At 39.2% G+C, this 106,117-nt stretch overlaps 1 protein-coding gene across 5 annotated transcripts; it reads left to right on the top strand.

The window, feature by feature from the left end:
- The first annotated feature begins 36,205 nt into the window (after positions 1 to 36,205).
- Positions 36,206 to 105,895, top strand: COG3 (component of oligomeric golgi complex 3). Of its 5 annotated transcripts, XM_008969439.5 has the most exons (24): positions 36,302 to 36,613; positions 47,614 to 47,760; positions 50,417 to 50,478; positions 51,535 to 51,700; positions 52,612 to 52,686; positions 53,761 to 53,853; positions 54,610 to 54,735; positions 56,064 to 56,144; positions 60,472 to 60,515; positions 60,973 to 61,099; positions 61,720 to 61,811; positions 62,907 to 63,046; positions 65,720 to 65,880; positions 72,832 to 72,937; positions 79,256 to 79,380; positions 81,328 to 81,417; positions 85,430 to 85,550; positions 88,046 to 88,134; positions 88,244 to 88,378; positions 94,271 to 94,346; positions 99,053 to 99,180; positions 99,943 to 100,041; positions 103,450 to 103,519; positions 103,973 to 105,895. In XM_008969439.5, the coding sequence occupies exons 1-24, from the start codon at positions 36,440 to 36,442 to the stop codon at positions 103,996 to 103,998; spliced, it is 2,553 nt and encodes an 850-aa protein (XP_008967687.2). In that variant the 5' UTR covers positions 36,302 to 36,439; the 3' UTR covers positions 103,999 to 105,895. The 5 variants fall into 5 exon arrangements, with proteins under 5 accessions (XP_008967597.2, XP_008967641.2, XP_003804256.2 ...); XM_008969349.6 differs by having other exon boundaries at positions 36,206 to 36,613; positions 103,450 to 105,895; XM_008969393.5 differs by having other exon boundaries at positions 36,206 to 36,613; positions 100,412 to 105,895.
- Positions 105,896 to 106,117: the final 222 nt, after the last annotated feature.

The raw sequence follows: 106,117 nt of genomic DNA, 5'->3' as shown, positions 1-106,117 counted from the left end.
TATAAATATCTAAATATATAAAAATATATAAATATATATATAAAAATATATATAAATATATAAAAATATATAAATATATATAAATATATATAAAAATATATATAAATATATAAATATATATAAAAATATATATAAATATATAAATATATATAAAAATATATATAAAAATATATAAATATACAAAAAATATAAATATATGAATATATAAATATATCTATATATAAATATATATAAACATATAAATATATGTAAATATATATAAATATATATAAATATATAAATATATAAATATATAAATATATAAATATATAAATATATATAAATATATAAATATATAAATAAATATATAAATATATAAATAAATATATAAATATATAAATAAATATATAAATATATAAATAAATATATGAATATATAAATATATAAATATGTATCTATATATAAATATATAAATATATATCAATATATATGAATATATAAATATATATCAATACATAAAAATATATATAAATATATATAAATATATATAAAATATATATAAATATATACAAATATATAAATACATATAAATATATAAATATATATAAATATATAAATATATATGAATATATATAAATATATAAACATATATAAATATATAAATATATATAAACATATATAAATATATAAATATATATAAATATATATATAAATATATGTAAATCTATATATAAATATGAATATATAAATATATATAAATATAAATCTATAAATATATATCTATATATAAATATATAAAAATATATAAATATATAAATATATATAAATATATATAAATATATATAAATATATATAAATATATATAAATATATAAATATATATATGAATATATATAAATATGTATATAAATGTATATGCATATATATAAATATGTATATAAATATATATAAATATATATAAAAATATATATAAATATATATAAATATATAAATACATATAAATATATATAAATATATAAATATATATAAATATGTATGAATATATAAATATATAAATATATATAAATATATATAAATATATAAATATATATAAATATATATAAATATATAAATATATATAAATATATATAAATATATAAATATATAAATATATATAAATATATATAAATATATAAATATATATAAATATATATAAATATATAAATATATATAAATATATATAAATATATATAAATATATAAATATATAAATATATAAATATATATAAATATATATAAATATATATAAATATATATAAATATATAAATATATATATTAATATATATTCATATATAAATATATATTCATATATAACACTATAAATATATAAATATATATTTATATATAAATATAAATATATAAATATATATTAATAAAAATATATCTAAATATATATAAACAGATATATAAATATATAAATATATATAAATATATATAAATATATAAATATATAAATATATAAAAATATATATAAATATATATAAATATATAAAAATACATATAAATATCTATAAATATCTATAAATATATAAATATATATAAATACAAATTTAAATATATAAATATATATTGAAATATATAAATATATATTGAAATATATAAATATATATTGAAATATATAAATATATATTGAAATATATAAATATATAAATAGATATTGAAATATATAAATATATAAATATATATAAATATATATAAATATAGAAATATATGTATAATATATATAATATATAAATATATGTATAATATATATAATACATAAATATATGTAATATATATAATATATAATATATATAATATATTATATATACAATATATATAATATATTATATATCATATATTATATATAATACTTATATATATTTATATATATTTATAAGTATATATATACTTATATATATTTATATATATTTATAAGTATATATATACTTATATATATTTATATATATTTATAAGTATATATATACTTATATATATTTATATATTTATATATACTTATATATATTTATATATACTTATATATATTATTTAATATAAGTATATTTTATATTTATAAGTATAAGTATAAATATAAGTATATTTATAAGTATACTTATATTTAATATAAGTATATATATACATATATATAATATATAATATATACTATATATAATATATAATATATACAATATATATAATATATTATATATCATATATGATATATAATACTTATATATATTTATATATATATTTATAAGTATATATATACTTATATATATTTATATATTTATATATACTTATATATATTATTTAATATAAGTATATTTTATATTTATAAGTATAAGTATAAATATAAGTATATTTATAAGTATACTTATATTTAATATAAGTATATATATACATATATCATATATATAATATATATGTATATATATTAAATAATATATATAAGTATGTATACTTATATATACTTATATTAAATAATATATAAGTATATATACTTATATATAAATAATATATGTATATATACTTATATATGTAAGTATATATATACTTATATATGTAAGTATATATATACTTATATATATAAGTATATATAAGTATATATATGCTTATCAATATATATAAATATATATAAGTATATATATACTTATCAATATATAAATATATAAGTATATATATACTTATCAATATATATAAATATATATAAATATATATATACTTATAAATATATATAAATATATATAAGTATATATATATTTATATATATAAGTATATATATACTTATAAATATATATAAGTATATATATACTTATAAATATATATAAGTATATATATACTTATAAATATATATAAGTATATATATACTTATAAATATATATAAGTATATATATACTTATAAATATATATAAGTATATATATACTTATAAATATATATAAGTATATATATACTTATAAATATATATAAGTATATATATACTTATAAATATATATAAGTATATATATACTTATAAATATATATAAGTATATATAAATATATATAAATTTATATAAGTATATAAATATATATAAATTCATATAAGTGTATAAATATATATAAATAAATATATAAGTATATATACTTATATATAAATATATGTGTATATATCCTTACGTATAAATATATATGTATATATGTAAGTATATATAACTATATATAAGTATATATATAGGTATATATGTAAGTATATATAAATATATATAAGTATATATATAAATATATATATATATATTTTTTATTTTGAGGCTGAGTCTCGCTGTATTGCCCAGGCTGGAGTGTAGTGGTGCGATCTCAGCTCACTGCAGTCTCCACCTCCTGAATTCAAGCAATTCTTGTGCCTCAGCCTCCAGAGTAGCTGGGATTACAGGTGCCCGCCAGCATGCCCAGGTAATTTTTATATTTTTAGTGGAGACGGGGTTTCATCATGTTGGCCAGGCTGGTGTTGAACTCCTGACCTCGAGTGATCCACCTGCCTCAGCCTCCCAAAGTGCTGGGATTACAGGCATGAGCCACTTTGCCTGGCCAGTTTATATATATTATATATATACATATAAAATATATAAAGTATATATTTTTATATATACATTTTAAATATATATATATTTAAATATATTTTTAAATGTATATATTTTTTTGAGTTGGAGTCTTACTCTGTCACCAGGCTGGAGTGCAGTGGCGCGATCTCGGCTCACTGCAACCTCGGCCTCCCAGGTTCAAGTGATTCTCCTGCCTCAGCCTCCTGAGTGGCTGGGACTACAGGCGTGCGCCACCACGCCCGGCTAGTTTTTGTGTTTTTAGTAGAGATGGGGTTTCACCCTGTTGGCTAGGATGGTCTCAGTCTCTTGACCTCGTGATCCATCCGCCTCGGCCTTCCAAAGTGCTGGGATTACAGGCATGAGCCACCGCCCCCGGCCCAGTTTTTATATTTTTTAAGTGGCTACATTTTAAATCGTTATGTAAGTATCTACAGAATCTCAATTTTGCCTCCTGGGCCCTAAAGAGTAAAATCTTCACAATCTAGTTCTTTACAAAAAATGTTTGCTGATCCCTACGTGAACCTTTAGCAAAATTTGCATTTAAATATTGCAGTCTGGTCTCAGCTGTGCCTTATCGTTTCCTGAGCCTGTTGGGGTTCATTTGGTAAAAGGGGAAATGGCACAGCCTATAAGAGGCATTTGTAGCAGAAGCAACTGTCATGAGACCTTCAGGAAGACCTCCTGACAGCCTTAGCGGACACTCTTGTAACAAGATTCTCTTAATACAATCAGTACAATGTATACACTTTATCAAATTCTCTTACACCTTCAATTTAAAGTCACAAGTATAAAATCAATTGCACATTTTAAATTGAAATTGCAAGGTAATCTGTGAGATTCCCTACGAGGATAATTTCTTTCTTTACTATTAAACTTCGCATGAATAGCAGACACACACAGATTGTCTTACACTTAATGGTTAGTACTAAAAATATTAGTACTATGGGTTTGATTTAGCTCGTCGTTTCTATATTTAACTCTAAACCTTCCAGAGTTACATGATCATATAACAACAGATTTTCCAGCTCAGATGAGCTTGGTAATTGGATGATGAAAAAAAAAATCAGGACATTAATGAGATCATTTATCTTGAAGAGATCTGAGACTGGGACCCAGGACTAGGGAGCTATACTAGGCTGGGTCCCAAAACTGATATCCCAAAACACGGTGCTTTGACATGCTGAACTGAAGAAGAGGCCACATCTCTCTGACTTTCCTCCCATCTTCCTGTCTCTCAATCCTCTGTCTCTCCCGAAGCATAGGATGAAATTGTTCTCTGAAGGTCCTTTGTCTGCCTAAAGTCTGGATCCACCAAAAAAGAAAACAATTACCTCTGGTCCTTTCCTTAAGTTTTAATTAACTGAACTCATTGCAAGAAGAAAGACTGAACTTGGTCCATACACCTGGATAGACTTTTGTCACAAACCACTGTTTGCTCATTGGGCCCAACAGAGTTTGTCCCAGGCCATTGTATATTTCAATTCCATTGACTTCCCCTGAAAATCATTTACTACCTTCCTAAATCATTCACATTTCCCCATCTCCCTTTCACTCAAGAAGAGGATATATAATCATCTGTACCCTACTGCATGGTGAGGAAATCACTCTGTGATTTTCCCCCATGCACATTAATAAATTTGCCTGGCATTTCTCCTATTAATCTGCCTTTTGTGAATTTATTTTCAGCGTGGCTTCAGACAGCAAAAGGGAAGTTTTCCCTTGGCCCCCTACAATTTTTCTTTTCTTTTCTTTTCTTTTTGAGACAGATCTCATTCTGTCGCCCAGGCGGAGTGCAGTGGTGCCATCTCGGCTCACTGCAACCTCCGCCTCACAGGTTCAAGCGATTCTCCTGCCTCAGCCTCCTGAGGAGCTGCAACTACAGGCATGCGTCACCACTCTGGCTAATTTTGTATTTTTAGTAGAAACGGGGGTTTCACCATGTTGGCCAGGCTGGTCTTGAACTCCTGACCTCAAGTGATCCACCCGCCTTGGCCTCCCAAAGTGCTGGGATTACAGGCATGAGCCACCATGCCGGCCCCCTACAATTATTATATGTCCCATTTTTATAGAGAAGTTGTGTCTGATCCATCAGCAGGGACTTTGAGGAGGGTCTGTTGTAATTGAGTTTTGCTGCCTTCATCCCTGGGCATTTTTTCTGCCATTTATACCCTTCTCCAATTTGTTCATGTTCTTTCTTTCTTTCTTTTTTTATTTTTATTTTTTTTTTGAGACAGAGTCTCGCTCTGTCGCCCAGGCTGGAGTGCAGTGGTGCAATCTCGGCTCACTGCAACCTCCGCCTCCCAGGTTCAAGTGATTCTCCTGCCTCAGCCTCCCGAGCAACTGGGACTACAGGCGCATGCCACCACACCCGGCTAATTTTTGTATTTTTAGTAGAGACGGGGTTTCACCATACTGGCCAGGCTGATCTCGATCTCTTGACCTCGTGATCTGCCCACCTCGGCCCCCCAAAGTGCTGGGATTACAGGCATGAGCCACTAAGCCCAGCCTTCTTTTTAACTTTTTTTTTTTTTTTTTTTGAGACGGAGTCCAGCTCTGTCACCCAGGCTGGAGTGCAGTGGCGTGATCTCTGCTCACTGCAACTTCTGCCTCCCAGGTTCAAGCGATTCTCCTGCCTCAGCCTCCTGAGTAGCTGGGATTACAGGTACGAACCACCATGCCCGACTAATTTTTGTATTTTTAGTAGAGACAGGGTTTCACCATGTTGGTCAGGCTGGTCTTGAACTCCTGACCTCATGATCTGCCCACCTCAGCCTCCCAAAGTGCAGGGATTACAGGTGTGAGCCACCGCACCTGGCCTCTTTTTAACTTTTAAAGCCTAATTTGGGTGGAGAGAGAGAGAGACAAAAAAAGAGAAACAAATCACAGTTAAAGGATTAAGAATAATGATAACTTAAAACTTCTTAATAGCAATGCTGGAAACTAGAATATGATGGAGCAATGACTTAAATTTGAGGGGGAATTATTGCCAAACTATAATATCCACCTAACCAAACCAGCAATGGGAAGAATTGAAAAGTTACATATGTGCAAGCTCTTTTTTTTTTTTTTTTTTTTGAGATGGAGTCTTGCTCTGTAACCCCGTCTGGAGTGCAATAGCGCAATCTCAGTTCACTGCAACCTCCGCCTCCTGGGTTCCAGCGATTCTCAGGCCTCAGCCTCCCTAGGAGCTGCAACTACAGGCATGTGTCACCACACCTGGCTAATTTTTGTATTTTTAGTAGAGACGGGGTTTCACCATGTTGGCCAGGCTGGTCTCAAACTCCTGACCTCAGGTTATCTGCCCGCTTCAGCCTCCCAAAGTGCTAGGATTACAGGCATAAGCCACCACACCCGACAGGTGCAAGCTCTTAAAGAATTGACCTCTTTCATGTATGTGTCCCCTAGAAAGCTAATGGAGGATATTCTTCCCCAGAACTAAGGAAGAAACTAAAAAATGGGGTTCAGGAAATAAGCGACCAGCAAAGGAGGATGGGGAAAGGAATTCTCAAGATGACACTGAAAAGAATTCTCAGGACAGCTGGGCACAGTGGCTCATGGCTGTAATCCCAGCACTTGGGAGGCTGAGGCAGGAGGATTGCATTTAAGCTCATGAGTTCAAAACCAGTCTGGGCAACATGGAGAGACCCTGTCTCTACAAAAAAAAATTTTTTTAATCAGCTCGGCATGGTGGGAAGTGCCTATAGTCCCAGCTACTCAGGAGGCTAGGGCAGGAAGATCACTTGAGCCCAGGAAGTTGAGGCTACAGTGAGCTGTGATTGCCCCACTGCACTCCAGCCTAGGCAATAGAGCAAGACCTTGTCTCATAAAAAAAAAAAAAAAAAAAAAAAAACAGAAAGAAATCTCAGGACAACAGCAACCAGGCCAGATTGGAGCAGGAGTACAAAGAGATCCTGGAAATATATTGCCAAGAAAAAAAAATGAAACTGATACATTACCTGATGTTGGTGAAAATATTGATACTTTATACTTCTAATGGAGAATTTTGAAGTGAATTAGAAATAGGTACCTAGAAAATGAAGCTAAATTTTTTTTTAATGAAGGCAACTGTCAATTCCAGGAAAAAACAGAGAGTTATATTTTTAAAAACAAATATAATCATAGTATACTATACGGCTCAGTTATCAATAACATTTACAAAGTCAGAGTAATTAATACCATATATTGATTTAACAAAATATGTGATGTAATTATAATGAAATGATAGTGAGAAACTGTGCGTGAATATGTGCAAGTGTGTGTGAGGATGAGTGATAGGAGTAAAGAGTAAGTCTTTACTTAAAGAGGATGTCTCTATAGAGACATGGTATCTCTATAGAGATGGCAAAAGAAGAAAAGAAATAACAAATGAAAACACAGAAGAAGCAACTGAAAGAGTTTAAAGTAGTTGCCTCTGGGCATTGGGATTGAGTAATGGAGAAGGATGAAGCAGATAACTGTTCTTTTCATTGCAAAAGCCCTGTAGAACAATTTTATTTTTAAGAATATGGGGCCTGGCATGGTGGCTCATGCCTGTAATCCCAGCACTCTAAAAGGCCGAGGCAGGTGGATCACTTGAGCTCAGGAGTTTGAAACCAGCCTGGGCAACATGGTGGAACTCCATCTGTACCAAAAAAAATACAAAAATTAGCCAGACATGGTGGTGTGCCTGTAGTCCCAGCCACTTGGGAGGCTGAGGTGGGAGCATCACTTGAGCCCAGGAGGTAGAGGTTGCAGTGAGCCCAGATCATGCCACTGCACTTCAGTCTGGGTAACACAGTGAGACTATGAATGTGTATAACTTTGATTTTTTAAAATTTAGTTTTATTAATGAAAGAAATATGCCTTAATGTTTCTCCTTGGCCACTGTCACTGGCTAGCCCTTCTCATTCTCTCTATGAATCTCTAAATATTAGGATGCCTCAGGGCTCTATCATGAGTCCTTTCCCTTCTCAAAGCATATACTCTACCCAATGGTCCCACCTAGTTCTAGGGCTGTAAACACCACCCGACAATTGCACACTTCTTTTGTTTTTGTTTTTGTTTTTGTTTGAGACGGAGTTTCGCTCTTGTTGCCCAGGCTGGAGTGCAATGGCGTGATCTTGGCTCACCGCAACCTCCGCCTCCAGGATTCAAGCGATTCTCCTGCCTCAGCCTCCCGAGTAGCTGGGATTACAAGCATGTGCCACCACACCCGACTAATTTTGTATTTTCAGTAGAGACAGGGTTTCTCCCTGTTGGCCAGGCTATTCTCAAACTCCTGACCTCAGGTGATCTGCCCACCTCGGCCTCCCAAAGTGCTGGGATTACAGGCGTGAGCCACCGCACCCAGCCAACAACTGCACACTTCTATCTCTAGCCCTGCTCTGTTTGCTACTCCAGACTCACATATCCAGTGGCCTATTTGACACCTTCTCTTAGATGTAACTAGGCAACTCAAACTTAGTACACCTAATAGAGCCTCCTACTTTTGTCCCCGAAGGCTGTTCCTTTTCTAGTCTTTCTCGTAGTAAATGTCACCATCAGCTATTTGAGCTCAAACCAAAAACCAAGGTGTCATCTTTAATTTTTCCTTTGTTCTTATCATCAATATCCACCCCATATGTCCTGCTGTCTCTGCCTTTAAAATGCATCTCAGGGCCGGGTGCAGTGGCTCATACCTGTAATCCTGGCACTTTGGAAGGCCGAGGTGGGTGGACTACTTGAGGTCAGGAGTATGAGACCAGCATGGCTAACATAGTGAAACCCCGTCTCTACTAAAAATACAAAAACAAACCGGGCATGGTAGCGCGCACCTGTAATCCCAGGTACTCGGGAGGCTGAGGCAGGAGAATCATTTGACTCTGGGAGGTGAAGATTGCAGTGAGCCGAGATCATATCACTGCACTGTGGCCTGGGCAACAGAGCAAGACTCCGTTTCAAAAAAAAAAAAAAAGTGTTACTTACCCTCTTTATAATTCTCATATTCTCATTTTCCTTAGAAGTAAAATAAATAGACATACTTGTTTCAGATGGCTTTTTTAGTAAGAATTAAAGGAAATAAATGGAATAATTTACAGAGTGCCCTGTGCATAATAAACATTGCTATCGTTATTATTACCATCATCAGGATTATCATCATTCCACACATCTCTTTCATCTTCTAAAGATCCACCACATGTAGGCAAAACCAGTATCACTAAATAGTTGGGTATAAAATTAAAACCTTTAATATTTCTCAGTAGTTTTGTCCTGAGGTTTATACTCAGTACTTTCAATTAATTTGTATTGAACAATACAATTTCAAAAATATGATATTAAAAGCAACCTAAATGGCTGCTTACTAATTATTATGGCCAGGTATATCTATAGGACACTAAAAAAAAAAAAAAAAAACAATCAATTCAGCATGTTAAAAAAAAAAATCAAGGCCAGGTGTGGTGGTTTGCACCTGTAATCCCAGCAGGCCAAGGCAGGCAGATCGCTTGAGCTCAGGAGTTCAAGACCAGACTCTGCAAGATGGCAAAACACAGTCTCTACCAAAAAAAAAAAAAAAAAAATTAGCTGGGCATTATGGCACACGCCTGTAGTCCTCAGCTACTCAGGAGGCTGAAGTGGGAAGGTTGAGGCTGCAGTGAGCCGTATCGTGCCACTGCACCCCTGGGCAACAGAATGAGACTCTTTCTCAAAAAAAAAAAAAAAAAAAAAAATTCAATCTGAACCTTAACTGGAATTGCCTGTATTATTTTTTTTAGCCCAACATTTGGCTAAATATTTCACTCTCTAACTTTCTGAGTTGCTTTCACACAGGTACTGCCAAAGCAAACTATCAGACTTAAGTTTATCACAGGCAAAGTTTAAAGGGCAAATTGTGACCTCCAAGAGATGAAATAAATGGCTCTTTTCATGAAAAAGAATTTGGGGAACTGTAAGTGATCTGGGGCACTTCATGCTGAGAGGTTCAAGTATAAAGGGTACTAAACAGGTGGCTCCCAGGGGTAATTTTAGCCAGAGTGTTCTGCAGTGTGGCTTTTCGGAGCGTCAGGGAGGACAGTGCCCCAGCCTGTCACTGCAGAAACTCCCTCGAACATTCAAGTACATTCACAGAATAACCAAGGAGAGCAAAGCCAGAACTGACACTGGTTTAGGAATTGGAAAATTGAAAGTTGTATTACCCTGTGAGGGCTGTGTTCTCAGTTCTTGGAACTTGCCCTGAGAACAGACTGTCATGCTCCATTTTTGCCTCTGATAAAGAGCATACATGAGTTTAGCACAAGGACTCTGAACATAACCATGACATTTCCATCTGGTAATAGTGGAAGGGTCAGGGAAGCTGGCCGAGGCCTGAGGCTGGTGAAAAAAGTCTGAGCTGTTCTGATGGGGCCACAGCCATTTATGTCCATGGCTTTCAAACTCGTTAAACTGTAACCCACATTAAGAAATGCATTTTACATAATAACCCAGTACACACATATACACACAAACACACTAGTGAGACAAACATTTCCGGAAGGAATACTTACTGTATCTGTAATGCACTGTATTCTTTATTATTCTATTTTTTGTTCATACTGTTCATAACCAACTAAAATGAAAATCCAGTTTGAAAAAAATACTGATTATAAAATTCCAATCAGGCTGGGCGCAATGGTTCATGCCTGTAATCCCAGCACTTTGGGAGGCCGAGGCGGGCAGATCACCTGAGGTCAGGAGTTTGAGACCAGCCTGGCCAAGATGGTGAAACCCCATCTCTACTAAAAATACAAAAAACTAGCCAGGCATGGTGGCACGTGGCTGTAATCCCAGATACTCGGGAGGCTGAGGCAGGAGAATTGCTTGAACCTGTGAAGCAGAGGTTGCAGTGAGCCAAGATCACACCATTGCACTCCAACCTGGGCAACAAGAGTGAAAATCCATCTCAAAAAAAAAAAAAATTCAATCAAACCATACTCTTTGTTTTTTTGTTTCTTTGTGTTTTTGTTTTGTTTTGTTTTGAGTGCAATCCCAGCACTTTGGGAAGCCAAGGCAGGCAGATCACTTGAGGCTAGGAGTTCAAGACCAGCCTAGGCAACATGGTGAAACCCTGTCTCTACTAAAATTACAAAAATTAGCTGGGTGTGGTGGTGCGTGCCTGTAATCCCAGCTACTCAGTAGGCTGAGGCAGGAAAATGGCTTGAACCTGGGAGGCGGAGGTTCCAGTGAGCCAAGATCGTGCCATCACACTTCAGCCTGAGTTACAGAACAAGACTGTCTCAAAAAGCAATAAATAAATAAATAGGTGTTCAGATTGAGCAGCAGCTGACCCTCTGACAACTCATCTTGAGGCCTTATGCTGCTGAAAAATTCCTCTCCCAATGAGTGAATCGAAGGAGAGCTTGTTTTTATGTCAGACACAGCCACCTGTGACCTTGACAGTGACTTGGTTTGGTCATCATTTGTTTGTTTTTGTGTAAATTTAACTGCTATCTAAATAGCCATAAAATGGTTAAACAATAAACCCTCAGTGAACACACAGGGTCTCAATGCAAATTCTGCAGCTGAGGGATGGCAGACCATGGAAGAGCAAGGAGTTTCTGAAAATTGGGAGAGTTTCCCCGAGACATTTGGTCAGGAAGATACCTTTTCCTTATGCAAAGTCAAGAAAGGTGTTGAGGTCCATAAACCTATAGCACCTGGGGCCAGTCTGGCAGGCAACGTTGACAGAGTCTTTTCAATACAGGAGACAAGATCATCCCCAACACTCATGCACACTTGTTCAAAAATGTATCTTTTGAAACCAGGTAAAGGTGATGGTTGCACAACACTGTAAACACACTAAATGTCACCACATTGTACACTTTAAAACCCATAAATGGGTTGGGCACAGTGGCTCACGCCTATAATTCTAACACTTTGGGCGGCCATGGTGAGCAGATCGCTTGAGCTCAGGAATTGGAGACAAGCCTGGGCAACACAGCAAAACCCCATCTCGACAAAAAATACAAAAATTAGCTGGGCATGGTGGCACGTGCCTGTAGTCCCAGCTACTCTGGACGCTGAGGTAGGAGGATCGCTTGAGCCCAGGAGGTCAATGCTGCAGTGAGCTGTGATGGCACCACTGCACTCCAGCCTGAGTGACAGAAGAAGAACCTGTCTCAACAAAACAAAACAGTTAAATGTTATGCAAATTTCACCTCTCTCTCTCTTCATATATATATATATATATAGAAATAAATATAAATATATATATAGAAATAAATACAAATACATATATATATATATTTTTTTTTGGAGACAGTCTCACTGTGTCACTCAAGCTGGAGTGCAATGGCACGATCTCGGCTCACTGAAACCTCCACCTCCCAGGTTCAAGTGATTCTCCTACCTCAGCCTCTAGAGTAGCTGGGTTTACAGGCATGCGCCACCACACCAGGCTAATTTTTTGTATTTTTAGTAGAGACGGGTTTTACCATGTTGGACAGTCTGGTCTCGAACTTCTGACCTCAAGCAATCTGCCAGCCTCGGCCTCCAAAAGTGCTGAGATTACAAGCATGAGCCACCACGCCCGGCCTATCAATATTTTTTATTTAAAAAAAAAATATATATATATATATATAAACACACCCACCAAAGCAATACAAATGTGACCTTTTTGGTTATTATTTGTTCTGGTTTTCTGGCACCTTGCATAGTCAAAAGACAGAAAGGTTTTAGGGATTTAATTTCAAGAAAATGAAGATAGAAAGATGAATGATTGTGTAAATAGTGAAATAGCTGCAATTTTTTTTTAAATGGGCTTTGCAGATGCTGCTGCCACCAGGAGCCTTGTACTATCAGCCACGGTCAACCCCATGGGGTTCTTCAACATTGCCATCGACGGCGAGCCCTTGGGCTGAGTCTCCTTCGAGCTGTTTGCAGGCAAGTTTCCAAAGAGAGGAGAAAACTTTTGCGCTCTGAGCACCAGGGAGAAAGAATTTGGTTATAAGGGTTCCTGCTTTCACAGCATTATTCCAGGGTTTGTGTGTCAGGGTGGTGACTTCACACGCCATAATCACACAGGTGGAAGTCCATCTACTAGGAGAAATTTGATGATGACAACTTCATTCTAAAGCATACAGGTCCTGGCATCTTGTCCATGGCAAATGCTGGACCCAACACAAACGGTTCCCAGTTTTTCATCTGCGCTGCCAAGACTGAGTGGTTAGATGGCACGCATGTGGTCTTTGGCAAGGAGAAAGAAGGCCTGATTATTGTGAAGGCCGTGGAGCACTTTGGGTCCAGGAATGGCAAGACCAGCAAGGAGATCACAATTGCCGACTGTGTTTTACCTTAACCACCAGACCATTCCTTCTATAGCTCAGGAGAGCGCCCCTCTGCACCATTTGCTCACAGTATCCTAGAATCTTTGTGCTCTCGCTCAGTTCCCTTTGGGTTCCATGTTTTCCCTGTTCCCTTCCATGCCTAGATGGATTGCAGAGTTAAGTTTATGATTATGAAATAAAAACTAACAAACAAACAAACAAAAAGGCTAGTTTGATACAGCTTAGCAGATGGCTTAGAGCCAGGGTCCAGGACTAGCCATTGTTTCATTACCTCCTCCAAAGCCCTGGGGAACCCACCTCACCCACAGTCCCCTCTGAGTGTGATCAACAGTGGTTACACATGATCCATCACCCAGTCACACAGATAGGCCAAGGGAGACATGGATAGAGGTCTGAGGTGGCCTTGAGAACTCTGCCCTGTAGTGGCCCCTCTGCTGGATGGTGAAGGCTGTCCCACAGGAACTCTTGGGATATTTGACATAAGGCACGAGTGAAAATCCGCTGATACAGACAAAAGCAGTAGAGTCAGAGGCAAAATATCTGAGTCCCTGTCATGGTGGAGACCCAGAGCAGGAATCCATAGTTGCCCAGTTCTGAAGAGTCACTTGCCAGGTATTGTGACGGTGCCACCAGAGTTGCTATCAGAGCAATGGGGCTACAAGTACATCCCAGACTACGTCCTATATGGCCTAACCACGTGGCCGGAGACAACTTCCTGTGTCCTTTATTTCCCTATGTAGCCTTATAATTGGCCTTCATTCATGGAAATAACCTGAGGATGTGCCTGCTCCTTGAAACCCTGAAAAATCTAATTTACATCTAAATGCCACAAAAGGAAGCCACTGAAAGGATTCTGGTCACATCTTCCTTCCCTAATGAAGGATTGGTGGGGACTCTCCAGAAGCCATTGGTAGAGCAGCTTATTTCTAATCCTCCTCTGTTGTGCCACCCTCCACTATGGAAGCTGAAAATGTTAAATACTTCTTTCCCGGCTGGGCGCGGTGGCTCACACCTGTAATCCCAGCACTTTGGGAGGCCGAGGCGGGAGGATCACGAGGTCAGGAGATGGAGACCATCCTGGACAACATGGTGAAACCCCATCTCTACTAAAAATACAAAAATTAGCTGGGCGTGGTGGCATGTGCCTGTAATCCCAGTTACTCGGGAGGCTGAGGCAGGAGAATCACTTGAACTAGGGAGTCAGAGGTTGTGGTGAGCCAAGATCGCACCACTGCACTCCAGCCTGGCAACAGAGTGAGACTCCATCTCAAAAACAAAACAAAACAAAACAAAAAAACTTCTTTCCCAGCCTTTCTTGCAGCTAAGCATGGCCAAGTAACAAGTTCTGTCCAACGAGACAAACATGAAACTCTTGGGCAGCATAAGGAGGAGTGTTTGAGAAAGGCTTTACTTCTGTACAAAGAGAACAGGCCCAGGAGCAGTGGTCACTGGCACTGCCCCTTCCCCATTCTCGTGCCTTGAATACAAACATGGTACCTGCAGCTGTGGCCACAGTCTCACTCTCACAAAGTGACAAGCATGTTAACAAAAGGCCCACATGCTAAGAAAGGCAGGACCGAAAGAGAGAAAGAGTCAGGGTCTTACTGACATTGTCAGGCAGCTAAACCAACTTTCTACCTCCAGGCTTCTTGTTTCTTGAGAAAAAGACCACTTTAACTTGGTATCACTGCTTATGGTTTTCCTAACTGATAACACTGCATATGTAAAACTAATCACAAAATGTGCATCATAGACTGGGTGCAGTGGCTCACACCTGTAATCCCAGCATTTTGGGAGGCCGAGGCAGGTGGATCACTTCAGGCAAGAAGTTCGAGACCAGCCTGATCATCATGGTGAAACCCCGTCTCTACTAAAAATACAAAAATTAGCCAGGCATGGTGGTGGGTGCCTGTAATCCCAGCTACTCAGCTACTCAAAAACACACACACACACACACACACACACACACACAAAACATGGGAGACACCTCCTGAGATGGAAGCCACTGCACTCCAGCCTGGGCTACATAAAAAAAAAATGTACCATAGATTTATAACTTATTTAAGTAAACTTTTAAGCAAATCACATGTTAGTGATTCCACAGCAGGATTCAGTCACTCCGACTATTTCTTGTACAACCTCAAGTGGTTTTCTTTGGTGTTTTTTTTTGTTTTTTGAGACGGAGTCTCGCTCTGTCGCCCAGGCTGGAGTGCAGTGGTGCAATCTCAGCTCACTGCAACCTCTGCCTCCCAAGTTCAAGCGATTCTCCTGCCTCAGCCTCCTGAATAGCTGCGATTACAGGCATGCACCACCACGCCCGGCTAGTTTTTGTATTTTTAGTAGAGACGGGGTTTCGCCGTTTTGGCCAGGATGGTATCAAACTCCTGACCTCAGATTATCCACCCACCTCAGCCTCCCAAAGGGCTGGGATTACAGGCATGAGCCACCACGCCCAACCACAAGTTTTAAAACCACTTTGGGTTTTAAGGAGAGTCCTGTGAGGGCCTCTGCATATGCCAGTGTCCAGGCTCTGCAGACATGCCGGAAAGAGAATGCTTTCTGTTTGACTGTGCCTCCTCTTACACAGACACTACTCATGTGCATTGTTGTGGATGGCTTCATGCAGTAAGAGTATAAAGACCTCACTCAAATACACAATTAAGCACACTTTATATTGCTCATGTGAAAGGGAGCTACTATAGAATCAAGGCAGCCCTGCATGAAATTGTTAGGGGATGATTTGCGACAATACGGACGGACCTAAAGGACATTATGCTAGGTGAAATGAGTCAGTCACAGAAGCTTACGTGAGGACTTTAAAATAATCAAACTTAGAGAAGCAGAAAATACAATGGAGGTTGCCAGAGGATGGAGGAAATGGGGAGTTTTTCAATGGGTATGAAGCTACAGTTATATAAGATGATTAAGATCTAGACATCTGCTGTATAACATAGTGCCTATTGTTAACAATATACCATGTTGTACACTTAAAAATGTGTTAAGAGGGTAGATTTCATGTTGTGTTCTTCCTCGCATACACACACACAAAAAGGCAGACAAAGGGGCACAACGAAACTTTTGGAGATGATGAACTTATTTGTTACCTTGATTGTGGCAATGATATCATAGGTATATGTGCATTATAACCAAAGTCATCGAATTTTATACATTTAAATATGTGCAATTTTTTGTATATCATTTATACTTCAATAAAGCTATCAAAAAATTAAAGCATTGTAAGTTAAAGAAAAAGAAAAGAAAAGGCTGGGCATGGTGACTCACACTGTAAAACTGTAATCCTAGCACCTTGGGGGGTCAAGGCGGGTGGATCGTTTGAGCCCAGGAGTCGGAGACCAGCCTGGGCAACATGGTGAAACCCTGTCTCTACAAAAAAAAAAAAAAAAACATACAAAAATTAGCTGGGCATGGTGGCACACACCCTGTGGTCTCAGCTACTCAGGAGACTGAGGTAGGAGGATCACTTGAGGCCAGGAGGTTGAGGCTACAGTGAGCTGAGATCACACCACTGTACTCCCCCTGAAAAAAAAAAAAGGAAGAAAGACAGGAAGGAAGGAAGGAAGGAAGGAAGGAAGGAAAGAAGGAAGGAAGGAAGGAAGGAAGGATGGAAGGAACCCTGTACAGAATCTAATATGGACAACATGCATCATGTAAAAAAAATTAGGGGATGGTTGTTAGAGAAATACATAGCCACACATATATTAAATGTCTTCCCAAAATGCTCAATGTATTTATGACCTAAAGAGCTGATACTTAGCTAACCCACATAACAGGAGCTCTAAATAGAGCAGACACTCAGCCAGTGCCGGTTAACTAACAAATTCCTCTGCAGAACGGCAGCTCAAGAAGCAGATGCATTTCACCCTCGTGCTTATGTTGGCACTGATAACAATGTCCTGCTGGGTTTCTCTCCTCATCATGTCCTTCCCCACAGGTCAAGGCCAGTTCTCAGTTAATGGTTTGAGTCACAAGGACATGCAGTCCTCTTAGAGTGGACAAATGCCAAACTTGCTCTATCAACACCACAGAAGGGTTTTTCAATGGCTAGAGGTCTCTATATGACCAGGAACTCCTAGCCTTAATATAGACTTTCCAATAGCCTAGGAAAAATTCTACAACCAGAGATGCAAGTACTCACATTACCACCATCACCCTTTCACCTACTTACCTAAAAAGGGATAACTAGACCTTGGCTGGGGCTTATTGATATAGGCCACAGAGTACCCTCTGTACCTTGACAGTCTATTTCCCAGATGTAATGCAATGTCCACATAAATAAACAGAATAACTCTGTCCCCAAATATGTTTCCTTTAATCAAAGTTCACTGAAAAACAAAAACTAAGGATGATTTAACAAAATAGTTTGTATGTGTTCATTGTCCTCTTTCCATTTATACTAAAAAGATAAGAAGGCTGAGTGCAGTGGCTCACGCTTGTAATCCCAGCACTTTGTGGGGGCTAAGGCAGGTGGATCACCAGAGGTCAGAAGTTTGAGACCAGCCTGGTCAACATGGTGAAACCCCGTCTCTACTAAAAATACAAAAATTAGCCCGGTGTGGTGGTGGGCACCTGTAGTCCCAGCTACTCTGGAGGCTGAGGCAGAAGAATCTCTTGAACCCAGGAGGCAGAGGTTGCAGTTAGCCGAGATTGCGCCATCGCACTCCAGCCTGGGCAACAAAAGTGAAACTCTGTCTCAAAAAAAAAAAAAAAAAAAAGAAAAGAAAAGAAAAGGAAAAAAGAAAAGAAACTTGATAGAATGGTCAGATGGCTTTTTCAGTTGTTACTTTCAACAACTTTCAGTTGTTCAGTTTTTCAGTTGTTACTCTATCATACACATCATAGCATGATATGAGTGCTAAATAAATATTAGGCAAGTTATCATCAGTAAAGCCAATCTGGAAATTTACAAGATTCAGCTGAGAATTGTTTCTTGTCCTCGGTTTCTGTGAGAATACCAGGGGAACACCACCAGGGCTTGTCCAGGATGAATGTCTCCAACTTTACACCTTATTACTTGCTCTCATGCACTAGTGCTTCACCTTAAAATGAATCATAACAGCAAGTTATCCAGCAAGAACACAACAGGAGGTGATGTGTCTGGCTGTGGTGCTTCCACAGCCAGCCACAGGAGGGGTGTAAAAAGATTCTCTTGCCTAGGACAATGGCATTTCTGATTGCTAATTTTGTCTGACTGTGGTTTACAAATTCAACTTCCTTTGAAGATATGCATTCACTTAATTCTCTGGCCCAGCAAACCAGAACAGAATTTCTAGCTACCAATGTGAATCCTGAATATTTGTTTCCTTTTGGGTTTAGTAAAGTAGAAAATGAAACAATCACAAGAGGAAATGTGCCTAGAAAAAAAACCTGATTAAATCTGTGGAGAGTGGTTGGTAAAAATGGAAACATTTCACATTTCACCAAAAATCTTACATGTTGCTGTCGAAAATAAATGTATTTTTTACTTAAATGCATGCATTTAACAATCACCGATTGATTGCCATACTGGGTACAAAAGGTGGGGAAATGCCTTTGCATTTAGAGATTTACAGTCTGATGGAAGAGGGAAAAAAAATCCAAAATTATATAATGGCCTGGAAGGGTTCTTAGAAGTCTTCTTGGGAGAGGCCGGGTGCAGTGGCTCACGCCTGTAATCCCAGCACTTTGGGAGGCTGAGGCGAGTGGATCACGAGGTCAGGAGTTCAAGACCAGCCTGGCCAGGATGGTGAAACTCCTTTTCTACTAAAATTACAAAAAAAATTAGCCGGACGTGGTGGCGGGCACCTGTAATCCCAGCTACTCGGGAGGCTGAGGCAGGAGAATCGCTTGAACCCAGGAGGTGGAGGTTGCAGTGAGCCGATATCACACCATTGCACTCCAGCCTGAGCAACAGAGCAAGAAAAAAGAAGTCTTCCTGGGAGAGATGACACTTAAAAAAAAAAAATAGGGCAAGGCGTGGTGGCTCATACCTGTAATCCCAGCACTTTGGGAGGCCAAGGCGGGTAGATCACCTGAGGTTAGGAGTTTGAGACCAGCCTGGCCAACGTGGTAAAACCCCATCTCCACTAAAAATAAAAAAATTAGCTGGGCATGGTGGCGTGTACTTGTAGTCCAGCTACTTGGGAGGCTGGGGCAGGAGAATCGCTTGAACCCAGGAGGCAGAGGTTGCAGTGAGCCAAGATTGTGCCACTGCACTCCAGCCTGGCAACAGAGCGAGACTCCATCTCAAAAAAAAAAAAAAAATAGAGATGGGTCCTCACTATATTTGCCAGGATGGTCTCAAACTCCTGGCCCCAAGCAATCCTCCCACCTCGACTTCCCAAAGTGCTGGCATTACAGGTGTAAGCCACCATGCTTGGTCAAGATGACACTTGAGTTGACCAAGTCTTGAAGCATTAATGTAGGTTTCCCAGTGCAAAAGCTAAATTACAATAGTGGGAATGGGGAGAATAGATTCAAGGGAGCTTAAGGAGGTAAAATCCATGGAATTTGACTGATCTGCTAGGAAGGTGGAGGAGAGGTAATTGAGGCAAACATCTGGGTTCCTGGCTTGTGGCAAAAGGTGTCTGGTTGTACGTCTCACAGAGCAGAGACTGAGGGAACAGGGGCTGTTTAGAAGTCAAGGTGATGGTTCTGTTTGAGACATGTTGGTCTAAGGTGTCCAAGAGTATTTATGTGTAAGAGTATAGGAGTCAATGTGCTATGTGCTGGGTCTGAGCTCAAGAAATATGTATGAGCTAGAAACAAATGTAGAGTCATTGAAGCTACACCAGCAGTAGCTAAATCTATGGCTCTGGATGAGGGCTCCCAGGGGCAGTGAGATGAGCATTAGGTAGGGAGCCATATTAGGAGGTGCCAACATGGGGGCATGAGCCAGACAGCTGGGAGAGCAGGGCCTCCAAAGCCCAGGAGGGAGTGGTCAACACATCACAAGCCAAAAGGACTGCTACGGACTGAATGTTTGTGTCCCCGGCTCCCCAAATTCATATGTTGAATTCCTGATCCCTAATGTAATAGTATTAGGAGGTGGGACCTTTGGGAGGTGCTGGCTTTGGGAGGTGCTACGGTTTGAATGTATGCATTCTTCTGAAATTCTTAAGTAGGAACCCAATATCCAATGTAGTATTATTATGAGGTGGGGTCTTTGGGGATGTGATTAAGTCATGAGTACTCTGCCCTCATGAATGGGATTCATGCTCTTATAAAAGAAGTTAAAAGGAGTATCCTAATTCTTTTTGCCCCTCCATCTTTTCCACCATGTGAGGACACAGTGTTTGTCCCCTCTGGATATGAGGCCAAAAGGCACCATCTTGGAAGCAGAGAGCAGCCCTCACCAGACACAAAACCTGCCAGTGCCTTGATCTTGGACTCCCCAGTCTCCAGGACTGTAAGAAATAAATTTCTGTCATTTGTACATTACCCAGGTTGTGGTATTCTGTTATAGCAGCAGGGACAGAAAAAGGAGGTAATTAGATCCTGGGGATGAGGCCCTTATGATGAGATTAGTGTCCTCATAAGAAGAGACAGGGCCAGGCACAGTGGCTCACACCTGTAATCTCAGCACTTTGGGAGGCTGAGGCAGGTGGATCACCTGAGGTCAGGAGTTTGAGACCAGCCTGGCCAACATGGTAAAAACCCATCTCTATTAAAAATACAAAAATCAGCCGGGTGTGGTGGCAAGCATCTGTAATCCCAGCTACTTGGGAGGCTAAGGCAGGAGAATCAATTGAACCCAGGAGGCGGAGGTTACAGTGAGCCAAGATCGCGCCACTGTACTCCAGCCTGGGCAACAGAGTGAGACTCTGCCAAAAAAAAGAGAGACAGGAGAGAGCTTGCTTCTTCTCTCTACTCTCTGCCAGATGAGAATACAAGGAGAAAGCAGCTATCTGTGAACCAGGAAAAGGGCCTTCACCAAGAACCAGCCTTGGCATAAGCAGAAATAGTAGACACTGGTGATAAAAGGGTGGAGGTTGGGAGGGGAGTGAAGTTGAAAAATTACCTATCAGGAACCATGTTCACTATTGGAGTAATGGGTACATTAGAAGCCCAATCCCCACCGGTATGCAGTATGTCCATGTAAGAAACATGCACATGTACCCCCTGAATCTAAAACAAAATAAAAGAAAGAAAGAAAGAACCTGGCCATGCTAGCACTCTGATCTCAGACTTCCAGCCTCCAAAACTGTGAGAAACAAATGTTTGTTGTTTAAGCCACCCAGTCTGTGGTAATTTGCTACAGTAACCTGAACTAAGACAGGACAAATAGGATAACCTTTGAAATGAAGGATACCGCCTTTTCTTCTGAGAAAGAAGTGAAGGGGAAAGGGGGATAAAGAGACAATTTGGAGAGGAAGAAAAAGGCAAATGATAGCATCAGAGACACATTGAAGAGGAGATTACTGAGGATCGTTCCTGGCACACAGTTGGTCAGGGGCTGAGCAATAACACGTTTCCACAAAAGACAAGAAAACATGGTAGAGATGAGGGCCAGCTCTGTCACCAACAAGCCAGTGATCCTGGTAAGCCTGGGTGACGTCTACGTTTCCTTCTTCCTTTAAGATGGGGGACTCCCTTCCCACTCATGCTGAATACCTGATAGGTTCTTCCTGCCTGCTGTACAAACAAAATCAACTCATGGAGACCATAGCACTGCAGTAAAGAAATCATTTAATTGACCTGAGGCCAGCCACACCACGTGGGAAACAGATTATCACTCAAATCAATCTTGTCCAAGGCCTGTAGGTTAGGAGTTTTTCAAAGGTAGTTTGGGGGAAGAAGTGGGTGCTTACTGCTGATTGGTTGGGGGGGTGCCATCGTAGGGGTGTGGGAAATGGTCCTCCTGCGTGCTGATTCGCTTTGGGTGGGGCCACAGGTATGGTTGGTGGGTCCAGGTGGAAACATCATCGGTGTTAGACATGCAAAAAACCTGAAAAGCATCTCAAAAAGCCAGTCTTAGTTTCTACAGTAGTGATGTTATCTGCAGGAGGCATTGGGGAAGTTGCATATCTTGTGACTTCCAGAATGATGGGTAGCAATGGTTTATGTCTACACCTTAGCAGAATTCAGGCTCCTCTCCTCTGCCTAGCCTGGTGGTCTCTCAGTAGCTTTACATAGGCAGTTGAGTTTTGGGGAAGGTCTATTACAAAGTATCTCCCACAGTTAGCTTGGCCCAGTAAAAACTAAGGCAGCTTAAAGGCTATAGGCAAGAGGGGGGTTGGCTAGATTAGATCTACCTCACTGCTATAATTCTCTCACTGTTATAATTTTTGCAAAGGGGATTTCACTGGCCCTCTCTCCACCAGCCTTCTCAAAGCCAAGGTAAGTCCTACTGAGCCCCAGGGAACCGAATCTTAACAGGTGCAGTGGTGGTTGGAGAACCAGTAGGTTCTCCTTACCTGCTGCCTAGATAGAGATGATTTATTGAGACAGGGGAATTACAATGAAGAAAGAGTTTAATTCATGCAGAGCCGGCTGTATGGGACACCTGAGTTTTATTATTACTCACATCATGCTCCCCGAAAACTCCGGGGTTGGGTTTTTAAGGATAACTTGGCAGGTAGGGGACGAGGGAGTGGGGAGTCCTGATTGGTCGGGTGGGAGATGAAATCACAGGGAGGGAGTCAAAGCTGTCCTCTTGCACTGAGTCAGTTCCTGGGTGGGGGCCACAAGACCAGATGAGCCCGATTACAGGTATGGGTGATGTCAGCTGATGCATTGGAATGCAAAATATCTCAAGCACTGATCTTAGGTTTTACAACAGTGATGTTATTCCTAGAAGCAATTTGGGGAGGTTCAGAATCTTGGAGCCTCAGGATGCATGACTCCTAAACCATAATTGTTTTTTTGTTTGTTTGTTTTTCGAGACAGAGTCTTGCTTGTCGCCCAGGCTGGAGTGCAGTGGCGCGATCTCGGCTTACTGAAACCTTCACCTCTTGGGGTCAAGCGATTCTCCTGCCTCAGCCTCCCTAGAGGCTGAGATTATTGGTGCCCATCACCACACCTGGCTAATTTTTGTATTTTTAGTAGAGACGGGGTTTCAGCATGTTGGCCAGGCTGGTCTCGAACTCTTGACTCAGGTGATCCACCTGCCTCGGCCTCCCAAAGTGCTGGGATGACAGGTGTGAGCCACCACACCCGGCCCTAAACCATAATTTCTAATCCTGTAGCTAATTTGTTAGTCCTACAAAAGTAGACTGGTCCATAGGCAAGAAGGGAGTCTCTTTTGGGAAAGGGCTGTTATCATCTTTGCTTCAAAGTTAAAATATAAACTAAGTTCCTCCCAAAGTTAGTTTGACCAGTAATGAACAAGGATAGCTTGGAGGTTAGAAGCAAGATGGAGTCGGTTCGGTCAGATCTCTTTCACTGTCATAATTTCCTCAGTTACAATTTTTGCAAAGGCAGTTCAGTGGGACGAGATCTATTCACTTGAGTCTCCCATCCCTACAGGACCCTGCAGCTCCTGGTGTCCTGGTTGTAACAGGAAAAGCCATCCCACCTCAGCAGAGACGCTGACTCCCTCAGTTGGAACCCAGGGTGTCTGGGAGGTGATGTCGCTGGTGCATGTCCCATGGTTGTTGATCTCAACACTGCAGAGGGACTGGGTTCAAAGCGGCATCATTCCCACTCTGCTCCCAGCTTTTCATTACGTGCCCCAAGCTTGTCCCTGACCTTTATCCTGCACGTCATGCCAGGTTTCAGCATAACAGAGACCTTTTCTGACAAGACAGTGAAAGCAATTGAGCTTATTTTGGAGAGCTCAGAGCTGCTCTGTTAAAAATTAACAACCTCTTAACAATTCCCTTTCATTTCATCTCTTAAAAGGCTCCTGGTCCAGCAGATCCGTTGGGAAGAAATAATTCAAATGATTTACACACAGTCCCATAAATTCATCTTGGAGTTTTCACACTGTCATTTCCCACTTTCTTCCTTTAACTTGTTATTGAAGGCCCAGCTGTGAAAGGAAAATAAATCTCCAGACCCTCAAATCACTAAGCCAAAGGGAAAAGTCAAGCTGGGAACTGCTTAGGGCAAACCTGCCTCCCATTCTATTTCGAAAAAAGATAGCTACTAAGATAAATTCCCGTGGATAAAGGACAGACAGAACTCAAAGTCATCCCTCTGCTTACTGACATAAATGCATATCTGATTGCTTCCTTGGAAAGGCTCATCAGAAACTCAAAAGAACGCAACTGTTTGTCTCTTATCTACCTATAACCTGGAAGCCCTCTTCCCAATTCAAGTTGTCTCGCCTTTCAGGACTGAACCAGTGTACATCTTACATATATTGATTGATGTCTCATATCTCCCGAAAATATATAAAACCAAGCTTTGCCCACCTTGGGCACATGTCAGGACCTCCTGAGGCTGTGACATGGACACGTCCTTTACCTTGGCACTTTCTAAACTGACTGAGAAACCAATAACTCAGATATTTGGAGTTCACACAGTCAAACTTCCCACCCTCTAGAAAGGCTCAACAGGCCAGGCGCAGTAGCTCACACCTGTAATCCCAGCACTTTGGAAGGCTGAGACAGGTAGATCACGAGGTCAGGAGATCGAGACCATTCTGGCTAACACGGTGAAACCCCATCTCTACTAAAAAATACAAAAAATTAGCCGGGCATGGTGGCGGGTGCCTAGAGTCCCAGCTACTCGGGAGGCTGAGGCAGGAGAATGGCGTGAACCCAGGAGGCGGAGCTTGCAGGCTCAACAAATTGTTCACCAAGAAACCTAGGGCTTAGATGCCTAGAACCAAGTATGTCATCAATGAATGAATCTAACTCCATAAAAGGTTTTATTGATGCTATTATTCAGTAATTAATATCGACAACAAACTTATCTTGGTACATCTCTTGTATTATTTAACTTTAATAAGTTTATATCTCATATCTCAAATCTAGTGTTGATATCATGTCTTGATGCTTCTCTTTCACATCAGTAAGCACAATATTTTTATTTTATTTTATTTTATTTTATTTTATTTTTGAGATAGGGTCTTGCTCTGTTGCCAAGGCTGGAGTGCAGTGATACAATCATGGCTCACTGCAGCCTCAACCGCCAGGCTCAAGCAATTCTCCCACCTCAGCCTCTCAAGTAGCTGGGACCACAGATGGGCACCACCACACCAGGCTAATTTTTCTCTTATTATTTTTGGAGATGAGGTCTTGCTATGTTGCCCAGGCTGGTCTCTAACTCCTGGGCTAAAGTGGTCTTCCCACCTCAAAATGCTGAGGTTACATGCATGAGCCACACTGCTCACCCTGAGCACAATATTTTGTACATAATTGCTGTCCAATAATACTTGTTGTCTGACAAAGACTCTAGAATTTTGCCAGAGAGCTTCCTTTTCCTCAACTCCCTCCAGATTCATCCTGACCTTGCATCTGTTCATCCTCTGACCTTTAACACTACCCTCCAGTACAAGTTCTCACCTCCGGAAACACCCAGAACAGTCAAGAGAAAACAGCAGGACTCCAGGAGGGCAATGAAATGGCATTAAGATTCCCTGGGAAAACATTCCAGATGACTGAAGAAAATACCTTGAGAATAATTCTTCCAAACTGAAAAAGTCCCAAGGCCAAACAGCTACTTTGTACAGTAAACTGAACCATGAGCCACTATTCATTGGGAGGTGATAGAGGCAATAAAATGCAAACACCACAGTGGAATTCAGCTTATGAGGCTATTTTTTTTAACTTTTCCAGGGACTTAATAGAAAACAAAGAGAGATCATACAATTCTAAGGCTTAACACCAAGCATTACACTACACCAAGTAAAATGTGACCTCAAGGAGGATTTTATAGGACAGCTTGGATGGACATACGTGTCTTTTCTTAAGTGTTGCTTTTGTTGATCACTCAAAATTAATCTTGGTAAGGGTCCGATTTTTCTTTTCTTTTTTTTTTTTCTTTAAGACGGACACTCGCTCTGTCGCCCAGGCTGGAGTGTAGTGGCGTGATCTCAGCTCACTGCAAGCTCTGCCTCCCGGGTTCACGCCATTCTCCTTCCCCAGCCTCCCAAGTAGCTGGAACTACAGGCGCCCAGCACCATGCCTGGCTACTTTTTGTGTGTGTGTGTGTTTTTTTAGTGGAGACGGGGTTTCACCGTGTTAGCCAGGATGGTCTTGATCTCCTAACCTCGTGATCCACCCGCCTCGACCTCCCAAAGCGCTGCGATTAGAGGCGTGAGCTACCATGCCCAGCCAGAGTCCAACTTTTCTAACTTCTGAACTAGTTAGTCTGGTTGCCAAAAGTTCAGTTCTCTCCTTGAAGTCTGGGTATTTGGTAAAAAAGAAAAAAGAAAACAAAAAGGTTGGTTCACTGATACAGCTACTCATATTGTTATTAATTATAAAATTATACATACTCCATTTAACATGTATTTAAGGCCTGGCATTGTGGCTCACACCTGAAATTCCAGCACTTTGGGAGGCTGAAGCTAGTGGATCACTTGAGCCCAGGAGTTCAAGACCAGCCTGGGCAACATATTGAGACTCTGTCTCTTTTACGTAGTATAAATTTTTAAAAATAAAAAAAGGTATCTCAGCAATTAATTCTTGGGCCCACAGCACATATATTAATGTCTGTGTGCTATGTGTGTTACATACGGTAAACCAAAAAGTATCTGAGACAGGTCTCAATCAATTTGGAAGCTTATTTTGCCAAGGTTAAGAACATGCCTGGAAGAAATAAACACAGAATCACAGAAACAGTCTCTGGTATGTGTCTTTCTTCAGAGATTATTTTGAGGGCTTCAAATATTTACAGAGGGAGAGTGGGCTGGAGGGAAAAGAGGGAGGTTATAGTCACATTACTGAATCCACATGTTGCAAGAGAAAAGGAGCAGGTAGGGGAATTGTCAATTACATATTTACCTGGCATCAGTAAATCAACATTTTACAGAAGATAAAGGGAACATAGAGTAGCTACCTGTGGAGGTATTTAACCTTTATCTGTAGCTGTCTCCTTAGGAACAAAAGAAAAGGCAGCTTCTTTTTTGTCGTTGTTTTGTTTTGTTTTTTCGAGACAGAGTCTTGCTCTGTCACCCAGGCTGGAGTGCAGTGGCACCATCAGCTCACTGCAACCTCTGCCTCCCGGGTTCAAGCAATTCTCCTGCCTCAGTCTCCCGAGTAGCTGGGATTACAGGCACCCACCACCGCACCCAGCTAATTTTTGTATTTTTAGTAGCGATGGGGTTTCACCATGCTGGCCAGGCTGGTCTCAAACTCTTGACCTCGTGATCCGCCTGCCTTGGGCCCCCAATGTGCTGGGATTACAGGTGTGAGCCACCACACCTGCCTCCCCACTCCTTTTTTTTTTTTTTTTTTTGAGACAGGGTCTCACTCTGTTGCCCAGGCTGGAGTACAGTGGCATGATCTCGGCTCACAGGTGAGCACCACCACACCCAGCTAATGTTTGTATTTTTTTAGTAGAGATGGATTTTCCCCATGTTGCCCAGGCTGGTCTTGAACTCCTGGGCTCAAGTGATCGGCCCACCTCAGCCTCCCAAAGTGCTGAGATTAAAGCATGAGCCACCATGCCCGGTCTGAAAGGCAGCTTCTTGCATTACTCAGCTTTCAGCTTAATTTTTTTTCTTTTGGCATAGTGAGTTGGGGTCCCAAGTGTTTACTTTCCTTTCACAATACTTTATTTTGTTTTATCCTTGTAACAAACCATGGAAGATAGGAATTATTATCCCCATTTTCCAGACATGGAAATTGAGGCTCAGGATGTAGATTTAACAAGCACCCTAATGAAGATTCAATAACCTGTGTAGCTTTGCTTATTGGGAAAGAATGCTTTGAGCAGCAAATACAAATTTCCCATCTATTCCATATTATTCATTGAATATAATGAAGTAGTATTCTGGGCCAGGTGCAGTGGCTCACGCCTGTAAACCCAGCACTTTGGGAGGTCAAGGTGGGTGGATCACAAGGTCAGGAGTTCAAGACCAGCCTGACCAATATAGTGAAACCCCGTCTCTACTAAAAATACAAAAATTAGCCAGGCATGGTGGTGTGCGACTGTAGTCCCAGCTACTAGGGAGGCTGAGACAGTAGAATTGCTTGAACCCAGGAAGTGGAGGTTGCAGTGAGCTGAGATTGTACTACTGCACTACAGCCTGGGCTACAGAGCGAGACTCCATCTCAAAAACAAAAAACAAAAACAAAAAAAAAGAAAGTAGTATTCTGAATTTTTATATATCAGATTCTTGTAAGACTGTTTGGTCTGAGAAAGTTTCTGGAACTAGTTTCATCGATCCAGTTTAAAAGGCAGGACATGGTAGCATCAGGGCCCCTACTCCAACTCTGTCCCGACCTTTCCAGTCAAAGGGCAGCAGGCCTGGGAGAAGCACCTGAATACACACTGAACCTGGACTGTGTTTGACAGCATCAAGAGCCCAGGATAGTGGACTTTGAGGGCCAGCGATGGCATTAATTACTCCCATTCCTTCTGTTGAGTGATTCAGGATAACAAAATTCTGATAATAGGCTGGGTATTAAACTGAATAAGAAGGGCATCTTTCAGTCATCCCAGACCAGTGTGGGCTTCTCTCTTCTCTGAGTACCCTACTCTTCACTTCCTTTCCTGACTGCTGACCACAAAACCCCATTCCTCAGCCCATCATCTTCTTTTTGATCCTGCTCCTTATGTCGTCCAAGTCAGAGCTCCAGGGTCATCTTTAACCCATCGTCTCCCTCACCTCCACCCACAAGTACTAGCGTGTCTCCCTCCTGCACCCAAAATGTGTCCCCTCCCATGCATCCCTTGAGCAGGCCCTGTGTTAGGCCATTCTTGCATTGCTATAAAAAAAAATACCTGAGACTGGGTAATTTATTAAGAAAGAGGTTTGTGGCCGGGTACGGTGGCTCATACCTGTAATCCCAGCACTATGGGAAGCCGAGGTAGGTGGATCACTTGAGGTCAGGAGTTTGAGACCAGCCTGGCCAACGTGGCAAAACCCTGTCTCTACTCAAATACAAAAATTAGCCAGGCATGGTGGTGCGCACCTGTAATCCCAGCTACTTGGGAGGCTGAGGCAGGAGAATCCTTGAACCAGGGAGGCAGAGTTTGCAGTGAGCTGAGATCGCGCCACTGCACTCCAGCCTGGGCGACAGAGCAAGACTTTGTCTCAAAAAAAAAAAAAGAAAAAGGTTTGTTTGGCTTATAGTTCTTCAGGCTGTACAAGCAGGGCTCCCACATCTGCTTCGGGTAAAAGCCTCAGGAAGTTTACAATCATGGTGGAAGGCAAAGGGAGAGCAGGCAAGAGTGGGATCAAGAGAGTGAGGTGGGAGGTGCCAGACACCTTTATTTATTTATTTATTTATTTATTTGTTTGTTTGTTTGTTTTTTATTTATTTAATTTTTTTGAGACAGTCTCACTCTATCACCAGGCTGGAGTACAGTGGCATGATCTCGGCTCACTGCAAGCTCCACCTCCCAGGTTTTTGAGCGCTTCTCCTGCCTCAGCCTCCCAAGTAGCTGGCACTACAGGTGTGCGCCACCACGCCCAGCTAAAACATGCAGATCTCCCATGAACTCACTCATCATCACCAAGGGGATGGTGCTGAGCCATTCACGAGGGATCCCCCCCCCCCCGTGAGCCAACACCTGCCATCAGGCCCCACCTCCAACACTGGGGATTATATTTCAACCAGAAACGGAATTGTGGCAGGCCAATTCTCCCTGACAATCACACAGGCCTGCATGACAATCACACAGACAGGTCTGCATAGCACTCCAGTTACAGACAGATATCCACAGCACTGCCTTAACACTGAGCTAGTAGTTAAACCTAGGGAAACCAGTGCCCAGACATCCTAGCTAGAAATGAAACATATGGTCAGTAGGAGCCTTGCATAGGCTTCTCCCTAACCTGGAGCAAGTCAAAATAATAGAGACAGTCTCACATTCCTAGTGCCAGGACCCGTCTCGGGCCAACGGAATCTGAGACAAGTCAAGGTAACAGAGGCAGCTGTTTGAATAGATTCATTGGAGAGTCTAAGGCAGCTCTCCGGACCAAGCTGTAAAGGAGATAAGATAGAAATAATCAGTCCGGTACCACAGTAGACAGGCCTTGAAGGTACTGGGGCCCTTTTAATCAGACTTAGCAAGCATTTTTTGCCTCTGACCTTCGAGTTGAAACAAAATTAGTTACCAGTAGACTTAGGCGAAAGCTATACTGCATGTAGGCACATAATCCCAACCTATATAAGCACTAAGAAAATTGTAACACTTTGGGTTGGTCTGGTGGAATTATCTGCGGCTTTCTCCCTGTACCCAGTTACAGCAATAAATTCCCTTCTTTCCTAGTTTGTCTGCTTCTCATTGTTGGGCCTCAAGAAAATGCAGCCGAACCCGGCTTGGTTCCGGGAACAAAATTACATTCATATTGTAATTGATGTAACTTGCTTTCTAAATTCAGTTATATATGGTGAACTTTCTTCCATGTCAGTACTTACAGATATACTCAATTCTCCCCTCCCTTTCAGTTCTATTAAGGTACAACTGAAGTACATTGCATGTGCATGTGTATACTACATATTTAAAATGTACAATTTGATCAATTTTGGGATATGTGTATACTTGTGAGACCACCACTATACCAAAATAACTTTTTAATCACTTTTGAAAATTTTCTCATGACTTTAGGTAATCCACAGATTACATAGAAGCAGAATCCACAAAATACTTCCTTTTGATGGTTGTAAAGTATCAGGTTTGTGGTAGATTAAAAATGTTACAAGTTCTTTGCAGCTGCTCTCATTCAGAAGTGGAGTCAATTTCCCTTCTCTTGGATCTGGGCAGTCCATGGTGGTGTGCTGGTGTTCTCTCTCTCTCTCTGTCAGCACAAGTGACCTATGAAGGTCAAAAGAAGACTCTGGGAATAGCCTCTTCAAACCTTGAGCCAGGTTTGAAAGAATTCCAAATGTCCTGAGGTCTTTATGCTTGAGAGACTGGCTGGAGACAGCGGACACAGAGGCTGTGAGCCTATGTGAGGATGTAGAGATCCACGGTCAGTTTCCAGCTGTTCAGCCTGTGGCCACGTGAGTCATTGCAGCTGTGGCTCCAGACACTGTGAGCAGAGACAGATCTTTCCTAACATGCCCTTTGGAAATTCCTGACCCACAAAATCATCAGATAATAATAAAATGGTGATTGTTAAGCACACAATTTTTGGATTAGTTTTTTTGTGTGTGTGTGTGTGTGAGACAAAGTCTCACTCTTGTTGCCCAGGCTGGAGTGCAATGGCATAATCTCAGCTCATTGCAACCTCCGCCTCCCGGGTTCAAGCGATTCTCCTGTCTCAGCCTCCTGAGTAGCTGGGATTACAGGCGCCTGCCACCACACCTGGCTAATTTTTGTATTTTTAGTAGAGACGGGGTTTCACCATGTTGGCCAGGCTGGTCTCGAACTCCTGACCTCAGGCGATCTGCCTGCCTCAGCCTCCCAAAGTGCTGGGATTACAGGCATGAGCCACCACGCCTGGCCTGGATTAGGTTTTTATACAGCAATCGGCAACAGGAACAAAACTATGCCCCTACTGATGTATATTTAGGTTGTGTCCAATTTTTCTCCATTAAAAACTGTCCTGTAAATGCACTTTTTTGCATTCATAAGAATTTCTCTAGAATAATTTCCCAGTGATAGAACGATTGAACGGCTGGATCCAAGGACTATATTCTTTCCCTTTTTCTCTCTCTCTGTCTCACTGTCCATTTCTCTGGCCTCCGTTTTGATAGGTGTTGGCAAATTTCCCTCTAAAAAGAGCATATTAACCTCCGCCACAAAAAAGTGTCCTTTTCCTTCACCCTCTGAAAAGTCTTTGACAACGCACTTCATCTCCCTGTGTTTTATTTGCTTATCTTTAAATGGAAAATAATAACCCCTACCCTGCTTATGCACAGGGTTGTGATCAAGAGATCAAAACTGAAATCTGTTTTTAAAAATTTATTTTTTTTTCTTTTATGCATAGACATGCTATTTTGACAAAACTGAAATCTGAATAAGATCTTACAAACAAGGTATCATCTACTATGATATGGGGACCTTAATCATTTGGAGATAAGACTCCTTTGACTATCTTTGTCCCTTTCCCAAGATATTTTATGCAATCTTGTCTCTCATTCTCTTGCTCTTTCTCACTCTCTCCCAAACACAATATGAATATATATTTAAACCTTTCATGTGCAGATATACTCAATGTATGTTTATTCTATCAATTTGAGTGATTTTATGGGAACGATTACCAATACTTAAATAAACATATTTTAAGAACTGCAATTGTATTCGTCATGTTGTCCAGTCCTTCTGGGAGCAAGCTAAACATCACCTAGAAACAGGAAGAAATTTGACTTGTAGTACAGAGAATAACAGTGAATCCATTATAGGAAATTTGTACTTCTGGGTGGTGGTGGAGGACTAGACAATATTTCTTCATACAGAAAAGAAAACTAGAATGAAGTAGAAGGTTCAGCATCTCGTATACCACACTTTCCACTAGATTTTGAGCAACACTGCATTGTTTAAATGTATATACTTCTATGCTACCGTTCCACACAATTAAAATACCCCATAAAAATTGCTGTTAGTCTGTTCCATTGGCTCCTCTCATGTCCTCCATAAGCCAGCTGGTGACTGCTGGATCCTCCAGGCATGGCTGTCTTCCTTGGCTCCCTCAATTCCTCATTCAAGAAATAGATCAGGCACCATTGTGTCTTCTTTCCTCTCCCTTCATTTGACCTGATTAAACCTCCAGCCTTGGCCCAAATCTTTTCCATGGGTATCATGACCTACCTTGCATCCCTTTAGCACCATGAATCACCAGTTGGTAAAAATATTTTGGCTGGGCAAGGTGGCTCATGCCTGCAATCCCAGCACTTTGGGAGGCTGAGCCAGGCAGATCATTTGAGCCTAGGAGTTCGAGACCAGCCTGGGTAATACGGCAAAGCCCTGTTTCTAAGAAAAATACAAAAAATTAGCTGGGTGTGGTGGCCCGTGCCTGTAGTCCCAGCTACTCAAGAGGCTGAGGCAGGAGGATCCCTTGAGCTGGGAAGGTCAAGGCTGCAGTGAACCATGATTGTGCCACTGCACTCCAGCCAGGTGACAGAGTGAGATCCTATCTCAAAAAGGAACTGAAAATAATGCTTAGAAGAAAGTGGAGTGATCAAGGATTTAGGAAAATCTCCAGTAGCAACACATTTGGGAGAGAAGTTGCTTACATTTGGCCCTTGAAGGATGATGTTTGGTAAAGAGCTGACATCACAAAATTCAACGGGATTAATCTTATTTTTGAGAATTGTGGAACTAAAGATCACTCTGGTTTGAAGACGAGAAGCTATGTTTTAGGCGTTTAGGCAAATAGTGTCATATGTCTACACATATCTACAAGATGACTTTCTTTAGAAAATAGTGGTGGATTGATGATGGGGAAACAGTGCTCTGAAGCTGGGTTGAATATTAAAAAAAAACTCTTATTCTAAAATGCAAAACTCATTACAAAAAAAAAAAAGAAAAGAAAAAGGAAGGAAGAAAGAAAAGAAGAAAATTATCAGTAATTCCAACCATCTGTCAGTGTTTTGGAAATGTTCCTTTTGGCCAACAGGATCATATACTGCTTCATTTGCTTTAATTATATCAGAAACCATTTTCTCCAAACAAATATATATTTTCTATAACATGAGATTTTAAACATTATTTTGAGATAATTTTAGACTTAAGAAAACTTGCAAGAGTAGTTCAGGTATGTTCTTCACCCTGCTTCTCCTAATGTTATCATCTTACCTAACCATGTACAGTAATCAAAACCAGGAAATGAACATTGGTACAAAACTATTACCTAGCTACAGATCTTATGTGACTTTCTATATTTTATTCTATAATTTTCCCCACAAATGTCCTTTTTCTGTCCTAACATCCACTTCAGGATCTCACATTGCATAGCGATATCTTGTCTTCTTAGCCTCCAAAATGCAAGGGTTCCTTAGTCTTTCCTTTGTCTTTTATGACACATTGACACTTTCGAAGAATACTGGTCAGTTGTTTTGTAGGACGCTCTTCAATTTGAGTTTGTTTGATCTTTTTTCATGATTAGAATGACATTTTGCATTTTTGACAAGAATACCACAGAAGTTTTATCCTGTCTTCAACCCATATTGTCAGGACTTTCATGATATTGACTTTGATCACTTGGTTAAGGTGGTGTCTGTCAAGTTTCTCCTCTGTGAAGTTACTATTCCCTCTTGTTATTAATGGATGAAGTTACTATTCCCTCTTGTTATTAATAGATATCTCAGGGAGATTCTTTGGGATTATGCAAATTTGTTTCTCGTTTAAGTTTCACCCAATCGTTTTAGCATTCATCCTGAGATCTTGCCTGCTACAATTATTACCCTGGTGTCCTAAGGATGATTTTTTATTTCTCTCACTCTTTCTACATTTACTGATTGGAATTCTTCTGTAAGGTAGAAGATTGTCTGTTCTCCACCATTTATTTATTCAATCGTTTATTTATAGCAGTATGGACTCATGGGTATTTATTTTATTCTGTAAATTATGATCCAATACTATCATTATTTATTTTGTTGCTCAAATCTACAATATGATTTAAATGGTAGAGTAGAATTACATATCTGTACCACAAATTATTATTATTATACATTTTGAGACAGTCTCACTTGATGCCCAGGCCGGAATGCAGTGGCAAGATCTCTGCTCACTGCAACCTCCACCTTCCAGGTTCAGGAGATTCTCCTGCCTCAGCCTCTCAGGCTGATTACTGGCATGTGCCACCACGCCTGGCTAATTTTTGTGCTTTTAGTAGAGACGGGGTTCAACCATGTTGGCCAGTCTGGTCTCAAACTCCTGACCTCAGGTGATACGCCCACCTCGGTCTCCCAAAGTGCTGAGATTACAGGCCTGAGCCCCCGCGCCTGGTCTGTGCCACAAATTCTTGATCCAGTTCTTCAATGTTGGACATTTAGGTTGTCTTCAGTTATTTGATACCATTAATGATGTCTGAGATACACACATCTTTGAATTTTTTATGTGTTTCCGTAAATTAGTTTTCTAGTAGGGGAATTACTGGATGTTGGAAAAGTTTATGCTTTTGGTTTTGATCCAAGAGGCATAAATTGTCAACATGCCAACATGGAAATCATACACTCCACACATTCTACCCAGACTACCCAGCTGTAAGCAAAGAGGTGTAGATCCAAGTCTCCTGCCGGCAGGGTGATTTAGCGCAGTTGTCAATAATCTGTACAACACGTAACAATAAAGTTATCGATGTTGAGGAAAAGACTTCCGGTAGGGGCATTTCTATTTCCATTGGGTCCTGTCTTCTCCACCTTTACGTTTCAACCGGAAATAGTCGTACCCATTTAAAGCCACGTCGGTACTGGCCTCGGTCCCGCCCCCCACACTGCGGAACCGTTTCCGAGGTCAGGGCATTCCGTCCCGCCCCGCCGCCGGTGCAGTGTTGGAAGCTCCGGTTCTCCCGGAAGTGGCCCAGGTCTCTCTGTCGGGGTCCCCTCCATCTCGCTGCTGCTGAAGGCCGCGAGGGCGGCGGCGATGGCGGAGGCGGCGCTGTTGCTGCTGCCTGAGGCGGCGGCGGAGCGGGACGCTAGGGAAAAGCTGGCTCTCTGGGATCGGAGACCGGACACGACGGCGCCGCTGACCGACAGGCAGACGGACTCGGTATTGGAGCTGAAGGCGGCGGCAGAGAACCTGCCGGTGCCAGCTGAGGTGAGGTGATGGGCAGGAACCGGGCCGGGGCGATGGGGCTGGGATTCTCCTCGGGCGCCCCGGCAGGACCCCGGCCTCACCAGCCTCTGCCCAGGATATCTCTCCACTCCTCCCTGGCCATGGTGGCGGATCCGGTGGGAGGGGCCTCTCACCTCCCAGGCTGTCAGGCTTCGCTCTGCCTGCGACCCCGACTCTAATTCTGCCTGGGGACGGCTGTGGGGGTGTCCTGCAGCTGGTGCTCGCCGGAACCCAGTCCTCCCCCAGCAGCATGGGACGGTTGGCCCGGAGCCTTGCACCGAACTTTTTGCCCCAGACGAGGCGTCCTGTCAGCCGAGGCGTAATCCTGCTGCCCACTCTCTCCCAGAAGGAGAGGCAGTGAACCCGAGGTGCTGTGCTGCAGGACAGTCTCCAGCGCGTGCTCGTTTACCGCCTTAATGATTCACCTAGGTTGCTTTGTCCATGGGGGTCTTGGGGAGACCAAAACTTGGTCCTGAGTGAGTTTCATTTATCGCACATTGAACTATGAGCTCTCAATCAAGTGCAAGTTATGGGAGATCAGATTTATTTCACCTATTGCAAAGCAATAAAAATGAATTTTATTTGAAAGTTGGCTCAGTACATTATTAAGCAGTGCTGGTTTTCGATGTTAGAGTCAGTGTGTTTAATCCATTTACCATTAGGATATTATGCACTACTGCTTCTTGTGTGATTCAATTCAATTAGTTGTAATAGCAGGAAGTAACATGAATTGTCAGATGTTTGACAAACGTTTTCCAGTTTTGAGGGCCAGGTTTAGGAGGATTATTTTATATAAGCAGTGGTGATGGTTACTTTTGATGTTGGAAGCATTCTTTTCTCTCGCTCTGTCGCCCAGGCTGGAGTGCAGTGGCGTGACCTCGGCTCACTGCAACCTCCACCTCCCGGGTTCAAGCGATTCTCCTGTCTCAGCCTCCCGAGTAGCTGGGATCACAGGTGCCTGCCACTACACCCGGCTAATTTTTTGTATTTTTAGTAGAGATAGGATTTCGCCCTGTTGTCCAGGCTGTTCTCGAATTCCTGACCTCAAGTGATCTGGCCGCCTCGGCCTCCGAAAATGCTGGGATTACAGTCGTGAGCCACCGTGCCTGGCCTGAAGCATTCTTTTTATACGATTTGGAATTGTGTCCAAATGCAGATTGAGTTTAGAGTCTTCAACTTTTTCTGTCCTCCAACTTTAGAGATTTGATTTAAACGTTCTCTTCACATTCACTGTTGTATGCTCAGCCATCAAATAGGCGTTCTTTCTTGGGTTTCTTTTTCCACCTCTAGGATGTGGTACCGGAAGTGGATCTGAAATCAATGAAGGAGCAGGTGGAAATTTCTTTGGCTCAGCTATCAAACTCTTTTATACCCTGGATAATAAAAGTTGTTTGCTCTATAAATTTTCCAGTCTGTTTATAATTGATTTGGCTCCTACTGCAGCAGGATGCTTGGACTTAATAGCATCACACACTGAGGGTGTGATGGGGGAGATACATATTCTACAAAAAAATTTGTTTTCATTGTCATGGGTCATAAACTATTATTTCTTATTCTCATTGAGCATGAAGGAGAACGTTTGGAATGAACTAAATGGAATCTTTCATTTTCACCCCATTCTTCCATATTTATCATTAGCCACATGCAGTCTTTAACATATGTTATATCCCTACTCTGAGTTAGGTATTGAAGATAGAAAGATAAATAGGAAAGATGAGATCCTTAGCCTCATAGAGCTGACATAATTGTGGGGATCATGAACATGGAAAAAAAGAACAAAGAAGGTATGTTCAGACGGTGGTCCATAATATAAGGAAAATCAGATAGGATGGTGTGACAGAAAGGGATGAGGTGTGCCCTTTTAGAGAAAGAGGGAAGACCTTTCCAAGGAAGTGACAATCTGAGGTGAGAACTGATGATGGACTACCTGAAGCTAGCCTTATAAAGACTAAAGAAATAACATTGCAGCTGGAAGAAAGAACAGCATAAGGTCATGGGTAGGGGATGAGCTTAATGAGTTCAAGAATTCAGTGAGGGTCTTCTGGTACATGCAGCTTGGTATTGGATTCCTGTGAGAATGCAATAGCTGAGGCCAGGTGCGGTGGCCCACGCCTGTAATTTCAGCACTTTGGGAGGCTAAGGCAGGCGAATCACTTGAGGTCAGGAGTTCAAGACCAGCCTGGCCAACATGGCGAAACACCATCTCTACTAAAAATATAAAAATTAGCTGGGTGTGGTGGTGCATGCCTGTAATCCCAGGTACTTGGGAGGCTGAGGCATGAGAATCACTTGAACCTGGGAGGCAGAGATTGCCCTGAGCCGAGATTACACCACTGCGCTCCAGCCTGGGTGGGTGACAGGCAAGATTCTGTCTCAAAAAAAGAAGAATGCAGTAGCCGAGCTGGTTATGCACACATCCTGGAATCTTTGAGAAGGCAGTTCTCATTGCTCTTCAGCTTTACAGCCCTCATTTTCCTTTTCTGAAGTGTTTATATGTCTGTTGGGAAGACTTTGGAGTTAATTTTTTTAGCCCTATACTACTCTTTTAACATTGGCAGCAAAAGAGAGTGCCACAATTTTCATTTTGTCCAATCAGTATAACTCAAGGATTTTCTGTAGTGTTTCACAATTTTCACCAGATAAATTACTTCCTGAACAACTGGAACTGAGCAGGCTAGTAGAATAGCAAGAGGCCAACTAACTTTTAAGTACATATCATAAAGATGTTAACTTCTTTAGAAAATAGCTTTCTCTTTTATGAAAGAGAACTAGTCTTATCTTAAAAAGGAATTATGCCTTTTTTTGGCATTAGAGAAAATAATTTACAATAGAATATTAGGTAGACTTTTGTAGCCAGGGCAAACTTAGTAGTGAGGGGCCTATTTCTTTCTGTTGAATTTAGTAATTCTTGATAAAGTGCTAAAATAATTTACCCCGACATTTACCTATAATTTACTGTTACAGCTGTTGTTTTCTTGTAGGCTGTGTGACCTTAGATGTGATGTTTATCTTTTCTAAGCCTTAATTTTCTTCTTTATAAAATGGAGACTTAACTCATGATGAGTACTTATCTCATAGGGAATTGTGAGAATTATGTGAAATCACGTATGCAAGGTGCACGTGGCAAGTTACTTGCTATTATTCTTGTGCTTTCTTTCAAATTATTAACATCTTAAAAGAATAGATTAGAATCCTGTGATGCTGAGCTGGTATAGGTGTCATTCAGACCAAAGGTAAGAAAAGGAGAGGTTAAGTGCCTTGAGGAAGGTTCTGAGACTCCACCTATACCTCTTCAGTAATTTGCTCCAAGCAGAGAACAAAACATCAGGTTTCATTTAGGGAATTAATTGATCAGATTGATTATAAAAGTGGTTTTCTCCAACCCAGAACTCTGCAAGAAGTAAAGCTTGGGAGAGAAAGGTATGTTACTTGTTATTTCAGGGACCTGCTCAGCTGGTCAGGCAAAGCTTGAGAATTTATTGTAGTTACTATTTAATGTTAGTGTCTCCATTTGCATAAACTATACAGTAGCTCTGCAGCACTGGCCCATTAGCAATCTAGAACTGTGTTCTCTCTCTAGTGGTATCTGTCTGCTCCATCTGGAAGCCAGGACAGTGCTGGTAAGCAGGAGGCATTCAGTCACCTCCTCCTGAGAAGTGAATGAGAGGTCAGAACAGGAAGTTGTGTGATACCACCACACCCCTTTTTGACTTGTCATTCTATACCAGGTGTTTTGAGAAAGGAAGGCAGCTGCCTAGTCTACTTAATGGGGGCATTTTCTCATATGTTATTAAAAAGCAACTTGTTTTGCTACTTTAAAAAATGATTTGTTTGAAGTAATTGCATTATGGCTTCTCTCTTGCTTGGTTTGAGAGAAGATGGTTTTGTATTAGAACAAGGAAACAGGGAGCCTCCTTTTGCCTCTAGTTTTTAAAGTTCTTATGATTGAAAAGTAGTATTTGTACTTGAAGTAATCAAATAGAATACTCTTATAAATTTAGAATATATTTACTCACATCTAGGTTACAGAACATATCTGGAATATCTATAGTAGTTTCTCAAGTAGAGTTTTCAAATTATTTTATTTTCTAAAGTTAATTAGAAGATAAACTTTTTTTGGTTCAAGATAACAGACTGAGCACACGTGTATGACATCCCTGGATCCCTTTGAAATGACAGTAATAAATGTGTGGCACACCAAAACCAAAGATGGTATCAATGAACCTGAAAGTTGGGCATATTTATAGAAGGCAGGAAGCATGTAGTATCCTTTTAAAAATCATTCTAAAGACTTAATCACAGAACCAGGTGCAAATATTATAAAATTTGATAATCTAAAAAAGAGATAGTACAGGTGACAGAATTTGACAGTAAACAGGGAACAGATATAGAGTTACTAATTTCTTTATCTTACATGGTGAAGTAAGTAAGAGTGTATATATAGGACCTAAAATTGATGAATTCAAACACAAAGCAGTAAATATTTTTTTTTAAGAGTTGTAGAGTTACCATAAAAGAAAACTGAAAATGGTTAAACTGGTGAAAAGTGAGGGTGGGGGAGGATGTTACTTTTCATTTTAACTCTTCTGATGATTTGGATTAAAAACAATTATATTCATATATTTTGAATAATTTTCATAAAAGATTGATCAAAAATTCAAAATTATTTCTTTAGTTCCTTCTACTTTTACAGTTCTTCATTTTACCCTCAAATTCTTTAGAAAAACTCTCAAATTATAAACATTGGTATTGGCTTAAAGAAGAAGAATTGGACGAGCAGGGGAGAGGGAAGAAGGGAGACTTGCTTTTCACTTAAATATCATTCTGTATTCTTGGGACTTTTAAAATAAGCACCCCTTTATAGTTTAATGACAATGACAATGTAAGAGTAAATTCTGTCTTTTCCTTATACTCTGTTGAAGAAACATTTTAAAATGTTGCATATTAAGTGAAAAAGGGGAGGTGTGTATACTGTTATTTGGGTTTAAGGTATACTTCCTTTGTATATGCATAGACCATCTTAGAAAAGATACTTAAGAAACTAGTAACATTGATAGCCTGCCCCTGAGGAGGAAACTAGATGGCTGGAGAATGAGTTCCAGGGGAAGGAGACTTTTCACTGACTCCCTTGAGTTTTGTGCCTTGAGATTTATTACCTATTCAAATAAATACACTTAAAAGGACAGCTCTATGTATTATAAATGATTCTGGAACAAAAGGAGTTATACTTTTTATCTGGAATTTGTTATATGTTGTGAGGTAGTACTAGAATTATGCAGTGTAAGGCCTCATGAACTCTGATGGGAGAATATGATTATTACATTACTTATTAAAAAGGTGAAATAATGTAGATTCACTTGCAGTAATGAGAAATACTACTGTGATCTGTACACTTTGCCCACTTTCCCTCAATGGTAACATTTTGCACAACTATAGTATCGGGTGTCACAACTGGGATTTTGACATTGATCTACATTCTTTCAGATAGACTTATAATCGTTTTTCTCAAAAGAAGTTGAATTACAGATGGATAATATTGGAAGACTGAAGTTTGCCAGGTCCTCTGTGTATTTTCAGTTTTTTTAGTGGTTGCCTTAGGATTTACAATATATAGATGGTCCCTGACTTATGATGGTTCAGCTTATGACTTTTTGACTTTATGTGAAAGCTACATGTATTCAGTAGAAAGTGTACCTATGGTGCTGGGCATGGCAGTGAGCCACAGCTCCCAGTGAGCCACATACTTTTGACTTAGGATATTTTCAACTTCCGATGGGTTTATTGGGACACAACCCCATCATAAGTTGAGGAGCGTCTGTACTACTTTAATTAGTCACAGCCTACCTCTAAATATTATACCACTTCATTATGGTATAACAGCCTTACAGCAGGATTCTTTGGCTGGGCATGGTGGCTCACCCCTGTAATCCCAGCACTTTGGGAGACTGAGACAGGAGGATTGCTTGAGCTCAGGAGTTCAAGAATAGCTTGGGTAACATAGTGAGACCTCATCTCTACAGAAAAAAAAAAAGAAAAAAAAATCAAAAAGTTAGCTGGGTGTGGTGGTGCACGCCTGCAGCTCCAGCTACTTGGGAGGCTTAGGCAGGAGATGGCTTGAGCCCTGGAAATCAAGGCTGCAGTGAGCTGTGATTGCACCACGGCACTTCAGCCTGGGTGGCAGAACAAGAACCTGTCTCAAAAAAACACCCAAAAGAGTATTCTTCCATTTCTTCCTTTCCCTGTTTTGTGATATTGTTTCAGGCATTTTACAATATGTTATAAACCCACAATACATTGTTACTACTTTTGCTTTTGACATTTCTTGCTGAGTGATTTAAAAAAAGAAAAACTGTCATATTTACCTTCATTTTAATCATTTCTGGAGCACTTCAGTTTTTTGGGTAGATATGTGTTTTATCTAGCGTTATATTCTGCCTGAAGAATGTCCTTTAACATTTCTTGTAGTATAGGTCTGCTGGTAATGAATTCTCTCAGCTTTTGTTTTTTTTTTTTTTTTTGGTCTTTTTTTTGAGACGGAGTTTTGCTTTTGTAGCCCAGGCTGGAGTGCAATGGCGCGATCTCGGCTCACTGCAACCTCTGCCTCCCAGGTTCAAGCGACTCTCCTGCCTCAGCCTCCCGAGTAGCTGGGATTACAGGCGCCCGCCACTATGCCTAGCTAATTTTTGTATTTTTAGTAGAGACAGGGTTTCGCCATGTTGGCTAGGCTGGTCCTGGACTCCTGACCTCAGGTGATCCACCTGCCTCGGCCTCCCAAAGTGCTGGGATTACAGGTGTGAGCCACCACACCTGGCGCTTTTGTTTGTTTTAAACAGTCCTTATTTCTCCTACATTTTAAACAGATAATTCTCTATAGGTGTAGAACTCTGAGTTGAGTGTTTTTCTTTTGGCACTTTAAAGATGTCGCTCTATTGTCTTCTGGCTTGTGTAATTTCTGATGAGAAGTCTGCTGTAATTTTTACCTTTATTTCTCTGTATAGAATATGTCTTTTTCCCTCTGGCTGCCTTCAAGCTTTTATCTTTGGTTTTTGAAAGTTTGAATATGATGTGCACAGAGGGGTTTGCCTGTGTGTATGTGTGTATTCTGCTTGGGATTCTCTGAATTTCTTAGAGCTGTAGTTTTATATCTTTCATTATTTTTGGAATGTTCTCAACAGTTATTTCTTCAAATATTTCTTCCACCCTGTTCTCTCTCGTTCTGCTTCTTTTGGGATCCCATTTCATGTAATTTGATATCATCATATAATTTGATACCATCACACAATTCTTGGATGCTATGTTCAGTTTTTATTTTCCCACTCTGTTTTCTCTGTGTGATTCATTTTGGGTGATTTTTATTGACCTAACTTCAAGTTCACTGATTTTTTTTCCTTAACCGTGTTCTGTGTACTGATGAGCCCATTGCAGGTATTCTTCATCTTTGTTACCATTATTTTTATTTCTCACATTTCCATTTGACACAGTTTTCAGTTTTCTGTTGAAATTGTGTATCTGTTTATACTTCTTATCTGTGTGTTACACCAGAGCCTTTAACATGTTAATCACAGTTATTTTAGATTCCTTGTCTGATAGTTCTAGTCTCTTGCTCATCTGAGTCTGGCTCTGTTGATTGCTTTGTCTCTTGACTGAGTTGTTTTCTCTCTTTTTTTTGAGACGGAGTCTCCCTCTGTCGCCTAGGCTGGAGTGCAGTGGTGCAACCTCAGCTCACTGCAAGCTCCGCCTCCTGGGTTCACGCCATCCTCCTGCCTCAGCCTCCCGAGTAGCTGGGACTACAGGCGCCCGCCACCACGCCCGGCTAATTTTTTGTATTTTTAGTAGAGATGGGGTTTCACCGTGTTAGTCAGGATGGTCTTGATCTCCTGACCTCGTGATCCTCCCACCTCAGCCTCCCAAAGTGCTGGGATTACAGGCGTGAGCCACTGCACCCGGCCTGTTTCCTCTTGTAATGTTTGCCATCTCTTTTTTCCCATGATTTGCCACAGGTGAGCCAGTGCTTGCAGCCTGTCTCTTCCTGGAGGTGCCTGTCGCTCCCCAGATTTTTATCTACTTGGTTACTCTGCAAGACTGGTGGATTCAAGACTAGTTATAATCTTGTGGATTATTTGGCTTTTTGTTATTGTGAGGGTGCAAGCAACATTTCTTTCAACTTTCTTCATCCTAGCCTAGCTTTCATGTGTTTTCTGGTATATTTTCCAAATCTGAGCCATATCACCCCGGCCCCCCTTAGATATAATCTAAACAGTGCTGATAGAATTATGTGATTGAATTTGTGATGATCTGTTCATATAGAACTAAATTTTATTGCTAATAAAATATAATTTTGTAAAGACGGCTTTACAAGAAGTTGATTAGATTTATAAACTTACTCTGTTGCTGCTATTAGATGGGAATAATAATAATATAATATCAGTACTCAAATTTATTGCTTACAATGTGTCAGGTCTGTGCTAAGTGCTTTACATGCAGCATTGCTTCAGGTGGGTTACCTTGAGTCTTGGGTGGCTCCCCAAGGAGACAGCTCATGTTGCTCATTAGAAGGGTTCTGCAGAGCAGGTGTAGATGCGGCTTATCTCAGCACAGCTTCCTCTGTCCTCCAGAACCCCTAGTGGCAGCATATGGTTGCTGATGACACTTTAGACTCAGGATAAATTCTTACTGGATTTGAGAAACTTAATTCTTGCTGGGCCACAGTCCTTTTATACTCAGGGATTGTGTTACCATTCAGAAAGAGTTTACATGAACAAGTGATGCCCTTAATAAGAACTGTTTACCTACACCTAGGACCCTCCTGACTCTTGAGCCAGGCTCATTTGTGGGGAGAAGGCAGATCAAGGACCTTCCTAAATACTTTGTCTGCAGCTTTCCAGCATTCCAAAAAGCCAATTTTCCCACATCTTTCTTTTTTACTCTTTTTTTTTTTTTTTTTTTTTTTTTTTGAGATGGAGTCTTGCTCTGTCGCCCAGGCTGGAGTGCAGTGGCTCGATCTAGGCTCACTGCAAGCTTCGCTTCCCGGGTTCATGCCATTCTCCTGCCTCAGCCTCCCAACTAGCTGGGACTACAGGCGCCTGCCACCACGCCCGGCTAATTTTTTGTGTGTGTTTTTAGTTGAGACGGGGTTTCACCATGTTAGCCAGGATGGTCTCGATTTCCTGACCTCGTGATCCGCCCACCTCGGCCTCCCAAAGTGCTGGGATTACAGCCGTGAGCCACCGTGCCTGGCCTTCTTTTTTACTCCTTATAGTAGCGTTATGATACAGACAGTGTATCCGTATCAGCTAAGAGAAGATAATTGAGGATTAGAAACATCAAGTAATTTGCCCCATGTCACACAGCTTATGAATGAACAGGAGCAGGATTCTAACTAGGCTGCATTGTAATGTACTTTACTGTACCATAAATATAGCCCTATTTGAACCCATACACAAAAAACTCTATTTTTAAAGGACAGTGTTTCTAAATTAGTGGTGCATTTTGCATCTAGCTTATTTTAGTTTTGAAGAGAAAATGCTAACTTCAGATGAAACTTCTATATTTAGAAGGCAGACAGGGTAGCACCTTCCTAAGACCTTGGATCTTGTCTTATATCAGTGGACCTTAAATGTCATAAACTAAGAACTGAGAGCTGAAAACTGGAATTTGAACCTAAACAATTAAGCCCTTTTACTTTCCCCAGCGTCTACTTTCCCTTTGTTTTGGTCTAAAAACAGTTTGTCTGTATGTCTATAAATAAATTAACACCTGGTCTTTCTTTGGTAGTGGAGAACTAGAAAGTACTGTAGGTCTAATATTGTCAAAGTGAGACCTTGTCTGTGGGCCGCTTCTGAAACTGATGGAAAACTCTAAAATTCTTCCTATTCAGTTTTAATTTCAAAATTTGTCAGCAGGAAGGTGTGGTGAGATGTGCCAGTGGGTGGGTGGAAATGGTAGGAGGAGGTAATGTTTATTTCTAATCAATTCTTGGGTGTGATTTATTTATTTATTTTTTTAGACAGGGCCTCACTCTGTCACCCTGGGTGGGTGGCACGACCTTGACTCACTGCAACCTCCACCTCCTGGGCTCTGGTCGTCCTCCCATCTCAGCCTCCCAAGTTGCTGGACCACAGATGTGTGCCACCACACCCAGCTAATTTTTTTTTTTTGTATTTTTAGTAGAGACGGGGGTGTCACTATGTTGCCCAGGCTGGTCTCAAATTCCTGGGCTCAAGTGATCCACCCAACTCTGCCTCTCAAAGTGCTGGGATTATAGGTGTGAGCCACTGAACCCGGTCACTGGGTGTGATTTGTTAATCCTGTTGGTCAGGCTTTTGTGTTAGATACTGGGGAGGGCAAACTACTTTCAATAGCACATAGGTTTTCTCTTTGCCTGGTGGTAGTTCACAAGAGGCTCAAGTGAGAAAATGTGTGTGGATTAGTACAGATTTACCACCCTTATTAGAAAGCTAACTCAGACCAGACTTGGTGGCTCATGCCTGTAATCTCAGCACTTTGGAAGGCTAAGGTAGGAGGATCACTTGAACCCAGGAGTTTGAGACCAGCCTGGGCAACATGTATAGACCCCCAACTCTACCAAAAATACAAAAATTAGCTGGGCGTGGTGTTGCGTGCCTGTAGTCTCAGCTACTTGGAGATTGAGGTGGGAGGATGGCTTGAACTCTGGAGGCAGAGGTTGCAGTGAGCTGAGGTGGCACCTTGCATGTCAGCCTGGATGACAGAGCAAGACCCTGTCACCAAAAAAAAAAAAAAGCTTACTAATGGTGGGACATCAGTGTCATGTTTATATTTTGAGATGAGCATTTAATATAGAGCCTAAAATGTTAGTACTATATAGTATTTATTAACTTAATGTGATTTAATGGAAAATATTTCTTTCTCTTTCAAAACAACTGAGATGGAAACCCAATCTTGAGTTAAGTTCAGAGAATTTTCAAGTCACTTAAATATCTTTGTGACTCTCTTTTTTCAAGCTTCCAATTGAAGACTTGTGCAGTTTAACATCCCAGTCACTGCCCATTGAACTGACTTCAGTAGTGCCTGAATCTACAGAAGACATTCTCTTGAAGGGCTTCACTTCCTTAGGAATGGAAGAAGAAAGAATTGAAACTGCACAGCAGGTGAATTGCAGTATCTTTTCTAAGGATGTTTGATTATTTCAGATGTCTGAAGACAAGGCTAATAAAGTCCTAATTAAAAGTTCTGAACATTTGTCACCATAATTAACATTAAGTCTTTCTAGAACATTCTTGATTTTGCATTAGTTGTGGCTGTTTACGTGTTTTAAATGAATCTATTGCCCAATTATAGTTATGATATAGGTAAAAAAAACATGAGATTCCATGTTTGGACGTTGATAGATTATTGAGGTTTTAATGTCTTATGCACTTTTGACTTCCCCCAATGTCTGTCTTCTGTTAACCTGTTCCCTCAGTGTGTGCATGGGTACCCCTCCATCTCACTTGTTGCTAGGTAGTCCTTTTTTAAAAAACCCAAATATTCTTTTTATATTAACATTTGTAGTTATTTTTCAGTAATTTAGCATGTATAATTTTTTCTTGGTTTTTGTTCATTCCTAATTAGAAACCTAAACTTACAGTAGTTTCTTCTGCCACTTTCCTTGTCTCCTCTTTCTTTTCCTATTAAGAGTCAAAGTTGAGGCATTGACCAAATAAAACATAAAGTACATGTGTTGGAACTGGATTACATATATAGTAAGTTGAGAGAGGCAGTTCTACAAACCGATGAAGAATTACAGTTCCTGAGCTAGGCTGACCTGCACCTGAAAGTCAGCTCCATCATTTAGCATCTTTGTGAGCTTAAGCAAATTACTTAGCTTCTTAGATGTTTAGTTTCCTAATATATAAAACAGGGATAATTATATATTATTTCACAGGATTTTTGTGAGCGTTAAATACGATAATGCATGTAAATTCGTTGTGTAGCAAGTACACAGTAAATGCTCAGCAAATGATAGCCAAGGTACATGGCAAGCCTGTATACCTTTGACATTGAATCTTACTTGAGATTCAGTGTTCTCAGGTTCACTTGAAGGTAGTCTTGCACCACATCTGTGAACTTGTTTGGCCTGCTTAAAAAAAGTCCTCTGGATGAAACTCGTACCTGTTCTCTCTTTAAAATTAAAAAAACTAATATGCTGACTTATAATTTATGTACAATAAAATGTATTCATTTTAAGTGTCAGCTCAATGAGTTTTGAAAAGTGTATATACCTATGTATGTAACTAACAACTATAATTGAGATATAAAACATTTCTATCATCACCCCAAAAGTTTCTTCATACTTGTTTAAGGTCAACTCCCCACATCCCCCTTTTAAATAATAGATATTTTTCAGGCCAGAATTCAGATCCAGGGCTAGCTGATACCAGAGTCCATATTCTCTTTTTTTTTTTTTTGAGATGGAGTCTCACTCTGTTGCCCAGGCTGCAGTGCAGTGGGCAATCTTGGCTCACTGCAAGCTCCACCTCCTGGGTTCACGCCATTCTCCTGTCTCAGCCTCCCAAGTAGCTGGGACTACAGGCGGCCACCACCACACCAGGCTAATTTTTTGTATTTTTAGTGGAGGTGGAGTTTCACCTTGTTAGCCAGGATGATCTCAATCTCCTGACCTCATGATCTGCCTGCCTCGCCCTCCCAAAGTGCTAGGATTACAGGCGTGAGCTACCATTCCCGGCCCCACAGTCCATATTCTTAAACCACTCTGTAATATTATTTTTGAGTTATAGACTCACAGTTCTTATTAGATAACGTTAATATTGATATTTGCCCAAAGCACTATGTTACCTACTCAAATTTTGTAAACGATTATAGCAAATAGGCATTAGCCTGTTAGGAAGAAATATTCATTTTTTACCTATTGTATGTTTAATACTCTTCCTTAATTTGACTGTGAAAATGGTCAGTTTTTTGTTTGTTTTTTTCAATCCTTAAGACATCTGAAATGGCCTTTTTTTTTTTGAGACGGAGTCTCGCTCTGTCACCCAAACTGGAGTGCAGTGGCGTGATCTCAGCTCACTGCAAGCTCTGCCTCCCGGGTTCATGCCATTCTCCCGCCTCAGCCTCTTGAGTAACTGGGACTACAGGCGCCCGGCTTATTTTTTGTATTTTTAGTAGAGACGGGGTTTCACCGTGTTAGCCAGGATGGTCTCTATCTCCTGACCTTGTGATCCGCCCGCCTCGGCCTCCGAAAGTGCTGAGATTACAGGCGTGAGCCACCGCGCCCAGCCTTTTTTTTTTTTGAGACAGAATTTTGCTCTGTTGCCCAGGCTGGAGTGCAATGGCACGATCTCGGCTCGCTGTGATCTTGGCTCACTGCAACCTCTGCCTCCCGGGTTCAAGTGATTCTCCTGCCTCAGCCCCCCGATTAGCTGGGATTACAGGCATGTGCCACTACGCCTGGCTAATTTTTGTATTTTTAGTAGAGACGGGGTTTTACCATGTTGGCCAGGCTGGTCTCGAACTCCCGACCTCAGGTGATCCGCCCACCTCGGCCTCCCAAAGTGCTGGGATTACAGGTGTGAGCCACCACACCCGGTGAAATGGCCAATGTTTTAATATCCTTTGCTTTTCCTAGCATATGGGTATTGTGGATATAATTAAATTATTTTCTCCTGGCCTAAAACTGATTATGTCTGAGCCCTAAACAATAAAACTTGGATAACGTCTGTCCTTTTGACTTGCTGTTTAGCATGTAGCCACTTTTAATTTTGTCAGTTTTAGTTTTGTTCACAATATAATACTCTGTTTTTCCAGTTTTTCTCATGGTTTGCAAAGCTGCAAACTCAGATGGATCAAGATGAAGGAACTAAATATAGGTATGTGTGTCTCTTGCATTTGTTGAATATCTTAATTTTTAGATCACAGTCATCTGAAGCATTTCATAATCAGTGTCTTTAAATAAAATTGAGGTATTAAGAAAACTGTAACAGCCATATATTCTTTAAGAATAGCCAGTGAGAAGATTTGGGTCTTTAAAACTGTTATTTAGAAGTTGTGTGATTAAAAACAAAAAGAATTACATTATAATTAATAGGTTAGGAGGGATAGATGTTAGTTTTTAGATAGCTCCAGAAAGAACTAGGTTCAGGTAGGAGTTGTAGAGGAATTCTAGGAGGTGTTTGTTGCTTTTTAGAAGGAGAAACATCCCTGAAAGACTTTCAGGATGGCCACTTAGGTTGGTTGTAACTATACTTCTGTCAGTGGATGTTGACAGCATGGGGGAAATGTTGACAGCTGATTTGGCGGCTGTGGGTTGAGTGTCCACATTCAGTGTATTGATTTGTTGATGGCTATTATTGCTAGGCAGTGTGGTAGACTCTTTAATGTATGATCCCATTTAATCTTCGTAACAGCTGTGTGAGGAAGGATATTACTATTCTTATTTTACAAATGAGCAACCTGAGGCCTGGAAATAATGTTACTTGCTTAATCTCATGCAGACTGGGCAGAGCTGGGGCTTGGACCCGGGTCTTCTAATTCGAAATCTAGAATTCTTTCCATGACATCACACCATCTTTCAAAGAGGGAAGTGATCTGAAGGACTGACCTTACTTGGTGCCTTGGGATGGCTTTGGTGTCCCAGTCTTTAGAAGTTGAGCCAGTGATTCATTGCCTTACATGTGAAAAGCCAGATTATGGCTTCAAGGCTAATTCCTTTTGTTATTTATAGGATTAGTGATTTGCCTTCTTAAGTATTGAAACGGTTTATGACATAACTTTTGGTACATTTCTTAACATAATCAACTTATGTGCATAGGCAGTTTTCCTCCTGAAATTCGAACATTTTGGGAAAAATGAGCCTTTGTTGTTTTTTTACTGTGCTTATTGGGGGAAAAGATTATTGCCAATCCCCTTTTGGTTCTGTTTTCTAGACAGATGAGGGATTACTTGTCTGGGTTTCAGGAGCAGTGTGATGCTATATTGAATGATGTAAACAGTGCTCTTCAGCATCTGGAGTCTTTGCAGAAACAGTATCTTTTTGTGTCCAATAAGACAGGAACCCTACATGAAGCCTGTGAACAGCTCCTAAAAGAACAGGTAATTTGGAGTAAGAGAGAGGATCAGTCATTATATTTAATATTTTAAAATAGATGAATACAGTTTTATTTTAATTTTCTTAATTTATCCAAGATGTTCAACTCTGCTGTGTTTGAGGCCCTGTGCTCAGCATGCAGATTGTTACACTGACAGCCTACTTTTTAAGCGCATGTGAATAGCAAAGGCAAACCTTCTTATGTTTTGAGCTGTTAGGTCTCAGTACAATTTCCAAATGTAGTGGCTATGTTGGTTTGCTCTGATCACTCTTTATTACTGACACTTTTATTTTTTATTTTTATTTTTTTTGCTCTGTTGCCCAGGCTGGAGTGCAATGACGTGATCTCAGCTCATTGCAACCTCGGCCTCGTGGGCTCAAGCGATTCTCCTGCCTCAGCCTCCCAAGTAGCTGGGATTACAGGCGTGTGCCACCACACCTGGCTAATTTTTGTATTTTTAGTAGAGACAGAGTTTCACCATGTTGGCTAGGCTGGTCTCAAACTCCTTACCTCAAGTCATCTGCCCGCCTTGGCCTCCCAAAGTACTGGGATTACAGGTGTGAGCCACTGCACCCAGCTACTGACACTTTTCAAAGAAGCATAGTGATTGTACCAATGGTGAGATTTTGAAAAGATCAACTGATTGATTACTTTTGACTTAGAGCTAGAACACTTAAGTTAGTATGTCTCAGAATTTTCTCTGTATGTACTTTTGTGTATTTTAAAAATGCGATCATTTATTATTTTATGAAGAGATCATATAAAATTTACTGTAATATTATCGCCCCTTTTAGTTCATGATTGTAGAAATACTTGAGCTGAATTCTCATATCTGATATAAACCTCTGTGTCTAATGTAAATCTATTTAGTTATATTCTTATAATAAATGATTTTTCTCTTTTAAAAAATGCAAGTCGGAACTTGTTGATCTGGCTGAAAACATTCAACAAAAGCTTTCCTATTTTAACGAATTGGAAACTATTAACACAGTAAGCACTGTTCTTTACTTCTTATAAAGTTAGTGATTTTTGTTTTATTTTTGCCTTTCTTCGTGTAATCTTTTAATCTATAAATTGGCTTGAGTGATATTTTAATTTAGCTTGCTTGCTGATAGATATTCCTATTTGTAGACAGTGGAGATACCATTACCAGTTCAGATTTTTAAATATTTGAGTTAAGATGTGTTTCTTAAATTGTATTCTTGGTATTAAAATCTCTTTATTGGCTACCTCTTATAGTTTCTTATTTGTAAGCTTTGAAGAAGATTGTAAGAAGAAATATTCAGTTTTAGATTTTGCTGTGGTTATGCTACCATGATAGTAGTCAAAACATTTTTAAAACTTATTCTCATGTTTAGTTTGAAGAAAAGTATAGTCCTCAAAATGTATAGTTGCATCCCAATAAAGTATAATAGTTCCAATAAAGACAAGTGTGTAAATTATATTTCTGTGTTTCTGACTCATAAATTAATCATAACTATGTATAAGTCATGTTATTAAAATCATTTAATCATAGGTATTTAGTTTATTAAAGACAGAACTAAAACTTGTGGCTAGTTAACAATGGAATGCAATGGAAAGTAGTTCATTGCCAAGCTATTTGTATATCAGGATAAGAAATGATTGACTGGTTGCATTTTACTTTCATAGTAGGACTGCTAAATATAGTATGACTGCTAGTTAATCCTTTAATCTTCAGAAAAATCACCACTGCAAGTAGAAAAATTATGTATATTGCATACCAGAAAGTGAGAAATCTAGGTATTTCATATATTATTTGAATATGACATTGTATAGTGGGGTAATATATACCATGTCCTAATTCATGAAGAGTCCAGTTAAAGCTTATTAGGAATAAACTGAATTAAATCAGTATGCTTTTTCTATTTGTCCCTTCTTTATTGTACATGTGGGCTACATTCGAGGATATTTTGGTGACTTTTAAAATTTATTATAACGACATGTTATGTCCTAAAGGCAAATATGCTGACTCTAATCCATAGTTTCCAACTTTTATCTGTATCATTTTTTATGAATTAAGATTGTTTTCTTTTTCTCTTAAAGAAATTGAATTCCCCTACATTGTCGGTGAATAGTGACGGATTTATACCTATGCTAGCCAAGTTAGATGATTGTATAACATATATCTCATCTCATGTAAGTCAGAGTATTTTTGCATGTTTTAAAGAAATCCTTAGATTCCTATTCCTGTTCCTATCTTTTTGTGTTTTTCAACTTTTCTGTGTTTAGCAAATGTTCCTATTATATCACTTCTTGTGCTGTAAAGTGATTATTTCTGTCCAAGGGAAAAATATGTATTTGTAACATATTAAAGAAAAGTTGTAGTGAATTCTTAGTCATTATTAGCAGTGGTGTAAAAAGTACTTTTAGCTCCTGCAACAGCCCCTGGAATGGAACACATCCTGGCTGACTCAGCTTTATCCCATCTAACAGGATGAGCCGTTTTTAAATTGTTGGTGTCTTGACGTGCTCGGTATTTCTTTGGAAACAGAAAGTGTTACTTGGGGGGAAATAAAGGGACAAGCCCTTTGATTTAATCACCCTCTATTTCTGTTTCTTCAGGATTTATTGCTGTGTTTATTTCCCCTAACTCCTATTCTTTTCCTAGTTGGGTCTTACATATTAGCCTTGAAGTCCGTGGGGTGCTGAAAATATCTTTTACTAACAACTGCAAATATGTATTGAGCTCCTACTTTGTGCCAGGCACAGGGGGTTTGACTGTGACTAAGACAGTCACAGTATTTATTCATCTTCATGGAGTTTATGATCTTTATGAAACCTGTTTTTGAACTTTGTATATTGCTTTACATAGGGACACCTTGGTTTTCACTAAAAGCTTGCTTTTTATCTGTGTTCATTTCCACTTTGTAAATCTTTCTCTTTTCCTTACAGCCTAATTTTAAAGATTATCCCATATATTTGCTGAAGTTTAAACAGTGTCTTTCTAAAGCTTTGCACCTCATGAAGACATATACTGTGAACACACTACAGACCCTCACAAGTCAGTTACTGAAAAGGGTGAGTTAACTGATCTCAACAACAGGTTTTTGTTATTGTTGTTGTTTTGATTCATTCATCTTCCATAATCTTTGGCTGAGATTAGTACTTTGTAATTCCAAAAAATTTTAACCTTTTGTTAAGAATATGTACTACAGCTTTTTATTTATAGTAGGGAAAAATGACTATGTTATAAATATCCCTTGTAAATGTTATTTTCAAATAATGTTTAATAGTGTGAGAAGTATTCAGTACTATATGATGAATAATCAGATACAAATTATTTGTCTCTTAAAACATTCCTTTTCTATCTTTTTCATGAAAATATTAGAAGGAAATATACCAAAATCATAAAAGTGGCTGTGTCTGAGTGGTGGGTTAATGTGCTTTTGAAGCATATTCATATTCATATGCAAAATTATGCATCTCATAATGCATAATTTAAATTTTCTTCTTTACCCTTTTTTTGTATTTTTCAACTTTTCTATATTTAGCAAACATTTTTATTGAGCACTGCCTAATGCTTGATATTATATTAGGAATTGTATAGAAACAAAGAGGCGCTAATAAGGTCCCTGCCCTCATGGAGCTTATATTCAAAAGAAATAACCAGTACAGAAAGAAGCAAATCAATTAGTTAATTATGGATTGTAGTTGATTCTAGGTGGAAAATTAACAGAGTGTAAGGTTAGAAAATAAGAGTAGAATAAGCTAAGATGGTCATTGAAAATATTCCTTTCCTAAGAAAATAAAATCATAAACGTTATGTTTTGGTTTTTAAGCTTGCTTTCTAAAGAACGTGGAGTGTCTTCTTGAACTTTCCATTCAAAGCTTGTGATGTTTGGCTTGCATTTTTACTGTTCACATTGTTCTTAGCTGACATACCAACTAACATATTTTTTTTATTTTTTGCAAAATTTTCAGTAAGTTTAGGAAACTAATAGCTCATAAAGACTGGTACCTATTATGTGCTAGTGCTTTGCTATTGAGCTGCACCAAACCTTTAGGAGTTTAATGGATGCACTGAGTCTTAGAGGGATGAAGTACTTGGGCCAGTGTCCTACATTCAGTGAGTGGCAGAATGTGAATCTCAATTCAGATCTGTTTACCACCAAAATTTAAATAATGTAAGGTTAATTTTAACTATAAAGGAGAGAGAGATGACAGTTCCATTTAATTATTTCTCATGTGTAGCCATAATAATATTTAATCTTCCTGAGATTTTTCTCCCTAAGCTTTGATTGGTATGCAGGCCAAGCAGTAACCATAGGAAATGGTTGCTGTTGGGTTTTCTGAATTATTTGTTTGCTAATTATCTTCCTTCCTTATCCTCCCCCATGTTTCTTTAGGATCCTTCATCTGTACCTAATGCAGACAATGCCTTCACATTATTTTATGTGAAATTTCGAGCTGCTGCCCCCAAAGTCAGAGTAAGTCTATTGACATAACTAGGACATTGCTATGAAATTTGTTCATCTGCTCTTTTGAAGTACTGTTGTATGTTAGGCTCTTTGTTTATACCGAGGAAGTGAACTTGAATGAAAGGTTGACATTGTCCTTCCACATTATAGCAGTGTATCTTAGTGTTGTGTCTAGGTTCTTTAAGTCCACAGAGCAGGAAGCATCTAGCTTTTCCTATGATGCTCAGGGATGGTTTCTAGATGAAGGTGATAGACGGGTTTTGAAAGCTTGGCTGGTGGTCTTGAAGGGACCAATAAGGTGTTTTGATAAAGAGAGAACAGCACATATAGGGAAGTTTGTAGGAGACATAAAAGACATACATTTTGGGAGAGATCTTTATACTTCAAAGACTCTCTCACGAGGGATGTTACATGTCGTGCTAATTTAGGAAAAGTAGAGAACCAATGAAGTGGTATCTTAAACAGAGGAGTTATTTGGTCAGATTTGCCAAACAGACATGTAAACCAATGGAACAGAATAGAGAGCTCAGAAATAAATGCATGCATTTTCAGCCAACTGATTTTTGATAAAAGCACCAAGAACATTTTGTGGGGAAAGGATGATTGCTGGGAAAACTAGATATTCATATGCAGAAAAATGAAACTAGACCTCTGTCTCTCACTGTATACAAAAATCAAAACAAAATGGTTTACAGACTGAAGATCTGAAACTATAAAACTACTAGAAGAAAACATAGGGGAAATGTTTTAGGACATTGGTCTAGGCCAAGATTTTATGGCTAAAACTTCAAAAGCATAGGCAACAAAAACAAAAATAGACAAATGGGACTATAATAATCTTAAAAGCTTCTGCCCAAAAAAGGAAAACAATTACCAGAGTGAAGAGACAACCTGTAGAATGATAGAAAACATTTACAACTATTCACCTGACAAGGGACTAATATTCAGAATATACAAGGAACTTAACAGAAGAAGGCCCCAAATAATCCCATTAAAAAGTAGGCAAAGAGACTGAGTAGACATTTCTCAAAAGGAGACTATACAGATGGCCAGCAGGTATATGAAAAAATGTTCAACATCACTAATCAGCAGGGAAGTGTAAATCAAAACCACAGTGAGATGTCATCTCACCCCAGTTAGAATGGCTGTTATCAAGAAGACATAAAACAAATGCTGGTGAGGATGCAGAGAAAAGGAAATTCTTATACACTGTTGGTGGGAATGTAAATTAGTACAGCTGTTATGGAAAACAGTATGGAGATTTCTCAAAAAACTAAAAATAGAGCTGTCATACTATCCAGCAATACCTCTACTGGGTATTTATCCAAAGGCAAGGAAATCAGTATATCAAAGGGATACCTGTGTTGATTGCAGCACTATTCGCAATAGTAAAGATATGGAATCAACCTAAGTGTCAATCAGTGGATGAATGGATAAAGAAAATGTGGTATATATAAACAATAAGATACTATTCAGCTGTAACAAAAAACAAAATCCTGTCATTTGCAGCAACGTGAATGGAACTAGAGGTCATTAAGTTAGTAAAATAAGCCAGGTACAGAAAGACAAATATTGTATGTTTTCACTCATATGTGGGAACTAAAAAAGTTGGTCTTGTGGAGGTAGAGAGTAGAATGATAGATACCAGAGGCTGGGATGGGTTGGGTGGAGGGGAGGTGGAGAGGTTGGTTAATGGGTATAAATGTACAGTTTAATAGTAGAAATAAGTTCTAGTGTTCAGTAGTGTAGTAGGATGACTGTAGTTAACAATTTATTGTATATTTCAAAATAGCTAAGAGGGAAGATTTGAAATTTTTCCAGCACAAAGAAATAATACATGTTTGAGGTGGTGGATACTCTAAACACTCTGATTTGATCATAACACATTGTATCCATGTATCAAAATATCACATGTACCCCATAAATATGTACAATTATGTATTAATAAAAAAGATTAAGGATGCAATATAAAAAATGGATTATGGTGAAGAGAGATTTGAGACAGGGAGGCCTCATTACTAAGGAAGATTATGCAGTAATCCAGGTGAGATTAGGGGGTGAATTAATGCATTGGTAGGATATTTCATGAGGTTGTGTATGTGCCTTATTCATTCTACGTAGCAGGAGTCCATGGTGTATTTATTTTGATTAACTGATAGCATGGAGGGGGCAAAGATCAATATATGTTATATTTTATAACATATCTGAGATACATTTAATTGAAGCTGGTGCATATATATTCTTTCTACTCATTGTGAAGTTTCTAGAAATAATAATCTACTTTTGCTTACTGACTTCACTTCCTTGCTTGTTTCTGTCTTGAAAGTCAGCCAATTGATGGCTGGGTGCAGTGGCTCACACCTGCAATCCTAGTACATTGGGAGGTCAAGGAGGGCGGATCCCTTGAGTTTAGGAGTTTGAGACCAGCCTGGGCAACATGGCGAAACCCTGTCTGTACCAAAATTACAAAAATTAGCTGGACACGGTGGTGTGCACCTGTGGTCCGGCTACTTGGGAGGCTGAGGTGGGAGGACTGCTTGAACCCAGGAAGTCAAGGATGCAGTGAGCCAAGATAGCACCACTGCACTCCAGCCTGGGTGACAAAGTGAGACTCTGTCTCAAAAAAAAAAAGCCAGCCAGTTGAAAGGAATTTTTTTTGACAAAGTGAGACCCAGCCTCAAAAAAAAAAAAAAAAAAAAAAAGCCAACCAGTTTAAAGGAATTTTTTTTTTGAAATGGGAGAAACTTAGTTTTGTTTATAGAATATATATGTGGAATATGTGTACAACCTAGATGTCTAACAGATGTCTAACTGGATGTCAGTTTATGGCATGAAGATTTAGATTGTGCCTGATTGATTGCTTTTGCTTATTAGCCAAATACTAATGATAAAAATTTGATTAGAAAAGAAAAGGTATAGATAAGAGGGCTCAGTGTGGTGGGTAATTATAAAATGATTATGTAGTTATCAGTGGCTTTCCTACATACCATTAGTAACAAATTAATATATGTGATGGGGTCCCATTTATATCAGTGACAAAAAGCATAAAACACTTACCTAGCAGTAACCTTAACAAATATAAGGATGAAGAAAATGACAAAACTAGACAGAAAATTATAAAAGACTGAGTAAATGGTAAGCCCATCTTCTTCCTGGTTGGGGTGATTTAATTTTTAAAATGTCACTTTCTCCCAGAGTAATTTGTTGGTTAGAATGTACTCCTAGCAAAAATTCCAATGGATTTTTTTTTTTTTTTTTTGCATGATTCTAAACTTTATCTGGTAAATAGGCAAGACTAAAGAAGAAAATTTTGAAAAATACAGTGTCATTGATTCAAGCATTCACTGACAGATTGGAATGGAAAGTTGTGGTACTTAATATATTACGAAACATCCCAAATAGGAAGGACTGGAGTTTTCTACACGGTATTGGGAAGATTTGCTAAATATTTGAAAAAATAGTAAGCTTTTTACTCTATAACATTACCAAAATAATATATTCTAAGTGAATATATTCACTTAGTGGAAACTATATGCAAGTTAAGGCTGGGTGACTTTTGTCTGTCATAAATTGGCAGATTAAGGTCAGTGCTTCTGAGGATTTATGAGACAGGCAGTACTGCTGATAGGAATGTAATTGGATTATTTTCTAAAAAACATTTTAGAAGAATAGACCAAAAGCCCATAAAAATACATACCTCTTTTGACCTGGTGTTTTGGGGTCCCCACCTGGGAGGTAGGTGTTATTACACCAGTTTTATACAGTAGGGAGTGGAATCTCAGAAGTGAACCAGCTTGCCTGGGCTCTAACAGCTACTAAGGAGCGGGTGCTGGAACCCTCTAGTTTCACTCAAGGCTCTTCACAAATGGGCTCTGATTCTTCAGAAACAACCTAGATATCAGTAGAAATGGGATATTATGTAGCCTTTTAGCATAATGCTTTAAATCATGCTTACAATGATTCATCGAGTGTTGACTAGGTACCAGGTACTATGCTAAGGCCTTCTATTCATTTTTATCTAGTATTGAAAAGTATTTAATCATAGGAAAATGTTTATGAAATAATGTTAGTTTTTAAAAAACAGATTATAAAGCAGAATATGTAGTATAATTACAGTTTTACTTAAAAAGAAAAATATAGGAACTGTGGATATAAAAAAACTGAAAGAAAATATACTGAAATGCTGTGATGAATTTTTGGTGTAAGTGATTTTTATGATTTTTAACTTTCTTATATTTACAGTTTTTCTGAATATGTGATACAATTAATATTATAATCAGAAAGTAATGGATAATATAAGAGATGGTTTTTTAATGCATTTTTTCTTACTTTGCAGACTCTTATTGAACAAATAGAACTGCGGTCTGAAAAAATACCTGAGTGAGTACCTAGAAGTTAATCTGATTTCCACATGAACCTTTGTCTTGTAGTACTGTTTTTCCAAATCTGGTTTTATCTCTGATATTTTATGAGCAATTGCCTTCCAGCTTATTCTTGTAACATACCACTTATTTGGGGGAGCAAGGTCACAGACTTAGCCAGTTTACATGACAGCAGTTTTTCCCATACTAGGATTTCCTTCTTATTTGGGCAGATGTGGGGTCACTATTCTTGGAAAAGAAAGCTTTCTTTAAAAGATAAAGCTTATGGCGTCACAGTTCATTATGGTTTGCTTTTGTTTTGTGTCTGTATTTCTAGTATTAAATAGTTAATGTGGGCAAATGAGAGGTGACCGTTATAGCTTTAAAAGAGGTTTGGCAACCTACACTGGGATTTAAGATGAAATTTAGTTTACATATCTGAAATGAAAAGTTTAATCTCATTTGCTTTCTGTCAGATACCAACAACTGCTAAATGATATCCACCAGTGTTACCTTGATCAGCGGGAGCTCCTTTTGGGCCCTAGTATTGCTTGCACTGTTGCAGAGTTAACCAGCCAAAATAATAGAGATCACTGTGCCTTGGTAAGTTTCTACTTGTTTTGGTTTAATCTTAAATCTTCCTCTTGAGTTATGTTGATATCCTAGAAACTATACTTGGTTAAATAAGATTTGGTGCCCATAGTTAACTAAAAAAGCATGTTTTTCGTTATGACAAATCTAGTTTGGTAATTAGCCTTATTCACCTTTGCAAAATATTCTCATTTTTTACTTATTTTTTGAGATAAGAAGATTCACAAATAAATATTGTTCTTGAAAAATGAGATTTCAAAGTTTGTAGATTTATGTTAACAATTTAGCTTTTGCTGCAGAAGTGCTTTTTTGTTTAGTGTAATTTTATTCATACTATAAATTTTTTTACTATAAAAAATGCATAAGCACTCTTTTTTGAAATGCTTTTGAACTAGAAAAGTAATTTGTGTTTATTATGAGAAGTTTAGAAACTAAAGCATTAAGAAACTAAAAGTCACCTATAATCTCATTATGCAGTCATCTATCAAAAACCAACCATTTTCCGTTCTTCAGTAAGTTGTTTTAAGAGTATGTATGTGTTATCTCTGCACATAAAGTGTAGGCTTTATTTCATAAACATCAGAAATGTTGTGTGTCTTTAACTGTAGGTGGTGTGTGTTTATTTACTGCAGGTTCGTAGTGGCTGTGCCTTCATGGTTCATGTCTGCCAAGATGAACACCAACTTTACAATGAATTTTTCACAAAACCAACATCAAAATTAGAGTAGGTGGACATGGAATCTAACTCTTGTTCATAAAATTTAACTTGCTAATGACCATAATGAATCAGTATATTATAGGAGTATTCTATCATTAACTGGAGAATGTTTTAACTTGTTTGTGTCTGTGAACAGAATATTGTTGGGTGGGACAGATATTTTCTTAAAAGTTATTTTCTTAAATGTGCAACTTACATGCTTTTGTATTGTTTGTAATGTAATTATTTAGATATTATGGTGTGATAGGAAGAAATCTATACAGAATTCTGTAGCCTCGGGATCTAGATCCCTTTATCTCCACTAAGTACAATAATTCCTTCTAGTTAAAAAATTCTATGATTCTAACTAATGAAAGATTTAAAAATACAGATACTATTTAATAACCTTTTCTTTATTTTTCTCAAAATGTCTTTCAGATCCACTGTTAGTCACTTTTGGTTTCTTAATGTTCACTCTTTTGACTCTTACAAACATTCCAAGCTTATGACTCTTGTAATGAGGAAGAGAAAAGTATTTTATGGTTTTAGTTGAAGTGATCACTTTTGATGAAATTCTGTGTAGAAGAGTACCATTGACAGTATGAAGCATATAGACAACTTAAGTTTTTCTTTTTAAATGTTTAAAATTTCTCAAAATACTTGGCGTATGACCAAAGTACTTTGAATTTTGTTTATCTAAATCTATAAGTATTCAATAATTTTAAACTTGTCTTTCCTGGGGGAAAAAGTTACCATTTGATTGATAGTGAAGTAGAATATAAAAGGTAATTAAGTCTTCTGAAATACTTTTTATTGTTTTTGAAAGGACATATAGAAAGTTATTGCTGAAATAGATAAAAGTTGTAATAGGTTGACTTTTGTTTGGGGGCAGCTACTTTGAATTGACTGCTGTGGATTGCTTGATTCTGAGCTTTTAAAGCAAAAACTGTTTATAGAATTACTTTCAGCTTTTCCCTTATCATTCTATAATGTCCTCAGATACTATTTTCCAGCAGATACTTATTGTTCTTATCGACTGGAAGAAATCAATGAGGATTTCTAAACTATTAGAAAATCCTGAAAAAACTACTACTAATAGACATTTTTATTCTTTCATTTTAGTGAGCTTTTGGAGAAACTGTGTGTGTCATTGTATGATGTCTTCAGGCCATTGATCATTCATGTTATTCACTTAGAGACTCTGTCGGAACTTTGTGGGATTCTTAAAAATGAGGTGCTTGAAGATCATGTGCAGAACAATGGTAAATGAGTAGAAATGATCATTTTAAGTTATATCACTGGCTCAATGAATTTGAAAAAAAAATAAGTGCTTCTTCCCTCACCCCACTAAATACATAAATTTAATATTTTTGAAGCTTGGCTTGATGCCTTACCCCTTCTTGAATGAAGTTGCACCTTATTCTGTCACTAAAGACACAATCAGATAGGGAAAGAATCTTAAAATCTGGGTAAAATTAGTAATAAAATAATTATAGTCAGTTTTCTTTCTGGCATCTGGAATCCAGATAGAACACATCGTTACTTTTGGGTTAGGCATTTCTAGCACACTGTTACCAGAATACAAAATACATAAATAAATAATTGAATATATTGTATACTTTTGATTAAAAAACAGGAATTGTTTTTGTGTATATTCATAATAATAGTTGATCTCTTTTGAAATTACAAATAAAGAAAAGCGGTTCTCTGGAATAGCTCTACTTTGTCCATCTGATACATTCTTCAGTATTTGATTTGATTGTCATAGAGAACATGATTTTCCTAATAGTACCTAGGTACCTTTAAAAAATACCCTTTAGGCCGGGCATGGTGGCTCATGCCTGTAATCCCAGCACTTTGGGAAGCCGAGGTGGGTGGATCACCTGAGGTCAGGAGTTCAAGAACAGCCTGGCCAACATGGTGAAACCCCGTCTGTACTAAAAATACAAAAATTAGCTAGGCCTGGTGGCAGGCGCCTATAATCTCAACTACTCGGGAGGCTTAGGCAGGAGAATTGCTGGAACCTGGGAGGGGGAGGTTGCAGTGAGCCGAGATTGCGCCATTACACTCCAGCCCAGGCAACAACAGCAAGACTCTGTCTTAAAAAAAAAAAAAAAAAAAAAAAAAAAAACCTTTCAAGTAATTATTCTACTCACAGAATTTATTGTCCTCAGTTTGGCTTTCATTGAGACACTAATTTGTTACTCTTCCAAAGTTACTCAGTTGCATTTAACTCATTCATTTTCTCACATTTTACTGCTTCTAAATTTTTTGTTGCTTCTGATTTTAAAATTCATATGGTTTTTTTGTTTTGTTTTGGTTTTTGAGTTGGGGGTCTCACTCTTGTCATCCAGGCTGGAGTGCAGTGGCACCATCTCGGCTCACTACAACCTCTGCCTCCCGGGGTCAAGTGATCTCCCACCTCAGTCTCTTGAGGAGCTGAGACTACAGGTGCATGCCACCATGCCCAGCTATTTTTATATTTCTTTTGTAGAGAGGGGGTTTTGCCATGTTGCCCAGGCCGGTCTTGAGCTCCTGGACTCAAGCAGTCTGCCCTCCTTGACCTCCCAAAGTGCTGGGATTACAGGTGTGGGCCACTGTACCTGGCCAAAATTAATGTGATTTTTTTTTTCTTTTTTTTTCTTTTCTTTTTTTTTTTTTTTTTGAGACGGAGTCTCGCTCTGTGCAGTGGTGCGATCTCGGCTCACTGCAGCCTCTGCCTGCCGGGTTCAAGTGATTCTCCTGCCTCAGCCTCCCGAGTAGCTGGGACTACAGGTATGCACCACCATGCCCAACTAATTTTTGTATTTTTAGTAGAGATGGGGTTTCACCGTGTTGGCCAGGATGGTCTCGATCTCTTGACCTCATGATCTGCCCGCCTCGGCCTCCCAAAGTGCTGGGATTACAGGCATGAGCCACCACGACTGGCCTCTTTTTTTTTTTTTTTTTTAAATAGAGATAGGGTCTCACTGTGTTGCCTAGGCTGGGCTTGAACTCCTGGACTCAAGTGATCATCCTATCTGCACCTCCCAAAGTGCTGGGATTACAGGCATGAGCCACCATGCCTCGCCTAATGTGATTATGTGTTATCTTTAACCCCCTGTCTTTTGGAAAGCTGTTACAGGATTACTAGTGTGTCTTAACATTGATGGCATCTTATTTATTTATTTATTATTTTTGAGACAGGGTCTTACTCTATTGCCCAGGCTGGAGTGCAGTGGCAAGATCACAGCTCACTGCAGCCTCAACTTCCCGGGCTCAGGTGATTCCCAGCTCAGCCTCCCAAGTAGGTGAGATTACAGATGCACACCACCACGCCTGGCTAATTTTTTGTATTTTTATGGAGATGGAGTTTTGCCATGTTGCTCAGGTTGGCTGATCTTGAACTCCTGGGCTCAAGTGATCTGCCTGCCTCAGCCTCCCAAAATGCTGAGATTATAGGTGTGAGCCACTGCGCCTTGCTGATGGCATCTTAGAAATAAAGAAATACTAAGTAAACTCATACTTTATTTTACTTTTTACTTTTCTCTGTGAAAATGTTAACAAGTCATTTAATATCTGTGGTACTCAATTTATTTGTAAAATGGGGATGATGATAGCCCAGTTAATAAGCTACCTTAGCAATTTCTTAGGCTTGGTCTGAAGCTATATGAAATAACTTTTAAAGAGCAAAGCACTCTTAAAATTCAGATTTTATTATTCATATTAATAATATAATTAAACAGAGTACTGCCCAGTTTTAAAGTTGAGGAAATTGAAAGACATTTATTAAACTTTTCCAAGCTCATTGAGTCATGCTGAAATAGAATACAATCACAGCCTCTGAAGCAAAAGTGGTTCATACTGTTTCTGAACAATTTAGTAACATCTTTGCTTGTTTAAAAGAAGGTGTTTTTCTAAATCTAAAAGAATGGATGATTGCACTTTTTTATCAGCTGAGCAACTGGGGGCATTTGCAGCTGGAGTCAAGCAGATGTTAGAAGATGTACAGGAGCGGCTCGTCTACCGAACCCACATCTATATTCAGACGGACATCACGGGCTATAAACCAGCTCCTGGAGATCTGGCATATCCCGATAAGTTAGTCATGATGGAGGTAGGATCTCCTTACTTGATCTCCTGTCTGCCCCCACACAGCTTTTAGATGTTTTATTTATTATTTTTTTAAAACTTTATATATTAAAATAGAGACAGGGTTTCCCCTTGTTGCCCAGGCTGGTCTCGAACTCCTGAGCTCAAGTGATCCACCTGCCTTGGCCTCCCAAGTGCTGGGATTACAGGCGTGAGCCACTGTGCCTAGCCTAGATGTTTTTTACTAGTTAAAATGGGATTTTTCTTTTTAATTCTTCCTCAAAATGTAAAATCAAGATAAGTTTGCTATAAAAATTAAAGGAGATAAAATTTAAAAGAATTAAAAATAGTTTGTTAGGTTGTCTTTCCTTCAAGTTATGTTTTTTTGTTTTTTTTTGTTTTTTTGAGATGGAGTCTTGCTCTGTCGCCCAGGCTGGAGTACAGTGGTGTGATCTCGGCTCACTGAAACTTCTGCCTCACGGGTTCGCGCCATTCTCCTGCCTCAGCCTCCCGAGAAGCTGGGACTACAGGCGCCCGCCACCACACCTGGCTAATTTTTTATATTTTTAGTAGAGATGGGGTTTCACCGAGTTAGCCAGGATGGTCTCAATCCCCTGACCTCGTGATCCGCCCGCCTCGGCCTCCCAAGGTGCTGGGATTACTGGCGTGAGCCACCGCACCCGGCCCCTTCAAGTTATGTTTTATAAACATTCTATTCCATTCTCTTCCCATTGGCAGGAAATACACGTTCTCAATTTTAAAATTGAGTTAGTGATCCCTGTGATTTCTCTTTAGAAATAGAAGAAGGTTGATAATGTAGAAGCCACCAGGTTGATGGTGATGATGTAACCGTGTGTCATGCTCTCTCATAAAAACCCTGGAGGCCGTCTCCTCAAAATTATACCGTACAAGTGTCCAGTTTATGGTTTGAAGACTTGGGTTTATCTTCCTGATCTTTCAGTTCCATATATGTCTTCATTTTCTTTGAGTTCTGGACAGACTTTAAATAATGCCTAAGATATTAGTACTGAAACAGAATTAGAACTTCTTAAATGGAAATTTTCAAATATAAGCAAAAGTAGAAACTGTAATATGATGAACTCTTAGGTACCATTACCTCAGCTTCAACATGGCTAGACTTTTTGTACTCCCTTTTACCTCCATTAATTATTTTAAAGCAAATTCCAAACATGATTTCAATTAGTAAATACTTCAGGCCGGGAATGGTGGCTCATGCCTGTAATCACAGCACTTTGAGAGGCCGAGGCGGGAGGATCACTTAATCTCAGGAGTTCAAGACCAGCCTGGGCAACATGGCAAGAAACCCCATCTCTACTAAAAATACAAAAATTCACCAGGTGTGATGGTGTGCTCCTGTGATCCCAGCTACTCAGGAGGTTGAGATGGGAAGATTACTTGAGCCCGGGAGGTGGAGGTTTCAGGGAGCCGAGATCACGCCATTGCACTCCAGCCTGGGCGACAGAGCCAGACCCTGTCTCAACAACAACAACAACAACAACAACAACAAAGTATGACCACTCAAGGCTAAGCAGGATGGAATATAACTTTACACTCCTGAAGTTTAATAGATTCTGGGTTACTCCTTCTAAGTAGCAGAAACCAATGAGTAAAGATATCGAGTCAAGAGGTTAAATAAGCAAAACAACAATAACAGAATTAAAAAGAAACTTTCAGTAGGTAACTCTAAAAAGTTAAGGGCATTTTTATTTTTAACGCAACCATAATATAATTATCACACCTAAAAACAGTGTAGTTCCTTAATATCATCAAGTATCTAGAACTTATTTTTCAGATTCACCAGTTGTTAATATTTCATCCCATTTACTTTATCTCTTTGTGTGTGTGTGTGGCTGAGCCATTTGAAAGTTGCAGACATCATGACTCCTCATTCCTAAGTACTTCGGTTCTTATTCTCGTAAGAATAAAGACAATTGTTCATATAACCACAGTATCATTTTTGTATTTAAGGAAATTAACATTAATTCAATAACATTATTTATATATAGTCCATATTGAAATTTCCCCATTTGTCCTTCAGATGTCTTTTTTTTTTTTTTTTTGAGACATAGTTTCACTCTTTTCACCCAGGCTGGAGTGCAGTGGCGCCATCTTGGCTCACTGCAACTTCTGCCTCCCGGGTTCAAGCGATTTCAAGAAATTGTATGTGAAACAATTTCTTGATGTGAAGTAGGGGTCCGGTTTCATTCTTCTGCATGTGGCTATCCAGTTGTTCCAGCATCATTTATTGAAAAGGCTATTATTTGTCTATTGGATGGTCTTGGCACCCTTGTTGAAAATCAGTTGACCATAGATTAATGGTTTTTTTGTTTTGTTTTGTTTTGTTTTTGGACTCTCAAGTTTATTCCATTCATCTTTATGTCTTATCCTGTGCTAGCACCAGACTGTCTGGATTACAGTTGTTTTGTAATAAATTTTGTACTTGGGAAGCAGTTTTGCTATTTTGTTCTTTTTTTTTTTTTTTCAAATTGTTTTGGCTATTTTGGGCTCCTTGCAATGCCATATGATTCTAGTAATTTGAATCTTCTTTCTTTTTTTCTTGGTCAATCTAGAGTCCTTTGTTTTCTTGCACAAGATGATACAGGCGTTCACCTTTTCCTTGCTCCAGGAATGTTTCACATTCCTTGCTCCAGACCTACGGTCAGCTCTTTCTCCAGGAACCCTTGGTTCCTTAAGGGGAAAGAGGGTGGTATTTAGAAACCAAGATCTGAGTGTTAGGTGTGCTCATTTCTAGTGGTGGATTACTTCTAGCCCTCTTTAAAGAGCTAGAAAATATACATTTTAAAATATCATGAGTTCATACTGAAAACTCCAGTTCGGATCCGGTTCCACAGGGTTCTTCCTTTTCCCATATCTCGTATTCATGTTTCCAGTCTCACAGAAGAAACTCTGGCTCCTAGCACCTCTAATGTATTTACTCATTTGCTTCAAGTTACAACATATGCAAAATAGTTACAGAATTATAACACTAATGCCATGATTAATAGCAAACTTAATTCAAGATTTTTATACTACTTTTGTTCTTAGAATATATCCTACTAAGATATACAATGAGATTGCTGTCAGACATTTGATTCTAAATATAGATCTGCAGATTTCAAATCTCTTTAGAGATTTTTGCCCATGTAAGTTTGCCATTTGCATGGCATAGGGGGAAATGTAAGAGTGAGATAGACCTGGGTTCAAATCCCAGCCCTGTTAGTAGCTCTTATTTTTTATTAGTATGTTTAATTATTTGTAAAACAGGCATAATACTGACCCTGGAGGATTGTTGTAAGAGTAAAGATAATGACCCAGAAAGCACTTAATGCTGGTAGTCATATGAGAGACAGTGGCTGTTGTAATTTATTTAACCCTTGAAATATTTAAAAACAGAACATTTGACTTTTTAAAAATAGTCTTGGCCAGGCACGGTGGCTTGCGCCTGTAATACTAGCACTGTGGGAGGCCAAGGTGGGCAAATCACTTGAGCCCAGTAGTTCAAGACCAGCCTGCGCAACACAGTGAAACCCCATCTCTACAAAAAATACAAAAATGAGGCAGGCATGGTGGCGGCTGTAGTCCTAGCTACTCAGGAGGCAGAGGTGGGAGGATCACCTGAGCCCAGGAGATGGAGGCTGGGGTGAGCTGTCATTGTGCCACTGTACTCCAGCCTGGGTCACAGAGTGAGACACTGCCTTAAAAAAAAAAAAAAAAATATATATATATATATATATATATGTGTGTGTGTGTATATATATGTGTGTGTGTGTGTGTGTGTGTGTGTGTGTATATATATATATATATATATATATATATATATATATATATATATATAAAAGAGGCCTGATTATTTTATTTGAAAAATTCCAAAGGCAGTTTTGGTGCTGGTGAATTTAAAAAATGTCCCTTGAAATAATTTTGCTAAGTCATCATGTTTCTAACGTGTTTTAAAAAAATATAATCTTGAGAAATCTGTAAGCTATTAAATTTTTTAAAAATGTAATCTAATTTTTGCCAGGTCTAAACACTAATCTTGCTTAATTAGTTTATATAAGGAGTGCTGTAGACCTAAATATCTGTGGAAAATAGATTAAAGATAATTTCTTCTTAAGTGTATCCTGTATTCATCAGCATATCTTTTGTCACAAAGTGCCAATCTGTGTTGTTAAAGTTGTCAGATGTGACTCAGATACTATCCTGTTTCTATTTAGACTGCTTTTCTTGGATGTCAAATGTCCTAATTTCTTTTATTTTTATTTTTAAAATAGACTTTATATTGTAAGATAGTTTGAGATTTACAGAAAAATTGAGAAGGTGGTACAGAGTTTTTATATACCCTGCACCCAGTTGCTCCTATTACCAAGATCTTCTGTTGGTATGATACATTTGCCACAATTAATGAACCAGTAGTGAGTCACTGGTATTTATTTACTAAGGTCCATATTTTATTCAGATTTTCTTAGTGTTTTTCATGTCTTTTTCTATTCCAGGATCCCATTTACAACACCACATTGCACTTAGTTTTTGTCTTTTTAGGCTCCTTTTATCTGTGACAGTTTTTCAGACTTTTCTTGTTTTCGATGACTTAGCAGTGTTGAGGACTGGTTTATAGTGTTGTCATGAGTATTTCAAGCTTTTTATACGATGCCCCTTTGTTGGAATTCGTCTGATGTTATCCTTATGATTAGACTAGTGTTTTGGGTTTTGGGGAGGAAAACCACAGTGGTGTAAAATGCCATTGTTATTACATCATATTAAGGGTACAGCCTTTCAACATGAATGTTCACTGTTGATATTGAACTTGACCATCTGGCTGAAGTAGTGTTGTCAGGTTTCACCACCGTGCAGTTACTCCTCTTCCCCACTTTCCACACTGTACTCTTTGGAAGGAAGTCCCGTGTGTAACCCATGCTCAAGGAGTGGGTTGTGCTCTACCTTTTTTGAGGGCAAAGTGTCTATATAAATACTTGGAACTTCTCTGTAAGGGAGATTGGTCTCTTTTTCCAATTTGTTGATTCAATCACTTACTGATGTCAGTGTGGACTTGGTCTCTTTTTCCAATTTGTTGATTCAATCACTTACTGATGTCAGTGTGGACTTAATGGATATTTATTCATACTTTGGGTTATAGTTCACTGGTACTTTATTTTGCTGCTCCAGCTTTCACCACTGGGAGCTCTTTCAGTTGGCTCCTATGTCCTTTTGACATACTCATTTATGTAGATTTTTTATTTTGAGAACTTCCTTATTTCCTGGCACTATAAGAACTGCAGGTGCATCAGTATATTTCCTGCCTCTGTCCTAGAATCGACCATTTCTTCAAGGAGTGCTGGTTCCTTTATCGAAGGATTGTATTAGAAAGAGATCTGGGCATTAGGTGTGCTCCTTGCTACAGGGGTATTGTTGCTTTTAAGCTCTCTCAGGTGCTGGCATAGAAATACGTGTGTGTACTAGATCATTCCCGTTGCTCCAAATCCTCACCAGCATTTTGACTTAACCTAATTTATTTCAGTGCCTAGGTGGATAAATGTGTAATAATAGGTATGTTTGTTTTAAAGTTAACAGGCTGGAAATATGTTCTTACCTGTTTTGAGGATGTTCTTCTAAACTTACATCTCTTCCTCTGACTTCTATTTAAACTTATTGCATTTTGGCTAGTTATATTAATTATTTATATGTTGTTACTTTTTAAATAATATACAGAATCAACCTTGCAGGGATCAGATCCCCTTGTAGGGCAGGCAGTGGGGGCTGTTTCTTTTCTGTGGTCCATAGCTGGAATTATCTTTATGTGTCTTGGTATTGCGGATAACAACAGGGAGCAGATGGGTGGTCCATTTGCAGGAGCTGCCTTGACTTTGAGGGCCACAAAGCAGGTATGATGAAGACTAGATCTGTTTCCCAGCCTGATCTAGTGAATGGTGCTCCCTCCTTTTCCTCCCGTCCTGGCCTTCATTAGGAGTATCAATTTTTGTATTATAGATAAGAATGCCTGTTTTAATTGCTGTGTCTGATAGGATGTTAGGTGATAAAGTTTTCTATATGCTCCCCTCCCAGTGTAATTTAGTGGTATATTTGGTATGTTTATTCAGTCATTACATGGCCTGTATCCTGGATGCTCCCTTGTGTAGTAGACCTTTTGGCTTAAGGGTAACCACTTGCAGTAAATATGCTTACTGTGTTTTTCTATTGGTGAGGGACTGGGGTATAAGAGAGGTCTGGCTGTAACATCTGCATGCTGTTTAGGAATTAGCTGTACTTTCCAATTTCTGCACGTGGAATGAGTGGACTGGCCTATGTGGTAGGGAGTCTGTTTCCTAATCAATTCTCTGGCTATTAATTTTTTTTTTTATTTCAATAGTTTTTTGGGTACAGTTGATTTTTGGTTACATGGATAAGTTGTTTAGTGGTGATTTCTGAGACTTTAGTGCACCTGTCACCCAAACAGTGTACACTGTACCCAATATGGAGTCTTTTATGCCTTACCTGCCTCCCAGTCTTTGCCCCAGAATTCCCAAAGTCCATTGTCTCATTTTTATGACTGGCCATTCTTTTTGACAGTAACTAAATGACTGTTAGGTCTTCATTTCTGTGTATTTCCACCTTTATAATTAATGTAAATTAGTGGGATTTTCATTACTAATTTAGTAGTTGGTGTCTCCTTTGTATACTGCATGATATTCTTCAGGCAGTGAGTCCATGCTAATTTTTAAAAAATATCTGTTTCAAAAATAGCATACTGTAGCTATTATCACATAAAGAAAAAGCCTGTTATTTGGATTGGCCAGTTACTTGAACAAAAACATTTCTGATATTCAGAATGTATCCAGTCTTAAATCTGAATAGTTTCCAAATGTCAAGTTGAAAATATATACATGTACTTTGTATAAAGAACATGTTCATGTTGCCAAACACTACTGAAAATGGTAACATTCCTTCTGATTTCTTTATACAGCAAATTGCACAGAGTTTGAAAGATGAACAGAAGAAGGTACCTTCAGAAGCTTCATTTTCAGATGTTCACTTAGAAGAAGGAGAGTCTAACAGTCTGACAAAATCTGGTATGTTATGATGTCTTAACTGCCAGCATTTATTCATTTGGGTTAACAAACCTTTACTGAGGACTTCTCCTGTCCCAGGCATGAAAAACAACTTGTGCCTTTGAGGAGCCCACACTTTATGGGGGGAGATTACCAAGCCACAGACAGAATTCAGTGGTGAGTGAGATGCTAATGGTTTGCACAGGGTGCCCTTGGACCATGGATGAGGGGCATGGAAATTGCGAAGGGAGATGAGCTCTGAGTGTGGGAAGGTGGGCTCAGTGTGGGGTGTGGTGTCTGAGAGCTATAATGTGTTTATGAAGAATATGAGAGAGCCAGGTGAAGTAAGTTTGTTTAAGATAGATAGAATAGAATGTAGAAAGGCATGCAGGAATGGAAAACCATGGCTATTTTGCATTATTCAAGTGGTTTGGTATGTTTGGGCCCAGGTTGTATGTGGGGAAGGAGCAGATAAAATAGGCCAGATAGGGATAGATGTCATGTGATAGTCTCATGGCCTTTGGACTTCTAGCTGGCATAGTGTATCATGGTGACTGGACCACCAAATTTGCATTTTGTAAGCATACTGAGTGTCTGGGACTGGAGTAAAATACTATTGACACAGTTGTATGGGATGGCTTGGACTAGGGTACATGTTATACAAGGAGCAAAATTGTCCCAAGAATCACCCTGGATACTCATTAGGGACCTAGACAGCAAGCTAGATGGGAAGTAAGCCATCCCTTCCCCACCCAGCTATAAGAGTGGCCCTAAAGCGTAGCTCCCCATGGGACAACTGGGAAGGTGGGTACTATAACTCCATGGGCTTTAAAGAGCCCCAGCTACCTCAAGATCCCCAGGTGAAGGGCATCATCAGGTGTTCTGAGTCTACTCTATAAACAGTTGCTACACTAAATCCAGACTGTCAAGCAGCTGGATATTGCTCATCTGACAAAGCCATTTTATCATGCTCGCCCTGTAGGAGGGAGGACCCACAGAGGGCTGAAATTTCCTCCTCTGCAATAGAACCCATACCATGTCCTAGTATACCTCTTGGTCCTAGTATACCTCTTTATGAGCACGGGAGAGACGAGAGTACATTTCTGTCTTGCCAACCCTGGACTTGTGCGTTTTCTCTTTCCCCACTAAAGCCTACTTTTTAACCCATTACTGGCATTACAATGAGGCAGTGATGGGTTATTGGCAGAACTGTAGAGACTGATCAGGAAGTTGTTATATTTTTCCATTTGAAAGGTAAAGGTGGTTTGAACCAGGATGGTGTTGGGGGGATGGAGAGAAATACAGAGATGAGGGATATGGTTAGAAGTTTGAATCAGTAGAATTTGATGGCACCTCAGATGTGAGGGTTGAATAAGGTCCATGTGGAACAACTGAGAGGGTCTGTATTATATGGTTCTAGAAGCTGTACTGTCCAATATGGTAGCCATTGCCATTGAGCGTGTGAAATGTGGCTAGTCTGAATGTGCTGTAATTGTGGCTAGTCTGAATGTGCCATAATTGTGTAAGATTCACACCAGATTTCCAAGACTTAGTATGATATAAGGAATGGAAAAAAGGCTGGGTGCAGTGGGTCACGCCTGTAATCCTAGCACTTTGGGAGGCTGAGGTGGGCGGATCACCTGAGGTCAGGAGTTCGAGACCAGCCTGGCCAACATGGTGAAACCCCGTCTCTACTAAAAATACAGAAGTTAGCCAGGCGTGGCTGCATGCGCCTGTAATCCCAGCTATTCGGGAAGCTGAGGCAGGAGAATCTCTTGAACCCAGGAGGTGGAGGTTGCCATGAGCCGAGATTGTGCCACTGTACTCCAGCCTGGGCGACAGAGTGAGACTCCATCTCAGAAAAATAAAAAAAAAAAAAAAGGAAAATATCTTATTAGTAATTTTTATATTGATTACATGTTAAAATGATATTTTGGACATATTGGATTGAATAAAATATACTAAAATTAATCCTGCTTCCTTTTTTTTTTTTTTTTTTTTTTTTTTGAGAGACAGAGTCTCACTCTGTTGCCCAGGCTGGAGTGCAGTGGTACAGTCTCGGCTCACTGCAACCTCCGCCTCCCGGGTTCAAGCAATTCTCCTGCCTCAGCCTCCCGAGTAGCTGGGACTACAGGTGCGCACCAGCACGCCCAGATAATTTTTGTATTTTTTAGTAGAGATGGGGTTTCACTATATGTTGGCCAGGCTGGTCTCGAACTCCTGACCTCAAGTGATCTGCCTGCCTTGGCCTCCTAAAGTGCTGGGATTACAGGCGTGAGCCACTGCGCCTGACCAATCCTGCTTTCTTTTTACTTTTTTTTTTTCTTTCAAAGAGATGAGGTCTCACTGTGTTGCCCAGGCTGGTTTCGAACTTCTGTGCTCAAGCAATCCTCCTGTTTTGGCCTCCCAAAGTGCTGGGATTACAGGCATGGGCCACCATGCCCAGCCATTTTTTTCTTTTTTAATAGACATGGAGTCTCACTATGTTGCCCAGGATGGGTCTTGAACTCCTGGGCTCAAGCAGTCCTCCCACCTTGGCCTCCCAAAGTGCTAGAATTACAGATGTGAGCCACTGTGCCTGGCCTCTTTTTACTCTTTTTTTGGAGACAGGGTCTGGTTCTGTCAGGCAGGCTGGAGTGCAGTGGCGTGATATTGGCTTACTGCAACCTCTGCCTCCTGGGCTTAAAGCCAACCTCCCACCTCAGCCTCCCAAGTAGCTGGGAGTGTAGGCTCATGCCATCACGCCTGGCTAACTTTTCTACTTTTTAAAATGTGACGTTTTACTGTGTCACATTTATGATTTACATTATATTTCTATTGAACAGCACTGCCGTAGAGCTGTAGAGAGAAAGACTGATTTAGAAATAAAGGATGAGGTGTGGTTGGTGCTTTGGGCTTGTGTAAGATCATCCTAGGACAGATTGTAGAGTGACTGTAGCAGACGTCTTGGGAGAGAAACTGAGCCAGTGCTGACGTTAAGGAGCAAATGGAGATAGAGGAGTAAACTAAGCCCACCAAGAAAGAACAGCCAGCGTGGTCAGAAGTGGGCAAGTGAGAGAGTATGATTGATGTCAGAGGAGGAGGGGTTGGCAGTGTAGTTTGCGTAAACAGGTGAGAAGATCGAAATCTCAAGAACATTGTGGTTATAAAGTGGCATGCTAAGTTTTAAAACTTTAGGGGTGGAATAGTTGAGAGGAAGAAGGAAGTCTGTAGAAAGTAATAAGAATGCGATTCTGCATGTATTAAGAAAATCTGCCCCTGGGGTAGGGGTGTGAGGATGGAAGAGAAAGTCTTTGGAGTTGAGAAGGTAAGGATGAACAGCTCGTCATCTGTGCAGTTATCAGTGTTATCACAATGGCGATAGAACTTGGGTGGAAAGCAAGGCTCTGAGTCAGGTAGGAAGTGGAGCAAAACCAAAAAGAATAGTCATAATCACTTTTCCTGGTTTCCTGGTTCCCTGGTTCCCACCTCTAAAGCTGGAAGTGAGAGAATGAGAAGCCTGTGAAAGGAGGGCTTTAAATGATGTGAAGTTCATGGCATAGAAGGAGGTGTCAGGGCAGACTGGTGGAGGGACCCATCTTGTGAAGAGACCAGTTATCAGTACCTTCAAAAAGTACAGCTTTGTTCTGTATGTAGAGCAAGTAAGGGGGGAGGTGAGGCCCGTGGAGGACGACGGAGGCAGACGTGCAGGAGGGCTGTGGGAGAAGCCCTGGTCCCGGGGCCTGCTCTGCTCCTCAGGAGAGGCAGCCAGAGGGCACTTGGCTTTTGATGGTTTGCCCTGGTGAACTAGTATTAGTTACATAGGAAAGGGAAAAAAATGAACACAAGCTGACTTCTGGCTTTAAAGTACTTAAACACATTTGTTTGACTAAACTTTTATTTGGGAGAATTCTTTTGGCACTTTATTTTGAAGAAGGGATCCTGCACATACCATATTCCTAAGGAAAACTATAAATATGTCATCTCCTAAATATTCTTTGATGTAATTTGTTTATTCTTTTTCTTTAAGAAACTTAATACAAATTAAATGTTAGTTTAAAGTGAGCTCTTATGGAAGAAATTTAAAAATTATACAAGTTAAATAGGAGTGGTGAGAGAGAGAGAAAAAAAAATTTTACAAGTAGTACTTGTTTTTGGGAAAAAAGCTTACAGAATTGTAAAGTGAAAGTACTGGCCAGGCACGGTGGCTCACACCTGTAATTCCAGCACTTTGGGAGGCCGAGGCGGGCAGATCACCCACGGTCAGGAGTTTGAGACCAGCCTGACTAACATGGCAAAACCCCATCTCTACTAAAAATACAAAAATTAGCTGGGTGTGGTGGCACATGCCTGTAATCCCAGCTACTCGGGAGGCTGAGGCACAAGAATTGCTTGACCCCAATAGGCGGAGGTTGCAGTGAGCTGAGATTGTGCCACTGTACTCCAGCCTGGGCAACAGAGCCAGACTCTGTCTCAGAAAAAAAGAAAAAAAAAAAAAGCCTGGGTGTGGTGGCTTATGCCTGTAATCCCAGCACTTTGGGAGGCTGAGGTGGGTGGATCACTAGGTCAGGAAATCAAGACCATCCTGACCAACATGGTGAAACCCTGTCTCTACTAAAAGTACAGAAAATTAGCCGGGTGTGGTGGCCTGAGCCTGTGGTCCCAGCTACTCAGGAGGCTGAGGCAGAAGAATCACTTGAACCCAGGAGGTGGAGGTTGCAGTGGGCTGAGATCGCGCCGCTGCACTCCAGCCTAGGTGACAGAGCCTAGGTCCAACCTAAAAAAAAAAAAAAAAAAAAAAGGAAAGAAAGCACTAAGCTTCAACCTTTCTCCCTCATCCCTTTCCCCTCAAATCTGTGCTATACAACCTCCAGGCCTTCTTGTAAGCATATGCTGCTATAACCATTTATAAAAAGGAATTAATGTTTGCTCTGTAACTTATTACCAGTGTATCATAGATCTACTTCTATTTTCTTATTATTGAAAACATTCCAAATATACAGAAAAGTTGAAAGAAAGATGAATGATGAACACCCATACCCACAACTTGGATTCAAGACTTAACATTTTATTTTTTATATATATTTATATATATATATATACACACACACACATATATATACACACATATATACACATATATATACACATATACACACATATATACACGAACCATTTTAAATTATTGACATCATTGACACTTCACCCTTGAGTATTTCAGCATCTCCAAAAAATAACGACATCTTTTACTTAACAATAAACCATTATTGCACTAAAAATTTAATGAGTTTGCTAATGTCCTCTAATGCCTAGTCCATCTTTCAATATCACCTGTTGTCTCAAAGTATTATACCAGCTCCACTTTTCATGGTTCATTTGAAATTTGGTCCCTCGACCCAGAAGTGATTGTACTTCCCATACAGAGGTGTCTTTGCTCAACCATACTCCCCACCTGCTCTTCCTCACAGTCGCCAGAGTCTGCCTTTTCTGACCTTCCCAGTGGTGGGGGGAAGCCCGCTCTGGTCACCTGGGAATTGGATGTACTAACTAGGCCTGTATGTGATTTGACTCAGAGTGTGGAAGACAGTCTGACAGGTGAACCTAATTTGATTAATCCCCCTGTTTAGAAGTGCTTTGTTTTCTTGTTACTCCCCCACCTCCACAGGCTCCCACCTCCTTCCTTCCTCATGACTACATAGAGATCTGCTTCCTTTTTTTTTTTTTTTGAGACGGAGTCTCACTTTGTTGCCCAGGCTGGAGTGCGGTGGCAAGATCTTGGCTCACTGTAACCTCCGGCTCCCAGGTTCAAGCGATTTTCCTGCCTCAGCCTCTCGAGTAGCTGGTACTACAGGCATGCACCACCACACCTGACTAATTTTTGTATTTTTAGTAGAGACGAGGTTTCACCACATTGGTCAGGATGGTCTCGAACTCCTGACCTCATGATCCGCCTGCCTCGGCATCCCAAAGTGCTGGGATTACAGGCGTGAGCCACTGTGCCCGGACGATCTGCCTCCTTTTTAATGGCTGCATTCTATAATGTGATTATGCTTTTCCTATGTTCCATAAAGATTATTGATCACAATTTGGGAAAAGCAACTTGGGTTGAGCATATATATATGAAGCTGGAATGTATGTATGTCCATATTCATGTGTATTCTCACTTACTGTGTTAAATCTCGCCTGTCACTGATTTAGATTTCTTAGGGTATTCTTGATGAAAACTGAGGTGGGAAAAAATTGGTGCCCTCTAGCTACTGATAGCTAATGAGAATAAGCAGTTTATAGTTGCCATGTAAATTATTGTAAGACAAATATCCACATGTGTGAAATGTGTCTTCTTTTCCACTTGGGTTTTAGGTTCAACAGAATCCCTCAATCCTAGACCACAGACCACAATTTCTCCAGCAGATCTTCATGGAATGTGGTATCCTACGGTTCGAAGAACTCTTGTCTGTCTCTCCAAATTATACAGATGCATAGATGTACGTGTATCTTTACTGTGAATTGCTCGCTCTTTCACTTGAAATATTTTTAAATTTACATTTTAAGATCTTGATAAAGTATTTTTGTTGGATATTCTTAAAATAATGATTTTTAGATATGGAAGTAACTTGAGGTCAAGCTAATTTAGGAATTTCTAACCTGAACTTTCTATAGAAACTTATAATTCAGTAATGGGCTTTGGGGAGTCTATGGACACCTCAAAATTGTGGGCAAATTTTGCATGACTGTTTTATGTGTGCATTCCTGAAGAGAAGACCCTGACTGCATTTAGAGCAATGATTAAATACAGCAGTCATGTAATGAATTGTCTAGATGCCACTATTTCTTAAGGATATGGTTCAAAAGGAGTATGCATTTACCCTTACACCACAGAGATATTTTATATCGTAGGACTGCACAGTTGTTTCATTGGGTCAGTAAAATGTACACTACTCTATATTTAATTTAAAATGCATAATTGCTGGGCTTTGTGCTTATAGATTTTGAAATGCTACCAAAAGTGCCTTTTGCCCAGTTCTGGGACTCTTAGGGACAGGCCCAGATCACCTCTACAGACTTAGATGTCTCAGCGTTTTTGCCCAGCTGATGAGATCTCTTCCAGAGAGAGGTTTGGACATTTGGCATCTCTTCCTCCCCAGGGTGTCCATTAGGTTTATTGAACAATGATATTAGGCTAAGATTCAGCAACTTCCTGCAGTGGAGTCAGGATCCCAAGGAAAATACGCAGGAGGCATATTCCACATAGAACCCATTGTCATCACAGACTCTAGTAAATAAAGCCTCTTAGGGTGCTTAACAGGGATTTTAGCTTAATAGTAGGTAGGCCTGAGGAGGTCACTATGCCAGTTTTGTCTTATGCCTTAGGCTGGCTTATTCTTTTTTCATCTAGCTTATATTCAAATCTTAACACTTTTAGTCTTACCGATCAAAGGTGGGGAAAGACAATTCAGTGTAAAATACATTAAGGCTGAGCAAGGGAAGGCGAGGGTCTTGGTCTAAGCTGCTCATCTTAAGCTTTCTTAGGCAGGGTTAGTGACCCAGCAGGTGGCAGCTCTAATCTCTCCTTCCTATAGTAATAGCCTTGTGGGAAACCACAGAACGGGGAGAAGCAATGTAAAAAGAGAATAACATCAAGTTGGAGACCAGGGCCCAGGACAGTGGCCTAATAATGAATAGGCTCATATTTATGTAGAATGGAGGCTGGGAGGGAAGCAAGGGGACTGACAGGAGTCCTGGTCCAACCACCATGCCACACCTCTGGGAAGATAGTAATGGCAGAATTAAATTAAGAATCATACTGCCTATACCATTTGGTAACCTGTTTTTTTTTTTTAAACTCCATTATGAATTTCACCGCCTCCTTCAGCATTCTTTGATTTCATAAACAGTATTCTATAATTTAGATTTAGTCCTATTTTATTTGTCAGTCCCCTGTCTTTGAACATTTATGTTATTTCCAGTTTATCGCTGTTCTAAATAATACTGTAATGAAGAGCCATGTACATGATTTCCTAAAATACAATTCTGTTGTATTTTTAGAAGTGGATTTACTGAGTGTTTGTTTTAAAGTTGGTTTTAGAGATTTAAAAAACAGCCCCACATGAGATCTTGTTGGAGCGAAGCCTCCATGAGGTCGGAACCATGCCTGCCTATATTTCTAGCATCTAGCACAGTGCCTAGCATGCTAATCAATATTTATTGAATGGTCACATGAATGTTTCCAGAGATGACTGCATATTACATATCTATGTGTTGGTCTAGAAAGGTTGCATGGGAATAGGAAACCAGGAAGAATAATACAAGTAGTAAATTAATCCAACCATGAGGGCAAGCAGGCATTGTTATTTGCACTTACAGCCTAGGATATTCCTTTTTTTTTGTTCTGTCAAGTGCCACAGGCTGATTATTCTCTTTTATTCCACCAGAGGGCAGTGTTCCAAGGATTATCACAGGAAGCATTGTCTGCCTGCATTCAGTCCTTACTTGGAGCGTCGGAGTCTATCAGCAAAAACAAGGTTTGATGAAGTGTTAGGTGAAATCCTGTTTCCTGGTAAAATACTGTGGAATATAGCATTTACTTATAGGCACAGAAGTTTAAAGCTGTTTTGGCAGTAGGATTTGTTTAACATGATTGAATTTTGAGGCTCTTTGAGAGAAACTGTTATTTCATTATAGTGCTAAATAAAGACTACTATATAAGAGAGCCCAACTTTGCTAAAGTACCAAAAGTGGTACTTAGGTTACACATTCTATAGGGTAAAGGTTTCTTGTTGTAGTCCTAGCCACTGGGGAAATGATACTATTTCCCTGGAATACCAAGAAAGCATTTTCAAGGAAACATCACAATTTATAATCATCTCTCTCTACGATAATGTTTTAAATAGTTGAATGTTCTTACATGGAGGAAATGAGTCAGTCGATTTTGAGGACAGGTAATTGTGGCTCTGGGTTGTGTGACTAGAAGGAGTCACCATGACTGTATGGCTTACAATTTTGTTTGTCTGTTTTGAGACAGGGTCTTGCTTTGTCTCCCTGGCTGAAGTGCAGTGGTGTGATCATAGCTCACTGCAGCCTCTATCTCCTGAGCTCAATCCATCCTCCTACCTCAGCCTCCCAAGAATCTGGGACTACAGGCATGTACCTTCATGCCCCGGCCAAGTTTTGTATTTTTTGTGAAGACAGGATTTTGTCATGTTGCTCAGGCTGGTCTCAAACTCCTGGGCTCAAGTGATTTGCCCACCTCGGCCTCCCAGAGTGCTGGAATTACAGGTGTGAGACACTGTGCCCGGCCTTTTTTTTTTTTTTTTGAGAGAGGGTCTTACTCTGTCACCTAAGCTGGAGTGCAGTGGTATGATCTCTGTTCACTGCAGCCTCAACCTCCTGAGGTGAAGCAATCCTCCTGCTTCAGCTTCCTGAGCAACAGGACTACAGGCACCTGGCTAAATTTTTTATTTTTTGTAGAGACAGGATCTCACCATGTTGCACAGGCTGGTCTCAAATTCTTGGGCTCAAATGATCCTCTTGACTCAGCCTTCCAAAGTGCTGGGATTACAGGTGTTAGCCACCGCACTTAGCGGTTTACAGTTTTTAATCCAGAAGGGATCTGGGGCTGAAGGCTGCTGGCATGTGCTTCTCCCACAGACCCTGAGATTTTTTTTTTTTCCCCAAGAAGTAGAGCATGTTCAAAAGTGTTGCTTTGCTTAACTCTCCTCTTAAAATACCTGTCACCTATAGGGAAGGAGCTGTGGGAGCTGTTTCTAGCCAAAATTTTCTTCCCACTTGGAGTGTTCAAATCCTGTGAACTTTTTTTGATATATGGATTTATAAACGTGACTTTTAAGTTAAAGGCTTTTATATATATATATAATATATACATATAAATTATATATATATAATATATACATATAAATTATATATATAAATAATATATACATATAAATTATATATATAAAAGTGATATATACATTTTATATATATATATCTCTCCACAGAATAATTTGGGATCTTGTTGCTAGGAAAGCTTTATCTTTGTGACCACTATATTTTTCTCATTCATGAAATGGAGAGGTGAAATGAAACTTTCACATGGGGACTAGAAATAAAGTTATAGACAGGCAGATTTAAGTTCTAACAAGTATTTCCAAGTCTGTGCCTGCACATTTTTGATAATAGGTGAAATTAGAAAACACATGTCTAATGTTAAGGAAATGGTTACATAAATTGTGGCATGTTTTATATAACAATATTACACAGTCATTAAATTTTTAAAAATGAAACAATAAAATTTAACTTAAACATATTAAGACAACAGATATTTAAGATGCAAATCAGATAATATGGTATGACTATGTAATAAAATGCATTGAAGAAAATATGTAACAGTGAAAGCTTTTAGGTGACTATGGATGATTTTTTCTCTCATTCCCTATACATTTCTTTATTTTCTACAGTGATCCTGTGTTTCTCAGATCTCAGGAGGGAAAAATATGACCTAATTTTAAAAAAAGTTCATAGGCTTATGTCCTCTTGTACCACTGTCCTCTCTCTTTTTTTTTTTTTTTTTTGAGACAGAGTCTCACTCTGTCACCCAGGCTGGAGTGCAGTGGTGCTATCTCAGCTCACTGCAACCTCCACCTCCTGGGTTGAAGCCATTCTTGTGCCTTAGCCACCCAAGTAGCTGGGATTACAGGTGTGTGCCACCACGCCCAGCTAATTTTTGCATTTGTAGTAGAGACAGGGTTTCACCGTGTTGGCCAGGCTGGTCTTGAATGCCTGACCTCAAGTGATCCACCCGCCTTGGCCTCCCAAAATGTTGGGATTACAGGCGTGAGCCACTGCACCTGGCCATGTCCTTTCTTTTAAGGGAGGCATGAAAAGCGTTTTGATAGTTCGGTCTTTTGCCCTGCTTATCTGTAGGCCATCCTCTTTTATCTAATTCTGTTTCCTACATATTATAAGAGGTTTAAATATGTATGGGGAAGCTCTCAATTTGATAGACACTAGCTTATTATTTTCATGGTTGAGCTTGTGTACTTTTTTTTTGTTTGTTTGAGATGGAGTCCCCCTCTGTCGCCCAGGCTGGAGTGCAGTGGCGTGATCTTGGCTCACTGCAAGCTCCGCCTCCCAGGTTCACGCCATTCTCCTGCCTCAGCCTCCCTAATAGCTGGGACTACAGGCGCCCACCACCATGCCCGGCTAATTTTTGTATTTTTAGTAGAGACGGGGTTTCACCATGTTAGCCAGGATGGTTTCTCTATCTCCTTACCTCGTGATCCGACTGTCTCGGCCTCCCAAAGTGCTGGGATCACAGGCGTGAGCCACCGCGCCTGGCCAAGCTTGTGTACTTTTATCTTAAAAAGTGATCAGTGAAAATGGATTAATGTCTTAAACAGTTTTTTAAGGCAAGAAATTGTTCTTACATACTTAAACTGAGCACCTGTCAACAAATTAACATGATACTATTTGCTGGATTACAATAGCTTTAGTGAAGTAATAAAATCTATATGATACTATTTTTGGCATCAGAGTTGTTAGGTCTTTTAAAAATAGAGCAAGTATTTAAAATGTGTAGCATTTCCCACTTACCTGGTGCTCTGTGTTCCCATATGCAGAGTGAGTTTCCATGACATAAGTCACTGATTATGTTTATTAAAATCAGTGGAGAGAGTAAGCAAGACTGGGAAGGAATCTTCATTTAATAACTCCTTTAAAATTTATATTGCTTACTGAAAGATAACTTTATCTTTTCCTAAGGTAATATAAAAGTTTCATTAGCAATATTTTCAAAATAAGATTCTGCCTTGAGTAACAGCAAGAAGGAGCAAATACAGCCTTGCTCTTATTAATATACAAACTCTTTTCTGAAATGAGAGCTATGATTATTCAGTATTTGAGGATTGGGTCAGAGGTTTGAGAACTGAGCTTGAATCACAAGACTCTTGTGGATGGGTCCTGAGAGGGCAGAAGGACATGCTGGACCTTCAGGGATGTGGGTAGTCAGAGCTCTGTTGGTGGCAGGAGGATCCAAAATGGCAACCTCAAATCATTTTACATTTGTATAAATATAAGTATGTCTGATGTTCTAGATATTGAAACCACTTTGACCAAATAGTGAAAGCCATGTTCCTGAGGAGAAGCTAGAATGCCAGGCCAGGTCAGGATCCTGCTTGTTCTTTGAGCCTTTCTTTACCTCCTCTGCTCTGGGCCACTGTTAGGCTGCATCATCTCTTCTACCTCTGCACCAGGTGAAAGTAGATTGGACTTCTCTTTGTAAATGTGTTGCTTTACAGCCTTGTGTCTGACTTTCTTGGATTTTTAAAGTAGAGCAAGTGACAGTGCAAATAAGAGTTTGAAGCAAGATTTTTTAACTTAATTCTAGCATGGGGAGAGTTCATTGCACAACTAAAGAGAATTGACACCATAGGCTGTAAACCTAGGTAGATTAATGTTGATTAATAATGTATGCTGTATATGCTTTTATTTTGATTTAATATGTGATCATATCCATTTTTCTGTCTTATAATTTAGACTCAGATTGATGGACAACTTTTCTTAATTAAGCACCTTTTGATACTTCGTGAACAGATTGCTCCATTTCACACTGAATTCACCATTAAGGAAATTTCCCTGGACCTCAAGAAAACTAGAGGTACTTTGCTGTCCTGGCTGGCACACTTGGGTGTGTTTGATCTGTCCAGATGTGTCAGCACAGGTTTTAGGTTTATTTTATGTTCATCTGCAATTTTTTGCATGCTTTGCTCGCTAAATATGTTATTTGTTTGTACTAAGCTGAGCTGTCACCATGCTAATGACTTCTAACTTGCTGTATTTTCTTTATGAAGGGAACTGTATCTGGACATTTCGGTTTGTAATATTAGACTCATTTAGACTCTGCCACATATTCCTACAACCAGTTAAAAGGTGAAAAATCTGTATAATAACTGCTTCCTAAGTAAGTAATGTCAACTAGTTGGGATGATTTTAAGCACTGAGTTGAGTTTGTCAGTTTATGAAAATTCAGGAAGCCAGCTGGGTAAAATGAGAAGAGTACTTATCTAAGAATTTGAAAGCACTGGGTTTTCTTCCTGTCCCATCATTTCCTGGCCTTTGTGTGATCTTGGGTGGGTGTTTTAGCTTCTCCATGCCACCTTCCTTTTATGTAAAATGAGCATAATGAACTTGTCATGATACCTTCACGAGGTTATCAAGATCATTAAGACCGAAAAGGAATGAAAATATATGTTAACATCTTCATAAATTTCAGGTGCTTAAATAAACTTCAGTGGTATTAAATCAGTAATCATGTAAGATAGGGTCTTTGAGTTGGTAATAGACATTGAATCATCTTGAGAAAGATGATTCATCCATCCTAATGATTTGTCTCTGAATTAGTAAGAGATGATTTCTAAAAGATCAGAGTAGTTAATTTTTAAGATAATTGATCTTAAGCAGTTAAGGATATACCATACACATCCCTCATGTCCCTTAATTACTTACAAATTTATGTCAACTTTATCTTAAATATTTCTAAGAGATTTATGCTCTGATGCCTTAAGCCATTCATTTATGTGATCAGTTAACTTCTCTCTAATGTTTTGGGGCAGTTAAAAAAACGGTCACTCAAATTATTTTCTATGTGTTACAGTTTAGAGGAACCCCAAATATAGGATGTTCAAGGATAGCAGGTTTTTAGTTCCCCAATTCCTGTGCCTATCTGATAGTGGATTTGATTTAACTCACCCGAGAGCCAGTGTAACCTCATGATGATTCCTCTTAAAACAGTTTGCTCTATTTCGTTCCCTAGCGCTCTCTCTTGTCCACCACGGAGAATATGTTTTGGTTCTGTAAAGCATGTGTGTTATGTACTTTGTGATTTTAACATTTTTAAATTATTTTTGTTTTTTTCTCTAATCTTGGAAGTGGCACACCATGTGTTTTTGTTTTGGTTTGGTTTTTAAATAGGAGCCGGATATCCTGGCTTTTGCCTTTACAGAACACATAGTTTTTTTAAAGCTTATTCTCATCAGAGGCTTCCATCTCCCACCCATTCTGGTTGATTTCATTCATTCCTTTCAGTGTGAGGTGTGGGAATCATGCTCTTACACCTCGAAGAATTCCCAGCTTCTGACAGTTCTTACTTTAAGTGATGGGATAGAGCAGGGTTGATTTACTTTCTTTCATTTTTTTCTAAAGTTGTAATTTGTTGCTGCTTGGTTCTAGTGTAGATCAACTGAGGTGAGAGAAAGTGAAATATCTTGAGATTGTGGCAAAATTTGGTTGAAAGTGTGTTTTCCTCCAAATATTACAAAGCCTGTGTAACTCTACCATATGATGATTTGATTCTGTGCAGACAGAATCTTTGAGGGATCTTATAGAAAAGACAGCAGACACAACTATTTACTAAAGCTTTACTCTGAATACTGAACTGATAGAGAGACGGTCTTCTTCTTTACTACCAGGGTCAAGGCAGTAAGTATTATGGTAGTGTGTGCTTGCCAAACCAGGGTTACAAGCATTTCATGCTTTGCTTTATCTAGTCTGGCAAAGCAAAGAGATGTTTTTTTCTTACTCAATAATACTTGCTATCTTTACTTTTACGCCTCTAACCTCTCAAGACTAACATTATATCGTATTGCATTTGAACATCAATGAGACCTCAGCTAATACTTCACATAGATTCTAGTTAGTCTGGAGGTTAAGGGGTAAATATGTCCTTTTGGTGTTTTCTTCTTGGCTGACACATTAGTTTATTACTCTGCTTCAAATGAATAAATTTCTGTGCCAGCCAAGATTTTAACAAAGAAGCTGGGTAAGTATATGAGTATTTTTTAAAAACCTATTTAATATCCTAAAAGTAAAGCAGTGAAATTTTAAGGTGCCGATTACCATTTATCATTTTTCTTTTTTTTTGGCAAGTGAATAATTGAGATTAATAGTCATTTTGCAATTTGAACTTCTAGAAAATAACTCTGTGAGTACTGTAGCCATCACTGGTGCTCATCTCACTCTCAGCCTTTCATGGAGGTGAGTTGCTGAAGGTGAATTGGCTTTTTGCCTTGTGGTGGTAGAGAACTGGTGTATGTTACTCATGGCTTTGCTGTTGAAACTTTACATGTTCACTGGATGAGTAATTTTGTTTCACAGATGCAGCATTTAAAATCCTGAACCCTATGACAGTTCCAAGATTTTTTAGGCTGAATAGCAACAATGCCTTGATAGAGTTCTTGTTGGAGGTGAGAAGGAGTCTGTTTCATTGGTGGTGGGAGATAAACGACATTCTTTACATGTCTGGTGATTTCTAGGCACATAAAAACAGGAGGAAATTGTTATCTTCTTTTTAAGGGCACTCCTGAGATAAGAGAACATTATCTTGACTCTAAAAAAGACGTAGACCGTCATCTGAAATCGGCCTGTGAGCAGTTTATTCAGCAGCAGACCAAGCTGTTTGTAGAACAGCTGGAGGAGTTCATGACAAAGGTATAGACCTTGGTGCCTATTTGGTAAAGTCATTTTGCATTCTTCCTTAGATTTCCTTTTGAATTACTCTCTTGTGTAAACTCTGGCAGAAGGAGATATTAAGCCCAAGTCTTAATGAATCTGTCTAGGAAATCACTGTGTTTCCTATTATGGAAAGCTTTCTGGTTTATGGACTTTTAGATATGCTTGCACAGTTTTTGTTTTTAAGAGGAAGAGTCGAAATATTGCAAAGCTAGTTATAGCTGACCCCTGGTTAGCTGTGTTCTGTTTATCCGCCTTGTAGGTTATCTGCATGTGGGCTGGGACTCTCACTTTCTCCTGGACCTGCATGGCAGCAACCACAGTCCTGGGAATCAGGGTTTCCTATTCTTAAAATGGGTGATTTGTTTTCCTCCTTGTTTTACATGCCATTTTTCTCTTCCATTTTGCATGGATAATTGAGAACTGAAGACTTTTATAACATAGCATTGTTAACTGTCAGATATATGGATTTAATGTACAGTCAGTCCTCCTTCACATCGGTGGTCTCTTCCTGGAAACTGTGACTTTAAGTGAAACAACATAAAATGAAACCAATTTTTTTTTCCTCATCAACAGTATAATGAAACAATGTTGAACGTTGAAGGAACGACTTTATTTGAGGACATGCTGTGCGTCATTTCACTTAAAGTCACAGTTTTCAGGAACCTATTGCTGATATTAAGTGAGGACTGACTGTATGTGTGGATAGTATATTCTCTCTGTCTCTCTGTCTTCTAATCTAAAATCCATTAACTGGCAAATGCCAGCAAAGAGAAAAGCAGATCATGGCTATTTTGACATTCTTGTTTCAACCTAATCATTTAAAAAAAATCTAAGTGTCATTACTAAGGACTTAAAGATATTTAAGAAGTCTTGAAATTAGGCTGGGTGTGTTGGCTCACACCTATAATCCCAGCACTTTGGGAGGCTGAAACAGGAGGATCGCTTGAGCCCCCAGAGTTTGACACTGGTTAACAGTCCTGGGTGACATAGTGAGACCTAGTCGCTACAAAAAATGAACAAAATTAGCCATGTGTAGTGGCGTGTGCCTATAGTCCCAGGTACTTGGGAGGCTGAGGTGGGAAGATTGCTTGAGCTGGGAAGTCGAGGGTGCAGTGAGTCAAGATCATCCTACTGCAGTCCAGCCTGGGTGACAGAGTGAGACTGTCTCAAAAAAAATAAAATAAAATAAAATAAAAAAAGAGAAAGAAAGAAAGAAAAAGTCTTGAAACTTTTATTTATTAAGCCGCTACTGTTTACCCCAGACTTGTATCAGAGGACATCATAAAAAGAATAAAAATATGATGGCTCTTATTTTCAAATTTGACTAGTCTTAACTGGACAGACAGGATATATGTATGAAATAACAAGGAGACAGCTATGCAGTTGTTCATTAGAAACTTCTTGTTGGGTCTATCAACGCTAATATGCCTGAAGCCTGTGGTAAAGACAGAAAATATGAGTTTTAAAAAATAATTAAAAAGGCCAAAAATGCATAGAAGTGTTAAAGTACTCTTTTGTTTATCACTGGCATATATTGCTTGTTAAGTGGATTTTATTCCAAGTATTTGCAATGTGTGCATATGCATTTTTTTTCCCACCACAAAAGCCATAAAAAAGGAGGGGGATAGAAATGCTTTCTCCTAGGTTTTGATTTTTTAAAAAAGGTTTGAGTATTGGTACTTTGTAATTTACAGATAACTTACAGTTTTTACTGAAACTACCCTTGTGAAAAACAAGCTGGTAGATTGTAGTGTATATTTCTGGGAGAACATCCACAGTAGTACTGCTGGGAAGTATTATAGATGAATATTGTACAATAACAGAACAGCAGAATGAATCTTCTGAAATAAGCAAGTTGATTATAATGAAATCCAGGATTAAAGGGTTGTTCTAGAACAGCACAGTTTTTCTAGAAATCAAGAGAATAAAAATTCACACGTGCCCATAGTCTTAGCTACTCTGGGTGTCTGAGGTGGGAGGATGGCTGAGCCCAGTAGTTCAAGACCAGCTTGGGCAACATAGCAAGACTCTGTGTCAAAACATTTTTTTTTTGAAAAAGGAAATAGGGGTTTATGCAGAAAATATTCCAAGTCTGAATTATGTAATGGTTCTCCATGGACATGCTACATGCGTATAGCAGGGATCCCTGAACAAATGTTCATGGACCTGTTTTTATATTCCCTTCGTAATGGGATTGGGAAGGGAAAGGCCTTGCCTCTCATCCCAGTTAGAAGCCAGTCTCATCCTACATGATCAGTCTCTGCTGCCCTTGCTCAGACCACTTGTAGTTGCCTCCCTTTTCCTCTGTCAACCCTGGGCCCTCACTGCTGCTCACTGAGTTTCTACTGAGTGGACACTGCAGCCTGGAGGACTGAGCTTCCCTTTTATGGTGTCATATTCCAGATTCAGTTCCCTTTCATCCTGTGGCATAGAGTGAGTCAGAGACAAAGATACATATGTGCGCGCGCGCACACACACACACACACACACACACACACGCAACCATTTCAGACACTGCATCTTAAAATTTGTGGACCAAAGATTTTTCACTTTTTACCTAGTAACTGTTACTAGCATTCTGAATAGCAGAGAAACAGGAAGATTTTATAGAAAACTTTAAAATGATTTTCTTTAAAGGTAAACCTCAGCATTAATTACCTGCAAGTGCAGAATCTCATGCCTCTTTTATTTAGTTAGCTTTTTTTTTTTTTTTTTTGAGACAGTCTTGCTCTGTTACCCAGGCTGGAGTGCAGTGGCACGATCTCGGCTCACTGCAACCTCTGCCTCCCGGGTTCAAGCAATTCTTTTGCCTCTGCCTCCTGAGTAGCTGAGATTACAGGTGTGTGCCACCATGCCTGGCTAATATTTATGTATTTTTTGTAGAGACGGGGTTTCACCATGTTGACCAGGCTGGTCTCAAACTCTTGGCCTCAAGGGATCTGCCCTCCTCGGCCACCCAAAGTGCTGAGATTACAGGCAGGAGCCACTGTGCCTGGCCTTAGTTAGCATTTTATAATGCTTGTCCCTTGATAAACGGTTGCAGGAAAATCAACACCCATAGGTACAGATGGGAAACAGTCTTTCATCTCATTTGGATGTGTGTTTGTAGGTCTTGGTATTTATCATTTGGGTGTAAGGCTCATCAACAAAATGTCCTCAGCTTGTTTCTAAGTTTGGACTGATTTTTAACAATATAGATGTATTACCGTGTAGAGAATATTTTTAGATTGTCAGAAGACTTGTTTTTGAGCTTAAAGAGTTGGGGTCTGATTTGGATCCCTTTCATCTACTGTAAATTGGCCTTGTTGTTTATGTAGCTTCTTCCTCTGTGCTCCTCGTTGAGACACTTTGTATGCATTAATTCTTACTACATCCCTGGAACCTGGAGTAAGAGAAGCATCTTTATTTGACAGGTTGAGAAATGGGTTGAGTATTCATGAGATAAACATTTCTGCAACATCTTCACCTGTCTGGTTTCTGTTTAATACCTGATTTTTGGTATAATTATTGATCTTTCCTGAGAAAAAATAAAATAAGTACTAGAAGAGCGTATATGCTCTGTTGCCTCATTTCCTGCCCCTGGAAAAATAACCTCTAAGTATTTGGCCTGAGGGAATGTAGTACTATTCTAAGGCTTAGGAGGAGAGGCTCATATGAAAACATTTGGCTTAGATTATTTTCTACCAAACTTCAAAAACTGTTGATACTTTTTTATCGTTCTAGAATTCCATTGTACTAAATGTTGCCTGAAACAAACTCTTAAGTAGGACTTGGGATGGTAGTGGTTATAGTAGAAAGCAAGAACTTTGTGTCAAGGCAGCTGAGCCCTAGATCCTGCAACTGCGTCTGCCACCTTCTGACTGAAGTTAAGGTTATCAGGAGACAAAACAAGATCATATGTGTACCTGTAAAGTGCTTGCTGCAGAAATGTTATTTTGTAGTACAGTTTGACAAATTTGAGGTGAAGATTTTGCTTTAGCACAAAGTCTAAATTAAGGCATTTTAAAGGAAGTATAATTCCAGGTTTGTAGCTAAGCTTAAAAGTGTTTTTTTTTTCTGATGGGACCAATTTATGCTAAAAACTCAGACTTATATATAGAAAATATTCATTTTCTTTCAAGCAATTTGATTATTACGAGTTTATTCTTAATATTCCCTCTGAAGTGTTGTTAATTTCTTCAGTAACACTATAAACTTAAATTTTTTTTCTTGATCTAGTGCATGTAATGGAGTTTGATCTGTAAGTTTAATTCCTGCTCTCAAGGAGGTATAACCTAAAGGGAAATTAAGATAGAAAAATAGGTAAACATGAAACTGTATACAGCAATGTTATTGTGAGACGATGGGTCTTTGTTCATTGTGTAGGAATTTTTAAAAAGATGGGGCTTCACTTGACTAGCCTAAAAAAAATGAGGCTGATTGGGGAAAACTTTTGAAGCAAATGCTCTTTGAGGTTTGACTTAAAGATAAGTAAACTATCTGGATAGTAAATAGAGATTAGTATACTAGTTTATATTTGTTTTTAACATAAAAATACTTGTGCGAAACCTAAATCTATGTTACGAAATTGGTTAAATTCTGGAGCAATCAGTGCAACAGTAGGCAGCCATTACTATTAAAACAAAACTGTTGGATGTGGGAAAATGACCAGAATGTAGATTTAGTGGGGAAAAAAGTTCACAGAACACTGTTCCGAGATTTGTAAATGTATACACATTAGTATATTTATATTTTTACAACGGAAAATATTTTGGATAACATACACTAAAATGTGAATGTATTTTTCTTTTAGCAGTGTCTAGTATCTGTAATATATATGATTCATTTTTTAAAGTGCATCTCAAAAAATAAAGATATGAAGAGGGATGGAGTGAGAGGAGGAAAGAGGTGATTTTATACAGGTAGGCAGTATGAGCAAAGGCCTAGAGTGGTCCAGGAGGAGAAATAGAAACTAGAAATAAAGGGGAGGCTGAAGAGATCCAAGTCAACATTATACCCTGTGTCTGCCCATTATACCCTGTGTCTGCCTAAATGTTTGTATGGCCTTTTGTCTGAGAAATCTAGAGCTGGTGCTCGGGTTTTTCTAATGAGACTTTCCCGTGAGGCCAAAGCCATGGACTGCACCTTTGGCACATGACTGTCTATTTTAAAACACGTTTTATGCAGTTTCTCTCTCTTACCCTCCCCAGCTACCCCATAGCTCCACCACAGCTTACTGTCTTAGAAACAGTCTTGTTCAAGCAGCTAAGTGCCCTTTTTTGGATCCGCTTCTCTATACTGCTGCTAAGGAATGAAAAGAGATGACTAGAAGATGGTCATTCAGGTCTATCTTTAGCACTGATTGGTCAGTCATATGTGACATTTTGATGGTATTTGAAAATCTTATTTGTTTGTTTTAATGACATTCTCTCTGCTTGTGATATAAGAAAAATGACCCTCCATATGTAAAGGAGATTTTATCCAGCTAGGGTGACATTTTTCTAATTACATACAAAAATAATTTAATATTGACGTAACAGTCCCCTTAAGAGACACCTGTTTTGTGTTGACATTTCTCTAGGGCTTCATTTTTGTCTTCCCAGTGGGAAGTATTTCAGATAGAATGCCTCAGGACTTAGGTATGATTTTTAGCAAGATAACCATATGCCTTGAAATCACAAAAGAAGTTTTACTAAAAACGTTGATTACTTGTAAAGGATTATGAGATAATGCATTTTTTTTAGGGCTGCACATTTGATTATCATTGTGTTTTAATAGGTTTAAATGGTGTTGTGTATCCCTTGAGAGCAGTACCACCCTTGAGAGCAGTACCAGTTTAATTTGTCATTGATGAAATGAAACTTTTTTTCTTTTTGTCTCCTCTATTAGGTTTCAGCGTTAAAAACAATGGCCAGTCAGGGAGGCCCCAAGTATACTCTCTCACAGCAGCCTTGGGCACAACCAGGTATTCTGATTTGACCATTTTGGATTTCTTTTTTAGGATGTTATTAGTTTGCATTTATATAGTCCTTACTGTGACAGCTTGGAGTTGGTTTCCTATTCACTCTAGGGTGCTGCAATCTGAGTTAATGCAGGATTCAATTTGGAGCTGACAGGTCTTAATTGGTTAGCACTACTTGCATTTCAGCAAGCATTCGAAGGAAGGAAGAATTTTTTTTTTTAAATCACCCAGTTAAAAATAAAATATGGCTAAGATGGAAATCCTTTGAGTCTGTTGATTTCTGTACACCCACTATTCATTGTGTTCAAGCTTTGATGAAAATACTGTGGTTGATAGGAAGAAATTATGGCGAGTGTACCCACTTTCAAGTGTATGAAGAAATGTTGGGCCGCTGTTTTGTTCCACATTTTGTCCAAGTTATCCTCTGTTGACATTTTAGAGTATTGGGAAAAAAAATTGTAAAAATTGAGGTGTCAGTTGGGAGTTGGCAGGCAATACTATTGTCTGATTGGCAGATGTATTTGAGATGTTCCCAGTCTTACTCTTTCTTAAATGTAAATTTTTTTGTGCTGGAGGGCTTTGGGTTTTTTTGTTTTTTTTTTTTGGTCTTTAGCGTTAGACATTTAAAATCATGACTAACTTTGTGAGTTATTTTTGGTACATCTTGCGGCATTTTAAATTGCCATTAAACCAGAATAAATCATTTTGTTAAATTGATATTTCTGGCCATTCTCTAGCCAATATTGTGATAGAGAGCCTTTGAAACTAAAATGGGCAAAATGATGAAAGAATGAGTGTTTTAATTATGGGTAAGCTGTGTCCAAGTTGGAGGGCAGCTTTCCACTCAGTGAGAGAGATCCAAAAAATGATTCTGGCTTTGCATCCATGAAAAATTGGCATGCACAGTCACCTAATCTGGAATCAACTTTTTAATATGATTGGTTTTCCATATTGAAAGAGCATTATATCTGTTAGGTATTCATTTTCTTTGGGAAAAAGGTTTGAAGCTATTCAAAGCCTCCAAAATTTTCTTTTTTTTTTTTTTTTTGTGATGGAGTCTTGCTCTGTTGCCCAGGCTGGAGTGCAGTGGCGTGATCTCGGCTCACTGCAACCACCTCCTGGATTTAACCAATTCTCCTGCCTCAGCCTCCCAAGTAGCTGGGATTACAGGTGCCCGCCACCACGCCCAGCTAATTTTTGTATTTTTAGTAGAGACGGGGTTTTATCATGTTGGCCAGGCTGGTCTCAAACTCCTGACCTCAGGCGATCCGCCCACCTCGGCCTCCCAAAGTGCTGGGATTACAGGCATGAGCCACCACGCCTGGCCTCAAAATTTTTAATTATGAATGCCTTAGGTTAACTTGAAGTTGAACTGAGAAATTAGAAGAGTAGCTATGTATCACTTAGGAAGATTTGTAAATGTAGAGAATGTCAGTTGTCTTTGAAAGGAAGATAGGATTTTATTTCAAAGGTTCCTCAGGTGAACTTTGATGATGTCAATATAGGTTTGAGTTCATTTGTTTGACTGCAAATAAACTTTGTGACATACTTTAGGTGTGTCGTTTACCATGATGCAGACAAGGAACGTTCTATTGTCTTTATTATTTTAAACGTTCGTGTTGTGTGTGAAATAGAAATCTTTGACATCTTACTACAAAAGCACACTTAATACAGTAGTACATTCTGTCAGAAGACAGAAAATCAGGTTCTTTTACCGACAATACTGGAAATTCTAATTATAGTCTGGCATAGTATTAACCACCTCTTCTGATTCCTCACAGTCAAGAGGCAGACTTATCAGTTCACAACTCAGCATACTTCTTGAAGGAATTCTGATGATTTGGGGATTAATTGGAGCCTTTGACTCAAGGTTCCAATTGCTTTTATAGGGCTTAGTTAGAAATAGGAGCTGATTTTTATTTTGAACATTTATGTAAATGAAACTCTTCGGTATGATAAATCTTTCTTAAGATTTAAAGGTAGAAACCAGTACAGCTAAGCCCAGTGTCTTGATGCATAATTAACGTATTGCTCTTTCCCCTTTGGAAAGATCCTCTCTCTCAAAATAGGGACTGTCATTTTCTCAAGTGGAACCCTAATAGGATTCAAAGTGTTAGATGTATTGTGCTCTTAAGCATTACTAGAATTTAGAATTGTCATAGTAAAGCAGGAGTAGATAAAAGGAAACTGGCAGGAGTAGACAAAAGGACAGATTGAAGTAGGACTTGCTGCTTTGTCATTTAACCCAGTTCCTTCTTTCTTAGTGAGGAGATCTTAGTGAATATAGCAATGACAGCTCAGTTTATCTTGTAGTTGTATCTTCTATCCCATTTAGGCATAGCAGAGGTATGGAGTTGGTTTTTGTGAATCTGTAGTACTTGAAGCCCACACTTGAATGCCAAGGAGAGATTTATGGCCCCTTGGGGTGGGAGCATTGAGGACAATCTAGGAACTGTCTTGGGCCCCTCTGCTCTAAAAACTGAGGGTTACTGGTTCATTCAGACTTGGTCAAGTTCTCAGGGATCATTTCATGATCAAACAAACTCACAGGAGAGTGAGTTATAAATTAGGATGCCCATTTGTTAATTTACTCTGATGAAGAAACCTTTTTTAGGAATTAGAGGACACTTTTAGTCACCAGCTTGTGCACCCACTCTCTGCTTATCAAGGGCTCTGAAGACCGATTTAGTGATCCCTGAGGTGTGTTAGTAATGATAGAACCAGGGCCCATGGAGGTAAGGGTCTTGAAGGAGCTTTCATCTATTAATGAAAAATAAGCAGTTCCTGAATTATTTATTCTTTCTTCCTGAGAATGTCAGCGGCATTTGAACCACAGCAACTCCATCTCGAGAGAGAGCTAGGAAAAATGGGGATGGGATTTGCTGGGCTGCATTCCCAGGAGGTTAGGTATTCCTAGCCTCTAGATGTTTACATTTAACGAAACAGATTAGTAATGTTTACTAAACACACCCAGGCCCAGGAATGTCCTGATATCCTGATATCTTGAGAACAAAAGCATTCCTAATTTTGCTTTAAAGATAATAATATTGATTCTTGCAAAATATAGTAATTAAGAAAAATTAACCCTTTATCACAAGCCTTTGTAGCAGAGTACATATCCCCATGATGTTTTTTGTCATCCTATGTATAAACAAGCATTGACCTAGGGTGGGCACGTTACTCCTCTTACTTTTGGGAACACCCTACTGTCTATGGAGTACCTACTCTTTCACCACTTTACTTTTTTAACAAACTTGCTTTTGCTTTATACTGTGGACTCGCCTGAATTCTTTCTTGGATGAGATCCAAGAACCCTCTCTTGGGGTCTGGATCAGGACCCCTTTCCAGTAGCAAGAGCATTGGTACTTTCTTACCCTGCTTTACTGCAACCCTCCTCAATTGAAACATTTTTTTTTACATGGTATATTATTTGAACTATGAAAAGCTATAAAATGAAAAGTAATTATATTTTCTACCTCCAAACTAGTCCTTCTTTCAGAGGCAACTACTATTAAAGTTTCCTTCCCAAAATTGTTTATGTGTTTACTAGCATATGTGGACTTTAAAAATGTTACCCAAATGAGATTGTACTATACCCCTTGCTATTTCACTTCTTATATATCTTAGAGGCCTTTCTGTATAGCATATCCAACTCGATCCATTCTATTTATTGGATGCATCGAATACATCACTATAGCATGATTTCTTTTGTAATTCTTGTAATGGAAACCTAAATTATTTGCAGTTTTTGTTTTTCCTTATACTCTTAACGTGTCTGTATACTCATATCTTGGTATTTTTTTAGTATATCTGCAAGTAAATTTCTAGCAGTGGAAATGCTAAAGGAAAAAGTATCTGCATTTTCAGTTTTGCTAGATAGCGCCTAATATTTTTCCAAAGAGATGAACCATCTTGTACTTCCATCAGCAGTACACAAAGATGCCTGTTTCTCCATACCCTCGTCAAACATGGATATCACAATCTTAGTAATTTTTGCCAATCATCTGTAAATATCTCACTGCTTTAATTTACATTTATTTATGAGTGAGGTTGAGCATCTTTGAAATTGTTAATAGTCTTTTTTCTTTGTAGTTTTCTAGATAACTTCTTTTAAATACTTCATATAGATTACTACTCTCCTTTTCTATGTAACTCCTTAAGACATGACACTTGGGTTTCATAGTTATTTTTGTTATAACTTTTTGGGATTCTGTTCCCTTTCTGATAATACAGTATAAGAATATAACAAATAGATATTTAATTCCCCTTAAATATATGTGGATATTTTCTGAATGATCTAAGCATCTCTTACTGTGAGTCATTTCTGCAAATGAACAAACTCATTCATTATAAAGTAATTCTTACTAGTGTCTCTCTGAAAATGACTTTTTTTTTTAACTTTAATCTCTTACCTCCAAATTCCAAAGGTACATATTACAGCTCTTATGAATGTCCTGAAGCATGCTAGGGGAGTAATTTTGCTGCCTTAGCCCTTGGGATTAGAATTTTGTATAGTAGATATTTAATGAATGTTTATAGGGCTTATGATTAAACTTGGTAAATAAGCTATAAAAATGAAAGAAATTCTTTGGGGAAATAAAGAGTCTTTTCTTCTGCTATTTTTTTCTCCCTTTATTCCCCTTTGAATTAAAATGGAAATATTTCTTTTCTTTTTCTTTGTGACGCTAATGAGGTTAATTTATTTCCAGCAAAGGTCAATGACCTTGCGGCAACTGCGTATAAGACGATAAAAACAAAGCTGCCGGTGACATTGAGAAGTATGTCCTTGTACCTATCCAATAAAGACACCGAGTTCATCTTGTTTAAACCTGTGAGGGTGAGTATCAGATAGCTCATGTGAATGTTGGCGGGTGACTTCAAGTATTCTTTGCCTCATTTACCATTTTCCTTTTCCTGTAGACATTTAGAAATGTTGGTATACTGTTCTAGTGAAGTTGAATGATCACTATGATTCATGAAAGGCTTACAAAGTCTGCCTCTGTCTTGATTATCTTTTTTTCCCACTGTCACTTTGTCTTAAGTTTTTAATGTTACTATTGAAAGTAGAAATTAGTAAATAAACCAAAAAAATCAGACCCTTACATTGCATGTGGCCCAGCTCTCAAGAGAGCAGCACTTCAGGAATTATGCCCCATTTTACTGGTGAGTAGTAGAAATAAATGGCTTGCAGTGGCAACCAAGGGATTAAATGTCAGAGCAAATTTAGGGCTCATAATTTCCAGCTCTGTGTTGAGCTCTTGTTCTTACCCAAGGCATGGGTTGATTTTTAAAGTGTATTTTATGTGTCTAGGAACTTTATTATCTTTTGTGTAAGAAATTGCTGTAGAAGACCCTTAAAATTATTCTCTGGGGGGACAAGGCTTGCTAGAGTTTAGTCTTCCTGGGAAGCATTATCTGATAAGTCTTCATCAGGTTATGCCAGCATTGAAATATTAAGAGCAAATTATGCGTCTTTGGTAATATCATGAAAGATACATTACTTCCACTCGCTTTGGCAAATATCATTACAATTTAACATTCATGGTGCTTCATGTTTAAGACAACTCATTTGATAAGATCTCCTCTCCTCCTTTCTAAGAATAATATTCAGCAAGTCTTCCAGAAGTTCCATGCTCTGTTAAAGGAAGAGTTCAGCCCTGAAGACATCCAGATCATTGCCTGTCCATCTATGGAACAGGTAATGGGTAGACTGAAGATCCTTATTACTTTTATGCCCTCTTGGTTATTTCACTTGAGTAGATAATGTCTTTGAGCAAACATATTTTTAGTATTAATTTAAAAAATATTACCTTCTTTTATTCTGATGAGTAAGAATTCAGACTTTGAATTGTTCTCTCAAACTTTTGGGGGATAGTTTTAGAATTTTCAGTTAATCTCAGGATTAAAATTCTGTTTAATCCTTTCTGATATGAATATTGCTGTGTTTAAGAGAATGACCTGTTTGTAAAAGACTCAAATAGTGGCATTTAGCTTGCTGAATAATTTTGTTTGAAATATGCATAATAAGAGAAATACATTTTTAAAAAAAATTTTTGATTTTTCTGTAGGTTACTGGGGTACAGGTGGTATTTGGCTACACGAGTAAGTTCTTCAGTGGTGATTTGCAAGATTGTGGTGCACCCATCACCCGAGCAGTATACACTGCACCCTATTTGTAGTTTTTTAATAACTTCAAGATTGAAAAAATGGAAGTTACTGAGTACCCAGTATATATTAGGAGTAGCCTGGCGCTGTGGAGGATATTTTATATCTGGTCTTAAGTTTAGGATAGTTTAGAAATTTAGTATATGGTAAGGACTAGGAAATTTGGGGAGACTGATCAGGCTGGCAAGAGCCTGACTGGGCTGGGTAGAAACTGGGTGGATAGGACTAGGCAATGGTGAGTGTAGATAAATCTTGTGGGGTTTTTTTTGTTTTGTTTTGTTTTGTTTTGAAATGGAGTCTTACTTTGTTGCCCAGGCTGGAGTTCAGTGGTGTGATCTCGGCTCACTGCAACCTCTGCCTCCCAGGTTCATGCAATTCTTGTGCCTCAGCCTCCTAAATAGCTAGGACTACAGGTGCCTGCCACCATGCCGAGCTAATTTTTGTATTTGGTAGACAGAGGGTTTCACCATGTTGGCCAGGCTGGTCTTGAACTCCTGGCCTCAAGTGATCTGCCTGCCTCAGCTTCCTAAAGTGCTGGGATTACAGTCATGAGGCGCCATACCCAGCCAGAATCTTTTGAGGAGTGTTACTGTAGTGGAGAGGAGAAGGATGGGGTGGTAGCCGGAGGGAGAAATGGGGTCATTTTAAAATTGAGATGTTCATATACTATAGAATTCATCTTTTTAAAGTGCAGAGTTCAATGGTTTTTAGTATATTCAGAAAGTTGTGCAGTCCTCACCACTATCTAATTAGAACATTTTCATTACTCCCCAGAAAAACCCCTTAGCCATTAGCAGATCCTGCATTTCCCCATCTTCTTCTTTTTGTCTCTGTGGATTTGCCTATTCTGGATATTTCATTAAATGGAATCATACAATACGTGGCCTCATATCGCTGCTTGTTTCATTCACCTAGCATGTTTTCAAGGCTCATCCGTGTTGTATGTATCAGAGCTTCCTTTTTTATGGCTGTATATATTCCTTTATGTGGATAGATGGGTCACATTTTAAAAAGATATTTGTATCATTCTAGGATATTTGTACAGTCAAAATACTTCCAAATAATTTATTTGAAGTAATTACTTTCTATATGATTGTACCACTAACTCGATATATAATTGGGTTTCTTTTCAATATTTAGAGATTTTTTTTCTATTTTGATTTAATTTTGTTTCTTAATGATATAAAATACTTGCATGGTTTCCAAGTCAGAATTACAGAACAAGGTACATTTGGAGAAGTCTTGTTCCTTTTCCGATCCCCTCCAGCCTTTCCCTTCCCTCCCCTATAGATAACTCTTTTTATTAGTTATTGGGTTATCCTTCCATTGTTTTTTTTTTTTTTTTTTTTTTTTTGAGATGGAGTCTCGCTCTGTCGCCCAGGCTGGAGTGCAGTGGCATGATCTCGGCTCACTGCAAGCTCCGCCTCCCGGGTTCATGCCATTCTCCTGCCTCAGCCTCCCAAGTAGCTGGGACTACAGGCCCCGCCAATTTTTTATTTTTAGTAAAGACGGGGTTTCACCGTGTTAGCCAGGATGGTCTCGATCTGCTGACCTCGTGATCCACCCGCCTCAGCCTCCCAAAGTGCTGGGATTACAGGCGTGAGCCACCGTGCCTGGCCACATTTTTCTGTAGGGTAACTTGTTTTTTTTTAAAGATAGGAGAAAAACGCGTGTTTTTGTGTTCATGGGGGAAGATCTACAAGGAGGGGAAAATATCTTGACAATGTGGGTGGAATTTCAGGAACAGGCAGGGTGGGGCCTTTGTGAGACACACGGGGGTTCAGTCATGGTAACAGGAGGAGGCCGAGTGTATGGGCATGGATGGGGGCTGTGAATGTGGCGGGAGCTCATGGATGTGCTCTTCTGAGTGCTTCACGTTTCTGAGTGAAATAAGAAGCAAGGTCATCACCGAGAGGGAGGAGAGAGGCTCGGATGAGTTTAGTGGATATGAATCCAAGAGAGACCATTCAACTTAGTTGTCTATTTTTTTTTTTCTCCAGTTATAGTCACTTGCATGAATGTAGATGTGGAGTACTTGATCATAAGATCCATTTTATGGCAGAAGACATTATTTTTGTAAGTTTAGTTTGTTGTAATTTCAAACTTACAGAAAAGGTGCAAGAATAGTGTAAGGAGTGCCCATATATCCTTTACCCCATTTTCATTTTGCCCCATTTGCTTCATTTTTCTCATTTTTTCCCTTCCCTGTCCCTGAAGTCCCGCTTTTAAATAATTGGAGAGAAAGTTGGGAGACATTGTGCTCCTGTACTGCTAAATACTTCAGAGTGTATTCCTGAGAACAAGGAAATTCTCTCACTACTCCTGTATAGTTACCAAAACAGGAAACTTAACATTGATACTAGTGTCTAATTCACAGTTCATACGCACATTTCATCAGAGTCCCGGTACCGTTCCTGCTGATCTTCTTGCTGACATTTCCCCAGTCCAGGTCCAGTCCCAGGTCATGCATTGCTGTCAGGTGTCATGTCTCTTTAGCTTCTTTTAACCTGGAGCAGTTAGACAGCCTTTCTTGACCTTGACAGGCCAGTTATTCCGTAGACTGTCTCTCCATTTGGTGTTGTCTCTTTCATCATGATTACATTTAGCCTTTGTACTTTGGCAGGGAAAGCACAGAGGTGATTCTGTATCCCTCTTCTGACAGCACTCATTTATAAATGACATCAGGGTGATGATCTGCATCAGCAAAACAGCTGTACTGATAGAACGGTTCACAGCCAGGTCCATTTACCCACAAGGTTCCAGGGCCTGGGTGTCAGACACCTGGAGTGCAGGCAGCCATTTCCCTCGTATCACTACTGTGACCCGGCTCTGGTGTCCCAGTCCTCCGTTACAGAGTGGGCAGGTTGCTCCTGCAGTTGGTCAAAATTGGCATGTGAGTTGAAATTCACTTGTCATGTCTGTTCTTGTGCGTTTTAAAAAGTCACTTAAAGGACGGCTTACAACTCTTCCAACAACACACTGCATAGAACAAGGCACAGTGGATTATGGAGGTATGTTTGTGTCCTTGTCAGTGTTTGTATATAGTTTTTGCCATTATTCTCATTGGATTTTAAGTGATTTGATGGCCTAGGTTTGGTGATGAAGTGTGACCCCTGACAGGGCCTCCCAATGCCAGTGCCCAGTGGCTGCCTCAGAAATAGACCAACATTGTGGGCCAGTTTCTACTTTATAGCCATGTTTACTGGTCTCATAAAAATCTTGGTCTTTTTCTCTCATTCTGTTTTTGGGGCTCTAAACAACTTTTTTTTTTCCATTCTAATTGCTTTATTTTATTTTTCAACTTTTATTTTAGATTCAAGGGGTACATACATGCAGGTTTGTTACCTGGCTGTATTGCATGATGCTGAGGTTTTTCAACCCTTGTGGTTCCCCTCCCTCCTTGACTTTTCTTGAGGACGGTATTCCATAGGAGAACTAACATAGCTCTTAATTTTGCTTTTCAGCTGAGCCTTCTGCTGTCAGTTTCTAAATAAGCAGGCCAGCCGGGCTGTGCACCTAAATGTCTGTCTGGGAGGAGCAGGCTGAGAAGTCTTGCAGTCTGCAGGACACCGAGGAATCGTATGTGGGAACATCCCCGAGAACCACACGAGCGTGCTGCTCAGTGCTGACTGCAGAATGAAATAGAAGCAAAGTGTTACAGGATCAGTGTTTTCTTTTCTAAAACATCAAAATGCCAAAGATTAATCTGTGATTGGTGATAACTGCCTCATTTAAATGGTCACAAGAAATGTGAAGAGAGAGCTAGGGCAGACATGCAGTGAAATGGTTCTTTGTTAAAAATGTGCAATAAAAATAGATTACAATAAGTAGTGCAAAGAACTTTACAGAAATCCAGCGAATTAGAAGGCCTGTAAGAGTAAGGTTTGCTAAAACGTGAAACACTATAACACTTTTAACCACTGAGCATTCCATAGTGAAATGTTATTTCTATGCTCTTCTTTAATGTAATGTTTCTCCTGTCATTTTGAAGTTGAGTTTGGAGTAGATTGGTTGCTTCTGAGAACACATTCTGCCTTCCTGGGAAGTCGGGGTGTCATCCTTTCCTCTGTTTGATGTGAGGTAGTTTAAAGAAACAAGGACTTTGTGTGAAGCTCCAGCATCTGTGCCCCTTGAATTGCTTAGGTGCAGACAGTTCTAAAGCAAGGAGCTGCAGCATTCTCATCATAGATACGTGCAGTATCTTTAATGAGTATCTTCATGGTATGATAGTGTGTGTTTGTGAGTGCGAAGTACCAATTAAGGTGTCTTAAATTTGGCGCATAGAGGAGAGAAGGAAACCTGAGGAGTAGTGTTCCTCCTGAATGAAGGTTCAGGTCACCAGCCTTCTGTACACTGCCTTTGGTTTTAGCAGTTCTTTGAAAAGCAAACACTTTCATGTCCTGTCTATTCATTCAGCTGGCTGTGCTGTGCTGTGGACCAGCTGTGTGGATCTCTAGCCCGGCTACAGCAGAATACATTTTACCAGCAAACCTAAGGATGACAAACACTATCCACATCTGAAAACTACCACACCATATCAGGGATCATAAATTATGCATATCTATGAATTTTCCAACAAATTCCTACTTCCTGATTGGATTGGTTTTGCCGCTGATGTTAAGGCAGCCAGCTTCTTAGTTCAAAAAGAATTCTGAGTTTTTCAAACACTAGTCTAGAGGTGGACATTGTCAGGGGTTCTGGAATGGGACCAGGGGACCTTTTGGTGCAGTGGGTGCCTGTAACTCATTAGACGTACTGAGGCAGCACTTCTGCAGGGTGCATACCCTGATTGTTGTCATTTGTAACAGGTCACTTCCTTTTCACTCAGTTTAAATTGGTGATGGACGTTGCTTGATTGAGCTTATTACTCTCTATTTTGAGAAGGTAGAAGGTAAGAGGGCCCATATTCATTCTTTGCCATGAAATGAATGAATTAGGAAGATTGTATTTACTTAACTGTTTTTTAAGTACATGTTTAATGAAATAAACTGTAAAATATCCAGTTTTGTGTATTATATGTACATTTGATTTTTAATAGCCTTTCCAAAGAAATGAGGGCATGATTATTGTACAGTAAGTACGTGACTGATTTAATTTGATGTACAGAGCGGAGTGTGTTCTTATAAAAATATTTAATGACATTGGTTCTTGTGTTTTGATCTTTTATTTCTGAAACACTCAAACACCTTACAAAGTGCTGAGTAGGTAATAGTGACCCAACTTGTTTGCTAAATGATTATTTGTTTAAATCTGTATAGTTTCAAGTGTTCACTTATACAAAGAGTGTATATACTTTCAAATAATTTAAAATGCTTTATATTATTTGGCTAGAAATTGCTGTTTTTAATAAATGTGAATTTTTTAAAAATAAAGATTTTTGCTTCCTACCTTGTCCTCACGTGTCTGATACGTGTGTGCATTCCTTGAGGAAAATTTCTTTAATTAAAATTTTAATTGAGATAACTTGTGTCAGACTCACATGCAGTTTTAAGAAATAATACAGATAGATCCCATGTACCCTTTGCCCAGCTTCCCCCCAATGGTAGCATCTTGCAAAACTATAGCACAGTATCACAGCCAGGATATTGACATTAATATACTCTATCAAT

Source organism: Pan paniscus, chromosome 14, assembly GCF_029289425.2.
Source record: "Pan paniscus chromosome 14, NHGRI_mPanPan1-v2.0_pri, whole genome shotgun sequence".
NCBI lineage: Eukaryota > Metazoa > Chordata > Mammalia > Primates > Hominidae > Pan > Pan paniscus.
Note: the sequence above shows the minus strand (reverse complement) of the source record. Positions and strands in the feature narration are given on the sequence as shown.

Coding starts and splice junctions, on each gene's coding strand:
- COG3 (XM_008969349.6), top strand. CDS start 36,440: ATGGCGGAGGCGGCGCTGTTGCTGCTGCCTGAGGCGGCGGCGGAGCGG. Junction 36,614..47,613: donor ACCTGCCGGTGCCAGCTGAG/GTGAGGTGATGG, acceptor TCTTTTTTCAAG/CTTCCAATTGAAGACTTGTG. Junction 52,687..53,760: donor AATTGGAAACTATTAACACA/GTAAGCACTGTT, acceptor TTTCTCTTAAAG/AAATTGAATTCCCCTACATT.